The sequence below is a fragment of the Diabrotica undecimpunctata genome, chromosome 1 (assembly GCF_040954645.1).
Source record: "Diabrotica undecimpunctata isolate CICGRU chromosome 1, icDiaUnde3, whole genome shotgun sequence".
NCBI lineage: Eukaryota > Metazoa > Arthropoda > Insecta > Coleoptera > Chrysomelidae > Diabrotica > Diabrotica undecimpunctata.
Genome location: NC_092803.1, coordinates 35,286,589 through 35,430,639, shown reverse-complemented (window position 1 = coordinate 35,430,639; position 144,051 = coordinate 35,286,589). Strand labels below are relative to the sequence as shown.

Genomic DNA, 144,051 nt, shown 5'->3' with positions numbered 1-144,051 from the left:
ATTGAAACTAGTAACAATCAGGTGACTAAAGAAGTAACTAGTACCATCTGTTTGTCCTATTTTTGGTTATGTTTTGTGTTATGAGAACTTATCGTGATTTTATTTTATTTTTGTTGCAGAAAATGACTTCAAATAGAGACAACATCACTATCGAGGAACTAGAACGTTTATCTGCTGATCAACTGTATGAGTTTATCGATGGCATTACAGATGATATGGCTGAAATATCTGACATTGTCTCTACACATAGCGGTTCTAGTACACCCCGTTCATCTAATGTTTCAATAGCTGATCCATCTACTTCTTCGATACCTGGCCCATCCCGTCCTTCCAAGCAGAGGGTAAGAAATAAAAGTTTATTAAGTTTTGAGAAATCGGGATCAGATATGGACTATGACTCGGATGACTCAATTGATGACAAGAACTATGTCCCTGAAAAGAAAACTTCAAAAAGACGTTTTGCTTCATCTTCATCTAGTTTGAACGATATCAGTCTCGAAGATTTCGGTTTGGCAGAACTCGAGATCCGACAGATGCAAAGCCAAACCATATTTTCAGAAGATCAACCCGAGATTGAAGAAAGTACCACTAATTTAGCAAGTGATTTTTCGATGAAATAGAAGAATAACCCATAATTTCAGGACAAATTCAAAAATTTTAATTTTTTTACAAAATTTTGGATCAAATTTTCCTAACATAGAAGAAGCAACACCTATGGAATATTTAAAAAAATATTTTCAGATGAGTTACTAAACGAGATTGTTGAGGAAACCAATCTGTATGCAAGGCAAAATAGGCATATTTTTTCAATTCACAGAGACGAACTCCAAGCTTTTTTGGAATTCTAATAATCATGGAAGTTCATCAACTTCCTGTGATAAGAATGTATTGGTCTTATGACCAAAATTTTCGAGTGGATAGAATCGCAAACATTATGAGCGTTAAGAGTTTTTTAGCGATTCTACGTCACGTCCATTTGAACGAAAATGAAAAATGCCCAAAAAAAGGTGAAAATAACTCCATGCGATAAACGATAAACTTCATAAATCCAGAGAGCTTTCAATAGATGAAAGCATGGTAGGCTTCAAGGGGCGCTCAACTTTGAAGCAATAGATGCCTATGAAGCCTGTTAAACGAGGCTTCAAAATTTGGGTTATGACTTGTGCACGAACAGGTTATATGCTTTCATTTAAAGTATATGGAGGAAAGGAAACCAGTCACATTGAGGGTACATTGGATGAAAGAACTGTTCTGCATTTGAGCTTTCTGCATTTCAAAGGTTATGCTTTATACTTTGATTTTTTTTTCCACAATTGACTTGCTGTCCAATTTACTACATAAGAATACATTTGCCTGCGATACTTTCAGAATAAATAGAAAGCATTATCCCAGGAACCTTTTGCTAAATGATAACCAATTGAAACTGGGTGAATCTGATTTTGTAGGAAATGAGTACAGTGGAATATCAGTTTACAAATGACATGACAGAGGCAAAAAGTGTGTGGTCGTAATTAGTTCTCTTCGTGATCGTTCATTGAAAGTTGATGTTGTTCGAACAAACAAAGAAGGAAAAAAAAGAGAAAGTATCCTGTCCACAATCAGTAGCTGAATACAACAAATTCATGGGAGGCGTTGATCTTTTTGATCAATACTTTGCTTCCTACTCCATCTCATGGAAAAGTCGTAAATGGTGGATGGAAATTTTCTTCTACCTTATAGATTCTGCGATTGTGAACGCATATATAATGTACAAAACATCAATGGTCGCTGAAAGAAAAAAAGTCATCTTAGTCTCATTTACAATTTCGATCGATACTAGCCAACGAACTAATCGGTAATTTTTCCGGCAGAAAACAAAGAGGTGCGCCAACTACTACAAGCAAAAACAAAATGCGTAAAATTGGTGGACGTTCTATTTCTACCAATAATGTTACTAGAAAAACGAATGTTGGGGTGCATTTACCAGTAAAGGGGAAGTATAGGCGATGTGCACGTTGCTCCACCAAATCAAATGTGAAGAGATCAAAGATAGCATGTAGTGAGTGTAATGTTGGTCTGTGTTTAGAATGTTTCACAGAACTTCATAAAACTGGGTAGATTTTTATTTTGAACAGTCGCTATTTAGAATTTGTAGAAATGTTATGTTTGTGAATTTTCCGTTTTAATTTGTCTCATCTTTAAATAAATATATTTTGAAACATTTTTGTGATTTATTTATATAAAAAATAAGTAAAAAAAATAAGAAAAAATAATTTGCGCGTTAAAGGGTGAATAGTAATATTGCCAGTAGAACATAGAAGAACACCATAAAAATAGACTACGCATATAACTAGATAGACATGAGACAATTGGGAAAACAACAAAAGAATGGGGGAAACAACATAACAGGTGATAGAAAAGAAAAAAATATCAAAAGACCGGAGGAACTGGAAGAGATGGATAGAAGAGAAATAACCATAAGAACTGTTCTTTGACACAACTCTCTACTGGTGTATAAAGAGTTTTATTAAAAAGAGTAGTTAAAAAGTTGACGTTTGTTTTAACTCGTCATTACAAAAGATTGATTTTGTTGCCAACGGCTCTTTTTTAATTTTAAAGAAAACTTTTTTTTTTATTTGCAAACAATAGTCGCCTAACCACCTGTGTCACTAGCGACAGTTACATTATATTGAATTTTAACTAAAATTAACTAATATAATCCTACAGCTTGGTTTTGCTGCGTCATTGCCATACTACCTTGGATATATTCACTCACAGGTGTAATTCTTTGTATGCAACTATAGAAAGTCAAGTCACGATAATACTATTAATAAAAGAAAATATAAATGTAAATAAACTGATAAGAGAGTAATAAAGACGATATTTTAATTCATTATTGTAATATTGGATCTAAATTTTTAATTGCAATTATATCGAGTTAAAGGAGTTAATATCGTATTGATTTAATATTATATTGAATTAAATATTATTTTTGTGTAAATGTCTGTATGTATAAAATATTTAAAAAGTATTCATTGTTCAAGAAGTAAAAGTAACAGATAATGCACTCAGAAAAATAGGAAAAATGTATAAAAATTCAAAATTTAAAATATTAAAGATAATATTAAAAAAAATGAATGAATAAGAAAATGAATACAACTAAAGGTAGGCGAAGAAAAGATAAGCTAGAGCAAATAAGTAGAAAAGATGTAATAGAAGGATTATCAATCATAAAAATAGGCAAGGAAGGTGGAGATAATGAAATTGAACCGAAAATGGTAAAATACATGGGAGAATAAGGAATAAACTGCTTTTGGAAAACATACAAAAAAGCGTGGAAAAAACAAAAAATCCCTAAAGTCTGTGAAAACAACATCATCGTGCCAATTTACAAAAAAAAAAGAACATGTAAGACAACTATAGAGCAATATTTCTGTCATCGATATGCTTTAAAATATATACGAAAATAATAGAAAAGAATTTTAATCAAATAAAAGACAAATATCGAACACAGTTTTTATTAAATCTTATTAATAGTCCAGTTACTGTGGCATTTTCCCTTAAATTTTTTATAACTGCACCGATTTATCTGAAATTTTTACAGTGGGTAGTAAATTACTCACAAAATATAAGTTATATGGTGCCGATGTGTGCTTCTACCCCTGGGGTGGTTGGCACCCCATCTAGGGGGTTGAACTTTTTACACTCAAAATAACCCCATGAATTGATAGAGAATTAAATTTTAAACAAAAAATGTTATATACATTTTTTTCACTAAATCAATACTTTTTGAGTTATACGCGCTTGAAAAAGTAAACATTTCGCAAAAAAAAAACATGTTTTCCAATGATTTTGTACGAATAACTCAAAAACAAAGCGTTTTATTGAAAAATATATAATGAACAAAAATAAAGCTTATAAAAAACAAAGAGATTGTTTTTTTATTAAGTTTTATAAGTACAATACTTAAGCGATTTATAATTGTTTGAAGATGACTTTTTATTTTTGGGATACTATACTCGATGCATTTAACATCAAATATCAGAAAATGGACATCTTTTTTGATAAAAACTCATAAAATACTTTTTAAAGAGCTAGAAAAAACCCTTAAAATGAGCTATATTAAAAGCCATTTCGAGTAAAACAAAGCGAAATACGAAGGAAAGAATTTGAATTACTCTAGCGTTTTAAAAAAAAAACGAGCAGTATAAGTAACACTATTTCGATCAGAATTGAAATTAAACGTATATCCTCCACAATTCATATATTTTTAGTGTTATTTATAAGTTTTAAAAGTTAAGCCTGTTTAAAATGCGTATTTTTTGAAAAAATCATGTTTAAATTAAAAAATCTTTTTTTTTTATTTTCTAAAAATTTACATTTTTTCAAAATAAATCTAAAACTATAAGAGATACGTGAACAATGGTTCTATACCAAAATGTAGTTTTTTTCTTAACAAAAATTTTGAATTTTTTATTTTTGTTGTAGCTCGAAAAATAATAGAGATATAGCCAATTGAAGTTTGAGATACAGCGGCTGACACACCTGTAATCAGCAATTTGGCCCTTTACTAATTAAAAAGAAAGAATTTTAACATATTTTAATCTACTTAGTCTTGTAGCCTTTAAAATTACCTTCAAAATATTTTTTAATGGACACTGTAGCTTAAAAATTAACGGAGTTATTCTAAAAAAATTTTTGGAGCATGTTATTTATATTTTGGAGCATCAACTTATTTTCTGTATATATAAATGCTTTATTCAAGTATATTCGAAAAACTGGTAACAGGTAACACACTAACACTCACACACAAATATATATATATATATATATATATATATATATATATATATATATATATATATATATATATATATATATATATATATATATATGTTATGTATATAATACATACATATATATATATATATATATATATATATGTATATATATATATATATATATATATATATATATATGTATATATATATATATATATATATATATATATGTTTATAATAAAAACATCATGAGTATACTTAATTTTTTTATTTAGACATTTACCAAAGGGAAATTTGTTTCGTGAGCATAGAGGTGGTTTTTAAGGGTTGAAAATAAGCAACCAATCAAAAAAAATTTTATTGATAAGAAAGGAATTTTTGAATATAAATGTATATTGAAAACTTTTGAAGTTGTTTTTGTTTAAAATTTTTTTTTATATATTTTGACACAGGGGGTAGCTTTAAGGGTTGAAGTGTTGCAATTAACTAAAATTATTTTATATAAGCAGAGAATTACATTGTAGATGATATAAATGCACTACAGAAGCGTTTGAACCTGTTAAACGATTTTTTACAATTATTTTTATTAAAAGGGGTGGTTTTTAAGATTATTTAAGGGTTGAGAATGTCCACAATATCCATTATTATAATTGATAATATTTCAATTACCTAATTTAACACGATTTAAATCCATAAAATGCTTTAATATAAATTTTTTTCATTATTTTGAATAAGGGGTGATTTCACCCCTTAAAAATAAAAAGCTCACCTAGCGCATATATAACTTTTGAAGAGGGAGGTAAGATAAGCCTAATTCCAAATTTTTAGCAAAATCGATTCAGTAATAAAAAATTTAGAGGTATTGACCTCTTTTCCTCCACAGCGACTGGAGTATAAATCAAGATTTTATAAAAACTCTGCTCGATATCTGCCTTTTATATTTATTCGAGCATTCAACCTTATATCACCTTAATAGAGAAGAGACTAACACAAGAAGTGGAAATGGAATTATATATATATATATATATATATATATATATATATATATATACATATATATATATATATATATATATATATATATATATATATATATATATATATATATATATTGGAATTCATTCATTAGGAATCTAATGGAAAGAAGCCTAGATACGGGTGAAAACTAGTATTAGCATTCATAGACCTAAGAACAGCATTTAACATGATAGAAAAACAAACTATAGAGAAATGTTTGAGGAAAATAAATGTACCACATATATTGATAAAATTATAGAAAGCATTTACAAAGAGGTAAAAAGAAGAGTACAACAGGGGAAAGTTGTACTATGCGTTAGCCCCAATACTGGAAAAAAGAGAACTTACACGAGAGACAACGATAAAAATATATAACACAATACCGGACAATTCTGTAAAAGCATAAGAGCAGGATAAATGCAATGGAGATAAGACACCTAAGAAGCAAGTTGGAAAGACAAATTGGAATAGATAAAGTAGCGAAACTATTAGCAGAATTGCCAACCAAAATCCAATAATAAATAAAATAGCAAAGAGACAGATATATTGATATGGGTATCAGATAAGGATGTAACTCAACAGAATTACAAGAAAATTCCACGAAGCACAGAATATTGTAAAAAGAAAAAGCGGCAGACTAAGAAAAAAAAAAGATACAGCAAGTAGTAGAGGCGGAAAAATTATAAACAAAAGTCACTTGAGAAATTGTAAATATTGGCAGGAAATAGAAAAGAATTGAGGAGATGGGTGAATGGAAATTAAAATAGCTAGCCCAAATCCGACACCATGATAGGCTAAAAAGAAAGGAAATAAGAAAGAAAGAAACTAGAAATAATCTATATGGCAAAACAACGGTTGTCAGCTCGGCTTTTATCTTGTAGTTATCTATACTTGATGTTTTGTACTAGAAGAATACAAATGGCTTCTGCAGTAGTAGGAAGCTATCTCAGGAGTTAGAGCCATAGGAGTTCTAAGAGAAAGGTGGACCAGACACATTGTACATGAATACCACAAAAATGGTGGCTAGACGACATCAAAACAATAGTGAGGAGAAACTGGCACCAAATAGCAGAAAACAGCAAAGAATCGAGAACAACTAAAAAAAGAAAAGAAAAAACCTTATAGAAATAATAAGATAACCTACTACTACTAAGGATTTCCACAGTTTTCACTGTCTTCCTTCACTCAACCGTTTTCTCCAATTTTCCCTGTCATTCCAGTCTCCATCTCGCAGGGTTCTTTTCTCCATAGCCTCGTCGATTTCATCTCTGAATGACCTTCGGGGTCTTTCTCTCTTTCTTATAAATAATAATAAGATAACCATCACTCGAAAAAAACATAAAAATAAAACAGCTTTCGGCAATTATTGCAGAAGAACATAAACCAATTATTTAAGACATATTCTGGTCATCTTATCTATAGAGATTATGTGTTTTACCCATTTTGCTATTCTTTCGAAAGTACCAAAAGAAATACTAAAATTAGAAATATTTATTTTATAATATTACTCAATATAAATTTTTTCGTTAGAATGATAAAACATTGCAAGTTTTCTTCCAATTAGACCGTAAATATCGATAGGTATATCTCAAGCTATAAAATTGAATTTTGCTGTAGGTTTTAAAGTGAATGGAAGCCTATAAAACTTTTTTTTAACTAGTGACATCTATTGTTTACATTATTTATTACCTATTATTAAACAATACAATAGTTTTATTGTTTTAGTTCCATATTAGTCAGACCTCATCAGTTTTCATTGACGATAAATAAAATCAAACAAAGATATAGAATAATCTAAAAAAGCATCGAATGTTATGAACATAGTTATCTATTTATTTTCAGATTAAGGTCAAATATGGGTGTGGACTTAATTATTGTTTATTCGTAATTTACAGGTGCACTGAATAATTTAATGAAATATTGTCAACCAACTATCTCCTCTTTTTTAAATAGTTTTTTTGTGGTAACCATAAAGTGCAGGTATAAATTGAATATCCACTAAACTGTTTTTAATAGGCTATTTTAGGCGCATGGGTATAAATCGATAATCTCGTGCTGGTACATACTGCTAACAATATCTTATATTCTTCTTTCAGTTTTTTGTTTCTTAGGGGTGTAATATCAGTTTCGGTATGAACCTATGCGTTGTAAGGAGCTCCGAACTGAGTAAAGTGGGTGATCGACGAGCGAGCCATAATACCGCGGTTTTAAGAACGACGGTTTTACTCGCTAGTGCTGATCGACTAGCGAGCAAAACAGTCATTGTCAACCGTCCACAGCTAACATGTCGTGTTCAACTGAAAGTGAAGTTTTATGTTACCTCGCTATAGCATACTACGAAATTACAAAAAAAAGCGGAAACGTCCTAGACGTTGGGTATTTAAAAGTTTAACATATGCGTTAAGTCGAGTTGTTTTGTTTTTGTATTCTGGCGATGTACATTTCTATAAACAAACACATTCTCGTAAACAATATATAAATTCTAAAAAAATTTGTGGCTGAGAGTTCGCATATCCATGACTAAAAACTGATCTTTTCACTTCAACGGTCGCTGAAAACTACCGGTTTTGCTCACCAGTAGTGATACACGCGCGGTTTTAAATGACGAGCCAAGTAAAAAATAAAACAAACTGACGAGCCGCGAGCCAGGCTCGTAGGTATATAAAACCGCGGTATTGCAATGATACACTGACGAGCTTTACCGACGAGCCACAAAACCGCAGTTTTACTCGCCTGTCGATCATGGCCTTAAGAGCTCTACAATACTCCGCGCAAAATTGACTTGGCGCGTTTAATGTTTAATAGCGAACGTTACGTGAAATAATCACTCTCGAATCATTTGAGGAGCTTACGTTCAAAAGGGGCTATATCCATTTGGAAAAAATGTCCAGAAAACGAAAAAAACTTCTTATCGGTTGGCCTTAGTACTTGGGGATAACAAGATAAGGTTTATTTGTAGTGTTTTAGAAAAGTAGTTTGATGCAATTTGATTTTTATTTTTTGAGTTAACGTTTTTTTAAAAAAAATTGATTATTAATCTGGATATAAATAGTTTTGATTACAAAATTTTAAAAATTCTCAAAAAGATCTAATTAAAACGCCAGAAAACACATTTTAATTATAAAATTGGAACACAAAAGTCAAAAGGAAGCAAGAGAAACAAAAAATATTTTTATATGAAGAGCAGGTTCTTCATCCAAACAGTCACATTCCTCGCTCTCATCTACTTCTTGGTCAGTAGATTTCGTGTCTGCATTAGTGGAAACAAGTAAATCCTTATACCATTTTAGATCTGATCGCAACATCCAATTTTCACCAAACAGCTCTTTCAGAAGCTTCGTAAGACTGGGTTTCTTCTTATCTGGTAACGAGTTTCTGGGCTCTATAATGTTTAGAACCAGGTTCCCATCGTCTTTTCCTTTTTTTAGCATCATCTGACGTGATTTATTTCCAGATGCAAACCGATAATATAGGTGTGTATTTACTTCAATCTTTTGTTGGTTTTGACTGTCTTTTGTGATAAAAATTCTTTTTGTTTCAGCAATGCCCTTTACCTTATTGTACACTTTATCTAGTTCCTTTATATTAAAAAGTTTCCAGTCGTTTCCTCTTTAGAAATTATATCGGTATTTTGCCTAAGCAACTTCTCCACTCTCGCAAAACATCGACCAGTAGCCATAAAACTATATCCGCGGACTAGAAAAGTGATTGAAATTTCGGACACATCTCTTGGAGACTTATTTTTAAGCCAAAACATAAGTGCATGAACGATGTAGGAATTTTTGTTTTGACCTGTACACCCATCACAGAATAGTCGAATTTTCTTAATTCTATCGTAGTCAAGAGAATCTAGATGGTGAAAAAACGCTGAAGCAACTTCTGTTAGCCACGTCCAGCATAATCTTCAGTCCACATGTAGAAAGTTGGATAACGCGAAGACAGCGCGACACAACAAAAAGCGTAGTTTCTTTGGCTAACTCATAAAAGGCAGCAGCACGTTTGAGTTTTTGGTTCACATTTGTACTGTTGTTTTTGTCGCGTACATTTACTACACACATCCGAAGCGGGCGATGAAAACCCAATGCTAAAAACGTGTATAAAAACCTTTCGGAACATAAAATATGACACCCGATTTTGTGGGTATTCCTTATTAAACATTCTCCATAACTTGGCAACTGACAGACTTGCAGATAAGTATATTCTCTTTGACTTTTTCCTATTATAATCACTTTCGCGCCCGTTAAGCCTCTTGAGAAAATGTCGAACGCATTCTTTTTTATCTTCACTTTTTTTAGATTTATGATCACCGCCCCTATTTTCCTTTATTTTCCTTAGGAACACCACCTGCAAGGAGGACTTTCGCAACAATATTAACTCTTTTTTTGGAGATACTCAGTGCAGCAAGAAAAAACTTTTGACACATCCGCGTTGCTTTGTTGTCGCGCTTAATAAAATACGGGACACTAAGATTTTTCAAGGGGATGGCATTCACGTCAGCCGATCTATGACGAGAAATAGGAGCGACGGATAACATATGGCACAGTCTAACGTCTTGGTTAGTTTTGATCGAATCTGCATAAAATTTCTGCCTTAGGGTTTGGATGTGCCGTTTTCTAACTGTAGCACACTGAAATGATTTCCCATTATGTTGGCAACGCCTTTCGAATCGAAGCAGTGTTGGATCGGGATCACCATACCTGTAAAATGCAAAGAAACCAGCGTAAAAAAGATTATATTTATATCAAACGACACTAACAGCCAGTGGGACCACCCCCCAAACCCCTTAAAAGCAAGCAATCGAAAACCGAATGTGTAAAAATAAAATTAATATTTACATAAAAGCAATGTAACCGGTAACTAAATCGTATAATATAATTTAAATTATTACATACCTTGATTACTGTTTAGCCTCGCGTTTTGTCACATTTTTTATGCGGCGTCTAGAACCTTTATTTCCCTGCTCTACGGTGATCATTTCTTCATCCATATTGCACGTGGATCGTCGTCAATCGTCAATATTTCCGGAAGCAAACCAGCACTACTCCCACAAGAGTTGGCGAATAACTGATCGTCACTCAACGAACGCCTTCAATCCTTACCCATTGTGGTTAAACTGTGCCTTACTGCCTTACCACTCTTTAGTTAACGATCAACGCGAGGCGGTCGCGATTTCGCCAAGTGTATCGTTCCAGTATTGTCAGATGCACCACTATTTTTCCGTATTTCTGAATTTAACGAATTATTGGATATAGCCACTTTTGATTGCAAAAGTAAGATATAGCCACTTTTGATGCAAAATGCCGACTTTACATGCGATTTTAAAATATAAATAGCTCGTTTTGAACGCTAATGAACTTGCCGGTTGATAGATCTTGTAAAACTTGACCGAAAATCACAAAAAAAGCATAATTTAAAAAAAAATGGATATAGCCCCGTTTGAACGCAAGCTCCTCAATTGAGAACACGATATATTAGATGTCATTAACTTTAGATTTGTTATCTGAACAATCATGAGAGAAATAAGTTGTTGTTCTCCTTAAGTCCGGAAAATATCTATACATTGTTAATTCATATAGACCAATATCTTTTCTTACTTGTGTATTTTAAAACATTAGAGAGACTTATAAAATTTAGACTAGATTGGTGGTTACTGAAAGACAACTTTCTTTTAGGGGGGCTTTGGAACGTTAGATAATAATCTTTCTTTTTCAAGGAATTGCACACAGTGGATAATACTTTAGACTATTTTGCTTTATTTTATAAGACTGACGTAATAATACCCATGTATAGTGGGAATACCAAAATCAGCAACAATACATAGATCTCTTTTGAACTACTACAGGGAAGCTACGATTATATATGTATGTATCAGGTGATGTCCGATCAGGTGAGTTAGATGGATACTCAAAGTCTATTCCACAAAAATATTTTGTTTTCAAAATGTTCATGAAATAATGCTAGGGAGCGGATAGCTCTATCGTTCGCTACACTATCCTTTGGAAAAAAGAAACAAGATCCTAAGAAACCACTGACTACAGTATAGTACTGTACAGCATACTGTACTATAATACTAAAAATATGAAAACCAGTGCTGTATATTTACTTGTTTTGAAGATATGAATCGAAATATCAAAAGGTATTCCCCTTCTGAATGCATTTTTTGGACATTTTGGGTTTATTTTTGTTAATAGATAACTATGATGTAAGGAAAGTTTCCTATTTTAAGGTATCATTATTTTTTACCTTTTATCTTTAACTAGAGAATGTTGAGAATTTCCTGGACTGCTAGGGTCACCAATGAGGAAGTACTGAGAAGGATGGGTCGAGACAAAAAATTGTTGAGAACAATAAAAGTACGCAAGACTGCATACCTTGGACACATACTGAGGAATGATAAATATAGAGTCAATGGCAAAAAGGGAATAGGTAGAAAGAGCAAGTCATGGCTGCGGAATATTCGAGACTAAACAAACATGACTGTAGACGAATTATTCCACATTGCACAAGACAGAGAAACTTTTAGAAATGTGGTCGCCAACCTCCGTTAATGTGGATGGCATAGGAAGAAGAAGATCTTTAACTAAACTGCGAGGCATGAGTAAAATATATAGCTAAAAATTAAATAAACAATAATACCACTATCAATAAAGTCACTTATATAATATACAACAACAATTAACACTAGTTTTTTGTTTAAGTTTTTTTATTCAAAGAAATTTTCTTCTTCTTAGGGCGCCTGTCCATTCCGAACGTTGACGATCATTCTGGCTATGATGGCTTTGTTGGTTGTTATATGGAATAGCTGTGTTAAGGTTTTTCTACACCATGCTCTCAAGTTAGCAAGCCAGGATATTCTTCTTCGTCCTGGGGCCCTTTTTCCTTCAATTTTGCCTTGCACAGTAGCTCATATCTGCTTTGATTTCTCATTATATGTCCCAGGTACTGCAGCTTACGGCCCTTCACGATGTTGACCAAATCCGTGGTTGTATTCATTCTTCATAATACTTCTTCATTGGTGACTTTGTCTGTCCATGGTATCTTCGGGATCCTTGTGTCCTGTATAACCATAGCTCAAAAGCCTAAGGTTTTGATAGAGTTTCCGCCTTCAATGTCCACTTTTTACTCCGTACAGAAGCACTGAGTACACGTAACATTTAAGGAGCCTTATTTTTGTTTCTAGGGTGAGGTCATGGCTCTTGAACACAGAGCTCATAGTCAAGAATGCACTTGTTGGCTTTCCAATGCAACATTTAATCTCTTGAGTTTTGTCCTACGACTCATTGATTATAGTTGCCAAGTAGTTATACTGTGAGATGCGTTCAATTCTCATTTGGTTCACATACAGATTTGCTTTAGTTATGTTTTCCTTGCTGATGATCGTTAGCTTGGTTTTGCTTGTGTTTATATCCGTCCATAGGTTCTACTTGTTTTTGTTATTTTGTTTATTAAGTTTTGCAACCCTTCTATGGTATTGGAAAACACTATTGTATCATCTGCATACCGCAGGTTTGAGATGCCTTCATCAATATCTTTTAGAGCCTCTTCAAAAATGTGCTCCGAATACAGATTGAATATCAGTGGTGAAATTATGCACCCCTGTCTCACTCCCCTTAATATTTTGACCTGATCTGCATATTCTCCATCTATTCGGAGCACCGCTGATTGTTCCCAATACAGGTTAGCTACTATTTTTAGGTCTCTTCTGTCAATCCCTGTTCTCTTTAGCACGTCCATCATCTGTTCATGCCTGACTCTAGCGAAAGCCTTCTTGTAGTCAATCAGGCATGCAAAAACATCACAGCTTACATCTCTTCATTTCTAAAACAATACCTGCACGCTAGATAAAGCTTTCCTCGTACTAACGCCGTTCACAAATCCAAACCGATTGGGCGCAATTTGTTTCTCGCATTTCCGGTAAATTCTTTTGTGGATAAAAAACAGCTTCGGCAGATGGCTTATTAATCTTATGGTCCTATAGTCTTCACAAACTTTTGCTTCTGGTTTTTTGGGCAATGGTGCAAACTCCGATTTGAGCCACTACACTGGTATTTTTCATGCCTTGTATATTTCATTAAATGTCATCAGTTATTATTTTTATTTGTTCTGCATCTAATAGCTTCAGCCGTTCTGCAGGAATTTCATCAAGTCCCGGTGCCTTTCCATCCTTCATTTGTCTGACGGCTGTCGTTATTTCTTCTGGTAGGATTTCGGTACCTGAATTTTCTTCAATGGTGGATTCTTGTATTGTTCTAAGCTCGTGGAAAAGTTACTCTAATTATTCTTCTTATTATCTCTTTTTATCTTCTTTGGTTATGGCAAGATTGCCTTAGTCATCTGTTATTTTTCCGCTGTGGCATTTTCGGAACTTTCCAGCTATTTCAACCTTTTGATGGACGTTAAAGTTACCATATCGACTCTGATACTTCTCTATTTCTTGACAATTGTCTGTTTTTTGTTTCTCTTTGGCTTCTCCTATCTTTCTTCTGACGATAGTATGTATTCTCTTATATTCTTGGAGATTTTCTTTGTTTTTTTATTTCTCTCACTGCTTCTTGTATGATGGTCAGACTTTCCTTTATAGTATATGCATTTCTTCATTTTAGCACCTTTGTATTGATTTTTTCACTCACATCATACTTCCTCATCGACTTACTTGTAACCTTCTTCATTCTGACTTTGAAATTACCTACAACTGTTACATGAACAGAATTTATGTCTGCCCCCGGGTATGTTTTGACAGATGTAGGTACAGCTGTTCCTTACCTCTTATTTACTAGCATGTAATCAATCTGATTCCTTACAATCCTTCCCACAGAATCCTGTGGAGATTTCCAGGTGTACAATTTCCTTGGGTGCAGCTTAAACCAGTTCATTATTACTAATTGATTTGCTTCCGTAAAAATCTCCAAGAAATAAATAATTAAATTTATAAATTATTATAGTTTATTGACAATATCCCTAACTTATACCCCACAGAACATGTTATAGTATGTCCGTATACTAAATATATTCTTCTTCATATTTTAGCGCTTAAGATTATGTCATATCATTGACCAGTTTATCATAAACGCGACCCTCCTTTGAATTTAATATAGTGAATTTGTTTCAAATTACACAGTCGCTCTATACTATAATTAACTAAACTAGCTTTTTACATTTCTGTTATTTGAATATACCATGCGGTCCATATGTATGGAATAAACTCATTTTTAGCGTTATTATGTACTATCTGAAAAAAACCTGAAACAGGTCGATTTTTATTCTCAAATTGACAATATACAGTATGAAAATATTATCCCCTTCCAACACCCCCTTTGAATTATAACCACCCCCTCGAAAATTTTAAATAACAAAGGGGGTTGTGTGGCACCTTGTTAGAAAGGGATTTTAATCCTCTGTTCAGCAATATAAAGTTTTTTGAGTTTGTGCAATCATAACTGAGAAAATTGATTTTTACAATTAAATTAAATGTTCAACTTGAGCACCATTATTCACTTCTTAACCCTTTCGGTCACGCTTTTTTTTAGTGTAATGAAATATATTTTGTTAATAATTCCAAATTATTCCCAGTTATGGTACTCTCTTGTAAGGTAAGGTCTTTTAGTAGGAATATTAGCATTTTTTTAAATAAAATAGGGCCCGTTTTTGATGTTGTCAATTGACAAAATTGTGACTAACTGTAATATTTACTTAAATGAAGTTAAAATTCTTGTGTCGTCAATTGACGACACAGTGACTGAAAGGGTTTTAACAATAACCGAGGCGGTTTTGGAATTCTCGTACATTTTGTATGACCTTGGGGGTTATTTTGTTAGTTTCTTCCGTTATCCTAACTTTTAAATCAGCAGTATTGCCTGGTATATTAAAATATACTTTAGAAATAATCAGGTTTTTTCGTATCTGTTCTGCTAAACATTAGGGAAAAAACTTTGAAAATAATAAAATATTAGTCAAAAATCCAAATAAACAATTGATATGAATCTAGTAGGCTGCTGTCATTTAGGTATTTAAAGTTACTAAAAGACGTCAGTATAATCGTATTAAATTTAATTATGGCTTATTTGTCCGAAACTAAAAGAGTAGAAATTTTAATTATAATTGGTTTTGGTAATAAAACAAGAACTAAAAAGGAGGTTGGTGAAATGTTTAATAATAAACTAGCGGACCAACTCGACATCGAGTTTTTTAAATGAAATTTTTATTTTGCGAGAAAAATATACAATATATACAATGACCGGAAGTAAAAATATTTTTATCAATAACTCAAAAACTATAAATGATAATTTCGTGAACTTACATTTTTGAACTCTACGTTGAATTCTCTATTGATTTGACTAATAAAAACGAAACCGGAAGTCGACCTCAAAACCGGAATGCAATTTTTAGTTCATCAAATGTCGACATGGATATCATTTTGCAGTTAATTTTGCATGCTCATCACGAATCCGGTGTCAGATTTGATCTATCTTGACGTTTTATGCGCGTTTCTAGTCACTCCGGTGTCGGATCGCAACCGGAAGTACATATTTAGATTCGTCTCGACGAGACCTTTCGATCCATATATACATTGTGGGGTCTAAAACTTAAAGTAAATTTTAACTTCCGGTCATCTCAAAACCGGAAGTGAATTTTTGTACCAAAAGTATATCTTGATAATCTCATACGTAATACTAATAATATTCCGAAAAAATATTTTAATTATCTAATATGGTTTTTGAGTAAAGTGGTGGACAAGAAAAGAGCTTAGCGTTTTAGTATATAAGATACCCTGGTCGACAAGTTTCGCAGTCTACAGTTAGAAAAATTGAAAAAAGTTTCGTTATACTGGACATGTAAAAAATATTGAAAAACCAGGTAGAAATGATAAATTTACTGATGAAAAAAAGTTAGATGTACTTCTAGAGATTGAGGAAAATCCGCATAAGACAACTGAAAAACTGGCCGCCGTCAATGATGTAAGTAAATCATTTATTTTGAGAGTTTTGCATAAAGAAAAATACCACCCTTACAAAGTTCAGTTGGTTCAGGAGTTAAATGAAGATGATCCCGATAGAAGGCAAGAATTCTGTGAAATGATGATGGGCAGAATGAACGCAGATTTGCAGTTCATAAACAAAATAGTTTTTTCTGATGAAGCGGCGGAACGGTTAACAAAGTCAGAGAATATCCTCACTGGGTGTGTGAGACTCACGCAATATCCTAAAAAAATTAACATTTGGGCTGGTATCATTAACAATAAAATTATTGGTCCTTATTTTTTTGAGGGCACAGTTGATGGTGAGGTTTATCTAGATTTTTTGATTAACTTTTTAGTGCCTACATTACGAAGATTTTTTCCTGATGTCAATCATCCAAATGAGATCGATCTATTTAATACCAACAAGACAGAGCTCTTCCGCATTTTGCACGTATAGTTAGAAATTATTTAAACGAGGCTTTTCCCAATAGGTGGATTGGAAGACGTGGAACGATCAAATGGCCGGCTAGATCCCCGATTTGACTCTTCTCGATTACTTTGTGCGAGAATTCCAAAATCGCCTCGGGTGTAGTCAAGAAGTGAATAGTGGTTATTTTGAACATTTAATTTAATTGAAAATTACATTGAAAAATACATTCTAAATATTATGTGACATTATTATCTTCATTCAACCTAAAGTTTTGTGATAAAGACATTATCAAAATTTTACATCTTAAAAATCAATTTTCTCAGTCATGATTGCACCAAACTTAAAAAACTTTATATTTTTGAACAGAGGACTAAAATCCCTTTCTAATAAGGTGTCACACGACCCCCTTTGTTATTTAAAATTTTCGAGGGGGTGCTTATAATTCAAAGGGAGTGCTGGAAGGGGATAATATTTTCATACTGTAAATTGTCAATTTCAGAATAAAAATCGACCTGTTTCAGGTTTTTTTTAGATAGTACATAATAACGCCAAAAATGAATTTATTCCATACATATGGACCGCATGGTATAATACATAAATATTGATATCTATTAACCGATGTATGATTTGTTACGACAGGAAATGCATAAAAATGCAGAATAATTATTACTACAAGCAGTTGATATTGACTGATTTCCTTTTCATTCTGTCCTACTTTTACTACAAATTTTCCAAGAATTCATATTAGCTTTACATTTTTTTTATATTCAGTCGTCTGGATTTACTAAATTAAAACAATTCCAATTAAAAAAATTCTCATAAATAGCTATATATATATATATATATATATATATATATATATATATATATATATATATATATATATATTAGTAATATTTTTTTGAAGCTATTTATTTATATTATCTTGTGGCATTTTAAAGTAATTACTATAATGGGAATAAGCCACAATTGAAGGCTAAAGTAAGTTTATTGACGTTTTGATTTACATTAAATCAACTTTAACTTGAGAAAATCCGTCAGAAAAAAATCATAGCATGTAATTCGTCTTTAAAAACACAACTACATGCTAGTGATGACAGTAAAATTCTTCTGTTCCATAGTAAAGGATTCTGTTCCAGTGACTCCATAGTAAATCATGAGGAAAAAACCAGGAAAAAACCTCATAATACTATCCCGACATGGTAAGTATTTGGTCTTACGTTTAGTTTACTCTCAATAAACACCACATTCTGATTTTATTCTTCTTCTTCTTCTTTTGGTGCCTATCCTGTGTGGATGTTGGCAATCAGGTTGGTCCATACAACTTTGTTGACAGCTGCTCTAAATAGATGTATGGTAGTCATTATTGCCCACTGTCTGATGTTCTTCAACCACGATGTCCTTCTGCGCCCTTGAGATCTTTTGCCTTCTATCTTGCCTTGTAAAATTAGTTGAATTAGTTGATACTTCTCATTGCGCATCACATGCCCTAAGTATGTCATCTTTGTAATTTTCACGATACGCATAATTTCCAGATCTTTATTCATACGTTGGATCACGGTGTTGTTTGTAACATGATGGATATAGGAAATTCTGAGCATGCGGCGGTAGCACCACATTTCGAAGGCTTCTAATCGTTTGGATGTTGCCTCCGTCAAGGTCCAGGCTTCGACTCCATATAAAAGGGTAAAAAATACATAGCATCTCCTGGGGCGATTGAAACAGCTCTCGCCTTTTCTATACGACATCTTATTTCCTGTGAGTGGTCCCATTCCTTGTTTAGGCTGCATCCAAGGTATGTAATTTTGTCGAATATTTTCAAGGGTTCATTATTAGCTGTGAATTGGTGCTAAATTACGTCGTTTTTACTTACTATAAGAATTTTGGTCTTCTTACAGTTTAATTTCATGTCGTATCTGTCACAGGCTTCCACTACACGGTCTATTAATGTTTGCAGATCCTCCTCATTATCAGCCATCAAAACCGTATCGTCCGCAATCTTAAATTGTTTATGATGTCACCATAAAAAATTTAAGATATGCGTAAAGATTTTATATGTTTGTTATTTAAAAAAAACATATCTTCGATATGTTACTGACTTATTAATAGTGGTATTCTCCTTTTATTAACTTCCTCTTTTAATATGGGTAACCAGATTCTATTGCATTCTGCCGTGGAAATTGCGATACAATTTTTCTCATTTAGCATAATTTAAGCAGCTTCTTTGATTATTTTATTTTTACCATCCGTTTCGTTTAGGGCTATCCTTGGCTATTCCATTGAACCCTATGTTCATTATCCCATGCATGTTTACATATTTGAGATCCAAATCCTCGAAAGGTTGCAGTTTCATAGATCCAATTTATTTTTTCTTGAACAAGATATTGTAAGTATTGAAGATTTGCTTTTCATTTTAATATCAAATTCTGATTTTGATCAATTTATTTTTAGTTTACATATAGTATATGAAAATTCATATAAGAAACAAAGATATATACATTAACTAAATTTAATATTCTTTTAGAACAAAACAGTATACAAACTTTAAATAACCTCAATAAAAACAATGACATATTAGAGACTGTTGTCAATATATCAAATAGACATTTAAATGCAACAGAGAGTTTATTACTGTCAAAAGGTTACTCATCCATATATTGTGTGTGTGCTGTTGGTTTCTTTTTGACTGTGGACTCTAAAATTAGAAAATATCTCAATATTTACAAACCCACGAAAAAGAAGAATACAGAGTATTATGTTAACTTGAATTGGAAAATTCTATTAAAATTGAACAAAACATAAGCAAAGAGGAACTAAAGGCTCTAAGAACTTTAAAAAATGACGACTCCATAATCATCCTACTAGCAGACAAGGGGAATGCAACTGCGATAATGGATAAAATTCAATATAAAAACAAAATTAAAGATCTAATAACAAACTGACATTATACGAAATTAACAAAGGATCCAACAAAGCCTTTGGATAACAGAGTATATAGAACTTTATTCAAGTTTAAAGATTGTTTAACAGGATATCAGAGAAGATTAATTACACCTCATTACAGTAAGACCCCTCTTTTTTATAAGGTACCGAAAGTTCATGAAACGAATATACCACTTAGACATATTTGTAGTACCATGAATTCTCCTTGTAGTGAACTGTCAAATTTTTTATTAAATATTATACAACCATTTGCAAATAAAAATGAAACGTTTTTAAAAAATTCACATTATTTTTATCAAATTATCAAATATTAAATTTAATTCAAATAATATTTTAGTAAGTTATGGCATAAACAGTTTATTTACAAATATATGCCAGTAGATAAGACTTTGAATATAGTAAAGACAAAATTAAAGAGTGATGATACATTGGTAACTAGACAAAGACTAAAATTATGAGCTATAATAAAGTTATTGACATATTTAGTGATAATACATATTTTCAACTAAATAATGAATTCTATACACAGAATTTTGGTCTAGCAATGGGCTTTAGTTTATCTCCATTATTAGCTGATATATTTATGGAAGATTTTAAAACAAATAATATTTCTAAACAAAATTTAAAACCCACAGTATGGTGGAGATATGTAGATGATGAAGTGATAAAGAAGAGACAATATTATTTACCATGGAAAAGGAGTATATTAATACACTACCTTTCCTGGAAGTTTTAATCTCCAAGAACGATACAGGATATGAGACTCAGATCTATAGAAAACCAATACACACCAACAGATATTTAAATTTCAAATCAAATCACAATACTATTATTAAAAAGGGAATCATTAAATCCTTATAGGTACGATAGAGCAAAAATTGCTTGTTCTATTGAAAATTCGTTCTTGGACGAAAAACATTTGTTAACATCTGGTTTATTAAAAAATGATTATCCTTTATTATTTATAACTAAGGTATTTTCACCAATCGACCAAAGAAAACAGAACAATTAAGAACGAGATCCTACAGCATACACATGGAATAATACGAGGAAAATAACAACACCATACATAAAAGGATTATCAGAAAAACTATATAGGAAATAAGGATAAGGATAGGAAATAAATTCAACATTTCAACGGCATTCAAAACAACATACACATTGAGATCTATTTTGTCTAAAACAAACCTAACAATGAACAAGAAAGGACAAAGAATTGTATTTATAAAATAACTTGTGAATGCGATCAGTTTTATTTAGGAAACATCAAGGTCATTAAATGTTAGAATAAGTGAACATCAATCTTATATTAAAAATAGAGAATTTGATATACGTAAACACGCATGGGATAATGAACATAAGGTTCAATGAAATGATTCAAGTATAGTCCTAAAACAAACGGATGGTAAAAAGAGAAAACTCAAAGAAGCGGCTTAAATTATGCTAAATGAGACCAATTGTATCGCAAATTCCTCGGTAGAATGCAGTAGGATCTGGTTACCCATATTAAAAGAGGAAGTTAATAAAAGGAAAATACCAGTATTATTAAGTCAGTAACATAATATCAAGGAAATATAATTTATGTTTTTTTTTAAGAACAAACATATAAAATCAGAATTTAGAGTTTATTAAGAGTAAACTAAATGTAAGACCAAACACTTACCATGTTGGGATAGTATAATGAGGTTTTTTTCCTGTTTATTTTTCTCAAATGAGGTTTTTTTCCTGTTTATTTTTCTCATGATTTACTATGGAATCACTAAAAGGAGAATTTTACTGTCATCATAGCATGTGGTTGTCCTTTTAAAAACGAATTACATGCTATGATTTTTCTGACGGATATTTTTAGTATCAAGTTGTTGATTTCATGTAATCGAATGAACTTTCTTACAATAAAGTCGTTCCAAGAACGCAACTCAGCAATATTGGCAACATCATTTTGAAGTCGTCTACTTTAAAATGTATAATAGATGTCTAAATTGTCAATATAAATGAGTCATATAAAATTAAATTATTGAAGAATTTTTCAGTAACAAAAAAGTAAATTTGTTTAATTTATTAATGTTTGTATTTTGAGAACGATTTCCGAAGTGGATATTGAAACGTCAATAAACTTACTTTAACCTTCAATTGTGGCTTATTCCCATTAAAATAGTAATTATATTAATAATAATAATTTAGTGTATAAATACGACTAGAACAACTTTCAACACAAATAATCATAACAAAATTACCAAGCCCTTTGGATCATCCTTCATAAACAGTTTCCATATCGATTTTCCAAAATTTGTTCTTGTAGTTAGAGTGCCCTCTCTTCAAACCTTGAGTATCGCTTCAGTAGTCCGAATCTGACATGGTTTGCCGTTCTTTTATTAGTAGAGAGTAACAAGTAGTAGTATTCTTCTTCTTTAAGTGCCATCTTCGTGACGAAGGTTGGCAATCATGATGGCTATTCTGACCTTCGAGGCAGCTGCTCTGAACAACTGCCTTGAGCTGCAACCAAACCACTCTCTCAGGTTTTTCAACCAGGAAACGCATCTTCTTTCTACGCTTCTCCTACCCTCTACTATTCCTTGAATTATGAGTCTCAAGATGTTGTATCTTTGGCCTCTCATCACATGTCCGAGATATTGCAATTTTCTTTCTTTTATTGTATTTTCCATTTCCTTCTCTCTGCCTATTCTCCTTAACACTTCTGTATTCGTGACTCTATCTACCTATGGAATCTTTAACAATCTTCTAAATATCCACATTTCGAACGCGTTAAGTCGATTTATTGTATTCCGGTTTAATGTCCATGATTCAGCTCCATAGTAGAGTACACTGTGTACATAGCATTTAATTAGCCTTATTCTGAGGGCCAATTTCAGATCTTTGCTGCATAAAATCTTTTTCATTTTCACAAAGTTGGCACGTGCTTTTTCAATTCTGACTCTTATTTCTGCAGTATAATCGTTATTTTCTGTGATTATCGTTCCCAAGTGAGTATATCTTTTTACTCTCTCATTCTGTTGGCCGCCTACCGTTAATATTTCGTTTGTATTGTTGTTCTTGCTAATTTTCATAAATTTGGTTTTTTTGATGTTAAGTGAAAGTCCGTATTCTCCACTATATATATTTTGTTCATTATTCTTTCTAAGTCTTCCAAGTTGTCGGCTATTATGACTGCATCTCAGGCATACCTAATGTTGTCTGTCTCGTTTACCAAAGCTTCTTGTATGATTTCTTCAGAATAAGCATTAAACAATAACGGCGATAAAATAGTGCCTCTCTTGTGCCCACTCCATTCCGAAATCCAAACTAGGAATCACTAATATCCATCTCCAGCTTAGCGTGTATTCTATTATGGATGATTTTTAGCAGGGTTTTTAAGGTATGTGACATTAGACTGATCGCTCGATAATCACTACATTCTTTTTTACTAGTAGTAGTATGAGCGGCCATAATGACCGCTATGGCAGTCAACTTGTTAATAGTTCCTGGAAATTATTCTTAAAATCCTAAATGGAAATTAAAACGTAAAAATAAACTTATCTAAACTAAAATTGTGGTTAATTATCATTAAAGATAGTAAATAATCTTAAAATACCACAAACAAATAACTTTTGACAAATATTTATAGTTTGTTGTCATTTATCAAATATATTGAAAAAACTGAGATGCAACTGTCAAGCAATGTACTCTTAATCAGATGTTATAACTGGGAAATTTTCCGTTTAGAACAAAATAAACTTTTTAAGTTTGTTCCCTTCTTTACCTTCGCATACTTGTATACTCGACAGCTGAATATGCTTCCCCAGTATGGCTCAATAGCAAACACACGAAGATTATTGACACCCAATTAAACCAGGCTGCTACAGTTAATAGTCCGTCTGCTACAGTTAATAGTCCAAGGAAGAATCGACAGTAGGAGGGGACCGGGAAGAAGACGACACTCATGGATACATAACCTGCGACAATGGTTCGGACTAACATCGACCGAACTGTTCAGAGGTGCCGTAAACAAAGTCAAAATAGCCTTGTTAATAGCCAACGTCCGAAACGGATAGGGCAAAGGAAGAAGAATTAAACCAGACAATGCGAATGATTTCAGGTACAATTAGACCAACACCCAACTATTGGCTCCCCATTCTGAGTCACATTCCACCGCCGAAACTACGAAGAAGTCACTCCCTTCTCAGAGAATATCGAAAAATCCAGTCTAACCATCAACTACCCATCCACCATGATAGGCGTGATATCGAAATGAACAGACTGCGCTCCAGATATCCTGTCATGTTAAGGGCCACCTCCTTACATCAGGAACATTTCGACCTCACCAACGCTTGGAGAAGACAATGGGAGCGCGACTCACCACAGGAAGCACAGCAAATGGCCTGTATCGATCAGAAACCGCCAGGCTTTGAACTGACCCGGAGTACATGGACAACGCTAAACAGAATAAGAACAAGAAGCGGTAGATGTGCTGACAGCTTACATAAATGGGGAAAAGCCCTTACTCCGGAGTGTGACTGTGGTGCGCAACGACAGACCGTCCGTCACATTGTTGAAGAATGCCCCCGAAGGCGGTTCCCTGGAGTTTTTGACGAGTTCCTGAATGCGACCGAAAATGTTTTAGACTATATTAATGCATTAGATGTTCGTTTGTAATACTCCATGTAATGTTTTATATTGCTTTTTAAATATGTGTTCTTATTGTATGCCATACGATAAATAAATAAATTTACCTTCGCATATCTTGGTATTGCGTCTCGCATAACTTCTATACGCGTTTCAAAATGTATTCTTTTTTAGTTTCGAGCAAAAACTCAATACCGCAAAAGTGACAAAGCAGTATTTAATTTTTAATTTCATAACAAAATAGGCTCGCCATGCGGATATCGACAATAATAATAACATTGCCACAATTTTTCTTGGTTAATTAGATGAAGGTCAAGTCATTAAGAACGTAGAGTAACATACTGCAATGGTACCTATATAAACCGGGCTGATAGTAAGAATAACTAACTAGAGTCATTGCTTTAGTAGTAACACTTTCAATACGAAAATCATGAAATTCTTGGTAAGTATCATGTCAAATTTGGACTTTTAGACATGTTTATATTCTTCTATTAATTTCTATATTTACTACTAGTGTAATCGCAGTGACTTAAACTGTAAAACATATATATATATATATATATATATATATATATATATATATATATATATATATATATATATATATATATATATAAGTAGATTAGTAAATTTAGTCTTTGATATGTTTATGTTTCAAAATTTTTAGTTGACTCAATGAGTTCCTTTACTTTTCCTCTTGTTCTTTCTTTATCTTCTGCCATTATTACTTTATCGATGGGAATGTTATTTAACCAAAAGGTGTCTGGTTTACATCCTGGGTAGTTTATTCTCTTAGACTGCAATCTAAATTCTTACAAGCATGTTCCTCGACCGTATTAAAAATCGGTGACATTGTATCCTCGTGTCTGACACCCGGTTCTATTTTTACGTGATTTATAACAACGGTTGTTGCTTGCTGGTTGCTTGAAACGCAATCATTTCAACATATTTATGAAAAGCAATAGGAAAAGGAGCCTATTGTATTCCCCTGTTTTCCCTATTAGATTTTTTATACTTTGCTTTTCATTGTTTTCTCTGGTAAAATTTCCATGGGTTACATATAATCACTGGCTTTGTGAAGCTTTACGGACATTGCTGGTTTTAGCTTTCAGTTTTCTTGGCATTTTTGTAACTATTATTTAGTTTATAGTAGTGAAACAATTTGTAGACATCCTTAAGATGACTAAATAGTCGATAATTTTTTAAATTAGATTTGTCTTCCTTTATATGAAGTACAATTATTGTGGCTGTGTTCTATTCCATCATATGACATCTAGACATAATATATTATGTCTAGGTCAATTTCCATGTCTCTCCTAATGTCTAAATTCCTCACCTTATCACCTTATCTAATATGCCGGCAACATCGTCTCCAATAGTCCATTTCCATTGCCTTAATTTTTGATTTGTTTTGATTTGTACAACCCAATATTTTTTATTATTGTTTTATAAATTCTTTTTTTTATTTTATTTTGTTATTTTATTATTCCACAGTAATCCATGTAGCTGTCTAGTGGCTGCTCTTGCTTGTTCGTGAATTGCGTTCTTGTTTCAATCAGAAGTTGTGAGTGATCTTCGATCCAAGATCTTTCTTCTATTAAATCTATTCTACTCACTCCTTTTTCTGATTGTACTTAGGTTTTTTACCGTTTCCCATGCTTCTCTTGATCTTGTTGGCCCTATATATTTGTCGAGTTCTTCGAATTTACTTTTCCAGGAATCATTTTTTGCTTTAGTTACTAGATTTTTTTACTTCTCTGTTTGATCTTGCGTATATTCAAAGCTTAAAAAATTCTTCTGTCTATCCTAAAATCATCTATTTCGAATAAACCAGTATATTTATAGCAATAACAAATCTTAATTGTGTTTTAGTGCGTCGCCATATTGGCTGTCTTGGCAGTAGCTAGCGCTGCACCCGCGCCAGGAGTCTGGGGTCACCATGGAGCTGTTATCGCTGTTCCAGCTGTTCACGCTGCCGTCGTGGCTCCCGTAGCCCATGCTGGAGTCGTCGTTGCCGGACCCGCTCACCATGGCGCTGTTATCTCCCACGGATGGGGACATGGCGGTTGGGGTCATGGATGGGGCCATGGTGGTTGGGGACATGGATGGTAATCTTTGAAGAAAAATAAAAAATCACTGGTTTTGTAAATATTTTAGTACTATTTGAGTTTATATAGAACTAACCATAGGTCGAGAGTAAATATTATGTTTACAGTAATATTTTTAACACGCGTGCTGTTTTCTTAGTTCTTGTAATTCACTTAGTACTAGAAATTTTTACGTTTCAATGCTATTAAAAAAAAACTATAAAATTCTCATTTTTTTCATTTTTTTAATTATGTGTTCAATAAAGACTTTTGCAAATAAATTTTTTTAAATATTACATAATGCCCAAGGATAAGAAGAAATATCCTTAACTTAAAGGAATACTAACCTTAATAAATTTATTTTAGTGTTTTTTTTACTGAGAATAAAACAAAACGACTTCTTTACCTCAGTGCCATGATATAGAATTAAACGAAAAACTAAAATAAAACAATCAGTAAATATCAAGGTGTCACAAAATACAGATGAAGAATTGAATACATTGCTAGGAAACAATTATTACCAACAATAGTTATGAGCAAAATGTTAGAATGCATATAATATTTTTTATAGACAAGTGAAAAGCAAGCATATGGGTATGTCCACACTGGTGCGCTTCCACTTTCAACATGCGTTTCAACGTTCCTTTATAAAGATTTTTGCGTGTGTGCTTAGACGCTTGCCTTTTCCTCGTCCACATATAGTGCCTTTTAGTCCATTCACCATGGCAAAAAGTGAAGCTATTTTTCTACGACGATTTAGTATTGCATATTTCGTGTTAAAGAAATATAAAAAAACGTAAAAGATTGAACCGACCAACTTGGATGAGTTATTTTAAAACTCGTAATTTTTGTATTCTAGGATTTAGAAGGCAACGACAATGCGTTTATTAAAAATTCTACAAGGATGTTAAAAAAACAACTTTAACAATCTTCTGTATATAGTTAAACTATTCTATTAAGAGAGAAATGTAAAAGCAACTTTGAAAAATCAATACCTGCTGATGTAAGATTGGCGATAACTTTGCGGTTCTTGACAACTGGAGATAGCTATTCATCGTTAAGGTACCTTTTTAGAGTTTCAAAGCAATCTTTAACAAAATTTGGTTACACAGATGTTATCCTCCTATTGTCCGAAAAAAGAAAAATTGTTACTTTGCGATCAACTATGGATTAAAGTGGTAAAATTTCTGAAGATGAAAAACAAAAGCCGCAAATAATTGTTGATTACAATAAAACAAAGTCAGGTGTAGAAACCATGGACAAGCTTGGACAAAAAGATAGCCCGTGACAGTTAGGAAAAGAGTTAGTTGCTACTTAATCAAGTAAACATAAAGCTTCTACATAACTAGGTCATCCACCAAAAACCTGGAGAATTAAAACGTAGTAGGTGTTGGAAATGCCCCAGAAATTTGGACAGAAAATATTTCCAGAGATGTCAGAAGTACAATCGATTTGTTTGTAAGGACCATCACATAACTATTTGCCTTGATTGTACACAAACAATTTTTAAAACTATTAGTTCTTTATTATAATTTAATAATTAAATATATAAAAAATAATTTATAGAAATAACTATTTTTTTAAAAATATTACACTGTTTGATGGAAAGCTTTGTGGTCACTAATGACCCCATTGGTATTACGTTTAACAAAAAATCTGGTATTATGAGGGTTAGTATCATGTATGAAAAAATACGAATATCAATTTTAACATCTGAAAATAGTAAATAAATAAAATATTTTATTGCATTTTATGTGCACTACTTTCTTGTGAGCAGAACTATATTTTACGAATTTTATAATATACTTTTTATATGCTATATGGTGCTAGGCACTATCTTGAGAGTTTACAGAAGATTAATAAAAAGGTGAATAGAGGGAGAATACAGTGATATGGAGGCCGAAGAGCAAGCTGGCTTTAGAGCAGATACATCGACAATTGACCATCTCTTTACAATTACCCAACATATAGAAAAAAATGGCACGAAACCAAGCAATACACCTTCTATACATAGATCTTTAAAAAACAAACGACAAAGTACTACAATCAAAACTATGGGAAGCTTTAGAAAAATCAAAGATCAATCTAACTTTTATCAAGGCAGTGCAAAAACTCTATAAAAATAACAAGAATAAAATCAAGATAGGCCAAGAGATATCCAAAAGGTTTGTGATAGACAAAGGACTCAAACAAGAATGCTGTCAGTCGCCGACTTTGTTTAAGATCTACTTGGAGGAAACGCTGAAGACGTGGAAAAGTAAATGCAGTGGTATATAAATCCCTCGAAACGACACCACATTGTACATACTATGCTTTGCAGATGACCAAATAGTCTTGGCTCAGGACTACGAAGATCTAGAATATATGGCACTCAAACTTATTCAGGAATATCAGAAATGGGGCTTATAAGTAAATATCAATAAAACAGAATACATGCATATAGAAGGAGAGTAACAAAATCTAATTTGGAAAGAGCAATAACAACAAATAAATCACTGTAAAATGTATAAATATCTAGGCATACACATAACCAATGACGACAATTTGGATGAAGAGATTAAACGCAGAAATAACCAGGGAAGATAAACTATTCGACAATTGAACAGCATACTATAAACTAAAACAATTTCAGGAGAAAATAAACACAGAATGTATACTAGCATAGGTAAAAAATATGGCCTCAAAATCAACATTTTGAAAACGAAATATATGGTCATTAGCAGAAACCCTCCAGAAAACCCGATAATAGGCATAGGTGACGATCGCATAAAACGTGTGAAAACTTTTAAATACCTTGGCACCACAATCAATGACCAATCGGATCCACAACAAGAGATAAAAACCCGAATACAAATGGCAAGACAAGCTTTTGTGAAATTCAGACCGCTCCTATGTAATCAAAACCTAAATTTCGAAATACGCTACAGAATGGTCAAGTGCTACATATAATCCATCTTGCTTTATGGCATGGAAACGTGGACTTTGAAAAAGACATCTATCAACAAACTTGAAGCATTTGAAATGTGGTCATTGAGAAGAATGATGCGCATACCTTGGGTGGATAGAGTTCGAAACGATGACGTCCTTAAGAGAGCCGGCGTGGAAAGAGAACTCTTTGAATTAATTAAAAAACGCAAGATTGGTTACCTTGGGCACATATTGAGAGGAGCAAAATATGAAATACCACAGTTAATCCTACAAGGGAAGATCGAAGGTAGGAGAGGAGCCGGCCGCAAACAATTATCCTGGTTAAGGAATATTAAAGAATGGACAGGAATACACAATACAGGCGAGCTGTGTCACGCCGCCAAGAACAGAATTCTAGTAATGAGATAGTCGCCTACGCACTTTGGTGTATGACATGTTAAGAAGAAGAAGAAGTATACTAGCATTTTCAAGAGCATTGTTACATATGGAAGTTAAATATTGCCACTGAGCAAGAAAACCGTGAGGACTTTGGAAGCAAAAGAAGTGGATTATTGGAGAAGAGCGGCCGGTAAATCAAGATTAGACAGAGTAAGACACGAGAGAATTCAAGAGATCATGGGTGTTAAACATAGAATAACAGAGGGCATAAGAATCAATCAACTAAGATGGTACGGGCACATACAAAGAATGGATGACAGTAGAATTCGAAATAAAGTATTAAACTGAACACCGCAGGGAAGACCGAGATTAAGTTAGAGAGAAGGAGTTGACAATCTTTATAATTTTACTGTCAATGTTATTCATAAATATTGATTAGTTTTTCATGTCTCACTCTATCAAAACCTTTTTCATAGTCAACAAACCACAAGTGTATTTGAACGTCTACATCACGACATCGCTAAATCAGTATATGACTTTTAAAGTATCGGCTTAATATTCTATAGTCTTTTGCTGCTTGTTTTTTTATGGATGGTTATAAATGCTTACTTCATCCATTCTTGCAGTATTATTCCCGTATCGTATACCGTATTGAACACATTTGCCAACAATACTTCCAAGTTATACTCTTCCTAACTACTACTACTAAGGATTTCCACAGTTTTCACTGTCTTCCTTCACTCAACCGTTTTCTCCAATTTTCCCTGTCATTCCAGTCTCCATCTCGCAGGGTTCTTTTCTCCATAGCCTCGTCGATTTCATCTCTGAATGACCTTCGGGGTCTTCCTCTCTTTCTTCTTCCAATCGGGCTCCATTCTGTGATTTTGTTTATCCAGCGTCCTCTGTCCGCTCTTCTGACGTGGCCGTACCAGGATAGTCTCTTCTCCTCTATATAGTCGATTATGTCTGATTGCACTCCCATTCTCCGCTTAATCTCTGCGTTTTCAATTCTGTCTCTTTTTGTAAGTCTACAGCTTCTCCTCAGGAACTCCATTTCTACTGCTCTTATTCTACCTCTATTTCTCTTGTTTATTGTCCAGTTTTCGGACCCATATGTCAGGATACTTCTTGTCAGGGTGTTATATATTCTCTTTTTTGTCTTTATCGTAATGTTCTTATCCCACAACACTGAGTTTAGTTGTCTTATACAGTTTCTTGTTTGTCTCAGTCTGTTGTTTATATCTTCTTCTGTTGTTCCTTGGTTCGATATTATGGTTCCTAAATACTTGAATTTATCTGTTCCATTTATTTTTCTTCCCTCGTCTATCTCTAGGTTTCTCATATCCTTGTTTTCTGTTGTTAGGTATTCGGTTTTCTCTAAGTTTATTTCCATTCCGTTGTTTTTATATTCTTCTTCTAGTTTTCTGAGCATAAAGCTGAGATCTTCTTCATCTTGTGCGATGACTACTTGATCGTCGGCAAAACTTAAGGTGTATAGGTATTCGTCTCTTACTGGTATGCCCATTTCTTCGCACTTTCTCCTCCATGGTTTGAGTGTCTTTTCCAAGAATATTTTAAACAGAGTAGGGGACGTAGCACAGCCTTGTAGAAGTCCTTTTGTCGTCTTAAATGGATTGTAGGTTAGTCTTCCTAACTACTCTACTTAAATATGGGTCGACTGCACTTTTAGAATTAATAGTAGACCTTTTCAATAAATGTATGTGTGGAGACCAGGAAATTCCTAAAGATTGGAATAAATCTTATATAAGCTCCATATATAAGAGAGGGAATAAAAGAGACTGTTCCAATTATAGAGGTATTAGTGTGACGAGCTCTGTGGGCCGGTTGTATGGCAGAATATTAAAGAAGAGGGTTGAAAGACAGATACAAGATATTGAAGAACAAAGCGGCTTTCGTACCGGGATATCCTGCCTTGATAATATATTTATCCTACGACAAATAATTGAAAAGCGTGTCGAAAGAAGTAGAGAGACCCATTTGGTATTTATAGACCTTGAGAAAGCATATGATAGTGTCCCGTTAAAGAAAATGTTTGAGGTCCTCGAAAGGTCCGGATTGGATTCGACGTATATCCGAGCGATATATAAATTGTACGAAAATGCAGTTAGTTGTGTAAAAATTGAAACCAGAACATCAAATGAATTTAAAGTCACTAAAGGCCTAAAGCAAGGATGCTGTTTGTCACCGACACTCTTTAAAATATACGTCCAAGAAGCATTGAGGAATTGGAGAAATAAATGTAGATTTATGGGCATCGAAGTGGGACAAGAAACTCTGTATACATTGTTGTTTGCAGATGATCAGGTGGTGGTTGCAACCGATGAGGAAGATATAAATTATATGAATCGAAAATTATTTGAGGAATATGCCAAATGGGGGCTTACTGTAAACATAAACAAAACAGAATATTTAAAAATTGGAGGAAATACCACAGATCTGAGGCTTGAAAACGCAGTCATAAAAGGCTGCAACCAGTATAAATATCTAGGAAGCATCATATCAGCAGATGGCAGAGTTAAGATAGATGTACAAAACCGAATAACCCAAGGGAAAAAATGCATCCGAATACTGAATTCATTACTATGGTCTAATAAAATAAAATTGCATACCAAACTTCGCGTATACAGAGCAATTGTATAACCAATTACCACATATGGTGCCGAATGTTGGACGATGACAAAGAATGAACGAGATAAAGTAGACGTTGTGGAAATGGATTATCTTAGAAGGTCATGTCGAGTATCGAAAATGGAAAGAATTAGGAATGAGGAAATACGAAACCGTACAGGAATTAGAGATACTCTTTCAGATAGAATACAAGGAAGGCAATTACAATGGTATGGTCACGTGATGAGAATAGAGGAGGAGCGGTGGCCAAAGAAAGCCTTAATGTATATTCGGCCAGAAAGAAGAAAAAGGGGAAGACCACCAAATTCCTGGAGAAGAGAAATTACAAAAACAATGCAATCTAGAGGCTTAAAAGAGGGAGATTGGAGAGATAGGAAAAGATGGAGGCTGAAATGCGGGAACCGGCAATCGCCGTAGGACCGCTGTAGGACCCGTTATATGATGATGATGATGATGATATACTCTTCCACTAGTTTTAACAGCTCTACAGTTATTTCGTCTAATCCAGCTGACATACTATCTTTAGAGTTTTTAATAGCATAATTAATTTCATCTATCGTGATCTTCTGTCTCCCTAATGGATTTAATTCTTGTATCTCCCGCATTTCCCCTCTTTCATCTTGGAAAAGTTTTCCAACGTACTCCTCCCATCTTTTAATTTCTTGCAAAAATTTATTAGCAGTACTTCTTTCTTGTCTTTTAGTGTCCTTGTTAACTCTTTTACCGATTTGTACATTTTTTCCTTTATATTTCTTTCTTTTTTCCATCTGTAGAAGTATTTTATCGTCTATTGTTTTTTAGCCTTTGATCTGTGTTATGCCAAAGGTTCTTGAACTGATGAAAAGGTTGCTAATGTGAGTCCATAATACAAGTATATGGGAAATGAGTCAATACTTAAAATCCTAAGTAGATTTTATTACTTCTTCTTCTCATGGCGCCGCCTCCTTTCGAAGGCGATCTAAATAGCAATTGTAGTTTTGGAAACTGCTACTTGAAAGATTTCTGCGGATGAGCGGTCGAACCATCTCCTCAGGTCTTTCAGCCACGAGTTCTATCGTCTTCCTATTGATCTTTTACCCTGTACTTTTCTTTCCAGTATAACTTGAAGTAATTCGTATCTTTCGCCTCTCAACACATGACTTAAGTATTACATTTTCCCCTCTTTGATTATTCTTAGTAATTTTTTTTGTTTACACATGCGACGAAGTACCTCAACATTTATTACTTAATGATGGTAAATTTTATTAAACAAACAACGATGAAGTTTATAAAGAATATAGAGAAAAAGATAGAGAAGTGAAAAAACAAATAACACAGCAAAAGAATGAAGAATGGGAAAGAATCTGCTTAAATATTGAAACATATATAGGAGGTACAAGAACTTCGGAGTCATGGAAAGTACTGAGAGGATTGAAACAAAACTCAAAAGAAAAAATTAAATTGGGAAATATACAGGACAAAGAATGGAAGGACTACTACAAGGAACTATTAACAGAACAAAGACCACAATTCATTGGAAAAGAAAACAGGCGAAGACGAAGCAGATTCCCACAACAAGAAATAGAAATAACAGATAGGGAAATGAGAACGGCCATAAAAGCAATCAAAAATCAGAAAGCACCGGGACCTGGAGGCATCTCACCTGAGCTTATAAAATACGGATCAAAAAAATTACACCGGATGATACAATGGATATTTCAGAAAGCCATAAATGGAGAACAGCTCCCAAAGAAATGGACGGCGGCATATATGACATCTATATTTAAGAAAGGAGATAGAAAACGATGCGAAAACTACAGAGGAATAAGCGTAATATCATCAATAGAAAGATTATATGGGAAGATACTGCGGGAAAAGATAGAGCAAGCGATAAAAGGCAAAATCGGAGAGGATCAGGCAGGCTTCACGGCAGGAAGATCATGCATAGACCACATATACACACTGGAACAACTGTTGGAAAAGAAAAAAGCAAAAAATAGAGATATACACTTGGCATTTGTGGACCTGAGAAAGGCGTATGACTCTGTACCAAGGTCAGAACTATGGGAGGCAATGTACAAATTTGAAATACAGACGGAACTCATAGATCCTACAAAAGCTATGTATAAAGAAAATAAAGTGTCCATTAAAATGGGAACAAGAATCATAGGAGACTTCACCAGAACAAAAGGGCTGCTGCAGGGTTGTTCCACATCTCCAACCCTATTCAAAATATACTTAGAGAAAGCCTTGACTACATGGAAAAGAAAATGCGAAGGCATGGGAGTACAGGTACGGAACGAATACCTATATACATTAAGTTTTGCAGACGATCAAGTAGTGATTGCACAAGACCAAGACGACCTCAGCTACATGATGAAGAAACTACAAGAAGAATATACCAAGGCTGGCCTAGATATTAACCTCGCGAAAACAGAGTACCTATCTACAAGTGAAGAAGACATAGAAGATCCACAGATTGATGACAACGTAACAATCAAAGGAAAGGATAAATTCAAATACCTGGGGTTTATAATCACGAAAAAGGCAACAACAGAGGAAGAAATTACACAAAGATTAGGACAAACAAGAACAGCAATCCGACAACTTAACTCAGTATGGTGGGATAGACACCTAAATATGAAGACAAAAACGCAGATTTATAAAACATTAGTGCGAAGTATTATGACATATGGGGCTGAAAATTGGATCATAAACAAGAAAAACAGCAGTAAGATAGTAGCAACAGAGATGGAATGCCTGCGAAGATGCTGCAGAGTAACAAGAATGGATAGGAGAAGTAATGACGAAATAAAGCAAAGAACATCAATAGAAACAGACATACTAACATATATAGAACAAAAAAGACTAAAGTAGTATGGACATGTAAGAAGAACTAGCGACAGCAGATGGATAAAGAGAATAACCGAATGGAGCCCCATAGGAAGGAGGAAAAGAGGACGACCCCGAAAATCCTGGAGGAACGAAGTAGACGACGCCATGAGTAAGAGAGGACTAAACGATGGAGAATGGAACAACAGAGAGAGATGGAAACGGTTGAGCGAGGGAAGGCAGTGAATACTGTAGAATCCCTAAATATATATATATATGGTAAATTTTGAGCTAGTTTCAAGGCTCACAATATATCTTTGACAATACATAAGAAGAATGTGAAGTGATTCACCGCAATAAACGAATCAAAGAGGTCTAAGTAAGATCGGCGAACATTCCATCAGAAATGAAAGGCCTTAATGATGATGATGATGATTAACTTTCTTACTTATTCCCAAAAAGTTGTTGCCTTACATATAAAATCTGGATAATGTAATTTTATATCCCTCGTATAATACTAATCATTTTAAGAAAATAATCAATACCAAAAAGTGTATATGCAATAATTCCATATAAATTTTACAACGAAATAAGCTCACATTTAAATATTTACGATGATATTAACATTATCACTATTTTTATTGGTTAATCAAACGAAGGTCAAATGTGAAGAAGGTACCGTCATTCACTGAAATGGTACATATATAAACCAGGATGTCAGTAAGAACAACTAAGTACAGTAATCGCTTCAGTAGTAACACTTCCATTAAAAACATGAAATTCTTGGTAAGTATTTTAAATTTCAAAACCAACAATAGAATTTTATAATTTTTTTTAATCTCTTTTTTTATAGTAAATCTTATATATTAGTGAATATCCTTTTACTTTGGAACTGTTTTTAAATAAAAGCAGGTTTCAGTAGTTCTTAAATTTAATTTCGAATTGAGATTTTTTTGAGTAAACAAATAAAAAAATAAAATATTAATTCTAATGGCAAATATGCTTATGAATACAAAAAAATTCACCATATCCTAAAGGTCTCAAAGTACACACCGAGGTTGGTACTTTGGAACATAAGTATGTGTACTTTGAAACGCTTATTTATTGGACGTTAAATGCAGATAAATCGATAGAAAATGTCATTTCAGCATTTCTTCTGGCAGTGCCTCCCACTACTGAAGGGGCTCCTAGTTTCATCAGCATATCTTCGTTAGGCAAGCCGTAGACAGTGTCATTTTCGAAAACAAATTTAGCGGCAAAGTTACTTCTTTCTAGGTATCTAACTTTAAACCCATCATCATTGACTCCAACGACATTAGCAACAAAATATCGTTTTGTCTTTTTTGTTGCAATTTGTGCTAAAATAAAATCTCCCACGCAGGGCTTGTTGCCAGACTCAAGAAAATCTTTATTTTCCTCTTCTGCATTGGCAAAATCCACGTCATCTAGTGAGTCGTCGCACGTTATTTCGCTTTCTTTTATTACATCTTCATCAGAACTACTATCAAGAATCTTTTTGGTTGCTTTTTGTTTTTTTTTTGAAACAAAATTCTTCGTGGTTTTAAGGAGCGCCATCCTTTCAATCTCGTTCTTCTCTGGGAAAGTGTTTACAAAGGAAATACGTGAAGAATCCACAGACAGCTTTAACTTTACAAATGCTTCCGGCCTTGACATTTGTTCCCACAAAAGGCCTTGGTTATTGCTCTTGATCATATCTGCGACCAGAACATTTTCCAAAGATAGTTTCAAGCTGTCCTATAATATTTTAAAAATACCTGGATTGGCCGCTCACAACGCAGCAGGCCTCAACCAAATGCCCATACCATGTGGAATTGTTACGATGGAGTACGAGATGTACTTCCTAAAACAAATAATTTTATCGAAGGTTGGCATCGCGGATTCCAAATGCAAATACCTAGTGCTGACCATCCAAGCATTTGGAAATTTATTTCCGCCCTAAACCGAGAACAAAGTTTAAATGATCTAAAAATTGAACACTACATAAGTGGCGAACAACCTTAAGTGGGTCATAAAAGACAGATAGTGCTGATAGGTTATTGCGTTTAATAAACAATTATGAATTACAAATTAATATCTGTAATTAGGTATTGGAATATCACATAATTTGTCATATTAAAAGTATCTTTCTTATGTATATATTTCGCATTATTGTGAATAAATATTTGCATATATAATTTTGTTTTTTATTGGAGCAATTTGTAATTCGGGCAGTTTTTATGTGGAGCAGTTCATTTTCGAGTATTTAACCTAGAATCATAACATCTGGGCAATAATAGTATACGGCGGATGGGAATACATATAAAAGAAGGAGTCCTATATAATATAACAATTGTCCGTTCTGTATTTAGTTAATGTTTTTGTCTCTAATTATTCGTATTCTTTTCTTTATCTACTTTTTTGTAAGCTAAGTTGTCAAAATGATACAATAAATTTTATACTTTCAGAGATCTCCCCTACATTTTTTTGTGCAATGATTTTCTCTATAACACTAATTTAAGCATTAACTGTTAATTAACAAAAGTGTAGCTGTTTAATATTTCTGTCTTAATCAATCTATCTGTCGTAACTTTCGTAACTTTGATAATTCGTTATTTTTACAACGTGGTATAACATTTCTATTTATTTGTCACAGATTTGTTTAAAATTAAGAACATTGCTTCTCCTGTAACTATAGACCAGAAATAATATTGATTATTGATATATACAATTCGTTTTAGTGTGTAACCATATTGGCCATCCTAACCGTAGCGAGCGCTGTCCCCGCACCAGATGGTTGGGGTCACTATGGAAGCGTTTACTCTGTTCCATCTGTACACAGATCCGTCGCAGTTGCTCCTGCAGTTTATACCCGTACTCATGTCGTTCCTGTTAGACCCGTTTATCATGGTGGTGCTATCTCTCAAGGATACGGGTTTGGAAACGCCGGTTATGGAAACGCCGGTTATGGACACACTGGTTATGGAAACGTTGGTTATGGAAACGCCGGTTGGAGAAACAGCGGATTTAACCATGGATGGGGACACAGATGGTAAACAATAGAGAAACACAATAAAATAGCTTCCTGGTTTTGTAAACAGTATAGTACTGTTTGAGTTACTAGGACTAATTATACGTATTTAAGTAATTTTATTTAAAAATATAGAAACTGTTCTTTTTAATATTACTGCGAAATACCCTCAATTAGTTCTCTTAAGTCACGTAGTACTTAAAATGTTTATGATTTCAAGTTATTTTTTGTTAAAACAAGTGATGCAATTCTCATTTTTTGTCACATTTTTCCAATTATGTGTTCAATAAAAACTTGTGTATAAATATATAAAGTGTTTAAATAATATTATGACCAGTGTAAGACCAATAATGAGATATGCCTTAGAAACAAGACCCGACACAGTCACAATGCAAAGGCTACTGGAAACGGCAGAGATGAGAGTACTGAGAAGAATTACAGAAAATACGCTGAGAGATCGAAAGAGAAGTGAAGACATTAGAAGAAAATGTAACGTACAGTGTATAAATGAATGGACACAAAATAGAAAAAAGAATGGAATAACCACATATACAGAATGGAGGTGACCCTCTTTTCTTCTTCTTTTTTATATAGACATGACTCTGTCTGTTTTTCAATGTGCCTCCAGTAAGTTGTCATTCCATCGTTTGCGTGGTCTTCCTACTGATCGTCTTCCTATTGAATGGAGGAGACCCGTGTTGTCAAAATAGCAAAAGATGGAGTGACAACCTTCACCATATGCTTCGGTTACCCTGTTTATAAGTCGTTGTAGGTCTTCTTTATTGGAGACAATAAGTACCGCGTCGTCTGTATATCTGAGATTTGTGACATTAATTCCGTTGATTTTGTAGCATTTGTAAATTCCTTGATATATATTGAAATCCCCTCGTATATATATAAAAACACTGAAGAATAATTTCGGTGTATTTCTGTTTCCTTTCGTACAAGTTAAAACACCGAATCTTTCAATTTCCTTTTTGCGTCGTCGAATTCATGTCACCATTTTAAAGTTTGTTTATTATTTCACAGATGGTTATTTCCTCGGTATTATTTGACCGTTAAGCCGCTCGATACTGCGTTTTAAATAAATATGCCCGTTTAGTGTTTTGTTTATACCAAGTTTATACCAAGTTTATACTAAGTCAGAGGCAACTGCTTCCAGCGTTTAGTCCGAATTTTCTTCAGATTCGTAAATGTTTTTTATTTGTTTCTTTGTTATGGAAAATGTGTAGCAGTGTAAAGTTAATTGTAAAGTTCAATGTGTAGTTGTCATTCCATCATTTGCGTGGTCTTCCTACTGATCGTCTTCCTATTGAATGGAGGAGACCCGTGTTGTCAAAATAGCAAAAGATGGAGTGACAACCTTCCATAGAGGTATTAATCCGCCAATGAACAAGCAGAATTGCTTATAAAGAGGAAGAAGAAGAAACGCATTCTCAATATTTCAGAAATACGACAGCCAACTTTAAACTTGAGATGGATACTTTTACAATTTTTAGTGTAAACATCAGATTCATTCCATAAGTTATTAGAGCTCTCTCAAACAATATATAAAAATTCAAATTAAAATAATTTAAAAAACTTCGTTAGAGACTTCGTTACGTACCCTGAAACTGTGTTACTTTACGACTGTGGTTTTTAGTGAGCGGAGTGAGAAATTTGAAAAGGCTGTGTTGGAGCAAATCTACTAACCTTTCCTGTTTTAAAATATATTAGATAAAAGTTACTTATAGTCCTTTTCCATCATATTGATAGCACATTATGTATGCAAATCCTCAACAGGTCAAAAAACCATAGGCGTCGCCCTATACTTGTTTTGAAATAAATAAAAAAAATTAATATTTTAAGATGCCGTCAACAATTCATTATCTTTTAAAAAATCTTCTGTAAAATAAGTGTCCACTAATCTCACTATACCTTTTTTGTGCGTAAAAAGCGTCGGTATATATGCCACACGATTATTGTTAATTATACACGGGTAATTAACGAGAGAATTCAATGTTTCACGAAATAAATTAATGTAAACAGTAATTTAAAGGTGATTATTGTTTTCTATACAAGTTATCGCCTGACACAAAAAGAATACCTTCTTTGAACGATTACCTGGAGTTACTGATAAGGCTTCACTAATGATAGTTTAAGTAGTTTTTATGAACCATTACAGCTTATGCCAATAATATAAATTAGAAATTGTTTGCATCTTCCATTTAGTTTGTAGATGTACATTGTTCATGTCTTACCTACCTACGTTTTTGGTGTCGATATTTTGTTATTTGCATTTAAAAATGACGTCGACAACAGGTTTTATCCCCGTTAAGTGTAGTTTTAAAGGTGCCTTCAGTCTAAGAGAGAAAAATATAATATTAAATGTACACGATGCACTTGTACATCAACGCCCTTTAAGTAATGTTCGTGAAATCGTTAACATGTGTTCAAATATGACAGGGGTTGGAGAAGCAACAATTTATAGATTCCTAAAAGAAAGAAAAGGAGGAACTGTTTCATCTCCCAAGAAGAGTGGAGGGAGTAAACCCTTGGAAATTAAAGAAATACATAAAAACATGATAAGACGCAGCGTCCACTAATTTTTTTTAACAAAGAATTTCCAACATTGGACAAAATCCAAACATTAATTAGAGAAAACGAAGAGTTACCAATCATAAGCAACAAGAATTTATGGGGACTATTGAGAGAGATGGGATTTCGTTGGCAAAAGAATAGAAGAAAATCCGTTTTAATTGAAAAAGATTACATTGTATGTTGGAGACGAGATTATCTAAGAACTATTAAAAAGTACCGAGAAGAATGGAAAACAATTTTTTATTTGGACGAGACTTGGCTAAATGAAGGTCATACTGTACCATATCTATGGGTTGATACAAATGTGAAAAGTTCCCGTCAGGCATTCATCGAAGGTGTATCTACTGGAATAAACAGTATTCCCGTTGGAAAAGGACGCAGACTCATAATAACCCATATTGGAAACGAATACGGTTTTGTCAATGGTGGATTATTAAGTTTTGCCTCAAAATCAACCAAAGATTACCACGAGGAAATGACTGCTGACGTTTTTGAAGAATATTTTGAGCTAATGTTGGATTTAATTCCAAAAAATTCTGTCATAGTCATGGATAATGCTAGTTACCATTCAAGACTAGCAGAAAAATTGACAACAACGGCATGGAAAAAAGGAGAGATAATCGAATGGTTGGATAAACACGCAATTGAGTACAAGGAGAATTCGACAAAAAAGGAATTATTACCTATTGTAAGGCAACATAAAGCAGCTTATAAAAAATATATAATTGATGAAATGGCATTAAACCGTGATGTAATTATTTTACGTTTACCCCCATACCACTGTGATCTGAATCCGATAAAAAATATATGGTTTAAAGTAAAGGGTGAAGTCGGACGCAACAACAAAACTTTTAAATTAGAAGACTTACAACAATTATTAGAACATTCCTTATCAAAACTAACTCCAGAAAATTGGAAAAATGCTGTTAATCATGCTCACAAGGAAGAAAATAAAATGTGGAATTTGGATAATATGACTGATGCAATGCTGAAACCGGTAATAATTAACATTGGAGTTGAAGATTCCTTAGGTTCTGAAGAAAGCAGTGAATCTGAAATGGAATTTGATTAAAATAATATTCATTTTTTTACAAATCGGCCCCTGTTACGGCCACAAATTATTTTATATATAACCAATAAAATAAACATCTTACATTTCTTGCAAATTCATTAGTACCTGTTAATCTCCATCACTCCGACACTGGCAACTTTATTTAGAGATTAGTAACCCTCAAAACTATTGTATTCTATTCTGCTTCAACCTTTTTACCTGGTGGTCATACTCAATTTAAAATTGTTTTGCTATATACTTCTGTAAACTTGTTGACAAATATCTATTTTTCATTGAGTCACCCGTATCAACAGTTTAGGGATTTGCATACATAATGTGCTATCAATATGATGGAAATGGACTATAAACAAATAAAAATTCAGATGGTAGGTAGGTAAAACCTACTGACATTCATAAAGCTAATAAGTCTCTAGGTCTAGAGATTGATATAAATTATAAACAAAAAATAGATAAACAACCACTGGGAGATGGAAATACCCAAACAAAAACTGACAATTTAGAAAATAAAAATGATACAATTAAAACTTATTATACCAAGACAATGCCATAAAGCCTTTTATAGTAAATGTAGAAGAATTGGGAGAATGTCATCAACTCTTTTTCTTCTTTCAATACCCTGTCCGATTATCGAATGTTTGCGATCATATTGGCAATAATAACTTTGTTTAGGATGGCTCTAAATAAATTAGCGGTGGTTTCTTGATAGTATTCTCGGAGATTTCGGAGCCAGAATGTTCTTCTTCGGCCTGGGCCTCTCCTTTCGGCGATTTTACCCCATATTATGAGGTGTAGAAGTTTATACCTCTCTGGATGTCTCATTACATGACCGAAATATTGTAACTTTCGAATTTTTATCGTTTTTGTTATTTCTGTGCTCTTTTTCATTCAATGTAAAACTATTTCATTTCTTATTCGACCAACCCAACTTATCCGCAATACTCGTCGATAAATCCATATCTCAAAGGCCTCCAATTTTTTCATTAATGTCTCTTAATGTGGAGAATATGTAGCAGCGTATTAATCTGATTTTAAGGTTTAATATAATATCTCTATTAATTAGAATTTTGTTTAATTTATAGAAGGCGGCTCTGGCTTTTTTAATGCGTGTTCTTATTTCTTTAATTACATCCCAGAAACTTTGTTTTAGAAGTAGTAAGTTTTAGCTTATCTTCATTACATGCTTCGATTACCCTGTTTATAAGTTGTTGCAGGTCTTCTTTATTGGAGACAATAAGTACCGCGTCGTCTGTATATCTGAGATTTGTGACATTAATTCCGTTGATTTTGTAGCATTTGTAAATTCCTTGATATATATTGAAATCCCCTCGTATATATATAAAAACACTGAAGAATAATTTCGGTGTATTTCTGTTTCCTTTCGTACAAGTTAAAACACCGAATCTTTCAATTTCCTTTTTGCGTCGTCGAATTCATGTCACCATTTTAAAGTTTGTTTATTATTTCACAGATGGTTATTTCCTCGGTATTATTTGACCGTTAAGCCGCTCTATACTGCGTTTTAAATAAATATGCCCGTTTAGTGTTTTGTTTATACCAAGTTTATACCAAGTTTATACTAAGTCAGAGGCAACTGCTTCCAGCGTTTAGTCCGAATTTTCTTCAGATTCGTAAATGTTTTTTATTTGTTTCTTTGTTATGGAAAATGTGTAGCAGTGTAAAGTTAATTGTAAAGTTCAATGTGTAGTTGTCATTCCATCATTTGCGTGGTCTTCCTACTGATCGTCTTCCTATTGAATGGAGGAGACCCGTGTTGTCAAAATAGCAAAAGATGGAGTGACAACCTTCCATAGAGGTATTAATCCGCCAATGAACAAGCAGAATTGCTTATAAAGAGGAAGAAGAAGAAACGCATTCTCAATATTTCAGAAATACGACAGCCAACTTTAAACTTGAGATGGATACTTTTACAATTTTTAGTGTAAACATCAGATTCATTCCATAAGTTATTAGAGCTCTCTCAAACAATATATAAAAATTCAAATTAAAATAATTTAAAAAACTTCGTTAGAGACTTCGTTACGTACCCTGGAACTGTGTTACTTTACGACTGTGGTTTTTAATGAGCGGAGTGAGAAATTTGAAAAGGCTGTGTTGGAGCAAATCTACTAACCTTTCCTGTTTTAAAATATATTAGATAAAAGTTACTTATAGTCCTTTTCCATCATATTGATAGCACATTATGTATGCAAATCCTCAACAGGTCAAAAAACCATAGGCGTCACCCTATACTTGTTTTGAAATAAATAAAAAAAATTAATATTTTAAGATGCCGTCAACAATTCATTATCTTTTAAAAAATCTTCTGTAAAATAAGTGTCCACTAATCTCACTATACCTTTTTTGTGCGTAAAAAGCGTCGGTATATATGCCACACGATTATTGTTAATTATACACGGGTGATTAACGAGAGAATTCAATGTTTCACGAAATAAATTAATGTAAACAGTAATTTAAAGGTGATTATTGTTTTCTATACAAGTTATCGCCTGACACAAAAAAAAATACCTTCTTTGAAAGATTACCTGGAATTACTGATAAGGCTTCACTAATGATAGTTTAAGTAGTTTTTATGCCACATTACAGCTTATGCCAATAATTTAAATTGGAAATTGTTTGCATCTTCCATTTAGTTTGTAGATGTACATTGTTCATGTCTTACCTACCTACGTTTTTGGTGTCGATATTTTGTTATTTGCATTTAAAAATGACGTCGACAACAGGTTTTATCCCGGTTTAGTGTAGTTTTAAAGGTGCCTTCAGTCTAAGAGAGAAAAATATAATATTAAATGTACACGATGCACTTGTACATCAACGCCCTTTAAGTAATGTTCGTGAAATCGTTAACATGTGTTCAAATATGACAGGGGTTGGAGAAGCAACAATTTATAGATTCCTAAAAGAAAGAAAAGGAGGAACTGTTTCATCTCCCAAGAAGAGTGGAGGGAGTAAACCCTTGGAAATTAAAGAAATACATAAAAACATGATAAGACGCAGCGTCCACTCACTTTTTTTTTTAACAAAGAATTTCCAACATTGGACAAAATCCAAACATTAATTAGAGAAAACGAAGAGTTACCAATCATAAGCAACAAGAATTTATGGGGACTATTGAGAGAGATGGGATTTCGTTGGCAAAAGAATAGAAGAAAATCCGTTTTAATTGAAAAAGATTACATTGTATGTTGGAGACGAGATTATCTAAGAACTATTAAAAAGTACCGAGAAGAATGGAAAACAATTTTTTATTTGGACGAGACTTGGCTAAATGAAGGTCATACTGTACCATATCTATGGGTTGATACAAATGTGAAAAGTTCCCGTCAGGCATTCATCGAAGGTGTATCTACTGGAATAAACAGTATTCCCGTTGGAAAAGGACGCAGACTCATAATAACCCATACTGGAAACTAATACGGTTTTGTCAATGGTGGATTATTAAGTTTTGCCTCAAAATCAACCAAAGATTACCACGAGGAAATGACTGCTGACGTTTTTGAAGAATATTTTGAGCTAATGTTGGATTTAATTCCAAAAAATTCTGTCATAGTCATGGATAATGCTAGTTACCATTCAAGACTAGCAGAAAAATTGCCAACAACGGCATGGAAAAAAGGAGAGATAATCGAATGGTTGGATAAACACGCAATTGAGTACAAGGAGAATTCGACAAAAAAGGAATTATTACCTATTGTAAGGCAACATAAAGCAGCTTATAAAAAATATATAATTGATGAAATGGCATTAAACCGTGATGTAATTATTTTACGTTTACCCCCATACCACTGTGATCTGAATCCGATAAAAAATATATGGTTTCAAGTAAAGGGTGAAGTCGGACGCAACAACAAAACTTTTAAATTAGAAGACTTACAACAATTATTAGAACATTCCTTATCAAAACTAACTCCAGAAAATTGGAAAAATGCTGTTAGTCATGCTCACAAGGAAGAAAATAAAATGTGGAATTTGGATAATATGACTGATGCAATGCTGAAACCTGTAATAATTAACATTGGAGTTGAAGATTCCTTAGATTCTGAAGAAAGCAGTGAATCTGAAATGGAATTTGATTAAAATAATATTCATTTTTTTACAAATCGGCCCCTGTTACGGCCACAAATTATTTTATATATAACCAATAAAATAAACATCTTACATTTCTTGCAAATTCTTACATTCTTTATTTAGGGATTAGTAACCCTCAAAACTATTGTATTCTATTCTGCTTCAGCCTTTATACCTGGTGGTCATACTCAATTTAAAATTGTTTTCCTATATACTTCTGTAAACTTGTTGACAAATATCTATTTTTCATTGAGTCACCCGTATCAACAGTTTAGGGATTTGCATACATAATGTGCTATCAATATGATGGAAATGGACCATAAACAAATAAAAATTCAGATGGTAGGGAGGTAAAACCTACTGACATTCATAAAGCTAATAAGTATCTAGGTCTAGAGATTGATATGAATTATAAACATAAAATAGATAAACAACCAATGGGAGATGGAAATATCCAAACAAAAACTGAATTTAGAAAATGAAAATGATACAATTAAAACTTATTATACCAAGACAATGGCATAAAGCCTTTTATAGTGAATGTAGAAGAACTGGGAGAATGTCAATAACTCTTCTTCTTCTTTCAATACCCTGTCCGATTATCGAACGTTGGCGATCATATTGGCAATAATAACTTTGTTTACGGCGGCTCTAAATAAATTAGCGGTGGTTTCTTGATATTATTCTCAGAGATTTCGGAGCCAGAATGTTCTTCTTCGGCCTGGGCCTCTCCTTCCTGCGATTTTACCCTATATTATGAGGTGTAGAAGTTTATACCTCTCTGGATGTCTCAATACATGACCGAAATATTGTTACTTTCAAATTTTTATCGTTTTTGTTATTTCTGTGCTCTTTTTCATTCGTTGTAAAACTATTTCATTTCTTATTCGACCAACCCAACTTATCCGCAATACTCGTCGATAAATCCATATCTCAAAGGCCTCCAATGTTTTCATTAATGTCTCTTAATGTGGAGAATATGTAGCAGCGTATTAATCTGATTTTAAGGTTTAATGTAATATCTCTATTAATTAGAATTTTGTTTAATTTATAGAAGGCGGCTCTGGCTTTTTTAATGCGTGTTCTTATTTCTTTAATTACATCCCAGAAACTTTGTTTTAGAAGTAGTAAGTTTTAGCTTATCTTCATCACATGCTTCGATTACCCTGTTTATAAGTTGTTGCAGGTCTTCTTTATTGGAGACAATAAGAACCCCGTCGTCTGTATATCTGAGATTGTTGACATTAATTCCGTTGATTTTGTAGCATTTGTAAATTCCTTGATATACATTGAAATCCCCTCGTATGTATATATATATATATATATATATATATATATATATATATATATATATATATATTAAAACACTGAAGAATAATTTCGGTGTATTTCTGTTTCCTTTCGTACAAGTTAAAACACCGAATCTTTCAATTTCCTTTTTGCGTCGTCAAATTTATGTAAACCATTTTAGAGTTTGTTTATTATTTCACAGATGGTTATTTCCTCGGTATTCTTTGACCGTTAAGCCGCTCGATACTGCGTTTTAAATAAATATTCCCGTTTAGTGTTTTGTTTATACAAAGTTAAGTCAGAGGCAACTGCTTCCAGCGTTTAGTCCGAATTTTCTTCAGATTCGTAAATGTTTTTTATTTGTTTCTTTGTTATGGAAAATGTGAAGCCGTGTAAAGTTAATTGTAAAGTTCAATGTGTAGATGCAGTCTAGTTCCACCTGTCCCTGTTGTTTAAGAAGCCCAGTCCAAAGTTTGTGTTCCAAACTTTCAACCTTAAGTTTGTATTTGTCCTAGAAGCCGTCTCGGAGCATCTTACAATTTGGAGATGGATTTGACCGTGTGGCAGAGAAGGTAACCCCAGAAATCTTTTAAAGTGCAATTTAGTGCAATCAAGGTAACTTTTTTTGTACTTTGATCAGATAAAAGGCATATATCGAGCACAGTTTAATTAAATCTTGCCCAAGTACTTTCGATCCCTAGATCATCTTCAGGGGCATTTCGTCAATTGTGGCCTATCCGGCAAGAACAAGATGTCATAAACATATAATTGTACATTACACTACACTACAAATAGACAAAGTACAGTACAAAGTACAAAGACAAAGTAGTGTAATGTACAATTATATGTTTATGACATCTTGTTCTTGCCGGATAGGCCACAATTGACGAAATGCCCCTGAAGATGATCTAGGGATCGAAAGTACTTGGGCAAGATTTAATTAAACTGTGCTCGATATATGCCTTTTATCTGATCAAAGTTCATTTATTCGAGCATTCAACCATATATTTATAACTTTTTTTGTGTTTAAATTTCAAAGTAAAAACAGACGTTTTTTAAATAATAATGATTCCTTTTATTAAAATTTAAGAATTTGTAATAATTAAAATTATATGTCTTAGGGCGTGGTTAGCTGTCATTTTAATTGTTCTGTTTTAAATTTAATGTTGACACATGACAGCTCGTTTTCTTATTTTTGATATTAATTTGTTTTGGTTTTTTAAAGAAGGTTAACCTCATGGTTAACCTCTTTGTGAATAGTTTCATTTTAAAGATATTTCTTTATTTTTAACCATTTCTTTGTAAGTTTTGTGGCACCTCCCACTTGTAAACAGAGTTTGTAAACAGACAGGACAAAGTAAGTGTTTCTTTGTTTTTTTCGTATTTATTTCTGTAACTATCTATATAGTAATTTGTGCCATTAATTTTTGTAACTGTCTGTGGTGAGACAACAATAAAAATGTTTAATTTATTTCTCTAAACCATTTTTTTTATTTATTTATAAAAAAAGTTTATAACCCCTTTTTTCAGTTTCATTTAAAAAGATATATTTTGCATTTCTAATAATCATTTCAATAGTTACAACTGGTTGTTGTAATCGTTATAATTTGTCACCTCGAAGCGGTGTCCTTATTTTAAATAGCTAGAGGTCTTCCCTGTTGTTTTGTTTGTCCATTTGTTCCAGGAGATTCATGAAAGTACCCCTTTGTTTCTTTTTGGAGTTGCCCCAATCCAACCTCTTTTGCCATTCAACTTATCCACGACCCAGCTACTCCAAATAAACCCTGAGTGTCGTTTGCATAAGTATCGTTTATTTTGCTTGCCCTATCTCCACTCCCAATAATTTCTGTCCCCAATTTTCAACCCCCTTAGTAATACCCTATGTGGTAGAAAAATAATTCGTTACAATTTTAATGACTGTACCTTCGCCTAAGGCTTCTCTGAAAATAAATTCAGAGTAGATATTAAAAAGTAGAGGCGATAGAATACATCCTTGGCTCACTCCACGTCGTATTTCCACTGCTTCCGTCGTGTTGTGTCCAATTCGTATGTTTGTACATTGATGCCAATACAAATTTTTGATAATACGGAGGTCTCGGTCATCAATTCCCACCTGTTGCAAGACATCTATAAGTTTGTCATGGTTTACTCGGTCAAAGGCCTTTTCGAAGTCGATAAAACACATATATATCAATTATTCGATATCCCTACATCTTTGAACCATGACCTGCAAACTGAAGAGTTCTTCTCTGCTTCCACCTTGTTGTTTCTGAAACCACATTGTGCTTCACTTAGATGTACTTCTATTTTGTTTTAAATTCTCAAGTGCAGTATTCTTATGAAAATTTTCAGTCCATGACTCAACAGCGATGATCGCTACACTGTTTGGCAATTTATTCTTTTCGGTATCATTACAAATGTTGACAGGTCCAGTTTCGTATATTTTATTGAAGAGGCTTAGAAGAGAATGTTTACCCTTATCGTCGAGTAGTTTGATTATTTCGCTTGGAATTTCATCTGAACCGGTTGCTTATCTATTCTTTGATAGCTTTATACCTCTTTTCATTTCATCGAGTGTTGTTTGGGCAAGTCGATATATTTTTGATTTGAATTTCTGTTCTATCGTCATCAAACAGCTCCTCAATATATTCTTTTCACCTCTCTAAACTGTCTTGTTGATTGACTATAATATTTCCTTGTTTATCAAGTAAACTACTTGCAGTTGATCTATATGTTCCAGTTATTTCTTTTACCTTTTTGTACGTATTAAACGTGTCATTCTTTTTCTGCAGTTCTTCTATTTCAAGACATTTGTTGCTGTACCATTTTTCTTTTGCATCCCTGGTGTCATCAGTTAGGAAGATTTAATTTAATTTAATGGATTTGTTATAATTGAATTTAAAAGATATTAAAGATATGAAAGAAAATGGAAAAACAAACTAGGAATACACTTTCTGACAGCACAGGCGACCAATAGATTCTGGAACAGCAATAGTCTTAATAAGAGTAAATACAAAACTTTTACTCCACGTAATTATGAGTTATGTAAACTAATAGCTAAAACAACCAATCAATCTAACGTACTCAGACTCTGAAATTTTAAAAATTACGTAAAATGACTAAGAGAAGAACAATCAAACGAAGAAATAAACGCAGAATACAAACGAATAGGTGAGTGAAAGAATAGTACATCTCCAAAACTGTCATTTTAAGAAAATAGAAAGAAAAGAAATAAAAATAAAAAACTAGTGGTTTTTGAATATTTTCATACATTGTAAAGTTATAGCTTTGTCTTTATTTATTAAATAGCCAAATAAAATTCATAAAACAAAGTCCAGAAAAAAGATATTTGCAAAAATTTATCGTGTATAGTTTATTTCACGAAAAATGGTTAAGTGCTTAATGATTGCAATAAAACCCGACCGCAAGTACCCCAGCTTAGTCAACATTAGTTGAGCAGGTAAGTATTCAGGTAAAATTGAAGCTACTGTGGAGTGTCGTTATCTTGTTTGTATAATAAATTCCTGGTAATATAAAAACGATTAAAAATCGTATAAAATTATAAAAACGATTAGAATACATTTTATTTCATAAAGTTGTAAACATTTTAACAGTGAGTTTCACTATCAATGGTTGATCTTTTAATGACGACAATAAATTTGTTAATCGTTAAGTATTTCCTGGAATAATTATACAGGTTCCCTCTATTCTGTATAATTTGTAAAAGTATATAAAACCGATGAGAAATTTTTAAATATACATTTTGTTTCATTTAGTTGAAAGTGTTACAAGTGTTACCAGTGTTATACCTATTTATACCTATAAAACAGCATTATGTGGCGTCCGTGGAAAAATATTGATGGTGCTTCTTCCAGTGTTCCAGCAAAGAAAAAGCATTTATCTGCTGACGCTAGAGAAATCGTCTCTGAATTTGTCTCTGAATAATTTTGTACATTCTTTTGTTATTCTTTGATTTTCTTCTTTCTTCCATGAGTTGCATGATATTGTCATTCATCCAACTTTTTCTCTTATCTTTATTTTCTATTAGATGTTCTTCTCTGATCTTGTTAAAGGTTTCACATATATTCTGGAGTGATTTTTCTGGATCATACGTTAACTCCATGTTGCTTAGCTTTTCTGAAAGAATCCGTGCGACTGTCTCGTTTGTTTCCTTATCTTTTAGTCTTCTCATATCACATTTTTTGTTACTATTCTTTTTTGTTACCTTTTTAAATCTAAACCTTAATTTACCAATAACAGGAATATTATCTGACGATACGTCAGTACCGGAATAATTTTTAACTGATAGGCATCCATTACGTAATCTTTTGTTTACCATTATGTAATCAAATTGATTCCTTATTATGTTTCCTTGTTGATCTTGCGGAGAGACATAAGTATACAAACGTCTTGGTGGTAGTTTAAAAAACGTATTTAGTATTACAAATTCTTCTTCTTCTACAAATAGTTTTAATCTTGCTCCCCTTTCATTTCTCTTTCCTAGACCAAAATCACCAATTAATTTACCGCTTTTCCCTTTACCAATTTTTGCATTCAAGTCACCCATAAAAATAGTTATATCTTGTTTTTTAATTTGTTTAAGTGAATTTATCAACAACTCATAGAATTGCTCTACCTCTTCTTTTGGTTTATCGCTGGTTTGGACATCATTTAATTTGACTGGAGTAGTATTCAGTTGGATTATTATTAACCTTTTAGAAACAGGTATAACATTTGTAATATATTGACGTAATTGAGGAGATACGATTACTTCAACCCCATACATATGTTGACAATGGCCATTTCCCTAGTGGTATACCATATGGTTGTCAACAATACAAGCACCACTATTTGGCCACCTTATTTCGCTTATGCATATTATACATACTCTAAGTCTGGTCATTTCTTGAATGGTATTATGAAGTTTTCCAGCCTGGTACATTGTCTTCACATTCCAGGTACACAATATAGATATAGACATACTATTTCTGTCGAAAAAGAAGCAAAGAATATTTCTAAGTAAGAAAGGACAAAACCAGTCAGCTGAGAGAACCTTTTAACGATGTTGACCTTGGATCCACCATCTACATATTTAATGAAAAATAATACAACTACCGACATATTATGCATATTATACATACTCCAAGTCTGGTCATTTCTTGAATGGTATTATGAAGTTTTCCAGCCTGGTACATTGTCTTCACATTCCAGGTACATATTTTGATAATCAACTCCGAAGTTTTCAGAGAGACTTTTCACACCTGGATCACCTCCCCTGTCAAATCTTGGCTTCGGTATTCCATGATTAATAGCTGTTACCACTTTAGTTGTGTTTGCCATGATAGCTGTACTAGAGATGTTATCTTCTTCTTCTTCAAGTGCCATCTTCGTTCCGAAGGTTGGCGATCATCAGGGCTATACGTATTTTCGAAACTGCTGACCGAAACAATTCGTTGCTGCTACAGCTATACCATTCCCGTAGATTCCTTAGCCAGGAGTTTCGTCTTCTTCCTATGGACCTTTTTCCTGCTATTTTCCCTTGCATAATTATTCGAAGCAGTTCATATCTTTCGCCTCTTGTAATGTGTCCCAAGTATTGCAGTTTTCGTTTTTTGATCGTAAATAGAGATGTTATCGTTAACCTTTAATGCAGTGGTTTCTTGTTGCATTCTACATTCTGATGCCGTTGCTCACTTTCTTGATTTTTCTGCCTCCGAAACCAATTTCTCAATCTCAAGACAACAGAGTGCCCTTCCACTTACCAGCTCATCCGCCCGAAGCCGTTGGCCAGTAAATGGTGGATTGCTTATCCTAACAACAACAATCAAAAGCAAACGATTTTGGTAACCGATAAATATTTTTTTATTTAATTTTCCCAAAAGTATTTGTTAAACAAAGGGCTCCAACAAAATTTAGCATTGGCAGTGTCAAACCACAATTGTATTGTCATTGAACATAATAACGTGACTACTCCAAGCTGTATAAATACCCACAAGGAATCTACGTTCCTGTATTTGGCTGTATACCATATATTAAAAAAATTTATTAAAAATCCTTTGTAAAAGGTATATAATTTTTAAAAACCCAAATGGGTTGTTATAGACAAAACGTTTTCGGAATCCATTATTCCATCATCAGTGTCCTATAAAATATATAACCACTTAATTAAAGAGAACGTGAAGTTAAAATTTTTTGACTAAGGTTAATGAAAAGTGTGGTTAATACTTACTAGGTGCACATGAGTGTAGCCACTAAATACATGGGTAAAAACCCGTTAACAAAAATTTAGTTACATTTGTTTTACATTATATTATATAAATTGTTAGGATGCTAAAGTTACCGTTGGATTAGGTAACATGGCGACATATGACTCCACGTTGAAGTTGCAAGTCCTGAGACGGTGTGTCTACGAGGACTTAATGGAAGCAACTGATTGAAATGACAATGTTGACAAGTTAGGACGGAACAAGTAACAGAGTAGTCAATATAACTGTATGTGTCTACTTAAGACAAAAGCCAACGTTAATTAAATTGTTAAAGTAATAGATTTTTTGATATTAAATAATATAACAGTATCAACCATCAATGTTGTTGTTTTTTTAAAAAATTGATTTTTATGTGTATGAGGTGAAATGTGGAGAGTAGATAATGTGGTTATAGTTAGGCAACCAACTATGCATGTGTGTGGTAGTATAATGAAAAAGAGATTTTTATATTTAGGCCCTTTATGTTTATTCAACATTTGGTACTTGGAAAATAGAAAATAGACACATGTAGAAGGTTGAGTTATAGAAATTTTGTTTAATATTGGTGGAAAATGAATGAATATATTTAAAATATGACAGTGTTCTTATATGAATGAGATACAACTTTTGTAGTATAATGGTCATGTGAAATTTAACTTATAACTCGATTATAGAAGGCCCTGTATGTCAAAAAACAACATTTGGTACCTGGTAAATGTAAAAATAATTAAGTTGTAAGTACATGAAATTAAATATCTGATAGGGTGTTAACAGACTAAGTGGTATGGAAGTTTTATTTTTTAACTATTATGTGGAATGAATAGAAATTGATGGTTGGGACATGGTTTTTTTAATAAGTTAATAGAATAGTACTCAACTTATAACTTAAGAAAGGTCCTATCTGTCATAAGCAACACTAGGTACCTGGGAACTATAAAAGGATAAGTTACAAGTTGTATGATTTGCAGGTGTATAATTGTCCAAAATGTGAAAATGGAATGGTTGTGGGTTGGCTCTGTTAGAATTAAGTAAAGCAAAAATTATGGGGTCAGCTTTAATGGTAATTAAGTTCTGTGATTTGTTTTTAATTCTTAATGGATATGAAGGTCTTAAGGTGTTCATTAAACTAATGTCTAAAATAAACAGAATTTGATGGCTGGAACATGGTTTAGAAGTATGTTGTAAGTATACTACTCAACTTATAACTTAAGAAAGGCCCTATCTGTCATAAAGCAACACTAGGTACATGAGAAATATAGAGAAATAAGTTATAAGTTGGTGATTTTATAGGTGTATATAAACCTCAATTATGAAAATGAAATGGTTCTAAGGTGGCTCTGATGAAATTGAGTGAAAAATAAGAAATTTATAGTGTTTTTGAAAAAATGTAGGATACGGAAAGAATACAGAAGGCTGAGATCCCCAGAGAGCTGCAAACAAACCCTAGGAGGGTTGTGTGGAAGAGTGAAATGAAGACTGAGAGGTTAGTTTGAAAGAGATGAAGAATAGTATAAGGTTTGGAGGTGCCGACAAGAAGTATGGACAACAAAGGTATAGTGGGTCGGACTAGAAGTTTGGATTTACTAGAGAGTGATAAGGACTGATTGGGAGTGTGATGTGTAAACAGAAAAGTTTTTTGGAGTGGTTTAAAGAAGATGAGTATTTGGCGGACAAATAGTGATAAATGTAGATTTTTGTTGTAAAAGTGAGTAGGGGATGAAGATTATGAAAATAGTTGGCGATGGAGAGGGAGGAAGTCTCGATTGAAGGATACATGACGATTGACGCAATTTGGGCTTTTTTGGTTTTCTTTGAGAATTTCAAGGTCTTCGTATAAGTCTAATTTAAGGAAATTTTTTTGGGGGATGTTGTGAATAAGTGAAACGTCTTCTGGGATATTAAGGGTGTGTTTGTGTTCTTTAAGATGTTGAGAGAAAGTGGAAGTATTTTCTCTTTTAGTGTGTTCTAGAGAACGTGAGGATAGTGATCTGCATGTTCTACCTATGTAAGAGGCGTTGCAATCTGAACATTTTAATCTATACACTCCACTCCGATCCATATAATTGATGGGATCTTTGGAATTAGATATGTGTTGACCCAAATTGTTGGGTACTTTAAATGACACATGGATGTTTTCAACCGACCGTTGGATGAGATTTCGGATATCTCCAGAAAGACTTTCATGATAGTATGGAAGTGAAACGTAATTGGGCTTGGTGGTGAGGTCTCTGGGGAACGCATTCTCCTGCAGGGTCTTAAGGCGTTTTTTACGGATGAGTTTGTTGATGATGTTGGGATCATATCCATTGTTAGACAAATAGCATACTTAGACAAATAGCAGTCAACAATGGATATGATCCCAACATCATCCACCCCATCCATCCCACCAGTTATAAGTTAAATTTCACATGACCATTATACTACAAAAGTTGTATCTCATTCATATAAGAACACTGTCATATTTTAAATATATTCATTCATTTTCCACCAATATTAAACAAAATTTCTATAACTCAACCTTCTACATGTGTCTATTTTCTATTTTCCAAGTACCAAATGTTGAATAAACATAAAGGGCCTAAATATAAAAATCTCTTTTTCATTATACTACCACACACATGCATAGTTGGTTGCCTAACTATAACCACATTATCTACTCTCCACATTTCACCTCATACACATAAAAATCAATTTTTTAAAAAAACAACAACATTGATGGTTGATACTGTTATATTATTTAATATCAAAAAATCTATTACTTTAACAATTTAATTAACGTTGGCTTTTGTCTTAAGTAGACACATACAGTTATATTGACTACTCTGTTACTTGTTCCGTCCTAACTTGTCAACATTGTCATTTCAATCAGTTGCTTCCATTAAGTCCTCGTAGACACACCGTCTCAGGACTTGCAACTTCAACGTGGAGTCATATGTCGCCATGTTACCTAATCCAACGGTAACTTTAGCATCCTAACAATTTATATAATATAATGTAAAACAAATGTAACTAAATTTTTGTTAACGGGTTTTTACCCATGTATTTAGTGGCTACACTCATGTGCACCTAGTAAGTATTAACCACACTTTTCATTAACCTTAGTCAAAAAATTTTAACTTCACGTTCTCTTTAATTAAGTGGTTATATATTTTATAGGACACTGATGATGGAATAATGGATTCCGAAAACGTTTTGTCTATAACAACCCATTTGGGTTTTTAAAAATTATATACCTTTTACAAAGGATTTTTAATAAATTTTTTTTTTTCTGTATAAATACCTTTCCATCGCCATCTTAAATACAATTTTTGTTCAATGATTCTGTATTCAGTAATTTCAACTATTCAGTATATTTTTCAAGTCTGTCTGATTTTCCCTCTCTACTTTATATATTAGAAATATTTAATGATATGTAATCAAAATTAAAGCAATAACGTTACATAGATCATTCCAAATATTTATTACTTAAAAAAAATATAACAATGTACATATCCACCTTATTCTAATCTAGGAACATATTAGGTATCAAAATTTATAAACGTTTTAGTCCAAACCAAAATCCACCTTCAGACGTGAGATTAAAATTCTTTTTCGAAATAACCAGAGGAATTTGAGATTTTTCTACAGGAACGATTTGGAAATCTTTAAGTAAATAAAAGAACACTGCCTTGATTTCTAATAAAGCAAATCTGGAACCGATACAGTTTCTTGGGCCTAGCCCAAATGGTAGATACGTGTAAGGGTTGATTTTACTTTTGTTTTGCTCATTAAATCTTTCAGGGTCAAATTTATCTGGATCTGGATAATATTTGGGATCTCTATGAATTGGATATACCGGCATCCAGATTGACATTCCTTTTTTGATAGTAACTGGTGCTTCTTCTGGTCGTTCGGGTTTAATGATGTAATCTTTGGTGCATTGTCGTTCGGTCATTATAGCTGCCGGCCATTTTCTCAGAGATTCTAAAAGTAGCAAATAGTTAGTATCCTAATAATTAAAGGAAACCATTTTTTCCTTTGATTGATAAAAGATGTATCACAGATAGGATCTCACATCTCAGAGAACGGTTATTCATTAATCTTTCTCTAAGGATGTTAAGACGATAGAAACCAAAAATATATTCCTTCAACATTTTAAAATAAGAATCAACTGATTATAGTTTTAATACTACTTATCCTAACTAAAATCCACAAGGAAAATGAAATTCCTCTAGTTGTTTGTATACCATAAACCACAAAAGTTTTAGTATCTAATTAAAAAACCTTTATAAAAGAATAATTTTTTACCTTTTATAAAGGATTTTTAGATAAAACTTTTTATTCTAATTAAGATGTAAATTAGAGCTAGAAGGTTAGATAATAGAACAATTGATGAATTTTATATATCTGGGCATCACATTATCTAGCTACGGAAAACTCGAGACCGAAATGAAAGATAAAGTGAACAGAGCCACAGATTGCTTGGATGAAACAATATAGAGAAATAAAAATATCGGAAATGAAATGAAAGACAGAATTTAGAAACCAAACAACAGACCATTAATGACATTCTTCTTCTTCTTCTTATTAGCCTTGTCTCGTCCATGTTTGGACATAGGCCTCTCCCAACTCCTTCCATCGGTCTCTATCCTGAGCAACATATTTCCAATTTGTTCTGGCTATTCTTTTAATATCATCAACCCATCTTATCTGTGGTCTTCCTCTTGGTCGTTTACTTTCGTAAGGTCTCCAATGTTGTATTGTAGTATTCCAACGTTGGTCTTTTTGTCTAGCAGTGTGGCCCGCGAAGCTCCATTTAAGTTTGGCAATTTTTTTTGCTATGTCCTCGACTTTTATTTTGGATCTTACCCAGTCGTTCCCCTTTTTATCTGACAGTCGTATATCTAACATTGCTTTTTCCATTGTTCTTTCTGTTGTGGCTAGTTTATTCATGTTTGCCTTGGTTAGGGTCCAGGTCTGACATCCATATTTCATGATAGGAAGGATGCATTGGTTGAACACTTTGCTCCTCAAGTATTTGCCCACTGGGGTATTTTGCGGTTCTTAAGTATCCAACTATGTTTTCCAAATCCTGCCCATGCTAGTCTTGCTCTTCTAGTAATTTCCGCACTTTGGTTCTCTTTCTCTCCTTTTGGCCTAGGTAGATATATTCCTGGATTTGTTCTATCTCACTGCCATTTATAGTTATACGTCTGGGGTCATCTGTGTTTGTCATTATTTTTGTTTTTTTCATATTCATTTTTAGACCGAAGTATTGGGAGCTGGCTGCTAGTTCCCCCATCATAATTTGCAGTTCCTCGAATGTGCTCGCTATAATCACTATGTCGTCAGCGAATCTGAGGTGTTTTAACTTTTTGCCATTAACGTTAATGCCATAGGTTGACCAATTTGTAGTTTTGAAGACGTCTTCTAGGGCTAGGTTAAAAAGTTTTGGCGATATTACGTCTCCTTGTCTCACTTCTTTCTTAATGGGGATGATATTTGTATTTTCGTCTAGTTGTACTATCATAGTTGCATTTTCTTATATATTATGTATTAGTTGTCTATATCTCGAATCTATTCTACAATTATTAATAGCTTGTTCTATGGCCAACATCTAGATACTATCAAACGCCTTTTCATAGTCGACGAAGGCAAGAAATACGGGTAGTTGGTATTCTCATTGTCAGCAGATGGTCTGATGTACTATATCCTTTGCGGAAGCCAGCCTGTTCAACCGGTTGGTAATTGTCCATTTTGTAGGTTAACCGGTTGTTAATAATTCTCATAAATAGTTTGTATACTTGACTGAGCAACGATATAGGTCTATAATTCTGTAGATCACATTTGTCCCCTTTTTTGTGTAAGAGTATTACTAGACTCTCGTTCCAGTCTTTAGGGATCTTTATACAGGTATTGTTAATGTCTTGCTTGTTTTCAAGAGCTCGGCAATTATACCGTCGTGTCCTGGAGCTTTAATATTTTTAGCTCTTTTAAAGCTCTTTCTATTTCGAATCCCTTTATATATGGTAGTACTTTTGATCCCACGTTTTTTATTTTTCTTTTGACGTTCTTCTTTGTTGTTTCATTAGGCTGGCCTTGCGAGCTGTACAAGGATGTGTAGAAGTCTTCGACAATATTTGTTATTTTATATTTGTTGGCGTCCTTCTCTTCCTTATTGTTGGCGTCTTTAATTTTGATGATTTTTTGAACTCCCAGTGCGGGTCTTTTTAAGCCTCTGTTGTTTTCAATGACTGGCTCTATTAAGTTCTCGTTCCATTTTTGTATGCCGCGTTTTAGTTCTTTTCTAATTATTTTATTAAGTTCTCTGTATTCTTGAGTATGGCGTTTGTTTTGCGCTAGTAGTTATCTTCTTTCCGTCATTAGCTGTTTTGTTTCATTGCTTATTTTGTCTTCTTTAGTCCTTGTTTTCTTTGCGACCTGTAGTCCTGCTGCGAGAAGGTTTTTATTTACGTTTTTATTAATTTCGTCAAACTTATCCGTTAAGACCTCTCGGAATTGCTGTTCATTTGTTCTTAGTTTAAAGGCATCTATCCTCGTATTTTTTTTAAAAATCCTTTTCTCTCTTCTTTCATGTTAATATTTATTTTTGCTCTAACAATACGATGGTCACTACCCGTTGTTACGTTGTTTATTGTTGTGACGTCTTCAAATATTCCTTTGTTGTTTGAGACAAAATAGTCTATTTCATTTTTGGTAGTTCCGTTAGGTGCGACCCATGTCTACTTTGTGTTAGGTTTCTTTTTGTAGAAGGTATTCATAACATACATGTTTTCTTATTCCAGGAATTCCATGAGTTTTTCTCCTCTTGTGTTTCTTGTGCCGAATCCAAAATTTCCAATCTTGCTTTCAGAGTCTTTAATCTTACTTTCAATTTTGGCGTTAAAGTCTCCCATTATTATTATTTTGGATTCTTTGTTGTTGTCTATAGCTTTTTTAACGTCTTCGTAAAAAGAGTTTATTTCCTCATCGGTTGCTTTTTCAGTTGGAGCATAAACTTGCACGATCTTTATTTTAGTTTTTGGACTTAGTTTTAAGACCATGTATGTAACTCTGTCTGATATGCTGTCAATTATTTGAATTTAAGATTTTCTCTTCTTGTTGATTAAGAAACCTACTCCACCGTATGTGTAGTCTTCCCTGCCTTTATTATAGAGTCTGTTGCCTGAATGTAAGTGCATATATCCTTCACCTCTTCTTTTAACTTCTGACAGTCCCATTATGTCCCAATTCAAGTTCCCCAACTCCTCTTCTAGTTCGTAAAGTTTTTCATCTTTTGCCATGGAGCGGATGTTGTATGTTGCTATATGGAGTTGTTTGTTCTTCTTCTTTTTTAATGTCGACTTGTCCCCCCCAGAATCCTCGGGGCAGACCATTGTCACGGTGTGTGATTAATGACATACGCAGTAGAAACACGGCCTGCCTGACACAGAAAGGACAAAAAGAATGTTAGAAACAGCAGAGAAAACGCTTAGAAAAATTGATGGTAAAACACTATGAGACATAACTAGAAGTACAGATATACGATGTAGATGCCAGATAGATAACATCAAGGACTGGGTTAGAAATAGAAGAGTAAAATGGAGCGACGATATAAGCCGAATAACAACAAATAAAGTAGCAAAGACGGCAAAAGACAGTTCCTAAATAAGAAGGCGATCAGTAGGAAAACCACGAAAATGATGGAACGACAACTTACGGGATGCACATTGAAAAACACACAGCGTCATATCTCTTTAAAAAGAAGAATAACAAAAAGAGGAAGCAGGTTTCAGAAAAACAGTTAAATACTTAAAAATTCAAACAAAAAAGTCATATTCACCTGACACAACCATATCCATATACTTCATCTTCAATAAAGCTTCATAAGTCAGATTTTCTTGACACTGATCCAAAGTCTCTATAATTTCTTCCCTCAGTCTCTTCTGGTATTCCGGATTGGCAGCCAATTCGTAACCAACAAAACACATTGTTGAGGCCACAGTTTCGAATCCGGCCAAAAAGAAAATTACCGCTTGGGCCGTAATGTCTAGGTTGGTAATTTCTTTTGAAACGGCTTTTTCTAAAACAAAATGAAAAATTTTGTTGAAATCTGAAATTATTTGTAATCTATTAATTTAAATTGAATATGATTAAATAAATTAAAACAAAGTAAATGAAATAATTTAATGAAAAAGACAGAAAAGATTTTATTTCACGTTCAAAGCGTCTATGTATCTATTGATACGTATTTCGCTTTAATAAAGCTCATCAGAATAGTTATTCATAGCCGTTCTTAACGTGAAAAATAAAATTCTCTGTCTTATTAGAAGTAACAATAACATGACTTCGTTATGGACGCAATAGCGACATCTGATAGAAAAATCGGTAAGATAGTTTCGAAACAAATTCAGATTTCTGCTTTAATCTGGAGCCTTCTAAAACTTGCAAGACATGACCAGACGATGATAAAAGATGTTAAAGAAGACATGGGGAATCTAAAATTTGCATTCCACGACATGTCTATTCATCTAGGCAGAAATCCTAACGAATTTGTTTCTCGTACTCACACAGAGTAGATCCGAAGAAAATGAAAAAGACAGAAAAGATTTTATTTCACGTTCAAAGCGTCTATGTATCTATTGATACGTATTTCGCTTTAATAAAGCTCATCAGAATAGTTATTCATAGCCGTTCTTAACGTGAAAAATAAAATTCTCTGTCTTATTAGAAGTAACAATAACATGACTTCGTTATGGACGCAATAGCGACATCTGATAGAAAAATCGGTAAGATAGTTTCGAAACAAATTCAGATTTCTGCTTTAATCTGGAGCCTTCTAAAACTTGCAAGACATGACCAGACGATGATAAAAGATGTTAAAGAAGACATGGGGAATCTAAAATTTGCATTCCACGACATGTCTATTCATCTAGGCAGAAATCCTAACGAATTTGTTTCTCGTACTCACACAGAGTAGATCCGAAGAAAATGAAAAAGACAGAAAAGATTTTATTTCACGTTCAAAGCGTCTATGTATCTATTGATACGTATTTCGCTTTAATAAAGCTCATCAGAATAGTTATTCATAGCCGTTCTTAACGTGAAAAATAAAATTCTCTGTCTTATTAGAAGTAACAATAACATGACTTCGTTATGGACGCAATAGCGACATCTGATAGAAAAATCGGTAAGATAGTTTCGAAACAAATTCAGATTTCTGCTTTAATCTGGAGCCTTCTAAAACTTGCAAGACATGACCAGACGATGATAAAAGATGTTAAAGAAGACATGGGGAATCTAAAATTTGCATTCCACGACATGTCTATTCATCTAGGCAGAAATCCTAACGAATTTGTTTCTCGTACTCACACAGAGTAGATCCGAAGAAAATGAAAAAGACAGAAAAGATTTTATTTCACGTTCAAAGCGTCTATGTATCTATTGATACGTATTTCGCTTTAATAAAGCTCATCAGAATAGTTATTCATAGCCGTTCTTAACGTGAAAAATAAAATTCTCTGTCTTATTAGAAGTAACAATAACATGACTTCGTTATGGACGCAATTGGACGTTACGCTATTGCGTCGTTGACGCTATTGCGTCCATAACGAAGTCATGTTATTGTTACTTCTAATAAGACAGAGAATTTTATTTTTCACGTTAAGAACGGCTATGAATAACTATTCTGATGAGCTTTATTAAAGCGAAATACGTATCAATAGATACATAGACGCTTTGAACGTGAAATAAAATCTTTTCTGTCTTTTTCATTTTCTTCGGATCTACTCTGTGTGAGTACGAGAAACAAATTCGTTAGGATTTCTGCCTAGATGAATAGACATGTCGTGGAATGCAAATTTTAGATTCCCCATGTCTTCTTTAACATCTTTTATCATCGTCTGGTCATGTCTTGCAAGTTTTAGAAGGCTCCAGATTAAAGCAGAAATCTGAATTTGTTTCGAAACTATCTTACCGATTTTTCTATCAGATGTCGCTATTGCGTCCATAACGAAGTCATGTTATTGTTACTTCTAATAAGACAGAGAATTTTATTTTTCACGTTAAGAACGGCTATGAATAACTATTCTGATGAGCTTTATTAAAGCGAAATACGTATCAATAGATACATAGACGCTTTGAACGTGAAATAAAATCTTTTCTGTCTTTTTCATTTTCTTCGGATCTACTCTGTGTGAGTACGAGAAACAAATTCGTTAGGATTTCTGCCTAGATGAATAGACATGTCGTGGAATGCAAATTTTAGATTCCCCATGTCTTCTTTAACATCTTTTATCATCGTCTGGTCATGTCTTGCAAGTTTTAGAAGGCTCCAGATTAAAGCAGAAATCTGAATTTGTTTCGAAACTATCTTACCGATTTTTCTATCAGATGTCGCTATTGCGTCCATAACGAAGTCATGTTATTGTTACTTCTAATAAGACAGAGAATTTTATTTTTCACGTTAAGAACGGCTATGAATAACTATTCTGATGAGCTTTATTAAAGCGAAATACGTATCAATAGATACATAGACGCTTTGAACGTGAAATAAAATCTTTTCTGTCTTTTTCATTTTCTTCGGATCTACTCTGTGTGAGTACGAGAAACAAATTCGTTAGGATTTCTGCCTAGATGAATAGACATGTCGTGGAATGCAAATTTTAGATTCCCCATGTCTTCTTTAACATCTTTTATCATCGTCTGGTCATGTCTTGCAAGTTTTAGAAGGCTCCAGATTAAAGCAGAAATCTGAATTTGTTTCGAAACTATCTTACCGATTTTTCTATCAGATGTCGCTATTGCGTCCATAACGAAGTCATGTTATTGTTACTTCTAATAAGACAGAGAATTTTATTTTTCACGTTAAGAACGGCTATGAATAACTATTCTGATGAGCTTTATTAAAGCGAAATACGTATCAATAGATACATAGACGCTTTGAACGTGAAATAAAATCTTTTCTGTCTTTTTCATTTTCTTCGGATCTACTCTGTGTGAGTACGAGAAACAAATTCGTTAGGATTTCTGCCTAGATGAATAGACATGTCGTGGAATGCAAATTTTAGATTCCCCATGTCTTCTTTAACATCTTTTATCATCGTCTGGTCATGTCTTGCAAGTTTTAGAAGGCTCCAGATTAAAGCAGAAATCTGAATTTGTTTCGAAACTATCTTACCGAAATAATTTAAATTCAAAATGTCTTTTAAAAACATAGTCACACATGATTCAGGTAGGTCAAACGGAAAGAAAGTCTTCCTCTTACCCGTTGAGTTTTGGGTAAATTGGGGTGTGTATTTAGATTGAAGCTTATTTTTTAGCAATATTGGATATTCTTTCTTTTAGTGTTTTAATTTGTGAGTCATCCCATTATTTGGTACACCAAAATAATGCCCGCTCGCTAGTTTTCTACAGATGGAGTTGTTTATTACATCCTTATTTCCAACGTTTTCTGTCAAAGCAATCTTCATGTTTTTACGTGTCTGGCGGTCATTGCATCTACATCATCTTACTTGTTTGTATTTAGTGGGTGGAGTCCATTTTTAATCTTTTTGTTCCATCTTTTAGGCATTATTGGCAGGTGTCCATACCAGTTTAATTTTTTGCCTTTAATTGTATCCATTACGTCTAGACAGATATTACATTTCGCACTTTTAATACAACTTTAATGTGTTTACAATGGCGGTAAGTCGTATATATATATATATATATATATATATATATATATATATATATATATATATATATATATATATATATATATATATATATATATATTTATATATATATATATATATATATATAAATATCTAAATTTACACTCTATTAAAAATTATTAATTAATTTAAAGATTTGTTTTCCTTATGTTACACAAGTCTTAGAAAAGTTCATTTTATTTCGTTTTTACTTTTTGGTTTTTCCCCTGCAACTAAGTAGGTACTCGATTTTTTGTGTATTAGTTATAATGACCACTTGGTGTAGTATTCTTTCAGTTTTCTAAGCACATAGTCTATATCACTTTCGTCTTTCGCTAGAATAGCTTGGTCGTCAGTGAAGTGTATCGTGTACAATCTCTCGTCTTTTATTGGGATACCCAGAGTGTAGCACTTTCTTGTTCACACTGAGAGGGCCTCATTCAGATATATGTTGAAGAGTGTAGATACTATACAATAGCCTTGATTTAAACTCTTGCTAATAGGAGTTTCTGGAAACAGACGGGTCCTTTCACACGTCAAGATGTGGGTTGTCATCTAGCCGGCGATGATCCACAGTACAACCTCAGCAACGTAGACACAGTTCTGTAGGCGCTTGCCACAAGCAACAGACTTGTTCTGTCTGTGCGTTTCAAGAGCCTCTAGTATATATATTTCTACCGTTATACTCTCGATTGGGACCGTATAAAGGACGATAGATTGCACTACACTGTGGAAAGCCGTTCTTCTTTTGGACTTAAGCCTATCGATGTTGTGCATTGAGTCTTTCCCTCCGTGGCCTCTTGAGAATCACGGCATCGGTCTTCTCTGCTGGGAGTTTCAGACTGCGCTGACTCATTTAATATTTCACCAGATCGCATGCATCCTGTGCTTTGTAGAAGAGGTCGTCCGTGTCCCGTGCTACTACCAGCAAAGCGAAGTCATTTGCGAAAACCTAACGTAACCATTATTATAAGTATTATATTATAATTTGTTGACTAAAGTACCTCTAAAATTTTATCATTGGGAGAAGGTTGTCAAGAAGTAAGATATTAAGTCTGCAACTGCGTGCCAAACATTACAAAAGAAGATGTGGCAATGGTCGAATGAGCGAGAGTAGGTTACGGTCGTTGCCGCATCTCCAGTTGATAATATCTGCCACAATTACAGCTAAACTTCAGGAAGACAAAATCACAGACCGCGGCATATGGTGTCCATTTTGGCATATAATCCCCAACAATTTATCATTACAATATTGTACCTTTATCTGAGGGACAAATTCAATAATTCAAAATCGGTTTAAAATCAAGCAGCATTTAATGGTTTCATAGTTTTCACCTTAAACTCTTACTAGTCTCTCGTAACCTGATGCCATGGCATATATTAATGTTGAGTTGAGTTGTCAGTTACCTAAACATGAAGGAATAGCGATCGTCCTTTAACCAAAAACACCAGCCTGATGATAAATACCAAGGTATATAGAACTCGAGACCCACACTCAGAAAATCTCAAACACATTTATTACTCTATGGGTTAATAAAGACAGTTTGTTGAAGTGATTCAAGTTCATATGTAGGACTAGTCATTTATCGCCTAAGATTCGTTTAAAAAATGTGAGTAGCTAAAAAACGAATAGAGGGTGGAAAGTGATGATGATTCAAGATCACAGAACGTTGGTTAAAGAACACCAGCACTACACCAAATCATAAGAATATAATCTGGGTGGTTCACAGGTTTTTCAATAAACAGTTTCATGAAAGAAAATCTTTTAGATTAGAGAACTTGAGACTCAATGTATGGAAGCATAATAAAGTCTCAGCATAATGGTAAAAAAAGGTAATAAAAATTTTCTTAGATGACAATAATGTTTAACAAAATTATTCAAGTCGACTTTACATGAATTTTGGCAACATGAAATCATATGCATTATAAGCACCATGTAGGACTACTTCGAATTGAATAATCAATTATATACAAATAACAGTGCAGGACTTATAAAGTCCTTTAATCCTCTAAGGCCAGTGCTATCAGATATTTTTATGGATCATCTAGAGACAAAGATTTCAAAACATCCCATATTCACACAGTTTTTATATTGGTGGAGATACGTTGACGATATACTGGTATATTTCACAGGAACTAACAGGCAACTCGACCAATTTTTATCGTATATTAATTCACTTCATAGTCATAGTCATAGTCATAGTCACAGAATTTACAATAGAAACAAAACAAAATCAATCCATAAATATTTAGATTTAAAAATTATCAGACTTAAAAACAAACATGACTTTTCCATATTTCATAAACCTACCCATACAGACACGACTATACACAATTTATCATCACATCTCACATAACATAAACTGGCAGCCTATCATAGTATGTTACATAGATTAACCGAAATTCCGATGTCAAAATACAACTTTGAGATAGAATTAAATATCATTAAGCAAATAGCAGTAAACAATGGATAAAACAAACAAACAATTAATAAAATTTTAAATCAAAAACTACACAAGAAAATAATGAAATAAGTATTTCCACCACCAGAGAAAAAACCCAGTACCTTCTGCTCGATTACATATACATGCAAAATATCAACAAAAATAACCTAACACATCAAAAAGAAAGGAATAACACTAGCTTTCAGAATAAACAACAACTTAGGCAAATATATTAAAAACAACAAGAGCCAAAATAAAAAGCACTTACACAGTGGTGTATACAAACTTAAATGTGGCGATTGCCCAAAAACTTACATCGGTCAAACTGGTAGAAATTTTAATAAACGAATAGCAAAACATAAAAAGGCTTTCAATAATAAGGCTTAAGGCCTTAAGCTATCTTTGTTAGAATCCATGGAAATTAACAAATTAAAAACACAGATATAATTCTAAATGACCAACTTGTGACAAACAGCTCAAGTTGAAGTGTACTTGAGCTGTGCACTGTGTACTCTCAAGAGCACAAGTGCACTTGAGAAAGGCACTCTGTCGAAACAGCTGTAAAATCTTATAATAAATTTTGTGGAAGTTTTTAAAACAAAGTTTTCAATGTTTTATTGTTACTTTGTATTATTCATTTCACCGTGATAATCTACAGTCAAGGATTTGGAGCAAAATAACAAACTGGCGTTTGAAATATAACCTTTTGCTGAAACGGCATGGACCACAATAAAATTTTATTCATCATAACCACCTGGGTATGTACACTTCTGCTGTTATCATCTGCCATGGCATCATTATATTTCTCCTTGAAAAAATCTAAGTTTCGTCTAAAAATACAACTTCTCGTGGTTATGTACTATTTCTGTTTTCCATGTGTTAACGTATGAAACACGCTCGTTGTTCTGCGATATGAGTTCTTTCCATTAAAGCTCTTTGATAATCATGTTTTTTAATTTAAAGTCCAAATCTTTTAATATTCGACTCAAGGGTATTTGACTTATAGAAGCAATGTTTTTAGCCTGCAGCTCATTGATCAACGCTTCGCAGGTTACATATTTCTCTAAAAAGTTATTTATTTTAATATATTACTATAAATGATAAGTCCTACTTGTATATCTTAATAGAAGGTTGGTTTAACTACTACCCTGGTACATATTATTGCCGTCTAAATTCTAAATACAAAAACAGGACAAAAAAAAACAGCGAAATATTCAACAAACTGACAGCCACCAGTAAACAAACCAGAAACGTCACAAATTGTACTTAAAATCTGAAAATGTCCCCAAGCGTCGTTTTTGTACCTATTTCTTTTCGATGTACTGAGTCTAGAGCGTTCATAAAAATAACATCTGTCTTACTTAATAACAGATGGTAGCTGGTTTGTCTTTAGTTTCATGCATGGAAGAAAATTGTGCTAGATAAAAAGTATGTGGTAAACCATACCGGATATAAACCATGGACTCAACCGTATTACCTGCTATATTTTCGACTTCCTTTGCCGTAGCAAATCCTTCATCCACATTAAGTTCCTCTTTAATATGGACTCCCTTTCTAGCTTGCATTAGTAAGTGTATCATATCGGGACGAACAATTCCTTTATCTTCTCTTACTTGTACCGTTTTATCAATTAATTTGGTAAAGAAATTTCTGGTTTCCTTATCGAAAAATGTTAATTTCAACAGCTGTAAATATATAAAGAAAATTCATTAAATATAATTAATGTTTCTTAAACACATTTTATTAAATATTTAATTTGACCAATTCAGTTTAACACCTTGACTGCGGCGGTTAAATACTTAATATACTAGTTCTTGCGTCACATGTCTCCAGAGATTCGTTATGGTCTATTATGTCTGTGCGTCACATGCCCCCTATGGCATGTGTGTACATGTAAGTACTTCATTCCCTCTAGTACATCGAAGTATAACTGTTGCATATACATATTACATACAGAAAACTATTATATCAGTATCAATCTACTTTCCTCTCAAAGGGGACATGCCACCAACATCCGGTGTAACACAGAAAGCTAAACAATTTTTTTCTTAAAGGTAATTGGATAAAATAAAGGTGTTTATAAAAACAAAATACTTAATATTTAAATAAACAGAACTAACGCATTTTAAAATTGATTGGTAATTTCTGCTTTTTCTTATTAATACTGTGCCTCATTAACACAAGTCAAACAATATCCAGGGTGACCGGGGCAATCGGAACAAAAAGTTATAATCCTACGAACTTTTTTATTCACTTCAAGGTAACTTAAACCTGAAGATTTTATTACTTGATTACAGCCTCTACATGGCTTTCGTCGTTTCCTTCCAGGTCCTTCAGGTTTGGTAAAAGTATGCACTCTTTTTTTTGGAAGTGGTTTTTCTTCAGGTGATTGTATTAAATTATAAGCTAACTGATGTCTAAATTCTGTAATGCTCATTTTTGTTTCAGAGCACATATGAATATAATTAAACTATTAACAATAGTTGTTCCGAGTATCATCTCAAATAATACTTTCCTAAAAAAAATTAATAAGAAAGAGATATTAAAATCAACTTTTTTTTTTCTTGCCGGTACCATTTTAAGTTTCGACGTAGCACTGTATGGTAAGATAACATCTGGTCAATAGCAAATTGGTCATCCAAAATTATCACTTGATAATATCACCTCCTCACCTCAACGCCTACGTATTGTTTTCATAAATTATCACTGTTTAAAGTTCCTCCATAAGAAAATTAGTTTGGTTACTTTAAATTAAATAAATTTGTAGTTGTTTTTCACTCCAAGAAATTAAGTAGTTTTTAGTAATAAGTTAATATCAAAACAAAAACTGAACTTACATCCGCCAATCTAGGAAAAGCTGCAGCAATCATAAACTTCAGCATCTTTAAAGTCCCAGTAAAATTTGAGACTTCTCTTCCCATTAAATAAAATTCATTATCAGGATCATCTAGAGAATTAACCTTAATACCAAATGCAGTAGTAGCTATTACATCGTTGGTAAATCGCGTGAAAGTTTCTTTCAATTCCAGTTCCACAACATCTTCGTTTTTGTTTTGGAAGTGCTTTGAAAAGTTTTGGGCACATTCTGTCATTAGCGTAAACATAACTTTCATCTTACTACTCGTAAAAGAAGGACTGAGAACAGCCCTCATGTCGCGCCATTGTTGTCCTGAAACCAAAAATATGATTAAATAAAAAACGGTTAAATGGTTAGTGCGTGTGTGAGTGGTATGTATATGTTTATGGGTGTCTGCATGTATAATAATAACGGACGGAAGATCATCTACCACAGCATTATTAAAATCTATGTTATACTACGAAATTAATCAATAGATCATAAATATTACTAATAAAGAAATGCTGCAAGAGTTGAAATATAGGCAGCTTGAGGAAGTTTTTGGTTTGACTAAGGAGAAAATTAAGAAGGTTTTAACACTTGCGCATTTAGCAAATTCAAAGAAAATAGTTGCCAAACATTTTAACTGAATCAGCTTGTAGAAGATTCAGAACTAGTTATGACGATCTTTCTTAAGCTTACACCTTTTCAAGGTATGGCTGCTCCCTTTTTTTAACGAGAGTCGGAAATGGTGGTGGAGCGGGAGTTAGTTCCTTGGGAGTGGCAGAGTGGGGGTAGATAAAGAAAAGATAGAAAGATAACCTTGTAAGTTGCTCATAGGAGAACTTATGCTACTAGATGTACAATATTTGGCAATACTTTAGAGGTGTAGCTTCTAGAATGTTATGCAAAGTTCTATATCAGGAAGTTTGTGGCCTGCCAAGCTGAGAAGCTTAGCTGGCACGAATGGAACCTTTTGCTTAAGAAATCTGGTAAATACTTGCCCTCGGCGGTGCCAGAAAATTTTAAGAATCTCTTTAACTTTAGTGTTGAAGCTCTCTTTGGTTCTTAGCACATATATCTTGCTGGGAGATAAAGTCCGATTTTTATATTTTTTATTGTAGGGATGTTGGCAAGTTAATAGATGTATGCTGATTGAACGTGTGAACGTTTATTCAAGATTCTTCTCAGGATTTTCATTTCGGTGGCCAAGGTGTTCACTTGGTGTTTGTTGAGAACCGCGTAAAGGCGGGCTCTGAATTCGACAATTGGTCGTATGTATGTAGGTTTTATAGTTGTGCAGAAGAGTCTGTGGGCATTTGTTACCTAGTTTACCAAAAAGGGTCGTTTAGAGATTGGCTCTTCTTCTCACCCTATTTGATCGTTTTTATTGTCAGTGTCCGAGTTGTGCGTTTTTGTAAATTTTACGCTTAGATAGAACACCGATGGTTTGCCTTTCTTTATAGAGCACTATTTGGTTCTTATCCTCTTCGTGTCAAAATGAGCCAAAGTATCCAAACAGGATTAGCTGCATGGGTTAAGTATGAATCTTTATATTCATTTGTTACATCATTTGATAATTTTTTTAATTGAATTTGGGCCTTGTCAAATATAGACCGACCTCCTGCGATATGATAAGTGGTACTTGTGGAGAATAGTGGAGTGTCGTCATCATATAAAAGGATAGATTCGAATCTATTGATGGGAAGAGAAAGTTTACTAAAGGTAAAAGAAATAATAAATTAGACTTACTCACAATCAATTTGATTGTGAGTGATCACAAAATTGATTGTGAGTAAGTCTAATTTATTATTTCTTTTACCTTTTGAAATGGACTCACACAAGCAACACATTCATGATTTGGAAAGTTTACTATCGTAGACTGTATTTACCATTGGTGCTAGAAATAAGCCCTATGGGAGTCCTATTTGCAAAATGAAGGATGTAGGACTATCGGATTGGAGAGAATAGGAATAGACCTGATCTAATGCCTTTTGGGCAACTATAAAATACTGATTGTAAACCTAAAATACTCATTGATTGGTTGGAGTATGAAAGTTGCTGCTTTAATCAATGCATTATGGGAAGTGTCCAGCATTCAATCCGAATTGTAAAGTTAGTATGATATGGAATTCTTCTAGAAAGTCTACTAGTCTTTCCTTGAGGAACCTCACGAAGACTTTATCTAGGGCGTTTAGAAGAAAAATATGTCCGTGCTGCTTTGTCGTTTTCCTGGTTTGGCAATCACGATTTTGCTGGCTATTTTAAGCAGATGATATGATTATTTATATACATTTCATTAAGATTAAAAAAAGTGGTCTCCGTACTGCTGATTCTAGAAATTGACAGTTCGAGAAGAGGATCTGAGAGCAACGGTCTACCATGAAAGTTTGTAGTGGAATTGGGTATGTCTGCTGTTGAGGTCACTCAGCGGTTCGGAAAGTGGTTAAGCTGGATATATTTAGTAGGAGATTATCGTGGTTGATCCGTTTTCTGGGTGTAAGTCAGCTGTCAGATAGTCGATATCAGGAATATGATAATGGGGAGCTATTCATATGACTGGCTTGGTTTTTTAATTCGAGGTGTACCCTGAGAGGTATACCCTGAGTAGTACATTTAGTAGTAGCATAAAACTATCTGTATCTCTTAATAGTCATATCTTGGTAAAATGTTAAAACTCTTTGAAAAGATTTATTCTTCGTATCCAGTAACCTCCTATTAAACTTTAATGTGGAAATAACTGTACACAAAATAAAAACCCTTACTAACCCATTCAGAAAAAGGATAGCCAAATTACAAAATCAGAATAATTTACTTAACCAATCGGTAGTAGGGAAGCAGAAGCACTTAAAAAAGAATACAAAAACGATTACTTTAGATTAAAAACCACCGACTACCATTTTAACACTGCTTTAGGTACTGGGAAAAGCAGTATAGGAAAGAGGTAGATCTAAGAGAGAATGGACATCACCCTTAGCGGCCAAATATCCTGGGCCATAATAAAAAACTAAGCGGAAATACTACAAGAATAACCACACAATCTAAGTAACGTACAAACCAGGTAACTCACAAACAAAATTAAAAAACTGATAAATACTTTAAAGTCTAACATTTTTGTTACATCACTTAACATTAATGCATTAAAAAATTAATTAAAATCCTTTGTAAAAGGTATATATTTAAAAACCCAAACGGGCTGTGTTAGACAAAACGTTTTCGAAATCCAGCATTCCATCATCGGTGTCTAGTACATGAATGTAGCCACTAAATATATGGGTAAAAACCCGTTAACAAATAATTAGTTACATTTATTTGACATTATATCTTATAAATTATTAGGATGTTAAAGTTACCGTTGGATTAGGTAACATGGCGACATATGACTCCACGTTGAAGTTGCAAGTGAAAACGTGAAAGTGAAAAGTTGCAAGTTTTTAAATATATACCTTTTACAAAGGATTTTAATTAATTTTTTAATATATGGTATACAGCCAAATACAGGAACGTAGATTCCTTGTGGATATTAATGCATTATGCATTCATAGAATGAATGAATTATAGCAAGTCCCTGCTGTACCTAGTACTTTACGAAAAGGTGATTAGTTGTTGAACGTTAGATATTCAAAACTTATTTCCAATTATTTAATTTCCAGATCGTTTATTGCTGATTTTCACACATAAGTAATTTAAGGTACATATCTCAATATAAGCATCCTTCTTTTTAAGATTTCTTATTGTTAAAAATAAGTCATATCATCATCTGTGATGCTACATTACAAATGATGATATGACACAGATGATGATATGAATATCGAATAGTTCTTGTTCATTGCCAAATATCGTCTATCAATTCGCCTATTCAATTTTTTTTGCGTCTTTAACTTGACTATTATTTCACCTCCAGGATTGGATGGTCTGCTTCTACTTCTATTTTCATTCCACATGCATTAATAATAGTTTTTGTCAGGGCACAAGAGGGTAGAAAATTGGATTCGCTCAAGACAAGTGTCCTGAAACCAAAGTGTCCAAAACATCCACTTTTAATAAAATAGAAGTAATGAATACACAGAATATAAAGATACTAATAAACAATGTCTAAGCTTTTTATAATATTTTTGAGTTCATTCTTCTTCTTCTTAGAGTGCCATATCCCTACGGAACGTCGGCGACTACCATGCTTATAATATTTTTATACTGATCTCGGTCTTGTGCTACGTGTAGCAATTGGTCCGCTGTCAAACCTGTCCACTGCCGCAAATTCCTCAACTAAGAGAGTTTCTTCCGTCCTATCCATTTCTTTCCTTCGATTTTACCGTTGAGAATTAGCCGAAGGAACTCATATCTTGGTCCTCTGATTATGTGTCCAAGATATTCTAGTTTACGCAACTTCTTCGTTTCTGGTTCTGCTAGTCCATGGAATTTTTAGTATCCTTCGATACAACCACATCTCAAACGCCTCGATTTTATTCATGATATCGGCGTTTAAAGTCCAAGTTTCACATCCATACAAAAGTACAGACCACACGTAACATCTTGTAAACTTTTCACGGATTTCCAAATTTAATGAGTTATTGGATAATAGAGGCTTGAATTTTTGAAATGAGTTTCTTGCCTGTTCAATTCTACATCGAATTTCGAAGGATGGATCTAGATTTTGGGTAATCCAACATCCAAGGTATTTGAATCTCTGAATTCTCTGCAGCGGTTGTTGGTTTAATATCAGTTGGGTTGCGCCGATATCCACTTTACTGGTCACCATGTATTTAGTTTTATCGATATTTATCGACAGTCCCCAATTTGTGCATTCCATGTCAACTCTATTGATTAGCTCCTGCAGATCGTCGATGTTTTCAGCTAGAATCACAGTATCGTCGGCGTACCGTATATTGTTAATTATTTCTCCTCCTATGATAATTCCTTTTTGATCTTTTAAAGCTTCCCTAAATAGATTCTCAGAATACACGTTAAAGAGGGTGGGAGATAGTATACAGCCTTGTCTTACGCCTCGTTCAATACTGATTGGCTTTGATTCTCTGTTGTTGGTATTAATAATGGCTGTTTGGTTCCAGTAAAGTTTGGCAATAAGTTTGATGTCTTTCTCATCTAGTTGGATGCTCTGCAAGGCGGTAATTAGTCTGGTATGCTGAACGCGATTAAATGCCTTTTCAAAATCAATGAAGCACATATATACGGGTTTTCTTACCTCCCAACATCGTTGAAGGAGTGTTTGCATAGAAAATAGTGCTTCTCTAGTTCCAAGGCATCTCCGGAACCCGAACTGCTCTTGACTAATTATTTCTTCTCACTTGTTGTTAATTCGATTTAGGAGAATATGCAACAATATTTTAACGGCATGGCTCATTAAACTAATGAGTCTACAGTCGCTACATTTCTTAACGTTTGGTTTCTTAGGTAGAGGAATAAAGATAGATTTTAACCAGTCCGATGGAATTTCACTGGTATCATATATTTGATTGAAAAGTACAGTGAGTTCTTTTATATTGTCATTTGAGAGTAATTTTAGCCATTCGCTGTATATTTGATCTGGTCCACTGGCTTTGTTGTTTTTGGCTTGGTGTATGGCTTTTTCCACTTCAGCTTTTAAGATTTATGGTCCTGTATTTGCACTTAAGTTAGGTAGTGATCCTCGATCATCCTTAAATAATGCTTTAATGTAGTTTTCCCATTCCTCCATTACTTCGTTTTCTAGGGATAGTCCATGACCTTCATTATTCGTTAATGTTATGGGTGTATTTCTTTTGTGTACTGTAACTTCTTTTATTTTCTTCTGTGTGTTAAATTCGTCATGTTTTCGTTGCAATTCTTCTAGTTCCTCACATTTTGCTTGCATCCATAACTCTTTGGCTTCCCTGATTTTTCTTCAAATCAGATTATGCTTTCGTTTATACTCTGAGTTATTTCTATTTTTAAGCTGTCTTCTTTCGTCCATCATTTCGATTATCTCATCTGTCATCCATGCTTGCTTTTTATAATGGGTGACAGTTCCACTTTGCGTTGCTGTATCGATGATACCATTCTTTATGTTATCCCATCTTTCTTCGACTGTTGGTACATTGTATACTTGTGTGATGTTGTCTCGAATTTTTTCGTTCATTGTCTGTTCAAAGTCATGTTTAAATTCTTTTTCTTTTAGTTTTTGTCTATCGTATTTCTTTGTAATGGAAGGCTTTTTGATTGTCTTTAATTTTAGGTTGATTCTAGATGCCAGTAAATTGTGATCGGTGGCTGCGTCGGCACTTGGATATGTCTTAGTACATTTACATGAGTTTCGAAATCTATTGTCAATCATGATTTTTAATCATGATTAATCATTATTGTTAATGATGAGTTCATTAATCATATCAAAATTGTTAATGTAAATAAGTAAATTTGTTATTAATGCTTAGTAATGCATGTATTTTTAGGTTTCATCTCATCATAATGGAATTACTTATTTACAAATGCATTGGCTTTTTTATCTTGCTATTGGCTCATTACTATATGAGAAATTATTTTAATAAAAAACTTATTGCCACATTAGTTTCTACAGTTGTTAACACACAATTTTTTTTAAATTTTTACCTCTAAGCGCCACTAAATTTTTTGTCCATAGCGGATCAGAGTTTTCCGATACTTGGTTGGTATGATCCATAAAGTGATCAAAATTTTTGACGGTAATATCTTTTAAAAGTTCGGGATCTTTAATTAACATCATCGGCTTCAAAAGTTGATATGTTCCAACATACCTAAAAAATAAATATTTTATTAGTTTTTCCGAAGGATTATTAAGTTGCCAACAGATAATTACAATCTTTGCTAAATAGATTTTAGTAAAGTTACAGTTCTACTACAAATTTAAAATAATTTTATTTTGATATCGGTTTCTTATGTAAAAGTTAAAATGGTACTTAAACAGTTTTATAGTAGATACAACTGTTAACTAACCTAGATTTGGGAAATTTATTATATCCTATCAGAGACATTTCAGCAAAACTAGTCCTCTTGGAAAACAAAATATAAATGTTTTTAAATATATATTTGATATCCGCCTGGTCTACATTTAAATCTTTCCAATAATGCCACCGTTTTCTCACGAAGAAACATAGTGCAACAGCGAGACCTGCTACTAGCAATACCAACATCAGAAGCATTACGGTGTCAGTAGACAGCTGGAATAAAATTGCAGAAATTAGAAACCTACGAAATCTTGATAATGTAAAGATATGTCTTCATATAATTTCAGAACAGTATACAGCAAATTTTTATTGGTACTTAAGTTTGATAACCCATTAACGCCGAGAAAAAAAATTTTGAATTTACGATTTTTTTTTAACTTTCATAAAGAAAAGTGTAAAATTAACCTACGTTTGGAAAAAATAAATTTTTATTTCAAAACATACAAAAAACATGCTGTCACCATATGAGCCCTGTAGGTGTTCCAGGGTATACACAAAATATTATCTGAATTAAGTGTTTGTGTGAAATTTCATAAAACATTCTAAACATAAACCAACATCGCACTTGATACACATTGTACGCCCTTTGCTTATACAATTGAACCCGGCACACCTTCTTCTTTTTCCTTCTGGCACTACTACTACGTAATGGTTTATCTCATCAAATCTAACATCGTCTCCAACACGGCTCTTACTTCCAGCAGCTTTAGTCATTCGACCTGGACCTTTAGCTGTCGTTTTGTAATTTGCCAAATATGTCTAAAAATCACAGTAACATGTAAGACTACGTAAATATGTAGTAAATTATAACATTACCTGAGCGATACTACACCTAAACTCCAACTGGCTAATATTTCTGCCACTTTTGCGGTAGAGAATCCAAACATTTTGTACAGACACATCAATAAGATATGTGAATATCGACCAGTACCACTTTTTTGATCTTACACTAATACGATAGGTACGTTTCTTTTATCTTTCCTTGAAAATCTCTCTACAGATTTCACTGAAGTAACCCCAATACACGTACTGGCCACTGTTACCACATTATTGTCCATCCACCTCACATAAAGAATACCATCGTTCGTTTCAAGAGTTGAAGTATAGATGTCTCGAGCTTCTTTAGCCATAATCTTTTTAGGCGGTATAGGAACTTCTTTTTGAATTCGGTCATCCCTAATTGTTCCAGTTGCTCCATACCCATTTGCTTTCAAAGTACAAAGGAGGTTAGCACCAGTGAATAAGTTGTCTATAAAGAAGTTACAGCGGAGATCTTTTTTGACTCCTAAATTTTCAATCATGTGTATAAGTGGAGCAGCAGGTTTTCCGAATATAGCATCATAACCTTGTTTTTCCAATAGCTTCGTTTTGTTGGCAATACATTGTAACCACTTACAATTAGAATAGCGATGAAAACTTTTATCTCTTCTACAGACAAATTTAAATCCGGTAGATTTTTAAGAAGTGAATAATTTCTTGTTTCCTTTATTATCTCTTGAATAAGTTCTTTTGTAAAAAACAACTCAAATAATTGAACTGAACTCAAACTTTGATATGACGAGTAATTCGGTGTTGGAAAGGGATAATTAGGATAAACAAGATCCGCCTCAATGAATTCACTTTTTTCTGATTTAGTTACTATCGTCAGTCCTGAATTTGCTTTAGCGTCACTTTGTACCACAGTAGGTAATTGCTCATTTGCTAAATCTTCAGATGTGTCCTCCACTCTCGTACCATTTGAAAATACAACTTCAGCTGGAGCTAACAGTTGACGACTACTCAAATTTTCAACAGTTCCACCCTCATCTTCATCCCCTGAATCCTCATCGCTCAGATCTTGACAGTCAGGTGGCTGTATGTATATATTAGTGACTTCGTTGTCAGATTCGTAGGCGATATCTAACGCTTTTTTTTGATAGTTTTATTTTATTATTAAATCTACTATGATTTTTAACGAACACTGTGACTGGTAGCTGGAAGGCAAAAGGGGATAAGTCGATTTTTTGCAAAATAGTGTTATGTATACCATTCGACAGCATTTTTGATTCTGCACAATCTTGGTAAAGAGAGTTAAGTGAAAGTTTACTAATTAAAATATTATTATTGATCAAAAAGGGGTAACTTTTTTTTTATTTTAAAAATTTATTCACAGAAATGTTAATAAGGAGAAAGAAGACAGGCAATAAGACTGCAATTTGCTGGAGAAATATAAAATGGCTAAGATACACCAAGGAATTTGGTAATATTAATTTTTAAACATCGCTTCAGGAATATGAGCCATTACAAGAAATAAATTTTAGAAGACGAAAAAAAAGATACACCCATCGATATCAAGAACATTACTTTAGATAATTTGTATGATAAGCCAAGATAAATAAGTGAAAAAAAAAGTAAGCGATCTTTTAGACCTTATTGAGTTAGTTGATGAGAGTGCAAAAGAATTTTATCGTGGACTTGCCCAAATCCCACGAAATTCACAAGATCTGGATAATGCTGCTGACACAGATCCAAACATAGATAATTATTTTAGTGATGACGATTTTAAATAAAATATTCGAAAATAAATATTTGTGTAATTTATTATTTTAAATAAACAGCTTGCGAAAAATATTTGTGTGCATCAAAATTTTTTTTTCTTCCTGCGAAAGCTATTCTGTTCGTATTATATAGAATATATGTTTTTATTTTGTGTTTAGAATGCGCCTTTAATTCTCTTTCTAAGTATCATCTTGATCAATTGTTGGATGTAATTTGTAAACGTATCATTAGATTGCTGTACAGACTTCATGTTTAATAAACTTTTTGAAAAAAATTACGTTTTATTTCTTGTTCTGTCAATGCTATATCCAGAACAAAATATTTTCTTTGCTTTATTGCTAAATAACCCCCTTTACCAAGATGATTTTATGTCCATTTCAACTATAACTTGACTTGTCTCCTTATGCTTTCTTGAAATCATTAAAAATAATAAATATCCTCAAATATTTTTTTAATTTATCAAAATATTGGACACATAGATATTAATTTAAGAAAAACGACTTAAATATATCTAACAGAATGTAAGTCGGACCTAGAAATAGACCAGCTCCTGGCGGCGCCCATGTTTATACATAAAATCAGTAGTTCAAAATAAATATAAGTTTCATACATTTTATATAATCCATTGTGCGAATATGCAAAAGCCCAAATATTTGCATTTGCATTAAATATATTTAATATGCCAAAGTCATATTGCGTATATTTGTTAAATCTAAGAAATATTATTAAAAACATACCTGTAAAACTAAAAATACTCGAAGTAATTTTTCGGTGAAATCCACTCAAACCATGTCACTTAGATCGAATTAATGTTCTTCACAACAATGGTTATATTTCTATTCATTTATCTATATAGATTACTATCTTATACAAGATTATACACAAAAACTGAAAAGTTATCATAATAACATACTGGCGTCTGTCATCATTTAAAATCAAGGTGGTTAGCCTGTTGACCTCCAAAAGTCAGATGGGTAACGAAAAGAAATTTGCTATATTTATTATATATTTAATATTCTATCATATTTATAATTATTAATACCTTTAAAAATAATATTTTTGTTGTACTAATACTACTCAAAATAGCTACCTATATCAAAAGTCAAAAAATGTGTTTGAGGTTTCTTTTTAACTGATTGCACAGTAAACGAACAAAAAAAAAATAACTAAGAATCAATATACAGTCGAAAATAAAACAAACTATGAAGACTTCTTGTATTTTTACCACTTTTCAGGCAGTAGCATGGCATTGGCCATTAAATTGGCGTCTTTCTTACCCATTTCTTTTATTTTTTATCATTTGTTATTAACTCCATTTTCTCAATTGATTTTCCTCTTTCTTCTCCTATATCATTTATTTGATCTACTGTTTGTTCTTGTTCCACTCCTTCATTTTAACTCTAATTCTCATATCCAAAACTTGTCTTGCAAATATCTTTGATTCGTTTTATTAACCATATCAGTTTCTTTTATCTTATATTTTTATTGGTAGATTTTGCTTTGTGATTTTTCTGATTTCTTTGTTTTCATTCTAACCCATTTTGTTTTTATGATATTTTTTTTATATGCTTCATATGCTAAAAAACTTCTGCGATTATTGCATATTTTGAACTTAGCTACATCAAATATACTTTAACCTTATTTTCTATAAAAAGTAAGAAAGAACGTAATAAGTAATTAATACTTTTGAGTATTAGGTCTATCGCTTTACGAAGAACAATTTAGCTATCAACCTGGGCAAATTTACCAAACAGGCTTTGCATTGACATAAAAGATTTTGAATAGGCCAATATATGAAAATAAGTTCCATCAGCAAATAGATTCAATCCTTGTTCAGGACTAGAAATATAATTACATACCTTGAAAATCAGTCGAATACTATAAGAGCAATTAATGGTTATCTTTAAGGAACAATCTCATCATTTCTACTACAAAAGCTCAAAAGATCATGATCTGGACTGTGCAGATAATCAAGATATAAGTAGTACGAGTTACGCATGGCAATAATTGCTGAGCAAACACAAGGTAACTTAAATCTAGTAACTACCTAGTAGTTGGAAAAAGGAGTTTTAGTAAATCCAAATACGTTTTGTGACTTGTTTTATCCACACATTAGAAAAACTTAAAAGTTCGACCTCCAACAATGAACGGAATCTTGCAAATTTTGCCACTAAAATAACAAAGGCTCTTTGTATCTGTCTTATGTTTTGTGTAAGAATATGGAAACTTGTACCCTCTTTATTGACAGATAAGAGGTTACACAAAGAACGGTACTAGGTTCGGGCTTCAGTCTGGTAGAGGTATCTTGGTCGGGGCTCTTATTACAGCTCAAATATAAAGAATCAGTTAAAGAAGTACTAAAGATACAGAGACGAGAAGTTAAAAGATAAAAGGAGAAGTTAGAAGATTAGAGAAGGGAATTATTTGGGCACCACCCTATTTTTAGAGGAACAGGGAAACCTTAAGACATATAGAATAAGATAACAAGAAAGGTAAGATACAGTTAAGATAATCACGCCAGAATAAAGTAAACCGGCAAAAGACAAAAGAGAAAATAGTTAATATAGGACTCACTGTGTAAAGATATTTTATATAGATAAGGATGAATTGAAAATACACTTACCGCCGAGTGATGGAGAACAAACCGCTTGCCACAGGAAACAACTCGAAAATGAATTAGAATTCTGATCTTAGGCAAGCTAAAGATAAAAAAGGAGTGGCAGTAGTGGTTGAAGAGTGCCACGCGAAATTGATATTTAAATAACAAGGCTAGTGTGGTCATTTTTGTAATCTAAGCACTATCTCCTGACAGGAATTATACGTTCACCGAAAACCAACTCATCTGTTTTTCTGAGAAGGTAGACCGGGGATTTCACAATAGGCACTGACTGCTTTGTTACTAGGAAAGATTTCTATTAAGCAAAGGATAGATAAAAAAGATCAGGGAACATTTGGCGAAATATTTCAGTGTTAAAAAAAAGCGTAACGAATCGCTCGTTGCTGTTGGGTTATTTTTAAGGCTTTTAACAAAATATATGGACATAGGCGGCGTGAAATTAATTTTCTATAAAGGAATTTTAAACATGCTTCACACTTACACCTAAAGTGATCTATTGAGATCTGAAAAAATACCCTCACAGGCAATAAATATTGTAATGATTTAAAATGCCTCTTGTATAGAAATCATTGTTGCAATGAGATCTTGCCTCACTCAGAAGTTTTTTATACCTTTTAAATTTTAAATTTACATATAAAGAGGATTACTTTAGAAAATTAATCTGAGCATTAGGATTATTACTGTAGAAGGTGCATTTGTATCTAAAACTCGGAGACCTAATTGGACAATTTGAAATTTTAAGAGTTGGAACCAACTAAATTGCCCAAAATCACAATAAGTATTCTGTATTCTGACGTATTACACTAGGGATTAAAACATAGGAATAAGAATAAATGGGGATAACTAGCGCCAACATTAAACTATTAATAGCCCTCAGAAATACCCCTATCACATTTTAAGAAGAACTGCTAGCAATAGAGGTTTGTATTCCAAATTATCTAAAAAACTTCTAAATTGGGCCAAAATATTTGTTATCTCAGATAATTAAGCTGCAGTGAAGGCTCTGAAGTTTACAACTTATAAGTCGATAACTGCTTGAAACTGCAAACAGTTCCTTAAATAACTAGTGAAGCACAACAAAGTATTATAAGTGTCAGCACACAAAGGAAGTTTTATTCCTTCTATTGGAACAAAATTATTCTGGAGTACATCATTCCCATTCCCTAGAAATCAATTCAAAAAATGGCTCAGCTATTCCAATGTCATTATTTATTAAAACCCATAAAAATCAGGTTATTACGATGTTCTATCTTTCCAATACTGTACGGAGTTGTGGACTCTTACAGGCGCTACCTGCAAGAAAATTGAGGCTTTTGAAATGCTGCTTTATCATCAAAATCTAAAGATATCTTATACCGACCAGATTACTAATCAGAACAATTTATTAAGAATGCAAAAAGAAAAAGAGCTGTTAACCACAAAAAATATAGTTTTATAGTTAAAAGTCAAATACCTCGGTCACATCACGAGGAATAGCGAAAGATATGAATTGCTGCAATTCGTTTTTCAGGAAAATGTAAAACAAGTCCCAGGAAGGCGAAAGATTTCCTTTCTGAAAAATCTACGTACGTGGTTCAACATAAAAATCACAAATCTGTTGATCGTAGCATTTTTAGGCCAAAACTAGTAAACTGAACAGGGTCATTTCCATGCTAGCTCTGAATCCAAGCTGATAGTCTCCGCTGTTTTTTTTTTCGCACTTTTTATAGGTTCGGTGATGTGAGACTTTTAATACGACTTTTACTGCATGACTAGTAAGGCTTATCAAACGGAACTTGTTGCAGTGTTGGAGGTTTCGCTTGTTCGGTAGTGAGATGTATAAATGAATTTAGAGAAATCGAATTGATGATGATTTCTGACCACGTGGTACCCAGATATAAGCTTGTTCAAGTAGAGATTTAGCCACGAGAGGGATGGAGTAGAGAAAGAACTTGACCCAGACTGCAGGGCAATTACAATATAAAATAAATTAGACATATCTACGAACTTGTCTTCGCTTGATATTCTCAAATAAGTGTTTATCTTATTAACAATAATATTAAGTTTCCTAGATAATAGTTTATTTACTATGAAGTGTTATCAAAACAAAAACTCTGGGATATTATTTGAGACAGAAACCTAGGTTTGGGATTAAGACTGACGGGGATTAGGGAAAACTGGCATGTGGCAAAATAAGTGGTACACTAGGATAAAACCAAATGGGCAATACACTGGTTTAAACCACATAGATCACCGGATCCGGACGGGATTTATCCAATACTTAAAAAGTATGTATGTACTTCAAAAGGTACGTTACTCAGGTTTTCTCGCGATCTTTTATATTTCATTCTCTCCTCCCTAATCATAGCTCCTATGATTCCGGGGCAAGCAAGTCTTTCCACCTTGCTTAGTTTAAGGATGGTACTTTTTTGCTGCACCTTTTGCCACCATATCACTGATGCGTATGTAATTGTTGGTTTTATCACCATGTTATAAATCCAATAGAACATGTCTGGTTTAAAACCCCCTTACTTTCCCATTAGTGCGTCTGGCTACCATTTATGTAGTCACCGGTTTAATATTACCAACTGAACATACTTTACTTCATTTACCAAACTAAGATATGTAGCATTAAGGCATAGAGGACCCAATTCCTCTCAATCCCCTTTCTGTCAAATTTCATAATTTTGGACTTCTGGGGGCTTACGTAAGCCTGTTTAAAAAATTCGAACATCGAAGTAAAATATTTCTGTAGTTGGTGGTATATTTAATTAGAATTAAGTTTAAAAATTCAAATGGATTAAAAGTTTAGAACGTTTTCAGATTAGTCAGTCTATCTTCAATGAACTTTTGTAGTACTTGCCTAAATAAAGTCTATTCTGTAACTATTTAGAGTCAGAGCTTGTTATAATAAATCTCTGACTGGGCTATTCAATTTGACATGGACTATTCTCTGTTCACAAATTATTGAGAGCACGAAATATGCCTCAAACTCATAAAACGGTCGTAAATCATAGGCGTTCCTAAGGTGTTTTTTCATTAAATAATAATATAATGTTTTAATACTGTTATATATAATATTGATAATATTTTAATACTAATATATTTAGCAAAAAAACAATTAAAACTTTCACGACTAATGTTGGTTATTATATTAATAAAAATAAGAATTTAACCATTAACAATTTTGTAAATAAGAATACCTTATCTCTTTAGATATTTCAATACTAATCTTCGCGTTTAATCACTTTACTAGAAAACCTGGAATTCATATCCGAATGTACTATTCGTTGCAAGATAATTAAGATGGAATTCCCCAGATTTTTAATAATATAATTATATTCGAAACTTAACTTGAAAGGGTGAAGTTATTACGAACGAAAACAATTTTTTTGTTTAGTACGTTTTTGATCGCATGTAATTTACGGCTCGTCATATACGTACCTTTCGCTCGTGGTCGTTTTGTTGGATTGTTTGTGATGGCTTCATCATCAACATCATCAAGTTTTACACCGGTACTGTTGCGTACAGTCAGTAAGTTTGTCTATTCACCAAGAGAGAAGACTATTGTCCTGAATGTTCACGATGCTCTGGTTTCTCAGAATCCCACAAACACTGTTCGCAACATAGTCGAAAGTTGTGCCAACATGACTGGCGTAGGAGAGTCAACTTTATATAGGTTCCTATCAGAAAGAAAAAAACACGGTATAGCTAACCCAAACACAAACAAAAACTTAAAGAGAGGGAAAAAGCCTATTGAAATTGATGAATTTGCCAAAAATGGTATTCGAAGGAAAATTCATGGATTTTTTTTCAAAAAAGAAATACCAAACCTAAACAAAATTTTACAAGAAGTTAGAGACGACCCGGATTTGCCTCATATCGGACGAACTAAATTGTGGCAAGTTTTAAAAGAATTAAATTTCCGGTGGGAGAAATCAGACCAAAAATCACTTTTGATTGACCGGGAGGAGAAGATGATGTTGGAGAAGAAATTATCTAAGATTCATACGAAAATTCCGGGCCGAAGAAAGGCCCATCTTCTACCAGGATGAAACGTGGGAAAACTCAGGTCATACTCTAAAAAAAATTTGGTCAGATAAAAATATATTAAGCTCCAGGCAAGCCTTTATGGAAGGTTGGTCTACTGGTATCTCCCCACCTTCTGGTAAAGGCAGTAGATTAATAATTTCTCACATTGGCAGTGAAAAAGGATTTGTTAAGCATGGTTTGTTGGAATTTCATTCCAAAAGCACAAAAGACTATCACGAGGAGATGACAGCTGATGTTTTCGAAGAGTATTTTGAGCAAATGATTGAACACATACCACCAAATTCAATTATAGTATTAGATAATGCACCTTATCATTCACGACTAGTAGAAAGACTTCTAACGAATGCGTGGAAGAAACAGGATATTCTTGACTGGTTGCGGAATAAGTATCTACCTTACGAAGATGGAATGGTAAAAGCAGAACTTTTAAAAATTGCCCGGCAACACAAATCTAAATTCAAGAAATACGTAGTTGACAAAATGGCGGAAAGGCGAAACATCACAGTCTTTAGACTTCCACCCTACCACTGCGAAATAAATCCAATTGAACTCATTTGGGCACAAATGAAAAGTTATGTGGCTAGAAAAAATACGTCATATAAAATACAAGCTGTACGTGAATTGTTATACGAGTCTTTATAACATAATACAAAACAAAACTGGAAAGATGCAGTAAGACATGTAATAGAAGAACAAAAAATGTGGGATCTTAATAACATAATTGATGCGACCGTAGAGATTATTAACTTAATTATTAACCCTCAAGACGACTCGGATTCCGAAGTTGATCCTATTTATTTTGAATTTGAATAGTTTTCTAATCGTAATTATATAAGGTAAGTAATAGTAGTTATAATCGTAAGGTGTTAAAGGAGAAAGGCGCAAAATGTCGCCTGTCAAAATCTTAAATGTGTTTTAAATGTATCCATTTTTTTTTTCAAATCCTGAGAAAACTAAAAAGCATTTTTGAAAAGTTTAAAGGCAGAATGAAATATTTTTTAGAATAAATAAAAAGTTTCTTTTGCATGCAATATTTTCAATTAAAAATTATACTATATTTTCTCTTTTATTTTCACCCCTGTTACATAACATATTAGAATAAACACTGTAGAAGTTTCCAGGGACTTTCTGCCCTGAGTAATAATGTAATCTTTCATTCTGCGTTTAAATTTTTCAAAAATATTTATTAGTTTTCTCCGGATTCCAAAATAATGGATACATTTAAAACACATTGGAAATTTTGCCAGGCGACATTTGGCGCCTTTTTCCTTAATTAAATAAATGTATCTTTTACAAATGGCAGGAAACTTTTTATTTTTGAATAAAATAAATAAGTTTTATTAAAAAATACAATTTACATAAGTACAATTTAAAAAATCTATTTATTTAGTTCAAATACATGTTTCAATCATATACTCTACGACACTGGTCGTTCATTTCTAACCATTCAAAATACCCCCGTAATAGGATTATAAGGTATTGTATTCCTTCAGATATAAGGTGGGTTAGTCGAAAACGTCTTAAACCGTCAGTTTTAGGTTGGTTTTTACTATTATATCGTATTACCTATCCTCTCTGTATTTCAGTTTTCTAATTAGGGTTAAACTTGTAGTGAGCTATCAACAAATTGTGAACCATGTATAGGATGATTAGGTCATCCTAGTCATCCGCATATGCCAGGACATGATGCCGTTCATGTTCTGTGGTTAAGGATCTTAATTGTCGTAGATAAGTGTTCCTAAAAGTTCGTTCACCTTTGAGTAACATTTCTCAACAACAGGACAAAAAGTTGTCTAACCACTTACTAGTTCCTTCTTCCGTAGCTGTTGACTAGTAAAAGTAGATTGCTAATTCTGGCTATACTTTGGTAATTCGAGACTCATAAATTATCGAGTTCAGTTATCGCAGTACAGAAAGCAGTTAAACTGCATCAGTCTTGCTGTTTGGTATGCAATATTGCACCGTTCGAGGATAGATTCCCATATGCCTCAACTTGGTAATGGAAATGCAGTTTACCTTTACCAGGTATGTTTCGATATTCCGGTCTATCACAGTTAACATGTACTATTAACCAAAGTAAAACAATATATTTATTCAGCTTATTTTAATCTAGGAATATATAACATAATAAAATTTATAAACGTTTTAATCCAAACCAAAATCCGCCTTCAGACATGAGATTGAAGCTTTCTCTCGAAATTACCAGAGGAATTTTCGATTTTGCTACAGGAACGATTTCAAAATCTTTAAGCAAATAAAAGAACAGCACCTTGATTTCCAATAAAACAAATCTGGAAGCTATACAGTTTCTTGGGCCTATTCCAAATGGTATATATGTGTATGGATTGATATTAGATTTGTTTTCGTCATTAAACCTCTCAGGGTCGAATTTTTCTGGGTCTGGATAGTATTTAGAGTCTCTATGGATAGGATATACTGGCATCAAGATGGTCGTTCCTTTTTTTATAGTAACAGGTGTTTCTTCTGTTCGTTTAGGTTTAATGATGTAATCTTTGGTGCATTGTCTCTCGTTTATTATAGGTACAGGCCATTTTCTCAAAGATTCTAAAAGGAGAAAAAAATTGTTTATTGAGTATCTATGTATAATATAGTATAGTAGAGTATATATATATATATATATATATATATATATATATATATATATATATATATATATATATATATATATATATATATATTTATATATTATATATATATATATATATATATATATATATATATATATAAACTTGCCATTTATTTACAATTTGTAATGACATTACAATAAGTAATTTGTGTAATTATTTTACAAGTAACATGCCCATGACAATTGTTGACCCATGACAGTTTTCTATTTATTTGTAAATTTGGGATCTACACACAAAATATATAAAAATATGTTGTATAGCAGTATTGTCGCTTTAGACTTCGATTTTTTAGTGGCCTCATAAGGTTCGTTGCAAGATTGTTAGGACGGTCTGTTCTGTTAGGATGAAATTATGATTGGCAGGGATAACCAGACTCATGAACTGAAGAGAAGAATCGTCCTTGGGTGGGCACCATTTGGAAAACTGAGAGAAACTTTTAAAAGTGAGCTGACCACATGCCTAAAGAGAAAGGTATTTGATCAGTACGTCCTCCCAGTCTTGACGTACGGAGCAGAAACACTTACCTTAACAAAAGCAGCAGCTACCAAACTGAGAGTCACGCAGAGAAGAATGAAGCGGTCCATGTTAGGAATAACTCTGTGAGACAGAATAACCAACGAAGACATCAGGAGAAGAACCGGAGTGACTGGCATCATCGAGAAGATAGCCAGACTAAAATGGAGATGAGCAGGACACATAGCCAGAATGACAGATGGGCGATGGACAAAGAGGTTATTGGAATGGAGGCCAAGTAAAGACAAGAGAAGCGTCGGTCGACCACCTACAAGATGGACTGACGATTTAAGAATACTCAATAAAAACTGGATAAGAGCGGCGCAAGATAGACGGGGTTGAAAACACGAGGAAGAAGTCTATGTTCAGCAGTGGACTCTTGAGGCTGGATGATGAAGATACCGGTGGGCATGTATGTACACCAAGCTTTCGCAAATCTTTATTTGCATCATCAGGGTGCTACAATTAACAAAATTAATACAAATTACAGAATAAAAACTATTTTGTAAATTACACTAATTGTACTGTAATTATTTTGTAACATAATTGTATTTAAATATTTTTAAATATGTGTTTTTAAGTGTTTTTAAATATGTGTTTTGCGAAAAAACACTTCGGACAGTTTTCGCCATTATTTGTGGGAATCAGATAAGTTGTTCATTACATTTTATAAACACCATGACCTCAATTGGTGAAAGATACAAAATAATTTTTATTCTGTAATTTTTACTAATTTTGTTTACTTTAGCACCCTGATCACCCTGATGGTGTAAATAAAGATTTGCGAAAGTTTGGTATACTAAAAAGAATACTTCTTTGTCCTGTCTTCCGCTGCATACCCAAATAGTTGTGTTTATATATATATATATATATATATATATATATATATATATATATATATATATATATATATATATATATATATATATATATACATATATATAAACACAACTATATATATATATATATATATATATATATATATATGTTTATATAATATATATATATATATATATATATATATATATATATATATATATATATATATATATATATCTTTAAGGTATATGACCGTTTAATTTAATATAAAAAAATGTGCACTCGTAAGTGAATGGGATGTTTTCGGTCAATTTGGAGATAAAAAAGACAAGAGTATTTACTTCAACTACCTTATCTACCAACTACTTTATCTTTATTGAAGACGTTTCGCCTATTGTTCAATAAGCATCATCAGTTCATCTAAAAGAGTGGTATTAGCGATACATCTAATATGAAAAAACAATTAAGTAAATGATCTTACCTTTAAAAGATCTGTAGCATTACAATGTTGTTATTGCAAAGAAACATCAAAAAATTAATATAATAAATATAACAGCAAAAAATATAGAAACACAGAACGCTGGAAGATTCCCAATTTAACTAATTTGTTTTAAATTTCACTTTTGAAAACATTGATTGATTGATTGATCTATCAAAAAATATAATTGTCAATTTTGAATTGACAATTATATTTTTATAATTTATAAGCCGTGCCGTTGTTTATATAACAATTCAAAATTGACAATTATATTTTTTGATAGATCAATCAATCAATCAATGTTTTCAAAAGTGAAATTTAAAACAAATTAGTTAAATTGGGAATCTTCCAGCGTTCTGTGTTTCTATATTTTTTGCTGTTATATTTATTATATTAATTTTTTGATGTTTCTTTGCAATAACAACATTGTAATGCTACAGATCTTTTAAAGGTAAGATCATTTACTTAATTGTTTTTTCATATTAGATGTATCGCTAATAACACTCTTTTAGATGAACTGATGATGCTTATTGAACAATAGGCGAAACGTCTTCAATAAAGATAAAGTAGCACAACTCTTGTCTTTTTTATCTCCAAATTGACCGAAAACATCCCATTCACTTACGAGTGCACATTTTTATATATATATATATATATATATATATATATATATATATATATATATATATATATTCTTCTCGGTCAAAAGTTGAAGAATAAGAGAGACTCTATCGGCTACTTCCTCCTTTTATGGAAGACGTTTCGTGTATTAATTCATATCGATACACATTATCAGTTTATCTACAAATTACAACATCAAAAAGAAAGTTCCACATGGTTTACCTTATGCATATCCCCCTTTCCTGCATATCTTTTGTAAGGTAAACCATGTGCAATTTGGATGTTTGCTTATTTAACTAATTTATAGGTGTACTGATCATGTGTAGAAATTAATACAGTCTTAAATTTTTTATTCTTTATATTTTTCCGTTTTCCTCGCATATAACAGTTGCTCTTCTTGAAGCTGTCATCAATTATACTAAATTGTACTTAAAACGGTCCCTTAAACTTTTCAAAAATAACACTCTTCTTCGTACAGTTAATAACACTAAATTGACAACACCACCAGGTTTAGTTAACTAAGCTTATTTGAAATCGGATTTATCGTCACTGCACTACGATTTTAGGACTACAGGTAATTAAAGCAAGCCCTAACAGCGGTCACATACTCAAAAGATTTTCGCGATCTAATATTTTTTATCCCTAAAGCAGACATTAACCATAGTTTAGTAATGCTAATAAATTATATTAACCACTTAAAAATCTATAACACTTATTCTGCATACTTTTCATCCTCTTAGATTAGTATTAGCTTGCATAATCCACAGCTTCAATTACCACCATCAATTAGACCTATGGATCACCCAAATCATTTGATCTATTTACGTCGTCGCACACTAGCGCTAGCTAAGGTACTGGTATAGCCACACTCGTGCGATGTATTTTGCAAACTTACATATTTTATTTATGGTCCGTGAAGATAAACAAGAGGAAGTATGATTCAAACTCAAAAAGTACAAATCATATTTACCTGACACAAACATATCCATATACTTCATTTTCAATAAAGATTCGTAAGTCAATTCTCCCTTGCACTGAATCAAATTTTCCATAATTTCGTCTCTCAGTCTCTTCTGGTAATCAGGATTGGCAGCCAGTTCATAGCCAACAAAACACATTGATGAGGCCAGAGTCTCTAATCCAGCTAAATAGAAAATTAACGCCTGGGCTGTTATGTCTAGGTTGCTAAGACCTTTTAAAACGGATTTCTCTAAAATAAAGTATTTTTTACTAGCATAAAATATTTTTAATCTATTATTTCAAATTTAATATGGACAAAATGATTTGGTTACTAAATTAATAAATATATAAAGCTCTTCGGATACTCAATAAACTCAATAAACACAAAATAACGAAGCTCTTTTATAAAGTTAAGCAAAAGAAGATGTAAAAGCATGGTATAGGTATAGTGTTTACAATTTTAAATGTTAGTAATTAATTTATCAATATCATCATCAGCATTATCTTTGCCCTTATGCGTTTTTAAGACCTAGGTAGTTTTCATAATAAATTAGCCATCCAAATTTATCATTTTATTTGTAGTAACTTTATCTTAAAATGAACATTGCAAACTGGAAGAACAGATTGTTTACAAGATTGCTTAAGAGTCAAAGTTTGCTTTAAATACATTATTTGTTGCCAAATTACATTGTTGCTGTTATATTATATCCAGTGAATTTACTTGTAAACAGTGTTATATACATCATTTGTTGCGAATTCGTATGGTAGTATAAACTATTTTTAATATTGTGTCGCGTATTAAACATTTTAACCGTTAAAAACATTTACAATGATTTTACGTTTTTGTAAAAATTATTCACTTTATCGTTTAATTTTATTTTTATCATTGATTATATTTCATTGCTTTTAATAATATTTATTATTAAAAGCAATTAAAATTATTATTAAATTATTATGCTTATTATTATAATTAAATTATTATGCTTTTAATAATATAATTAACAGCCCTTGCTGTCCAATTTTGGACATAGGCCTCCTCTTCCTTCTTCCACGTCTCTCTATTGTAGGCAGTCTGTATTCACTTCGGGCCTGCGTGTTTCTTTTCTGTCATCTGACCATCGCATTTGTGGCCTTTCTCTTTTTCGTTTGTAACTATATGGTCTCCAGTGTATAATCATCTTATTCCATCTGTCGTCTTTCTGTCTTATGGTATGTCCAGCGAACTTCCACTTAAGTTTTGCTATTTGCGTTAATATATCGGTCACTTTTGTTTTGTTGCTGATCCAAGTATTTCTTTTCTTGTCTGATAGCCTGATGTTCAGCATTTGCCTTTTCATAGCTCTTTGGGTCTTTGCTATTTTTTCCATGTTTTCCTTTGTAAACGTCCAAGTTTGAGAACCGTTGGTGAGAACAGGGAGTATACATTGGTTGAAGACTCTAGTTTTTAAATATTGGGGGTATTTTCTATTTTTTAGTATATAGAAAAGTTTTCCGAAGGATACCCAAGCCAACCGTATCCTTCTCTTTATTTCTCCGGTCTGATTTTCTTTATTTAATTTGATTAGTTGTCCCAAATATACATATTCTTTTACTTGTTCTATAGTTGTTTGTGCAATTGTAATTATTAGTTCTTCTGGTTGGTTGGTCATAATTTTCGTTTTATTATAATTCATTTGTAGACCTATTTTTGTTGATTCGCTATTTAATTCATATTTATTCCATTATACTCCATCATATATATATATATATATATATATATATATATATATATATTATTTTAAGGGTATTAACTTATACCATAATTTCTTATGATACTCAACACACGAATCAAATTCTCAAAATCCTTGGTTATTAATGTGTTTTCACACCTTTGGTCATGGCAAAAGCTTACTTTTCATTTTTTCCTTCCGAAAAATTTGACTGTTTTGTATTATAGTCGCTTGTAGAATTAGCTTTTTAATACTTATTATCGATTGTAATAAAATATTTGTATCTTTGGTCACGTCGCATATTTCAATTTTGTTTTGTACATAATAAATCACAATCCTTAGAAACTATTACCTGTTATATTTTCGGCTTCTTTTACTACAGAAAACCCTTCCACATTACGTTCCTCATTAATGGAGACTCCTTTTCTAGCTTCCATTAATAACTGTATCATATCCGGACGAACAATTCCTTTCTCTTCTCTCATGTGCACCGTTTTGTCAATTATGTTGGTAAAGAAATTTCTTATGTCCTTATCAAAAAATGGTAATTTCAAAAGCTGTAAATATATAAAGAACACATATGAAATGTAAATGTTAAGTAAATATCATTGTTTAGATATGTTTGAACTAGCAAAAAAGCCCACATACTTGGGCGTACAGATAAATGAGGATGGTAGAGAGGAGGAAGAAATACGGACAAGGTAATGCTTGTTAATAAAGCATACCTCTCCCTGTCGCAGGTGTTTTAATCCAAAGACATCCATAGGGAAGTAAAGTTTAAAATATATAAAACATGGATCATGACAGAAAAGAAAATAAACCTAATTAATACTTTTGAGAAGAAAAAGATATTAGGAACGGTATTGGAAAAAATTTGCGACAATGGTATGTGGAGAATAAGATTCACCACGATATATTCCAATTTTACAAAGAACCCTCTATAGTAAATTATGAAAAATTACAAAGATTGCGCTGGGCAGGTCACCTTATAAGAATAAATAATACCAGAACATCTAGTAGAACGCTTAGTGGAACTATGGTGGGACGTCAGCCAGTAGGAAGACCAAGAAAGAGGTGAATAGACGAAATTAGAACCGATGCTAAAGAGATACTGAGGGTGGATAAAGGGAGCAGCCGAGAAAGGGATGCTTGGAGGCATAGAAGAGAGAAATAGGTTTGATTGCAGGTTTTATTTTTTCCCTCATCGTGCTCTTATGTTGACATAATGTTTGTTTTTTTTTTTCAAAGTTTTAATCTAAGTTGGAATCTCGATATCCAACTTTTATATTAGCGTTTTGGGGGTATTCTGGGTGGCCAGAGTTTACCTCTGGTTGCACCCAGCAATATCCAAAGTTTACATTTGCAGGAACCTTATAACAAAGAGCAAACAAATTAGCTACATATTCGGATGATGTTATGATACTTAGTCTTCATAAGACAGCATTAATGGAGACTTTCGAAGATCTTGAGAAGTTGATGCGTGATGTAAGATTGAGAATAAATCAGAATAAAACCAAATATATATTTACGTCAAGGGCAAGGCTATACAATAGAAACTTTTTTAAAACAATTCTCCACATTTTTAAAAAGGTGGTAGAGTTCACGTGCTTAGGATTTCTAATAACCAAAAGTAATGATGGATGTGCAGAAATAAAAAAACAGAACAAGAAAACAAAACAGAACATATTACGCAAATAAAAACTGATAACTTCTAAAATACTAGGTCAGAAATCGAAGATGCAATTGAAGGGCAACGGGAAAGAAAGATCATACTCCATTTTTGGTCGGAATTTAGATATTGGCGCCATATTTTAGCTTTTCTTGGAAAGAACCCAAGCATGGTTTCGTTTGAACAATAATGATCACGGTACAGAAGATAATAAAGGGGAAAGATATAAACCAATGGAGAAGAACGATCAGGTTCCTCGCGCTGACGGCTAATAATGATCAGATTCCGACGACCTTGTAACTAAACGTAGATTGTCGTTTGCATCTATAGCATCTTAGCGTTAGTTCTATAATATTATGTAATCGCTAAGCGAGCTGCTGCTGTTTTGTAGTTTTCATTAGTTTGTTTTTGAGAAAATTTATAATGTCAAATGATCTTAGTGATAGTGATATGGAAATCTAATGGAAATAATTACCCAGGTGAAGTCAAAAAGCGGAGAAAAACCGGCAAAATGAGTGGTGTAATGAAAAAATTTCGTGCCACCACTCACAAGGTCGGGAAAGACTGTAAGTGCATTCGTTACAACTGTTTTCAAGTCATCCCTTCGAATGAATGACGATTTATTTATCATTTTAATGAGTTAGGGGACTAAAAAATGTTCAAAAAAAATATTTAGTAAGTCTTGTCACGGTTATGCCTGTTGGTAGACGGAAAAGCCAAAACCCTGAAGCTGAATCAAGGTTTAATCAATCTTCTTATAGCTATAGAGTTCGGGTAAATGTGAGTGGCTCGTTACAAGATACTGTGGTTTGCTATAAAGCATTTTTGTCTATAGACGCCATCACTAATTGCCGTGTTCAAACCATAAAGAAAAATTTACTTGAATTTGGCGATGCTAAAGAAAATGGACATAAAAACAGACATAATAAGTTGACCGATAAAACAGAAACAAGGTAATGCTAATGAGCTTTATACAGTCCCTGAAAGGTAGGAAATCTCATTATTCTTTGCATGATACTAGTAAAATATATTTACCTGCAGAAATTAATACAGCCAAACTTCATTGAATGTTTAATGCATTACACAATAATAATAAAATATGCTATAAAGCATTATACACTACATTTCATGTTTGTTTTCATTTTTGTATTAAAAGTCTTATAGTAATAAAATGATAACTAAACATTTTGTATTTAATTTTTCTGAACCAAAATAAACGACGTAAAACTTTAAAATTCGATTTGTACAAAATGTGAGTCTGATCGTTCTTTCACGTGACCCTTCAATTGTAAAACTTGACGTACCTCTCCTGGTCTTGGAAAATGTGCACCAATCAAAAACTTCAGCCTCTTTAAAGCGCCGCTAAAATTTGTCATTTTCCTTCCCATGGAATAAAATTCATTATGAGGATCCTCGAAAGAATCGACCTTAATACCAAACAAAGTCGTAGCTATTACATCGTTTGCACATCGCTTAAAAGTTTCTTTTAATTCAAGTTCTACAATTTTCTGGTTCTTTTTCTGTAAATGACTCGAAAAATTTTGGGCACATTCGGTGATTGATGTAAACATAATTTTCATCTTACTGCCCGTAAAGGAAGGACTCAGAGTAGACCTCATATTACGCCATTGTAGACCTTAAAAATAATATGTAGAAAAAAATTGATTATTCAAAAATTCTTGTTCAAATTGTGGTAAAATACCATACCGAACCCTTTTTAATAATGAAATAAATACTTTTTCCTAAACACAAATGTCGAACTCAAGAAAAATATACAGATAGTCAGTATGCATAATAAGTGGCCATGCAGGGATCATCATCATCATACAACCTCTTCTGTCCACTGCTGGACATAGGTCTCTCCCATTTTTCGCCACTATTCACGGTTCTGTGCTTCTTGTTGCCATTTCTTGGATATTCGTCTAATGTCGTCCATCCAGCATGTTGGTGGTCGTCCTCTGCTGCGTTTGTCTTCTCGTGGGCGCTAGTCAATTAGTTTTCTGGTCCATCTTGTGTCTTTCAGTCTCGCTATGTGACCTGCCCAATTCCATTTCAGCTTGACTATACGTTCGACGACATCACTAATACCTGTTCTTTTCCTTAAGTCTTAATTCCTTATTTTGTCTTTTTTTGTCACGCCGAGAATTGATCTTTCAATGCGCCTTTGTGCCACTCGCATTTTTAGTGCTGTTGTTTTTGTGAGCGTGAGAGTTTCTGCTCCGTATGTCATAATAGGAAGAACGCATTGGTCAAATGTCTTCCGTTTCATAGCTATCGGATAGCTATCGGAATTTCGGATAGCTATCGGAAATTTGGTCTTACTGATGTTCATTTTTAGACCTATTGTTGAAGATACGTTTTCTAATTTTTGTAACATTAGTTGTGCTTCACCCAAATCTTCGGTAATAAGTACTATGTCGTCGGCAAAACGCAGATGATTGAGCATTTCTCCATCTATTTTTATTCCTCTATTTTCCCACTTTAGTATTTTAAAGGCGTATTCGAGTACCGTTATAAATAATTAAGGTGAGAGAGTGTCGCCCTGTCTCACACCTCGCTTGATATGAATTTCTCTGGTGGTATCATGCAGTTTTACACGCATTGTGGCGTTTTGGTATAATGTGTGTACCATGGACGTATAAATACGTCCATGGTGTGTACTAATTTTGTGAGCCGGTAATCTATTCTACTATTGTTCAGAGCAGTTATAATGCTGTCTAATTCCACAGTGTCGAAGGCTTTCTGAAAGTCTACGAAGATAAGTACCAGTCTGTTATGCAGGGATACATGTTGACAAAACCTGATAATTTAGGCGATATCTTTGAGTGTAAATATTAGCATAATTAAAGTGTACAGGGAAAAACCAGATATGTCACTTTTTATTGAAATTCTCGGTAGAGACGCCTTCGAATTCTTCGAATGACGACCTTTATTTTAGAGTACTAAAACTGGGAAAAAAATTACCGTAGTATGGAGTAAAACAATGTCTAAAATATAGCGTACCCAATAAAAACCAACTTAGTCCAAACGTACAGGGGAAAAAACCAGAGATGGCATGTAAACAAACCGGCTGATGGAATATTCATTTTTAAGAAACATGCCATTATTATTGTAACCGCAAAAGTGTAATCTCTTGTTTGTTTGTGTGATTATTAATAAACGATTATGGGTAATAATGATTTGGAGGAGTCTGTTGAGAATAGAATTATGCCTTAAAAAAAAAGCTAGAGACTACCGGCCGGACGTCTCTAAAATGTTGAAGTTATCGCCTCATGAAGCTGCACAGCTTTGTAACTGCGTAAGGTTGAATTATTTTGAGGTAATTAATGAGGTATAAAGAAAATAAATATTGAGAAATTGTAATGCTTTGCACTCTCACGACGAGTTCGCAATTGCGGTGTGTGCCGAAGCTTTTTGTTCCATTCATGGGATAACAGAAAATAAAATAAATTATATAAAGAAAAGCCTCAAACGAAGTGATGCAGCTCCTAAGGACAGACGTGGAAAGCATGGTGCAACATATAGAAAACTGGACGACTTAACAAAAAGTTTGGTATGTGACCACATCAAAAGTTCAAAAAGGTTCAAAAGGGAAAGGGTCGTCAGAGCCATTATAGTCTGAAAGATACAAAAAGACTTATTTGCCAGATGAGCTTGCAATCAAAAAAATGTTTAACCTTTTAAGGAAAAGAATCTAAATGTTAAAGTCTCATATGAAATGTACAGAACAATTTTTAATAAGGAATTTAATATTGCTTTTGCTCTTGCTAATAAAGCGTTTTACTCAAGGAAAAGGCAAGCCAAAAAATCTGCAAAAAAAGCAACAAAAAGGAAGCCATCTGCATTGATTTTTTAAAAAATATTTCAATTCCGAAAATTGCAACTAACGATGTGTACTGTAAACGCCAATTGTTTATGTATGCCTTTAATATACATTTCCTCTCTTCTGGTCAGTCTATTTTTTATAACAATCATGACGAAATGGCTAAAAAAGGATCAAACGAAGTTGCGTTTTTTTTTCATTTTATCAATAATTACTTAAAAGACCTTCTTGAAGAACTGCAAATCTTCTGTGACTTTGCCGGAGGACAAAGTAAAAACTTTTTTCCCATTTATTCATTTTGTACTAAACATAAAATTCATAATCTGAAAGAAATAAATAAATATCACATTCCCTGTAAGAGGATATTCCTATTTGGAGGGTGACAAAAATGTAGGATTGTGAGATTTGAAGAGCCCCTTTGAGGTCCCAGAAAAGTATGAAGAAGTCACTGGGCGTTCTCGTTCCAAACCATCGCCGTTTGTTATAGTGAGTGTGTCACAAAACATGGCACTGGATTGGAAATCATTTTTAGACACAATATATTTACAAAAATGCCCATTTAAAACTTAGAGTTTGTAGGAAATAGGGCATCATCTGATGCCTTATACTACTGGAATAGCCGCCTTATCTACTACCGTTGAACATAAAATGGACCAGTACTATCTGGATTAATACGAAGACGCTTGGCCAAAACTCAACTTTAAGATATTGAGAATTTTCGCTGCATGTTCTGGTATACGAGGGTTATAAGAAACTTTAAAATAAAAATGAGATTTATTTCCTAGATTTTAGTCGCTTTCGTGGTGTTAAGTAATATACGACCTTACCTAGATGGTGGTCACTGAGAGTGTCGTATAATTTGCGGAGCAATGTTTTGTGCCTTACTGTGTCATAGGCTGCTGTCATATCTATGAAAGCAGCCCCTGTTATCAGTTTTTCTTCAAAGCCCTCTTCAATGTGTTCTGTTAGTGCGAGGACTTGACCGGTGCAAGATTCGCCGGGTCTGAATCCTCGTTGTTATGGGATGAGGTGCTTGTCGGCATTTTTTTCTATTCCGGCGAGTAGAAGTCTCTCGTATAGTTTGAAAAAGTGACACAGCGAGATAGGGGTTTTCTGGGTCCTTTCCTGGTTTTAACAAGACTATTACTTTAAAATCCACTAGGAAACTAATTTCCTGTAGCTGGCTGTATACCATGTATCACAAAATTTTTTATTTTAAATCCTTTATAAAAGGTATATAATAAAATACCCAAACGGGCTATATCACAATTACATTACAGAACGTTTTCGGAATGTAAATTCCATCATCAGTGTAAATGTTGTTAATTTATAGTTATGTTACATCATATATTTTTACAAATTAGGATGTTCAAGTTACCGTTAGAATTGGTAACATGGCAACGTATGGCTCTACATCGGTTACATGGTCCTGAGACAAAGTGTCTTCGAGGACCTGTTGATGTTGACCTGGTGACAAAGGTACCATTTTTCATTTATTTCACAAAACAAGTGATTATATTTTGTCATGCATGGATTAATTTTTATGCAAAACACTTTCACCCGTACAGATTTGAAAGGTATTTTTAAGTACTTTCAAGAAGATCTCCTGAGTTTCCCCAAAAATTTCACCATTTTCAAGTTATTTAAGGTTGAAGATTTCAAATTTCAATAGCTCCATTCGTATTAAGTTTACAGAAATCATTAAGAAACGAGCCTCGTTTTATTAGCTAAATTTGTGTTTGGAGTATTTTTTTCGATAAAACGGATTTTTTGGGTATTCGTGAAAAGTAGTTAATAAACATGCGTTTTTTAAATGGAAAATGAACAGGTTTAATCGTGAATAACTCCAAAGTATCAACTTTCCAAGAAAAGTCATTAAATAAAAATTGCTTAGAATAGGTCAGTCTATTGACTTTTAAGGTAATTTTGACTAAGAAACTTTTCACCCCCTAGGACGAGTAGCTTTCATCCCTAGGATACTATGGTAAATACTACCTAAACCTAAATTTTTAAGCAAATTCACTTGGGGTAACAAAATTCCACGCAAAAACGGCCCATGACTGGACTAATAATAAATAATATAATCATCAATGTACCAGAAACTATTCCAACAAAACACTTATTAAAGCTTTTACCTCTAAGCGCCACTAAATTTTTTGTCCACAACAGTGGATCAGAATTTTTAGATTTCTGGTTTGTATGATCCATAAAGTGATCAAAATGTTTGATTGTAATATCTTTTATTAGTTCTGGGTCTTTAATTAACATCATCGGTTTAAAAAATCGATATGTTCCAACATACCTAAAAAAATAAAACGGTTATTAATTTTTCCTATAATTTATTAAGTTATTGGTCAGCTATTAAGGAGAAGGTCAGAATCCGTGATATTAAGACGATCGAAAATAAGACTATTGAGAGCATTGATACACAAACAATCAACGACAGAGTAATTGGTGTTTTAGTGTTACCATTCTGGATGGGAATCAGTTTTAAAAATCGTTTTCTAATAAAAAATTTCTAAAAAGAAATACGGTTTAAGTTAATAAGAGGCAAAAGTTATTGATCGCTAGTTAAACGAGAAGGTCGTGTGTTGTGACCCGTGATAGATATTCGTAAATCGCAACAGTTAATTGGATCCCAAGCCGAAAAAAACCCCGAATGGTGTCTTTCTAATAATTCACACAGGCGATGGATGTCTCGGATTTCGGATCTTTAATTTAAAAAGAGTCTTACGCAGGGATCATTTAACGCCCAGATTGGTCGAATTCTTTTAAAAACCATATATAAAATTTAGTCTGGTCCATGACCGGCCGCCACTGGATCAAATTACTTCTTGACAATAAGCCAACCTTACGACTAAACATGCTAATACACTCATGGACAAAAATATGGAATATTGTGGAATTTTATAATTTTTTTAAATAAATTCTGGCCAATCAAGTCGTTTATTGCAAAGAAGAGTTTATTTTAACAATGTTTAATGAACAGTTTTACTTAAATACTAATTCAAATTGCTTAAACAAGTCTTTTTAATCGAAACCAGTGCAATATCAATAACAAGTATTTTCCTCTGTACCCTTTATTACTGCTTGCATCCTTCTTGGCGTGCTTGCAAGTAAATTTTGGACATATCCGACACATTTTGGGATAAGCTTTATCGTATTTGGAACGAGATCTCTTTGTAGTATCCGGCGTTTTAGCTGATCCCACAAGTGGTTTATTGGAAAATAAATTAGGGCTAATTGTTGACCAATCCATTTTTCGAATTTGGACCTCATCAAGATAATTATTTACTATGGCAGTAGCATGTGGTCGGGCATTATCGTGCATAAACATGAATGCAATCCAATAATCCAATATAACCAATATATGGCAAGGCATGATCTTGCAGGATGTTTTGAACTAAGAGTCACCAGTCACCCTTCCAATCACTTTTAGAAGTACGGTACATTCTTCCCAAGTAATTACTCTCCAAAGCACTATGACAATATCTCTAAAATAAACGGTCGTGGCGAACCGTTCTCCAACTCTTCTGTAGACTTGGTTTCGACCATCTCACTTCCATAATAGGATTCGGGTCTCACTAGTAAAAAAAACATCTTTCCAGTTGTCGATATTCAATTAAATATATGTTCTTCTAAATTCTAAACGATAAGCTATATGGTTTTGAAGAAGACGTGGAACTTTGACAGGGCGTCTAGGCTTTAAGTTGGCTTCTTTTATTCTCTGTCTAACTGTTTTTGAGTACCCATTAACATGGTTAATATTTAGTACACCATTTCTGAGGTGCATATATGTCAATGAATGATTTCGTGTAAAATTAAGAACCAAAAAACGGTCATTAATTGCGGCTGTGCATTTTGGGTGTCCTTGGCCAGGCCTTTGTACAAAATTTCCTGTCTCGGGGTATCTTTTAGTATTCGAAACTGAAGATCTACTTCTCTCAAGTTGTCATACGATATCTTTTTGTGTATATTCTCTCGTACATAATTACAATACGTGCTGCTTGGACTTCATCTCAGTTTCAAATTGGTGGCATACTTATTTTAAATTTAGCTAAATCAAAACAATTTTTAATTAAACTTCATAAAAAAAACTAAAAATAACCGAATTAAAAAAAAATTCCAAAACATTCGATGTTTTTGTCCATGAGTGTATATACGAGAGACAATCTACATGTAAACTTATCACTTTTTATTAAAAATTTGGAAGTTGTACCTACCTGGATTTAGGGAACATGTTGTAACTTATCACAGACATTTCAACAATGCTAGTTATCTTGAAGAACAAATTATACATGTTTTTAAGTATAAATGTGATATCCGCCTGGTCTACGTTTAAATCTTTCCAATAGTGCCAACGTTTTCTCACAAGGAAGCATAGTGCAACAGTGAGACCTGCTGCTATCAGCATTAACATCAAAAACATAATTTTGTCAGTAACTAAATCTGAAATGAAATTGCAAAAATTATCATCCACTATTTTTATAAAATGAAGATATATCATCATGCATACAAAACAGTAAAATATTTTTTATTAGTACTAAGATGTGGTAATTTGGTAATTTATTTTTTATTAACCCTCAAATGGCGTTGTGAGGTCAGGCGGACCCCCAGTACTTTTTAAATCCATGTAAAACATGCAAATTTATCATTTATGCCTGGCCATACCATCTACCTTTAAGTTGGTGTACTCGTAAACCACTCCGATATACATGCAACTGTGATTCAGTATTGCTCTGAATCTGAATAGCCAGCGGTAAAGTTCATTTGGGGCCTGTGTGGTATCACGACGCTAATAGTGATTTATTTGGGAAATGGCAGGTTCTTCCAAAAAAAGTGTGTTTCAGAGAGCTCTTTGATGAAAGTGTAAGGCGGTGGTATGATGAATTAGAGAGCGAGTTTAGTGATTATGAGGACTACAACGACAAAGATTTTTCTCCAGAGAGTGACGGTAACTCTGATTCTGAGATGGAAGATCAGGGGGACAATGCTGAAACACAAGAAAGTCAGGATATATGAAGAAGAAGAGGGGCTAGAAACAACAAATGGAAAGTTTTATTTTGGTAGAAATTGATAAGTGGTCTGCTTTTCCGGCCTACCCAAATTTAAATATTAGAGCAAAAAAACACAATCTGGTAGAAGTTCGTTCGGGGTTAAAAGGATCTGCAAAGTGTGATAAGATCTCTGATCCCTTAAAAATATGGAGCCTTCTTTTCATAGAGGATATGGAAAACGAAATAATTCTACGGACAAATAAAAAGATATTGTTATTTCAAAATAAATTTAGCAATTCTGATAGAACAGAACTGAGAGAACTAACAAAGAAAGAATTTATAGCGTTTCTCGCTATTTTGTATTACTCTGCACTTTTCAAGTCAAGTGATGAAGACTTGCAAGAAATATTTGGAAAAGATGGAACGGGACGAGACATATTCAGATCTTTTATGTCTTTGAAAAGAGTATATGTGTTGCTCGCATGTCTAAGGTTTGTTGACTGAATAGTGTAAATATTTTATTGCTTTTGTTGTAGATTTTATAATGCAAATGATCGAAAAGAACGTAAAACTAATGATCGAACTGCAGCAGTGTCTTGGTTATTTAAGCGTTTTGTAAAAAATGGCCAAGACTGTTATTCTATGGGAAAATTGTGTTGTATAGACGAAATGCTGATGGATTTTGCGGTAGATGTTGGTTCCGCATATACATACCTAATAAAGCTCGGAAATAGGGACTGAAAATTATAGACTTAACATACGCAAGTACCCACTATTTCTATATGGCTATATTTACTGTGGTAAGGATAGTGATAGTTTTTCTGTAACAAATTAGTAGAGATGTTTCATAAAACCAACACAAGCGGTATTGAGACTGTGTCATCCAATTGCTAATTTACACCGAAATGTTACATAAGAGAATTAGTTTCCATGGAAGTCTTGGAGGCATTAAAAAAAGCGAGGACTGACCTATGTTGGCACGCTCAAGCGAAACAAACAGGAAATACCTATGCAGTTCCTTACAAGTCGGAGCAGAACTGAAGGATCCTCCATTTATGATTTTAAAAATGATTACACTATAACGAAAAAAAATGAAGACAGTTATGTTAATATCATCAATGCACCAAACCGAATGTGTGGACATAGAATCTGGTAAACCCGAAAGCATTTGCTTCTATAGTCAAAAAAAGGCGATGTGGCGAAGGGATGCACTAGATCAAAAATGTATCACATATTCTACTAACCGGTGAACTAGGCAACTATTTTTTTACAATATTGGATATTGCAAGTATCAATGCACAAATTTTACATGGATGGTATAAAATCAACCAAGCCATAGATAGAAAAACCTTTTACAAAATTCTTGCAAGACAACTTGCAGAACCATATCTCAAAATTTTCGATTATCTAGGGAGCTTAGCATGGGTATCAGTAGAATACTAAAGAAAGCTTTACCTGATGCAAGGAGAGGAGAATTAAATAACCAGCACCAGAAACGAAAGAGATGATTTTATCTATGATCGAAAGAATGATAAAAAACAAAAATATCGTGCAGTAAATGTTCCCGACTTGTGGCGACTGCAGGGCATATGTGTGCAAGAATTGCGTTTAGAAAAATATTACTTGTAAATAGTTCGCAGTTTTGTTGATAATAATATATTTTAATTAGCGTATTTTTATATTTTAGTTCCTTGTTCTTTATGTGAAACGAAAAAATTAAGAAAGAAGATTTTGCTTCCAGAAAACTTTGAAAAATTATGTTACATTTTTTTAGCATTTGTCATTATTAATGAATCATAAATAGAAAATGGGTTTTACTCCAGCTTAAATAATTACAAATTATAACTGAATAGTGAATTATATCTTTATTAATTTCACAAAAAAGTAAAAAAAAAATGGGGTCCGGCAGACTCCAAGACGCAGGTTAGGGGTTAAGTATAACCTAGGAAATAAAGCACAAAAATCATTCTTACTATAAATTTTCCATATTGACCGTATTTTATTATGAAGAAATGAAAAACTTTATTTGTGCATTAGAAAAATGGATTTTTAAAAGGGCATTTTTAGGTATTTTAAAAAGTTTATAGCTCAATGAGTATTAATAAAAGTTAGTTAGTTATTTAGCCAATTTAGATTAATGCTGAAATGGAAGAAGATGATGACGAATCATCATCATCATCCAGCTTCAAAAGTCCACTGCTAAACGTAGGTATCTTCCTTGTGTTTTCAACCCCGTCTATCTTGCGCTTCTCTCATCCAGTGTGATGACGAATAAGAAACTTCAAAAATCAAGATTTTTTTCCATATTTTTATACTGGTGTTAAACATTATTTTTTATATCGCTGTATTTTTCAAACTATTTAAATGCTTAAAACATAATGTTGGGCTTAAATATGATTTATATCTTCTCCTTTTTCTAGTGCCCTCACCACTAATGAAGGTAGGCTATAACCATTGCAAATTCGTCTTTATCTTCTGCTTTTCTTAAAAGCATTTGTGTGTTTAACCCGGTCTAGTCGCGAATGTTTTTCAGTCAGGATATTTGTCGTCTACCAGAAACCCTTTTTCCTTTGATTTACCCTTCATAATCAGCTGTAACAACTCGTACTTATCATTTCTAAGTATGTGCCCCAAATATGCTGCCTTTTGCCTTTTAATGGTGGTAAAAGTTGTCTGTCACTTCCTATTCTGTGCAACACCATTTCGTTCGTAATATGATCGTTCCATGGTATTTTCAAAATTCTTCTAAAAAGCCACATCTCAAAAGCTTCCAGTTTTCTCATTAACTCAATATTAACAGTCCATGTTTCGACACCATAAAGAAGAATAGAGTGGATATAACATTTTACCATCCGATATTGGATTTGCAGATTGAGTCTTTGGTTACTCAGAAATTTCCTCATCTTCAAAAAGGCTGCTCTTGATTGCTCTATTCTTGAGTGAATTTCTGATTTCAGATTCAGAACTTCCGTAATCCAGACTCCTAAGTATTTCATTTTGTGCACTTGCTCAATATCTTCACTTTTTGTCTGGATCCATGTAATGACTTTGCCCCTCTTACTGATAACCATGGTTTTTGTTTTCTTTATGTTTATTGTTAAACCAAACTGTTCCCTAGTATCACAAATTGTGTTTAGTAACGTATGCAGGTCTGTCTCACTTTCAGCGATAATGACTGTATCGTCAGCATAACGGATGTTATTTATATTTTCACTATTTATCCTGATCCCTTCTGTACAGTTTTCAAGTGCATGCATAAACAACTCTTCGGTATATATATTAAATAGTAATGGTAAAAGTACAAAGTCCTGTCTGACTCCTCTACTTATTTGTTGCGCATCCGTGCTATTTCAATCTAATGTTACCATAGCCAGTTGGTTCCAATAGAGATTTCTCACTATGTTAATGTCATTTTTGTAGAGCCCTTTTGTCTTTAGACGTTCCATGAGAATGATCTTTTCGAAAAGATCTTTTTGTTGGTCTCGACATTTTTGAGCAAGAGTTGCGAAACTATACAGACCTTCCACTATTCCGAAAGCCAAACTGTCTATTACTCATATCCGCTTCTCACTTTCTGAATATTCTTGCATGTATAATCTTTAAAAATGTTTTTAATAAGTGCGATATTAAGCTGATTAATCTATAGTCATTACACTGTTTGGGGTTCTTGGCTTTTAGTAGCGGAACAAAGGTCGTAGTAGCCATTGTGTAGGTATCTGACCAGATTTGTATATTTTGTTAAAGAATATATTTATTGCACTTAAATTGTTTTCGTCTATAAGTTTAATCAGCTCGATATGAACTTCATCTGGCCCAGGGGCTCTGCCAGATTTTGAGTTGTTTATAGCATGTTGGACTTCAAATTTTAATATTATTGGAGCTTTCTCGTTATCAATTTATGTTGGATCCATTCTTGTGTCCATGAAAAGATCTTCAATATATTTAGTCCAAACTTGTTTTATTTCAATTGGGTTATTAATAGGTTTATTGTTTTTGTCAATTAATCGGTTGGGTGTAGTTGTTCGTAATTTTCCAGATAATTCTTTCACTTTATGTAAATTATAATGATCATGCTTTTTCTGCAATTCTTCCACTTCGATGCATGTTTCCATCATCTACTTTTCTTTGGCCTTCTTTATTTTGTTCCTTATTAATTTATGTTTTTCTTTGTACTTATTTGGGTTTTGTTTCAATATTTTCTTCTTGGAAAGAAGATATGGAAAGAATATTCGAAATTAGAACAGTAACTATACGAAGAGACAGATGGCCAATCGGAAGAGAAAAAAAGTACGTCCGAGGAAAGGGGTCTGATAACCCAAAAAAAGTAAGTAAGTAAGGGAAGGCTAAAAAAATCGGTTGCCTGTAAAGTCGGTTTTACGGGCGAAGATTTTACGTGACAACGTCTTTTTCTCGGTAGAATATTTATTGATATGAATATTATTAAATTGCACAATAGGAACAAGGAATTGAATGAAAATAAGAATTGCATTACCGATTTATTAGGTATTTTATATATTATTTATATTTTATATATTATATTTTTATATATTATTTTATATATTATTTATTTTATATTATATTATTGATCTTATTATTTTCTACAAAATTATTTGAAAATTTTTTCGATATATCAATTAGTTGCGGAGATATCGATCATTGAAGTTATTGTTTGCTACCAGTATTTTATATATTTGTTTTTTTCAGTTATAAAAAATTACTATTTCCAATTGTGTCTACCAAGTATGGTCACATGTATTTGCCTACATATTAAATAATAATAAGTACAGATAATGTTATGTGACGTTCACTTCTGATTATATATATATATATTTTAATATTTTTAATTTTAAAGAATCAATTTGAAAATCAAAACGCTTATTCAGATCGAAGGTTCAAATTTTTGCTAAATAAATTTGAAATTAATTAAAATTTGTAAATGTAAATGGTAAAGTTGAAAATTAAAACATTTACTAAAATTGGAATTTGAAATTCTTCCTAAACACAGTTAAATTCTAACTCCGCGCGTGGTGATTGGTCGGTTTAGTTCGTTTATTTGGTCGCCCTGTTTTGACAGGTTAGAAGTTATAATTTGTTATTTTAAATGTTTGACTAGCAATACGCGCTGTTTCTTCTCAATCGACTGAATTACGATTGATTGCAGAGTGATTTAAACTAATAATTTACTTAACACTATCAACATTTGTCAATAGTATGACATAACCTATAAACTCAGTTTCTCAACTTTTGTGTCAATCTAACAATTAATCAATCAATCATAGTTTACGATAATGAAATATTAGTGTACAATTATTTACCTTTATTGTTGTAGTTGTTGTAAATGACGAATCTAAGCACTCCACATTTTCACTACAGACACAGCTGACGATACTTTCAACGATTTTTAACTTTAGCGATTCAACGCGCCTAATTCTCTAGTGCCGCGCGCAGCGGACCGATCATGTTTGAGTGGGAGAGAGACGCAAGGCATTCGCCGGTCCGGCGGGCCTCTCTCTCGTTCGGCGACTCACTGTAACAGACGTGAGCGGGCGTTACACTTTTTCTTAAATGACTCCGAGCCACAACCTAATTTAAGACGTTGTCACGTCAAAATCAAAGTAACACAGGCATGAGTCTATCAACAATGCAGGAAGGGGAAGAATTTACTGTAGTGAAATACAAAGACAGTAATAACGACAAAAAACTTACCAAATAATGTTTTACAAACTGAAAAAGTGTTCCTTGAATAACAACAACAGTCTTTACCCGTCTCTTTATTGGCAATCGCATCGACCTTGGTTGTTAAAATACTAAGTTTATGTGCAAAAAAGACTTAGTACAAAAGTGCGCCTCTATTAAGTTCAATTATTATGAAACTAATGCGCAGTGATGATCTTTAAATATTTGTATAATGTTAACGCTATTAGAACATGGTAGATATATATCCTATTAAAACTGTTTAAACAAAAGTTTTGTACTGAGTCTGGCTTTTCTTATTTACTTTAGATGAGTTAATAATTATATGGTTTACCTATATCAGTGTTTATTTTTTGGCAAATATCCTTCTGTTTTGTTAGTGATTCGTAATAAGTATATATTTTACCTTTAATAATAGATATAACGATATATATATATATATATATATATATATATATATATATATATATATATATATATATGTATGTATGTATATATATAAATATATATATATATATATATATATATATATATATATATATATATATAGATTAAACCTAGAGCTAAGATTATTACTATTATAAAAATTAATATTACACTCACCAGTCTTTCGGGTTGAACCGCGTCGATATCCATTTTGCCGAGCTTTCGACATCCTCTCTGATGTCTTCTTCGGGGCTTCCGAGGTCTCAGTCTCCCGAGCCCCCTTATAATGGATATACTTATTATTTTGAAATACAAACAAGAAGTGCTAAGGTTTGAAACTACAAGAAATAAATATACAACCGAGTAATATTGCATCAACGCACAGGTTAGTTCACTTCTGTTCAAAGCTTTGGCAATGTCACTGCGATGCTGTTTAGTGAAATTTTCAGCCTGTCTGACTTTCGTTGTTATGTCGATTAGTTATATTGTTTCTGTCTAAACTTTTACTTCATTTTTGTTTCTTACGTATATATTTTCTATTATGATATTCTATTAAACTTGTCTATTATATAGTAGATTTACGGCGTCTGATAATCGCAATATGTCGATTGCCTTTTTTAAATCATCGAAACACATAGTCAGAAGCATTCTATATATTTCTCAATTATTGTACTATTTGAAAGATAGCATCGGCTTAAGATCTTCCGATTTCGAATCCTTGTTGTTTTTCCGATATTATATTAAGTATTTTTGATAACTTACAATCCTCTGACTCCTTTGCCCTATATACTTACGAATATTCAATTACAATTAAAACAGCTTCGTAATTGTCGTATATAAATTATAGTATACATTTATTATTTAAAAAAATAAAACAATATATTTATCCACCTTATTCTAATCTAGGAAAATATTACAAAATAAAACTTATATACGTTTCAGTCCAAACCAAAATCCTCCTTCAGACGACAGGTTGAAGTTTTCTTTCGAAATTACTAGAGGAATTTGCGATTTTTCTACAGGAATGATTTCAAAATCTTTAAGCAAATAAAAAAATACCACCTTGATTTCCAATAAAGCAAATCTGGAGGCTATACAGTTTCTTGGGCCTAGTCCAAACGGTAGGTAAGTGTAAGGGTTGATTTTACTTTTGTTTTCGTCACTAAACCTCTCAGGGTCAAATTTATCTGGATCTGGATAGTATTTGGAGTCTCTATGGATAGGATATACTGGCATTATTATTTGCATTCCTTTTTTGATAGTAACTGGTGCTTCATCTGGTCGTTCCGGTTTAATGATGTAATCTTTCGTGCATTGTCTCTCGGTTACTATAGCAACAGGCCATTTTCTCAAAGATTCTGAAACGAAAAAAGCCTTTAGAAGAATAACTAACAAATATTACGAAAACAAAATATGTACATTAGTATAATACTATACTATTATATAGGGAACATCCCCTAAAGCAACCGTTTTCTTATTTTTACGGTAGAAATTTTAAGTAACTATTGCGTGCATCTTGTTTTCCGTCAAAGATATAATGTTAATAAGTCACGTGACATAGGTTAATATTACTAACCTATTTGACCTCTGACGCCACCTCAAGGTTTGGATCTCATTTTCGTTCGTTTCTTTTTTCAAAGTTTTTTATACAAAATAATTAAATTAAAGGAAAGCTTTTGAAAAATTTACACTGCATATAATATATTACAAAATACATAATATTTAGTATTTCACAACCTGTATTGGAACGACACATTCTTTAATAATATCTCAACATATCTGTGACCATTCAAAATATCCTTTTACATAAATAATAATAAGCTTCTGTGAAAATACCTTCCCACACCACAAGAGAACAACCTTTGAAATATACCCTTTCAGGGGAGGTACAGTTGAAATATCTTTTTTCTCTTCATCTTCATATCATTTCTGGTCCATCACGTCTGGTGTAACAGGAAGTGATCTCCAGGCTGGTCTAGGACTATATCAAACAGCTGAATGAACTAGGAGACCGGCATAAAGTTGAGCTTGTCTGGGTACAAGGCCACCAGGACACAGAAGACAACGAAAAAGCAGATTAACTTAAAAAAAGAGAATTGAATGGATTAAACCTACAGTACCTATAGTACCTAGGGCTGTAAAGGACTAAATACAAGAAAGTTATGATGTTGGGAGAAAATCACAAAAAAACACATGGGGAAATCTTCATTGGTGAACCATGTACAAAAAGAATAGAGGAACCACTACATATGAGTAGGAACAAACTGAGAACAGTAACAGAAATGTTGACCTAGTAGGCATCAGTAATAGAATTCCTGAATAAAATAGGCATTTACAATGGCGATGTCAACTGCAGGCTCTACAATTATGAACCAAAAACTGTAAAACGTATATTATACGATTGTGAAGCGCTGAATCGTAACAGATAAAATCTATATAAACAACCAAGAGGAGATACTGGTATATTTAATACACACGAAGCAAAAGATCTGTACAAAATTCTACAGGGTATAAAAATTCTAGACTGGGTGAAGAAAACAACAATGTGCAGCAATCACAATAAGCTTCAGCTTTAGTTATTACGGAGACCTTTTGGATCATACGGGCTAAGTGAAGAAAAAATAGACCAATGCGTGACCGATCACATTACTAATCAGTTAAAAGAATATGACTCCATTGTCAAGGAATCGAATCTACATGTAAACGCGCAAACTGCAGTTTTCGCGTATTGAGCCAACTTGCGGTTTGCAGATTGAATCATTTTAAGCAAGAATTTCCCTAACTATCCTGTTACTTATATTATTTTAAATCCTCCCACTGTTATAAGACGATGTTCCAGTTAAACGGTCGTTGACTGACGATCTCTAACTCATTGGTCTCTAATAAACGTCTAAGCATCTGGTTGCTTTATATAATATATAATGGATGTGGTACGCTGCACGCAGCGTGCAATGTACAGATGCGACGTACGGCGTAACGCTATACACGGCTATAGGAGTCTACCGCCTAAGTACCTATATTAAGCCCAAGAAAGTCCATAATAAATATCTATAACGCTACTTGCTAGAATGCTATATTAGAGTATGTAATATTGTATCTGAAAATAAGACTACGTTTTCTACAGCTTTATTGCTACCCAATTTCTGTGTTTTAGATTGTCTTCTGAATACATAGTTATCTATAATTACTTTTCTAGAGCCCGTTTATCTTATAATTCCTATTGCAAGTACTTCTTCTTCAAGTGCCATCTTCGTTCCGAAGGTTGGCGATCATCAGGGCTATACGTATTTTCGAATTACTGCTGACCGAAACAATTCGTTGCTGCTACAGCTATACCATTCCCGTAGATTCTTTAGCCAGGAGTTTCGTCTTCTTCCTATGGACCTTTTTCCTGCTATTTTCCTTTGCATAATTATTCGAAGCAGTTCATATCTTTCGCCTCTTGTATTGTGTCCCAAGTATTGCAGTTTTTGTTTTTTGATCGTAAATATGATTTCCTTTTCTTTATTCATTCTTCTCAAGACCTCGACATTTGTGACTCTCTCGGTCCATGATATTCTCAGGATTCTGCGATACATCCACAGTTCAAATGCCTCTAATTTTTTGGTATCAATCTTTTTCAACGTCCATGACTCCATTTCGTAGAACAGCAGAGAAAGTACGTAACATCTCATAAGGCAAAGTTTCATTTCAAGGCTCAAATCTCTTCCGCAGAACACTCTCTTCATTTTAGTGAATATGGATCTGGCTTTTTCTATTCTTATTTTGATTTCTGCTGAGCTATCGTTGTTTTCATTTATAAGAGTGCCTAAATATTTGTATTTACTAACTCGATCGATAATTTCATTGTGTAAATATAAATTTTGGACATTTTGTGTTGATTTAGATATTACCATAAATTTAGTTTTCTTTATGTTCAAAGATAGTCCATATTCTTCGCTGCAGTCTGCTATTTTATTCACCAATGTCTGTAGCTCTTCAAGTATTTCTGCGATCAGAACAGCGTCGTCGGCAAATCTCAGATTGTTTAATCTAACACCATTTATTTTAATACCTACGGATTGCTCAGAGAGTGTTCTATTCATTACGTGCAAGTACAGTGATACTTAACCATTTTATTTCTTTATTGGTGTTAAGCCCTTAGAGGTTTCCCTTTACCTTCCCAGATTTTGCAGAAAAAAAATACTAACCTGTCAGCACTCAGAGACCTAATAGCCACCCAAAGTCGAGAAGGCGAGAGTTTCTTTATACTCATATGCCTTTACTAATATTGACTATGTCCAAAAACATGAATAAAAGAAACTCTATGGGATTAAAGGAATTGTATTATTTCATTTGATCAATTGACCTCCAAAAATTATAAAATCAAAGACTGGTACCACATAGAGATTTGGGTTTGTCAGGTCGAGGTAAATATGTTCACTTTTCGGTTTTTTGACTCAAACTCAAATACACAAGAAAGAACTACATTTTTAAGAAACGATTGTTCTTTACGATTTATTTACGTAACACATCAAAACCAATAACCAGGTGGTAAAAAAAGAACAAACAGAAAGGCTGATCTTATTTTGTTGAATGAAACCACTGCGTAGCCAACCCTTCGGTAGAATGTAATGTGGTTAAAAATAATAAAAGAAAAAATCGCTAAAAGGAAAATACCGCTATTTCGAGTAGTAAGTCAATAACATATTAAGAATACATCGCATCGTTTATATTTTAAAGGCACATAAATATAAAATTAGAATTTGATGGTAATATTGGGAGTAAATAGTATAATGAATTTGTTTCCTGGTTTTTGATCATGTTTTACAATGGGATTACTAACGACAGATTTTACCATCAGGACTGAGTGTATGTATTTGCCTTTTTTAAAGACAAATCTTGTGCTACGCAAATATTGCGTCCAAATAAATTGGTTATCCTCTAATAAAGCAGTCCCACCAACGAATTTCAAAAATATTAACAGTATCATTGTACAGTTCTATCCATTCCTATCCTATCTATATTTGTATTAGGTATTTAACCAACAAGTGAATTAATAAGGGCGATTAACAATTGAGATATTTTAACGCGTGAGCGAAGCGTTCGTTACAAAACTTTTCCGTCGACCGTACTTTTCAGAAATAAAGATATCTTAGTTTAAATATTTATTTACTTAACGATAAACAACAATTTTTTCAGCTTTCATTGACCTTATTCGAAGTTTCCTTAGTGGTAGTTTTATTATAGTAAACATTAATATTCGAAATGGTACAATTACTGAAATTAAAGGAAGATATTGATAAATGATTATCTGCTGTATAGCATTTTGACAAATTTATATTTAAGTCTTCTTGGACCTCTGTAAATTATGTGATAGAAGAAGTTAAATTCTGGTGAAGTTAAATTAAACTCTTCGTCAATATCCATCCTTTGATTTTTCAAATACACAGAATTTTAAACAATAAAGTAAATAATGACATACAATGACAGATAGTACTAACAGCGGCTATTTCATTTTAAATTAATTTTTTAATGGGAATATAAATAGGTATATGTTTGGTTGCCTACACCCTAGGTCACTGTCAATCATAGAGCGAGCGTTTAATTAATTTATGCAAGCAATGTATGTTCTGTTGCCTATAATGAAATCGTTCATTAATAGAAAATCAATCATTAATAGGGGTCATTAATCAATGATTTTGAGGGTGTTAAAATTGATCATAAATGGACGGTCGACGGAAAAATATATTAATATATATATCTGAAATGCCAATATGAATGAGGCAGATAAAAAAGATAAATTATTAGAAAAGTTTTTTGTAATACCAAGTAAAAAAACAAAATAATTAGTGTAATTTTTATTTCGACAACCATTTCTGAACTGGAAATCTAAACGTTAAGATAAACATATTTTAAACTGAAATTGTGATTAATTCCGTAACAGATACTAAATAAAGTTAAAATTCTACAATAAAATAGCTTGCGAATAATATACGGTAATGATTAGTCTTCTTCTCGTGCCGTCTGATAACGAAGGTTGACGATCACTTATTTAAATGCTATCCTCTCTTTTGCAACGTGAAATAAATACTCTACAATTCTACAATGTGGTTAGTCCAATCCCATAGTACTCAGCTCAGATTTGCCTTTTCTATCATCTACATTCTACATATTCTTCCTTGCATGAAAGAGTATTGACCGTTTCAAAGTATATGTATAGTTATGATAATTTTCAGTTGTGATTTCAGCTGTGCAAAGAATCCATTCGTAGAGCCACAGTTTGAATGTCTCTAATTTTTTAATGGATTGGGATTACAATGTCCAAGTTTATGTAAGCAAACATAGCATTCTACGAACCGCAATGCAATGACCAAATTTAATTTCTGATTTGTAAACATTGAGTTATATTTTTCTATTATTAAAAATAATGTTAATCTTTTATAGACCCACAACACTCTCTACACTGTCAGTTCCGTATTAAGAAGGTCTGTTGAATAGCCAAACGACGCAATCTGTTACCGACGCATTTATTTTAATTACGATCCGACGAGATGAACAAGAACATTTTTTCAAAAGCAAAAAAGTAGAATATAATTACCTGACACAAACATATCCATATACTTCATTTTTAATAAAGCTTCGTAAGACAATTCTCCGTGGCATTGATCCAAAGTTTCCATAATTTCTTCCCTCAGTTTCTTCTGGTAATCTTGATTGGCGGCTAGTTCATAACCAACAAAACACATTGTTGAGGCTACAGTTTCGAATCCACCTAAAAAGAAAATTAACGCTTGGGCCGTAATGTCTAGGTTGGTGATTTCTTTTGAAACAGCTTTTCCTAAAACACAGTATATATTGTCTTTTAAGATTCCAAATTATTTAAAATCTAAAAAATTTTAAGTAAAAATTCTTTATAAAAGGTATATAAATTAAAAACCCAAACGGGCTTTGTCATGAAGACAAAACGTTTTCGGAATCCATATTCCATCATCAGTGTCTAGGTGTACATGTTTTGAGCCACTAAATATCAGGGTAAAAACCCGTTAAAAGTTATATGGTACAATTTAGTTTACATTATTTACATTTATTCAGGTGAAATAGGAGGTTTCCTTTTAATCAATTGTTGTTTGATGTACGCTTAATTATAAGTGATCACCATTGGGTACACCTTAAAATATTCACTACAGGCGTAGCTAAAAACGTTTTAAGCTTATATTAGATGATCTGCATCAAATGCCAACTAATTGAAATGGAGCGTTTCTGTGAATAACAAATAAGCTATTAAGTAGAATAATTAGAACTCAGCTAAATGATGAATTTTAAACCATGCAAAGCTCAAGGTCCGTTATTGTACAGAATACTAAAGTTCCTGGACAGAAGTGATCTAATATACGGGAGATTATTCACAGATCATTTTTGTTTGAGTTTTACCTCAAAAGCATTACAATAGCTACCGATAATACGTACTGGCTATGTTTAAAGTATGGAGAAATATCGGACCATTTGCTATACGAATGTCTGAATCATAACAATCTCTCAGAATAGAACAGTACCAATAATAATACAGTTGTCAGTGACAATAATGCCTCTGAACATTTATAAATCATAAGAAAAGTTTAACACTTTTACCTTTGAGCTTCCCCATAAAACACCCCACGTATGGGAGAAAACGGAAAAAATCAATTTATCAAGAATCTGTACGCTGTAGAAAAAATTGTTTTAAATAAAAAATGTAGCTAAGGTAATTTTGATCAAAAATATTTACTAGCACTTTTTACGTAGAATAAACCTTTCTTTTAAAAACAACGATATCAAAATTCGATATCTTTTGATCAAAGTGTCCTATCGACAAAAACCAAAATGCGTTTTAAGGATGAAAAGTGCAGCTTTAGTATGCAGTTTTTGTATTTTGCCGCAAATGAATTCAGATTTTATAAAGGTATTAAATAAATAATCGTAGCGCGATATTTACCATTTTTGACCAGTCACTATGGAGGTTCCAATATTCGAGACCAATCTTCAAAACATAATAGCATGAAATTTTAGTTTTGAGTTTTGGCAATAGATGTGAGGCATTTAAAATGTCTGAAATCACAAACGTTTAAAAAATTGCTTTTTTTCAATTACACTAGTATACTTTTTAAAAGTACATAACTTCAGCTACAAATTAGGAATTTAAAAAATTAGCATACAAAATTGCATAAAACGTATTTTGATTTTCATTGATAGGACACGTTGATCAAACAATATCGAACTTCTACCATCGAGTCGATACAAATTTTATTTAACATAGACTTCGAGCGTAACTGACATTCAAAATCGCCGGTAGCTTCAAGCGTTATTTTTGAGAGAACGGTATATTCTACACAAAAAATATCTGTGTAAAATGATCCGAGCTACATTTTTTATTTGAAACATTTTAGCTCTGATTGTTATTGTTATTTTCTTTAATATCAATGAAAATTATTTGTCCCACCCCAAGCAATTGTTCTACAGCCTGCTCTAATGTTGGTATATGAGAATTGGAAAATGAATCTCTGTAAGCATGTTTCACTGAAATGTCAATTTTGGTAAAATCTTCGTACTTAATATCCTTTATTACAATATTTAAGTCAGCCATTCTTTCTAAATTTGAATCGTGGAAAATAACTGGTACACCATCAGATGCAAGGATCACATCTCTTTCTTTCACATCACATCCTTTTTCGTGGCATTTTTTTAAAGGCTTCTATAGTATTCTCTGGAGCGACCAGGCCAGCTTCTCTGTGAGCTACTGTCTTAATAACAAATCCATTATCTACTGTGGGATCATAAATTTAGTTACCCAAGATAGCTTCAACCGTGTCTTTCTCGGGAGGAAGAAGTCTAAATATAACTACAATACCTACTAAAATTCCAGTAAATATTAAAGTTAAAGGTATTAAAGTAGTAAATATTTCAGCAATCAGGAACCAATTTCCATAGGTTGCATATACTACAGTTAATGCACTCGGCATTAAATATAAAAAATTTGGTTTCATTTTAAATTTGGTTATTTTTACTCGAGCACTAAAAATTTAAAAGGGTGAGTTTTGTTAGTACAGTTGTTATCTACATATCATTTATTTAATTTTAAAATACCCCAATGTTTACTTTTGTTGCTATTTTCTCGATGCCATGTGACGTTTCGGTAGTTACGTGTAATGCTCTTTAATTAAGGTCAAGAACAAGGACGAATCTTTATCAGCAATTTGCCATTATCAAAATTTTATTTCTCTACCAATTAAATCGTCCATATTAAATATATTTAATATTGACGACAAATACAATACGATTATATTCAGAGTAAATCTATTTTTTCCGTTTTTCTCATCTACGAGGAGTAGTGTTGGCTGGAAACCCGGGAGTAAAAGTGGTAAATCTTTTGTGAGGTCTTAAATTTGAGATTCTTAGCAAAATTCAGCTTGTTCGTATAATTTTTAAGGGTCAAATCTCTGACGACTGGACTATAATAAGACTTTTATTATTAAATTATAATAAGTTTTATTTTTTTTTTCAGCTAAAACAGTATACTTTAGTGTTGACAAAAAGAAATAAGGTTTACAATCACCAAAAAAAAATTACCTGATATATTTTCAGCTTCTTTTGCCATATCAAATCCTTTATCAACAGTGTGATCCTCTTTAATATGTACTCCTTTTTTGGCTTCTATTAGTAAATGTATCATATCAAGACGAACAATTCCTTTTTCTTCCCTCATTTGTACCGTTTTGTCAATTAAATTGGTAAAGAAATTTCTTGTTTTTTTATCAAAGAATGATAATTTTAAAAACTGTAAACAAAAAAAAAATACAAAATGTTATATAAATACTATATTTTAAATAATTTTGATCATGTTTGATTTTAAATATTATTAATTCTGGCTAATTGGCTATGCCAAAGCCATTATACAATAAAAAAAAAAAAAAAAAAAAAAAAAAAAAAATATTATTAATTGTATTTTAGTAGAACATTGGTAGGGTAAAGGGGGGAATAGTGGCCGCCTAAGCATTTTGGTTTATTTATACTACTATATAGCTTTAAAAATTATACTGTTAACGTAAATAAAACTTTAAACCTTAGTACTTCAAACTCTATTTACGATAAACAGAATAAAAAAACGGTTTTTCAGACTTCTGCTGGTGGCCATATGTACCTGCTGCCGAGGGGTAAAAGTTGCCTACTTACTAAGTGACCTAATTACCCCCATTTAAAAAATAATAAAAAAATAATTTTGGCTCCGAAAATGGTACCATCTTTGTGTGCCCATTGGCCGCAAATGCTGCATTGGATCCAAAGTTCTCTGTTTTTACCGAATTCGCCACAAATTGTGGAAATATCTTCGTTAGCGTCCCTATCACGCTCATCGTCATCATCCTCATCTTCTGATGACATATCTTCTGTGATCTTTTGTGTTCTTATACAATTTTTTTTTGGAACTATTCGCGGAGGACTGGACTCTTCGATGCCTATTTTTCATTTGGTTCCTTTGCTGGCTTTATTTCTCATTCGCTCTTCCTTCTTGCGCTGTTTTTCTTCTAGAAGTAACTTCATTGTTGTTGATGTCATTATTTCGGAATGTTGTTTGCTGTTGCTTTTGTGGTTGCATCTTTTATTTCCAACTGAGTCATCTTTTGAGCATCCTGGTAGTAGAATTATGTCATTAAAAGATACTTCAAACTTTTAGTCATGTGTCGTACTTTCTTTATTCCCCTTAACTTCCTTATTATTATTTTCCTTATCTAATCCACTTTTTTTCTCTTGGTCTAGTGTCTTTTTATCTTTTTCTTGTGTGAATGATTCACCTGGAGCAAAGTCTTCGTCGGTAAAATGTTCAGGATTATATGGAAATATTGCTGTATTCTCAAAACCTTTAATGGCTTTGACTGGTGTGGCTACGCCACCGTATGATTTTTTAAATATTTCAGCTATTTCAAATGTCTGATACGCTCATGAGGATGACCTCGAAGATAATTGCCACATTCAATGTTATACGCTGATTTTAACGATGAGTAAAAAGCTACATCCAGCGGTTGGAGTCGATGCGATGTGTGCGGGGGTATAATTAACATAATAATTCCTCGTTCTTTACAGAAATTATATATCTCTACTGTACAGTGGCTACTGTGATTGTCGACGATTAACAAAACTGGATTCCTTCTTTGAAGGTTTTACAACACTGTAAAAATGCTGGAGCTACTCGAGAATTGTTTTCTCATTTATCCACCCATTATCCGAGCAGCAGTAGACTGCACCAGGTGGCCCATTTTTCTTTAACTCTGGTTTCATCCTTTTGCGGGCATAAATAAGCAAAAGTGGAATATATGTTCCTGAGGCACTTATGCAGCACATAATGATTGTTGTTGTCTCGTCTGCATTATATATTTTGGATGCCGAAAATTTATATTTATTTAATATGGATTTTAAATTAGAGAAAAATAGGTTTAGTTTAGTTTTGTTAAAAGCAGATATGCTAATACTTGTCGCCTCCGGTTTTCTTAATCGAATAGTTGGATTTCTTTTAAGGAAGCCGCCAAGCCAGTCTCTTCCAGCAATTTCTTTTTCTTTGGAAAATGGATGATGTAAATTTGTTTCTTCAGCGTATTTTTAAGCACATTTTTTTATTTCTGTGGGAGTTATCTCATAAAAATGTTTTAATAACTTCCTGCTTTGTCAAAACTTCTTCTTCTTCTTCTTCTTTGGTAAATACAGAATTACGACCTTAAGAAGCAGCTGTTGTAGCATTTCGCTTTAGTCGTAGTTGAATTGTAGATCTGGGAATTGCAAAACTTCTTGCAACTTCACGGACGCTTCTGCCATTATTTACTGCATTTATTGCTGCACTAAGTTGCTCAGCATTCCATCGTGCTTTGTCACTTTTTGTCTTGTAAACTCGAGGCATCTGAAATATAAGAATTTATAAAGGACTTTATAAAAGGAAATTATAAAAAAGGAATTTATAAAATATAAGAATTTATATTTATAAAGAAATACTCTGTTTTATATAAATACAATTTGGGGGTAATAGTGGCCGGCCAGCATTACCTCCAGGCGCGTGGCTATTATAACCCCAAAATACATATTTATACTGATCGACTCATAATCATTAATCACTTAAATTGAATCCAGAACTTTTTTTATAGTCTTAAACTACATTAAAAATTTAACAAATGGGTACCAATTATGCAGCTAAATAAACATAATTAGATGCTTCTACATACCTTTAAAAATCTCACACTAATACATCAACTCCAACAAAATATGACATTTTCAAAAATTCCTTCTTTACCGGCAAAACATCGTCATTGTTTTAGGTACAGTTTGATCGAAACACTGTTAGATGGCGCAATAGATATTAAACGCGAAATAATATTAGGCAGTAAATGTAAATATTTCATGGATACCATTATCCCAGCGGCCATCATTCCCCCTTTCCCCTTCTTTTTCTTATTGCGCCGTCTCCTTTCGAAGGTTGGCGATCCAAATGGCAATTGTAGTTTTGGAAACTGCTGCGCGAAAGATCTCTGCGGATGAGCGGTCGAACCATCTCCTCAGGTCTTTCAGCCACGAGTTCTGGCGTCTTCCTACTGATCTTTTGCCCTGTACTTTTCCTTCCAGTATAACTTGAAGTAATTCATATCTTTCGCCTCTCAGCACATGACCCAAGTATTGCATTTTCCTCTCTTTGATTATTCTTAGTAATTCTATTTGTTTACACATGCGACGAAGTACCTCAACATTAGTAACTGTTTGTACCCATGGAATCTTCAACATTCGTCTGTATATATACATCTCAAAGGCATCTATTCTTTTTTCTATTTCAGAGTCCATTGTCCAACTTTAACATCTGATCATTCGGATTCTAAGCTGTAGACTAAGGTCTGATATTGTAAAAAATGTTTTAATGCTCATGAATGTTTTCCTTGCTTGTTCGATTCTTGATAGGATTTCTTTTTTTGGATTACACTGACTATTGATATTTGTTCCCAAATATTTTATGGAATTTACCTGTTCTATTATTTGACCCTTGGCATACACCTGTACGTTTATTGGTGTCTTTGAAAATACTAAAGTTTTAGTTTTGGAAACGTTTAGATGTAAACCGAACATTTCGCTGTGGTAAACTACCGCATTTATTATATTTTGTAGTTCTTGTGCGTTGCTTGCTATTAAGACGGTATCATCAGCATATCTGATGTTGTCTATGCTGATTCCGTTAATCTTAATTCCGCCTTGGACCTCGTCTAATGCTTCTCTGAATATAGACTCCGAATACAAATTAAAGAGTAGCGCTGATAAGACGCAACCCTGTCTCACTCCTCGTCGGATTTGTATGTCTTCGGATGTTGTGTGCTCTATTTCAATTGTTGCCGTTTGGTGCCAGTATAGTTCTGAGATAATTCGCAAGTCTTGTTCGTCAACTCCAGTTGTTCTCAGAATTTCGATCATCTTTTGATGGTTAACGCAGTCAAATGCTTTTCGCTTGCCCTTTCCCCTAACAATGCTTAATAGATAGACAAATATAACAATGAATATTATCAAAGAGTATCTTCATAACTGGAAATTTCCGGACCTAGATGGAATTCATAACTTCTATCTAAAGAAGTTTTGAAGAAATCATCGATATTTAACAAAATTAAGTCGTTTCTAATCCATAGGAAATAACACTATTGCTTGCTTAGGGAACATCTTATTAAAATCTGTGGCGAACCCAGTGGAGACTTTTGGGTATTAACTCCCCCCGAGGAACGATAAAAAAATATATCGTTCCTAAGGCTAAGAACTCCATGGTTTTGTACAGAGTAGTAAAATAAAATGTAAACAAAGGAAAAAGCTTAGCTGAAATACATATCAATCAAAACACAAGACGCATGCCATAATTACAAGACAATTACAAGAAGGTTACACCTGTGGGGTAAGTGTAACCCATGGACTGCAAGAATAAAAAAAGTAACAAAATAAAATTGCAAGGTGTAATTCGCTTATATGTTTGTGTAGCAGTTAATTAATGTCTCTTCAGTAATCTTACCAAAACTAAGTCAGATTTAGAGACATATTTTTTGGTCAATAAACTTCAAATAGGAACTACTGAAATTCACGCTCCCACTTACCCCGGTGTACCTTACTACAAGAGGTATTTTATAAGTTTTATACCAATATATTAAAAAAAAACTTGACGTACGTTTGCCAGTCTTGGAAAAGCTGCAGTAATAAAAAACTTCAGCATCTTTAAACCGCTAGTAAAATTCGTGACTTCCCTTCCCATCAAGTAAAATTCATTATCAGGATTCTCTAAAGAATCGACCTTAATACCAAATGCAGTTGTAGCTATTACATCATTTGTAAATCTCGTAAAAGTTTCTTTAAATTCGAGCTCCACAATGTCCTGGTCCTTGTTCTGGAAGTGCTTCGAAAAGTTTTGGGCACATTCGACCATTAGTGTAAACATAATTCTCATTTTACTGCTCGTAAAGGAAGGACTGAGAATAGACCTCATGTCGCGCCATTGTTGGCCTGAAACAAAATATATAAAAGATGTGGATTATTCAAAAATTCTTGTTCGATTTGACTGAAATTTGGCTGACTGAAATTAATACACAGCTTGTTATCATGTTACATTATCTTTTTGTTTTCCTACCCGCATATATATATATATATATATATATATATATATATATATATATATATATATATATATATATATATATGTAGATGTAGCGTGCAAGAGATATATTGAAATAGTCATTGTTATCAGTGACCTTGCAGTGATGCATATTAATAAAATCCAATCATTCAGGCAGATGTCATTGAGTATAGATAATTATTGTTTCAGTTCTTCTGACTTGTTTTATTAATTATACTGACAAATTATGAATGAATGCCCTATGAATTTTGTCACACCAAACCAATACTTCCCCTATAAATTCAATTTTTGGTTTAAATGTTGCTTGGTCGGGATAGTTTTCTATATTGCCTGTATAGAAACCTTCATTTACTAACCGTTTCTAATGAGAAGCCATAAAATATTTTTCGTTTTTTATAATGATGCTTTTATGAATGAAAGGATAGTAAAATTTATTTGGGAAATGCATCGTTACTATATCGAAGTTCTGACTTTTTTACTTCTCAAATTATTTTAATAGAAAGTTCTAAATTTTCGAACTAACGTATGACGAATTGAGACGTTTCTTACAATTTCAATAAATATGTTACCTAGCCAGTACTTCTGGTCTTTTTTATGACAAATTTAGACTGAATAGGAAAATGTTTACAATTTTACATTTAGCCAACTCTTCAACCAAACAATAAATACGTTTTTTACTGACAAATTTGAAGATGTTAGAGTGAAACCGGCTTCCTTACATACATTTGTACATAATTTTCTATATATCATATTATTATTAACCCCATTCTCAGACATATAATACCTAAGCATCTTAGACCAGGTTTTCTTTGATCTTCTCCTATTATTTCTTCGAAGAACTTGGCCAAACCCTCTCCCTCATTTTATTATTAAATTTTATCCTTTTTCATCACTTAACTTACTTATCTAAATATTTCCGCCACATACACATCCACTCGTCTTCTTTAATTTGTTTCATTTCACCCTATGAACACTGCATTGGTCTTCAACTATTTCCCAATTTTTGTTTGATCCTAATTACATAAACTACGACTTACAGTAATTTCACAATTTATAATAATTTAACCATCCATAGTTATCATGTTATTCGTAAGTTCCTATTTAAACGAACATTTTAGATGTTATATTTGTGTCTTACTAAACTTGAAACATTTTTCCACACTAGCTCCAGTCTCTGTTTTTAATTCCTTTTCAGCATTTTCTAGTGCACATGAGCACTGAGCCTTAGTGGAATTCTTCTTTTTATAGAAAACTTATCATTTTCTTCCACAATTGTCATAACCTCTTTGTTACGTTATTATACTCACTAGTATCTCTCACAATCCTTACATAGTCATCTTTATTATTGAGGGTCCAACACAGAACCTTTTCTAGTCTTTCTAAATTGCCTTAAATCAATTTGAGGATTCTCTGCCACAATTAATAATACATCAAGGTATATATTACCATTTATTGGTACACGTCCAGCATTTCAAACATGTTTCGCGTATCCAGATTCTCTAAATTTCTTCTCAATTTTACTAACAATCGACTGTGTAATAGGCGTATTAGAATATTTTATATTAAAAAGATTACATACTTCTTGTTGTGTTCTGGTTTTATTCTCATATCCAACTATAATTAATATTTCGTTTCTTTGTGTTTCCTTTAATGGAGCCAATATTTATTTATTTCAAGCTATAAAACAGTTCTTTAAGAAAATGCAAAGAACTGACTTAAATTTGACACAAGCCAACTCGGTTTTTAAAGATAGACTTTTTGCTGTAGTTCAGATCACTCTGAAATTTTAACTAGATACTCATGAAGAGTTATACTATCGAATAAAAAAAATAAAATAAACGCAAAATAAAACCTTTCCAACTTTAACAATTATTAATAAACTTCGTAAAGTGTTTTAATAATGTTTTCATAAATAACAAAATTAGGAACTAACTTACTTTCCATTTAATTCCACATATTATACGTATAATATATATGTATATTACACGTCATTGATTCCACATTGTAGCATAACCTCAAATAACAATAATATCAGCTGGAATAGTTTAGATGCAGGTTTGCCAACTTGCTACTTTAGTGCAGAAAAGTACCACAGTCACTGACTTTTACACTGAGTTTACTTCGGTAGTAAACGAGAAGTACTCCATACGATTTCTCTATTATAATAGGAATCGGGTCCCTTTCTACAATAAACGATGTGTCTATCTACTAGCATAGTGAATGAATCCACTTTTAACAAAAAATATTATATATATATATATATATATATATATATATATATATATATATATATGTTCATCTAGGAATATGTTTGACATCAATAGAGATCAACCTGGGACCGTATTAGAGGTTGTTGTTCCATGTCTTACGACAGATTCATCAGCATCGTCGAATTTCTCTTTAATAACACTTACTTCTCATTTAATGATAAATTCTATCAACAAACTTTCGGTACCCCTATGGGAGCTAAGATTTCTCCTATCATTGCAACTTACGTTATGGATTATGTATTAGACTCAGTCATTCCTTTACTATCCTTTAATATTCCATTTATTAAAAAATATGTTGATGATATCATTTTGGCTATACCCAATGACAAGGTAGATGAACTATTAGACACTTTTAATGGTTATGACCCCTACATCCAGTTCACTATAGAGAGGGAAGATGGTAATTGGTCCGTCCCCTTTCTCGACATAAGGATGATCAGGGAAACCAACAACATCAAAATAGATTGGTATCAAAAACCGACCCATTCTGGTAGATACCTTAACTACAACTCATACCATAATAATTCTACCAAAGTCAACTTAATCAAACAGATGAAAAATATAGTAACAAAACTATCAGATCCTTCATTTCATACAAAAAACCTACAAATCCTACAGAAACTTTTTATTTCAAACGCTTATCCAACACCATTAGTTAATAAGATTTTGTTTAATACTATCCATGACGAAGATATTTCACCTTCCTTCGCGACTAACAATGCTGATCCTGATGTCTTAAGTGGGAACCCAGTCTCTGATACTCCTATAAACAAATATTTTTCATTACCATATTTCAGAGATATCACTCCGGGGTTAACAAGGATTCTGAAAAGTGTTGAAAATAGCTTTGGCAATAATAATAACAACATTAAACTTAATGTAGCTTGTAGATCAGCCCTAACGATTAATAATCTTTATTCTAAGATAAAAGATAAGACTCCCATAGATAGGCTTAGTAATATTGTCTACAACATTCCATGTCTCTCTTGCAACAATTCCTACATCGGTCAAACATCTCAATTATTGAAATCACGTATTACACTACACAAAAGTGATTCTCGACTTCACCCTGACCGTTGTGCATTAGCCAAACATGTCCATTCCACTGGTCATCTCATGGACTATACCAACACCACAATTCTCCACCGTGAGAACAATAAATCTAAAAGAGAGTTCATTGAAATGTCTTATATTTTTCTTAACGATTTCTCCATTAATGTTAAGAGTGACATCAAGAATCTAAGCGATATATACCACCTGTTACTTAAATCAGATACCAAGAACAATACTATATCACAGATTACTAATTTGACTGATATATCCATTAACAACTAACATACCTTTATAATTAATTTTCATTAACAAAAAATATATAACATTCCCTTGCTTTTCTTAGATACGTCTCAATAAGATTCAATAATACATGAACAATATAATATAATTAAATAAAGAAAATCAAAATAATATTTCCCTTTACTGGGATTTAAATTTATTCGTTTTTTACCAATGAACCTTAACGACATAAAGATTCATACCAATTATAATGAAGTTGTCAGCGCTTGCGTTCTGGCTTAAACAGAACCTCACTTTTAACTATTTAAAATCAAAATTTAGTTATTGCCGACATTTCAAAGAATTACCTCCTTTTAAATGTAGTTGCATTGGGTTTTTCGATTAACCTTGGGTAAGCCTTTACGTGTCAAGTTCGAAGCTACCATACATTTCAATTCTTATAAAAAACTTTTTTTTGCACATAGTAACAAAAAACACCACTATGTTACTAGCAAAGTTTTTTAATATTCTAACTCTACAATTCTAAGTTACGGTAAGATCAATAATGTTTTAATAGATAATATATGGTAGCTAATTATAATTTATTCTCTTTCAGCCCTGAAGAAGCCAAATTAATTCTCTTTGGCGAAAACGTTCGGCGAAACAATTGATACACATTAGAGTATTTCTTGCAGATTTCCCCAATATTTAAGAGTTTACTATATATATATATATATATATATATATATATATATATATATATATATATATATATATATATATATATATATATATATATATATATATATATATATATATATATATATATATATATATATATATATATATATATATGTCCCGCTACGTTGGAATATTGTGAAATATAAAGGTACTCTTGAGCGAAATATATATATATATATATATATATATATATATATATATATATATATATATATATATATATATCTATATATATATATATATATATATATAATAAAAATATATGTATATATCGGAAATTATTGTAAAAAAATTTTTCACCTCTAAGCACCACCAAATTTTTTGTCCAAAGTGGGTCGGAGTTTCCAGACATTTGATTAGTATGATCCATAAAGTGATCAAAATTTTTGACAGTAACATCTTTTATAAGTTCGGGGTCATGAATTGCCATCGCTGGTGTAAAAAATTGATAGGCTCCAACATACCTAAAAATAAAAAGTTTATTAATATGTCCTATAGATTATTAAATTGCCAAAAAAATACTTAAATTCTTTGCAAAATAGTCTAACAATCGGAATATGTTCCTGTATAATTGGATTAATTTATTTTTCCGTCGACCGTCCATTAATGATCAATTTTAACACCCTCAAAATCATTGATTAATGACCCCTATTAATGAATGATTTTCTATTAATGAACGATTTCATTATAGGCAACACAACATACATTGCTTGCATAAATTAATTAAACGCTCGCTCTATGATTGGCAGTGACCTAGGGTGTAGGCAACCAAACATATACCTATTTATATTCCCATTAAAAAATTAATTTAAAATGAAGTAGCCGCTGTTAGTACTATCTGTCATTGTATGTCATTATTTACTTTATTGTTTAAAATTCTGTGTATTTGAAAAATCAAAGGATGGATATTGACGAAGAGTTTAATTTAACTCGATCAGAATTTAACTTCTTCTATCACAGAATTTACAGAGGTCCAAGAAGACTTAAATATAAATTTGTCAAAATGCTATACAGCAGGTAATCATTTATCAATATCTTCCTTTAGTTTCAGTAATTGTACCATTTCGAATATTAATGTTTACTATAATAAAACTACCACTAAGGAAACTTTGAATAAAGTCAATGAAAGCTGAAAAAATTGTTGTTTATCGTTAAGTAAATAAATATTTAAACTAAGATATCTGTATTTCTTCTTACGGTCGACGGAAAAGTTTTGTAACGAACTCGTGAATTCAAATGGCGATTGACAATCTCGAACATTAACGCGCTCGCTTCGCTCACGCGTTAAAATATCTCAATTGTTAATCGCCGTTATTAATACACTTGTTGGTTAAATAACTATTAAAATTGTTATCTTTTTACATCGGTTCTAATAGAAGAGTCGGAACGGTATGTGAACAATATTTTATTCCAAATTTGGATATAAGTGATACTGACCTGGATTTGGGAAACATTTTGTATCCTGTCACAGACATTTCGGCAATACTAGTCGTCTTGGAGAGCAAAGTATAAATGTTTTTAAATAAAGATTTGATATCCGCCTGGTCTACGTTTAGGTCTTTCCAATAGTGCAAACGCTTTCTCACGAAGAAGCATAGTGTAGCAGCGACACCTGCTACTACCAACACTAACATCAGAAGCATAACTGTACTGGTAACTACAGCTGAAATAAAATTGCACAAATTAACATCCTACAATATTTTTATAAAATGAACATAAGTTATCAGATAATTACAAAACAGTATACCTATAGTAGTTTTTTATTATTACTTAAGTTAGTTAAAGCTAGTTCGAATATTTTTTAATTTGTAGTAAATTTCTATATTCTTTTATGAAAGGGTGCCAAATTTTGTTTTGCCCTGGGCGTTCAAAATCAGAGATATGTAAAAGAGGGGATATGACATACGGTTGGGTAGATGGGTTCATTTCTGCCATATTGAATAGTACTTCTTGTCAAAGTGTTAGTTTTAAGTAGTAGTGAATAAAAAATTTTATTTTATAAATATTTTAAACTTTTTGTGTAATTTTTTTTACATTATTTCAAAGTGACTTTATCATGGCTTCGTGTGTATTGAGATTTTGTGCAACTAACACTCGATTAAATAACAAAAACCCCACGGGAATAACTTTTCATAGGGGGCAAATTATCCCCTGGGATATTACCCAATAAAGGAAGAAGAAGAAGAACTTTTCATAGGTTAGTATGCACGAGTAAACAGTGTACAGGGCGGTATTACTTCATTTTTATTGATGCTGCATTCAAAAAGAACAGGTAATTTTTTAACTTGGTTTATGTGGCTGAAGATTTCCTAAAGGTGTTAAAACGAGAAAAACCTGAATACAGTTGGTAAATAGAGAGAACTGGGAACCATCGAAGTACAGCAAATTGTGTTCCAAACATTTTGCGGAGGAATGTATAGGTTGAACTTCCTTAGTTCGTTCCTGTGTTCGTTTGTGGAAAAATGCAATCCCTACAATTGGTGAATTTCATAATTATAAATATTAATTAATTAAATAGGTAATTAAAATTATATAAATAATATTCTGAATTACATCTGGATATTACACAGCATGCTGAGCATACAACTTCAGTTATAAATTTCATTTGCTAGTAAGTTTGTAAAGGTATGGGTGTGATTTTTATTTTGACCATTCTTTAAATATGTACTATTTGACATTTTTTATTGATGTAACAAGTTTGGGTTTCAAATTAGGATTTATGCTTTTTTCAAATAAAGCTCCTTTATTCCTGTACAAAATTAAGGTTTATATGTTATTGTATTTGGGATTATGGGTTTTCACAAGTTTTTATGAATAACCTTTTTTATAAAACTAATATTAAACACATATGTTTCCATATGCAGCTAACTTAGGTCTTAAACTATTTACATATTTGTAAATTAATTAATATTAGATATATTTTAAAATACTAATTATATCTTTGATACTGTGATATTTGCCATTTGGTTTTTCTGTATATGTGCTACAAATAAAGGATAATTCGAAAATAAGAGTGTTATCAAATATATCAAACACACCACGTAATATAACTCCTGTAACTTTATCATAAGATGTTCCTGATCCTCTAATTGTAACACAAGATATTTCTAGTAGATCATGGCGTTAACTCTTGTTAACGCAGAGAAGTGAGAGACAAGTAGCTAACATGAAGACAGTCATTGAGAAACTCAAGAAAACAAGATTGGTTCAAGAAGAAACATTAGATCTGCTTGAAAAATTAGGGCGACCTAAAGAATTTCTTTTAAGGCTATTATAAAAAGTGGTAAATAAAGCGCTACCTAAGCGCTTGCGAATATTTGCTCTGACAGTACATTATTACTCGCCTGCGGCATTTAAATATGTTGAGAGAACATTTTGTTACATGTTTTCTCCTTCCTAGGATTCTAAGTAGATGGTATACAGCCATTACTAGTGAATAGTGATGTAACGAAATTTTTGCGAATATAAATATGTAAATATGTAAAGAGTTTAAACAAACAAACATAAACAGTTCGACTTCAGTTAGATAAGTTGAGATAAATTTATTAATTCGGCAATTTTCGGAACAAGATACATATTATAATGTACACTACACTGTAATGTAATACAGTACATGATTTGTATAATTTTTCTGAAAATTGCTGAATTAATAAATTTATCTGAACTTATCTAACTACACACTGAGCAAATGAGACTGCCGGCAGTGCCGGAGACAATTAAAATTGCCAAATTAAAAAAAAAACAATATTCGCATTCGCATTCGTATTCGCGAATGTCGGTGGCACATATTCGCATTCGCATTCGGGAATGTTCAAAAACTGACATTCTTTACATCACTACTAGTGAACCTGGTTTTACGAAGGAATTTTCAAGTATCGTTCAAATGTTAAGCAATTAAATTGACTTAAAATGATAATAACACCGATTTGGACTTATGGTATTCAACTATGGGGCACCGCCAGTAACTCCAACATAGACATCATGCAAATGTACCAAAACAAGATAATATGCGTACTAGTAAACGCGCCATGGTATGTACTCAACAGCATAATTCATAGGAATCCTAATGTTCCGAGTGTTAAAGAACTGATCAAAAAGTTTAGTGTATACTATCGGGAACGAGTGAAACCACACTCAAACAAACTAGCAAGTGTAGCGAATAAACTTACCAGAATAAAGTAGAAGACTCAAGAGGCTTAACTTATCTGACTTATCTACTAGATTTTAGTTTTAATTATGTTTCAATATTTTTTCGGTTAAGACAAATTTTAATTTTAACTTCTCAAACGAGTACTTACTGGAATACTCCATACAAGTGATTTTAAAAGGTTTATCTGATTTATAAATTAACTAAATTGATAAACATTAGAAACACTTATTGTCAATGTAGACAGATTGTGTAAATATTTTCAAAAAAAAATGTTTTAATATTGTTCTAAAGCTATTTTATTGTGGTATTGTAATATATTAATAATTTTAAAAACTATATATATATATATATATATATATATATATATATATATATATATATATATATATATATATATATATATATATATATATATATATACAGTAAAACCTCCCTTAACCGAAACATCGTTTAACCGAAACGGCTAACAGTTTCAGTAATTTCGTTAATAATAAGTAAATTTTTATCACAAAACGTAACAATTCCATTAATTTCCCTCACCGATTGCTGCCTATGTGTGTTGGGAAATCAAAAACATCAAGAGCTCTAAAAGATATTTCCGAAAAAGCACTTCCAGTTTTTTATAGAAGCCAAAAAAGCTCATGGATATCGACAAATTTATTTTTAGAATGGTTCGAAAATGAATTCGTCCCAACTGTAAAATCCTTTTTTAAATTAAAAAACCTTCCCGTCAACGAATTGTTGCTTGTTGACAATGCGCCAACTCATCCCCAAAATATACAAAATAGTCACAGTTGTCAGATTTTTGCAACCGAATGTCATGAGCTTAATTCAGCCGTTAGACCAGGGAGTAATAGAGATATTCAAGAGACATTATAGAGGAGCATTCTTAAGACATCTGTTATTACAGGAGACGAATGAATCCAAAAGTGTTCCCGAAATTCTCAAATCTTTAACAATGAAACATGTTGTTTCTTTATTGGTGTGCTGAGTAGTCGGCCAAGATCAAATCTTCAACTTTGGAAAAATGCTGGAACAAACTCTTTGATTGGATTTTTATTGACGATCCTGAAGAAGACAATGGTAAGAAACGACAGAAGAAATTAAACCTTTAATAAAAAATTTGCCGGGATGTGACGAAATTAACCAAGAAGAGATACGTGCGTGATTAGCAGTCAATGACTCAGAAAGTGAATTCATCGACCAGTACATCATTGATATGGTTCTTGTGGTAAGAATTTTATACAGTAGGTCTAATTAGTTAGGGACACGACTAGGTTCTTAATTTTTGTTGTCATTGCATAAAGTTGTGTCCTTTTCAGATTGTTTTACGTTTCGTCGAACAATCGAATGTGGCAAACTCATGACGTTCTGCAAATGAACGATGGAGAGATATAGCTGCAAAACATTGTTGTCAAACGAAAACGCAAAAGAAAATAAAAAAAATTTTTTAAAGAAGCATGTTAAACTTGTTCATTTTCCTTAATTTTATTACTTTATTCTGTATTTGCTTATCAGAAAACATTACGAAATATCACCTCATAGTATTTTTTAATACCAATACTTTGACCAAGAATACTGTAAAACACAATGTTATTTTTAACCGAAATTCTTGTTATCCGAAACGGCCTCCTCCCCCAATTATTTCGGTGAACAGAGGTTTTACTATATATATATATATATATATATATATATATATATATATATATATATATATATATATATATATATAAGTGGAAATCGAAATGTTAAAATAATTTTACTTCAAATTAATATTGTGGTAAAATCGCAATGAAAGTAGTAAATCCCTATTTCTGTTTTGTTTTCTTCAATAAGTTTATTTTGCAATACTTTTATTGCATTGTTCTCACAATTTTACAGTAAGGATACAACATAAAATAAATGCGAAATAATTTATGTATAATAAATATTATCTAAAAGTAAAATATTATAGCTATTATTAAAAGTCATTTACCTGCGAAATTAAAACAGTACAAATAATAAAATTTATCGATGTAATCCGATCACAACATATCACCGTATTGAATTTTTTTAAACAATGGTTTTATTTATTTATATATATTGTAGATAGATTATTATCTTACGCAAGATTACACCACAACTGAAAAATTATCGTCTATACAGTTTGGCGAGAGGCGACTGTCAATGTTTGAAATGAAGGTGGTTAGCCTGCCGACCTCCAAAAGATAAATGAGTAGCAAGAGGAAATTCACTATATTTTATAGTATAATTAACATTTTATCGTATTTATAATTATTATTCGCTTTAATACTTATATTTTGTAAGTTAGTAAAAATAACTAAAAAAAAATGACCAATATACGAGTATAACCGAAAAAAAAAAGATTTAAAATGGATGAGAGATCTTCTCATATACTAATGCGTTTCTAGTATCGGATTGGGATGGTGGTACCTGTTATGACCACTTCTTCTATTTTTGTATATCTCCTATCATGAATGTTTTTATTTCTAAAGCATTTCTATATGCTTTATTTGTTCTATTCATTTTTTTGCTGCCTCTCTGTTTTTTCTCGATATCTAAATATTCAAAACTTTTCTTGCAAGTAACTCTGGTTTGATTTGTCTAACATAGCTATATCAGTTTGATTAGATTGAAACATGAATATTTTGTTATTACCAAAAGTGATCTTGATAGAAAACTACTACTTTTTGAATATATTCCTATGCGGGATTGGCTTCCCTAATTACGTTTTGCTATAATTGTCTATCTTGTTTTATACGAATGTCAATTACCTTCATAAATATGTCCAGTATAAGCAAATACCACCAAGGTTTCTTTCGTCTTCCTCTCTTACTGCTTCCACGAACTTTGTTTTTTCATAAATACATCGTATTGAAAGAATATTGTTTTGACATTGAACATATCCTAACCATCTTCTTTCAGGATCATTGAAATATTTTTTATATTTGATTATTTTACCATTCAAAGTTTTGTCGTAAAAATTTTAAAAAATTTTCTTCTAGAGCTTATTCTGTTATTTGATCTGGCACTCATCATCATCATTCTCATTCTTTATTCCTATCCAGGGTGGGCTTTCCAATTTACCGATCCCCAATACCGACATGTTCGGCCTAAGCGTCTTCACAGGTCTTCTTTCGTCTACCTCTCCTACTGCTTCCACGAACTTGTTTTTTTATAAATAGATCGTATTGGAAGATTATCGTTTTGACATTGAACATGTCCTAACCATATTCTTCCAGGATCTTTGAAATCGTTTTTAGTTGATCATTTTACCATACAAAGTTGTCACCTTATTTGTAGTGATTTTTCACACATAAATAATCATTATATTTACTGTTTTTGCCATACCAATTTTAAAACTTTTTCTTCTAGAGCTTATTTTTATTATTCTATTCTTTCCTCTAAATCCCTTTCAATTGGCTGCTATAGTTTCGCTGTTATTTGATCTAGTACTCATTATCATTATTGTCTTTGTCTTTATTCCTATTCAGGACGGGCTTTCCTATTTACCGATTCCCAATACCGACATCTTCTCAATAAGCGTCTCCCCAGGTCTTCTTTGGTCTTCCTCTCCTACAAAGGCATGTTCAAAGTCTCTCGCCATTTCTCTTAATTACTTTCCCTCAAAATTTTTCTAACAACACCTTTGGTACCGTGTCAACATCACTTCATAAAGACAACTTTCTAAATCCTAATAATGAATCTTACGCCTTTATTAATTTCGAAGTGTATTTCCTGAAATCGTTCAAATACCATCTTCTTTTCCACATATTAACTTTCGAAGCAAGAGATAGTTGTTTGATTCCAAACGGTTTCATCTTCTGACCTTTAATTAGGGCTAATCTCACATGACCAAACCAAACCCTTCTTCGATTAAGCTTTTCAATCCTTAGAATTATCGCAAATCATTGCTATGTGCGTTCCCGTAGTCAGCAGTTCAAATGGCGGTGAGTTTAATTTGTATTATATTATTCATCTATCTTTGTAACTGTTCCTCTAAAATAAATTTTCCTTATTGTCGTTATAGACAATATTTGCCAAGATATCAATAGACGCCAATAGACGTGAATAGTCGCCAAAAATTTAAGTCGTCGACACTGCAATATTCGTTGACTTTTCATTATTTCCTATTTACTTTTGAGTGTTACCTCGTCTCCTGTTGTGTTACCTCACCAATTCCTATTCCTTTCAGAAAATGGGTGGTGTCCAAAATTCTCTTGTCTTTTGTGTTTCTTTCTCCATCTCACTCGTTTATCTTCGGTAGTCTAGCCCTGTCGAACCTTGACCAAGATACTTCTACCAGACTTAAGCCCGGACTTTAATATCGTTCTTTGTGTAAACCTCTCTTTTGTTTATAACTACTCTAAACAGGAACTTGTAAATCAGCCATTTTTCGTATTGGGCGATTAACTTCTCTTAACTAGGCGCTCTTATTTTAGCATCAATTGGTTCTACCACTAGACTTTCCCTATTATGCTTATTTTAAATTTTATTATTTTTTATTATATGTATTATATATATATATATATATATATATATATATATATATATATATATATATATATATATATATATATATATATATATATATAACCATATATATACCAAGCATAAGATAGACTTTAATGAAGTTAAGATTCTTGGCACAGAACGTAATCTCGTCAAAAGACAGTTTTTGGAAATGTGTTCAATACTTAAACACCCGAATGCTCTTAACAAGAGGACAGACATCAGTAACTTAAGCCAAATATATCATGATTTAATATTGCATTAGGCTTAATAAGCTATTTACTTTATCATTGTCATTTAAGGTGTACAAGTTTACCATATTTTCAAATTTTCTTATTAAATAATTAAAAACATATAAACATATAAATAATAAATTTAAATAAAATGAAAAACAAAGAAATATTTCTTACTTATATTTACTTAAACTTATGTAACTTTTGACATAGTCACTAGTTTTATATTCACATATATTTATTAACATTTAAAATAATTTTAATATAAAATAGAATACAAGAAATATTTCTTACTTATATCAACTTACACGTATGCAACTTGCAGTACTGTTGACCTAGTCTCGTGTTGCATATACACAGTTTTGTATTAGCTATTTTTAATCAAATAGTTCAATACAATTATATAATTGATGTGATTCATAGAATCTTTTTTGTTTCATTTACAGCTCCAAGTTATGAACCTTGGACTGTTGGAAATTATAATTGATCTTCACCTGTGGCTGATCCACCACAACCACCATGACTACTGACCATCCACAACGTTGACGATACATATATGAGTTTTTGGTTTGACCTCACTTGTTTTGTTTGTTTTTTCTTAGCCGATCAATGGGGGAAATTTGGTGTTATTAACCACCTTTCCTTTTATTTATTGGTTCCTTACAAACAGGTTGTCAACCAAACTCGTCCTATCATTTAAATAAACCGCTCTATCATTAGGGTTGGTATCTCACCTTGCTGTTCTGTCATAATTAATGACCTCAAGGTTTTTACTGTCTTTTACGTTGGTGGCGTGATTGTCTTAATTGAACTCCATTTTACCGGCAGCATTCAAGAAGCCAGGAGTGGTAATTTCATTATACATTAAATTATTCAATTTCAATATGAATTAATACAATAATGCTACCTGAAGTAAAAATTAAATCATAACTATTGCTATATTGTTGGAAGTGCTTCTTTGATTTTCTTAGTTCTTCATTCTCTTTTTTAATGTTTTTTTAACTTATACATTTATATAAAAAACAAAACCACATGTTCTTTTTGCTGTGCTTAGTTTGAACAAATTGTTAACTTATCTAGTTCAATTTATTGTTTATACATCATAATCGTATAATGTCCATTTACTTAAGTGTCTTTACAACTTTGTTATCACTGACTGCTACATATCTTTTTAAGGTAACACATGTAACAACTTTTCCATGCTTGTGTGGTTTTTTCATATTGTTCTTTTTAGATGAACTGATGATGCTTTCTGATTAAGAAAGCGAAACGTCTTCAATAAATAGATGAAGTAGCCATCAACTTTGTCTTTTTTCTCCACCTTTTGACCGAAAAAACCCACCACTCTTCTGAGTGATCCTTAATTTATATATATATATATATATATATATATATATATATATATATATATATATATATATATATATATATATATATATATATATATATATATATATATATATCCACTCGTCCATCTAAGAATTCTCTGTTCCGCCACATGCATTCGTTGTCCTCTTTTAACTGCCCAATATTCAGTTCCATACATCATAGCTGGCCTTATGGTAGTTTATAGCATTTTTTTCATTGGAGTCTTTTTGTCATACAAGACACCACCCACTACCTTCTATTTCATCTATTCAATCCTAACTCTATTGAATGCATTTCCATCTATTTCCCAATTACTCTGTAATGCCGATCCTAGATACTTAAAACTATTACTTCTTACAATCACTCCACCTTCCAAAGTTATCATTTTATTCAAATTGTTCGACCTTTAACTTTACCCATCAAAATAACATTTGGGAGATTTTATTTGGTGTTTCGTAGAATAAGGTCCAAGTATAAAACCTTTCGCTGCTTAACGAGATCTAATAATATTATAAAAAAACTTACATAGAAATAAAGACTCCTTTTGCATAATGGTATATTTTATTTAAAAAAAATAAATAAATAAAAAAAAATTTTTCTAATAAAATATACCAGCATACAAAAGGAGTCTTTACTTCTAAATAAGTTTTTTTTAGTATGGTATACAGCCAACCACTGGGATTTTCTTATTTTACTTTGTAATAATACTAGGTTTTAAACCTTTTTCCTTAAGAGCTTGTTCCCACTGTTCCAGTGTTTGTTCTTAATTATTTTCTCTGTATTTTCTACTAACACTACATCATTAGTATAACTGTATGCATTGTTGTACGTTTTCTTAGGTTTTGTAAACAGATAATCTCTATTCGTCTGGCATAACATATTCTCCCTCAACCAACAATCTAAACTCTGTTTTGGGTTTTGTTTAGTTCAGGAACATTTAACTTTAATATTTTCATACCTTTGATACTTGCATGCCATTTCGATTAGCATTATGTCCAGTACAATTTTGGCTAACACACTACCGATATAAATATAACATAGCTATGGTAAGATGTAAAGGAAAACTATCGCAACCTATCAAATATGAAACTGGCATTAGACAAGGAGATTCGCTGAGCCCATTAATAGTTAATCTGATAATGGATGAAATCATAAAGAAAGTTAAAAAAAGAAGAGGATATAGAAGGGGAGAAAAGGAAATAAGGATAATATGCTACGCCGACGACGCCATAATAACAGCCGAAAATGAAGATGACCTACAAAGATTAATTAAAGAATTCGATGATACGGCGCTCATATACAACATGGAGATCTCAATAGAGAAAACTAAAGCGATAGTGATATCAGCGGAACCGAGAAGATGTAAACTAGTCGTAAATAACAAAATAATAGAGCACGTGATGGAAACTGAATACTTGGGAATAAAACTGTCAAGCTACGGAAAAGTGGAAGAAGAAGTACAAAAACAGAGCAACAGGATGTCTCAACAACACAATCTGGAGAAACAAATAGCTCACAACGGAAACGAAAACCAGGATATATAAATCAAGAATTAGACCTATAATGACGTACACAGCGGAAACAAGAGCAGATACGGCGAAAACACAAATACTACTGGAAACAACAGAAATGAAAGTCTTACGAAAAATAACAAACCAAACTCTAAGAGATAGAGTAAGAAGTGAGGAAATACGAGATAGATGTGGTATAGAAGAAATAAACCCGTGGACCAAACGAAGAAAAGTGGAATGGAATCAACACATCGAAAGAATGACAGAAAATAGAATAGTACGAATAGCAAGAGACAAATCGCCAAATGGAAGAAGATCATTGGGACGACCGAGGAAAAGATGGTCAGACAACGTCAATTGAGGCTAAAAACCGAAGTAAAACAGGCATTTTGCCTATTTATAAAGTAGGAAGAAAGAAGACACTACCGATGCAACTAAAGTCCCTTGTCACTTGTCAGCCAATATATTATTGCATTGCTAATATCCTACCACTAGAAGATACTTACTTGCTTTATATGGAATAGATTTACTTAAATATTTACAATTATATTTATATTTTAGCTGTAGTTAACCTTTTATATTAGGAAAATATTTTTGGAAACATTTACAATTTTTAATTTGTCACACAGTTTTGCCTAATGAAAGACAAGAACAGTAATACTTACAATAAATAACTTTATATTTTGCACAGTACACAAGAATTATCAAAACAACAACCTTTACCTATCTCTCTACTGTCAATTGAACTGACCTTGGTTATATAATTATTAGTACTGTTGTGTATAAGTGTAGATATAAAAAAAAATGGAGAACAAAAGTGGCGACTGGTTAAATTTGATCATTATAAAACACGTAATATAAATTGACGCACATTTGACGACATTTTAATATAACGTTAGTAGGACGTATTTTATGTACAGGGTGTCACAAAAAGATAAAAAGATTGGTCATAAAATACAGGGTGTTTCAAAAAGGGATGTCATAAATTAAATCACGCATTCCGGGAATAATAATAAATTGATTGAATCCAACTTACCTTAGTACAAACGTATACACAAAAAAAGTTACAGCCCTTTGAAGTTACAAAATAAAAATTGTTTTTTTGCATTATCTCCTAAACTACTTGACATTTTGTAATAAAAATAGACACGTTGCTTTCTTGTTCGGAAAGCATTTTTCACACAAAAGAAACAACAAAATCTAAGCGCACAGAAACATTTTAAGGGGGTGTGGAGCCCTAAATCTAGTTTTTTCTAGGAAAACTAGTTTTTTCCCAGTTGGCCATAAAATTACAATTAGTTTCTATAGATACAATGATTACAAACAGTTCCATCAATAATAGTCAACAATTTCAAACTATCATTTATTATGTGAATAGGATTAATATTAAAAATTTTGATATTACAATGGCCTACACATTTCAGGAAATGGCAGATATGCATTTAACTTTGGGTAAGTTGGATCAGATTAAATTGTGATGTCAATAAACTATCAGGAATATCGTAGGTAAATGTCAAGGAAATAGTGCAGCAGTCGCAAGGCGTTATGCAGTAAAATTACCCAATCGAAATACACCCGATAGACGATTATTTCTGACTATTGATCGTCGTTTACGGGAAAAGTGTACATTCCAACCGCAAGTTGCTAGCAATAGTGGTCGTCCAATAATGGATGCAACTGATGAAGACATTTTCGAAATCATTGAAGAAGTCCCTTAAACAAGTACAAGGCTCAACTAAATGCTTCTGACGTAAGGGTTTGGAGGCGTTTGAAGGATCAGTTGCTTAAACCCTATCATAAAACAACGGTTCCAGAGTTATTGGCTGAAGATTATCCTAAACGGATTAGATTTTGCGATTGGTTGTTAATGGAAAACACTCGAAATGTTAATTTTATTAGAAATATTTTGTTTACCAAGAAGGCTACCTTCAGTAGAAATGGAATAACAAACCATCATAACGAGCACATTTGGGCCGACGAAAATCCTCACGCCAAAAAAACGACTCATCACCAA

General features: G+C 32.7%; 3 protein-coding genes across 3 annotated transcripts; 1 reads left to right on the top strand and 2 right to left on the bottom strand.

Moving 5' to 3' along the window:
• The first annotated feature begins 36,310 nt into the window (after positions 1-36,310).
• Positions 36,311-38,876, top strand: LOC140438538 (uncharacterized). The gene is made up of 2 exons (XM_072528201.1): positions 36,311-36,366; positions 38,319-38,876. Exons 1-2 carry the CDS (start codon positions 36,355-36,357, stop codon positions 38,631-38,633), a joined length of 327 nt encoding a protein of 108 aa, XP_072384302.1. The 5' UTR covers positions 36,311-36,354; the 3' UTR covers positions 38,634-38,876.
• Positions 38,877-57,317: 18,441 nt separating this feature from the next.
• On the bottom strand, positions 57,318-81,252 carry LOC140447738 (cytochrome P450 9e2-like). Its single transcript, XM_072540570.1, has 7 exons — positions 81,068-81,252; positions 77,782-78,005; positions 77,419-77,582; positions 70,838-71,169; positions 69,478-69,685; positions 61,704-61,943; positions 57,318-57,844 (listed from the first exon to the last, which is right to left on the bottom strand). The coding sequence occupies exons 2-7, from the start codon at positions 77,985-77,987 to the stop codon at positions 57,414-57,416; spliced, it is 1,581 nt and encodes a 526-aa protein (XP_072396671.1). The 5' UTR covers positions 77,988-78,005; positions 81,068-81,252; the 3' UTR covers positions 57,318-57,413.
• A 7,822-nt stretch (positions 81,253-89,074) lies between these two features.
• Positions 89,075-136,583, bottom strand: LOC140437839 (uncharacterized). Its single transcript, XM_072527649.1, has 14 exons — positions 136,389-136,583; positions 131,701-131,926; positions 130,564-130,727; positions 125,519-125,850; positions 120,922-121,129; positions 117,917-118,156; positions 112,267-112,694; positions 111,514-111,661; positions 104,443-104,668; positions 102,355-102,521; positions 97,701-98,032; positions 95,080-95,284; positions 93,029-93,268; positions 89,075-89,544 (listed from the first exon to the last, which is right to left on the bottom strand). Exons 2-14 carry the CDS (start codon positions 131,904-131,906, stop codon positions 89,114-89,116), a joined length of 3,327 nt encoding a protein of 1,108 aa, XP_072383750.1. The 5' UTR covers positions 131,907-131,926; positions 136,389-136,583; the 3' UTR covers positions 89,075-89,113.
• Between the last annotated feature and the right edge of the window lie 7,468 nt (positions 136,584-144,051).

What these genes read in the sequence shown, in the direction of transcription:
- LOC140447738 (XM_072540570.1), bottom strand. Translation starts at nt 77,987, where the DNA reads ATGCTTCTGATGTTGGTATTGCTAGTAGCAGGTCTCGCTGTTGCACTA. An exon ending in AAATTTAGTGGCGCTTAGAG is followed by an intron (nt 71,170 to 77,418) that starts GTAAAAATTTAA and finishes TTTTGGTTTCAG; the next exon opens with GACAACAATGGCGCGACATG. An exon ending in GGAAGTCGAAAATATAGCAG is followed by an intron (nt 61,944 to 69,477) that starts GTAATACGGTTG and finishes ATTTTGTTTTAG; the next exon opens with AAAAAGCCGTTTCAAAAGAA.
- LOC140437839 (XM_072527649.1), bottom strand. Translation starts at nt 131,906, where the DNA reads ATGCTTCTGATGTTAGTGTTGGTAGTAGCAGGTGTCGCTGCTACACTA. An exon ending in AAAATGTTTCCCAAATCCAG is followed by an intron (nt 130,728 to 131,700) that starts GTCAGTATCACT and finishes TTTTATTTTTAG; the next exon opens with GTATGTTGGAGCCTATCAAT. An exon ending in AAATTTGGTGGTGCTTAGAG is followed by an intron (nt 125,851 to 130,563) that starts GTGAAAAATTTT and finishes ATTTTGTTTCAG; the next exon opens with GCCAACAATGGCGCGACATG.